The sequence below is a fragment of the Rhododendron vialii genome, chromosome 3a (genome assembly GCF_030253575.1).
Source record: "Rhododendron vialii isolate Sample 1 chromosome 3a, ASM3025357v1".
Classification (NCBI taxonomy): domain Eukaryota; kingdom Viridiplantae; phylum Streptophyta; class Magnoliopsida; order Ericales; family Ericaceae; genus Rhododendron; species Rhododendron vialii.
The window spans coordinates 7,276,437-7,419,183 of NC_080559.1; the positions used below are offsets into that span (position 1 = coordinate 7,276,437).

The 142,747-nt window shown below is 38.1% G+C and overlaps 9 protein-coding genes and 1 long non-coding RNA gene across 25 annotated transcripts in view; 5 read left to right on the top strand and 5 right to left on the bottom strand.

Annotated features, from left to right (window-relative positions):
* The first annotated feature begins 1,444 nt into the window (after positions 1-1,444).
* Positions 1,445-35,125, top strand: LOC131318532 (D-lactate dehydrogenase [cytochrome], mitochondrial-like). 8 transcript variants are annotated; one of them, XR_009197715.1, is made up of 20 exons: positions 1,445-1,741; positions 3,048-3,150; positions 3,418-3,518; positions 7,005-7,053; positions 7,488-7,580; positions 9,785-9,899; positions 10,288-10,348; positions 21,899-21,935; positions 22,008-22,069; positions 23,153-23,249; positions 24,400-24,474; positions 25,729-25,837; positions 26,487-26,596; positions 26,960-27,022; positions 27,915-27,994; positions 28,094-28,224; positions 29,152-29,195; positions 29,958-30,138; positions 30,225-30,278; positions 30,339-30,506. XR_009197715.1 is itself a non-coding variant. In XM_058348372.1 (18 exons), exons 1-18 carry the CDS (start codon positions 1,503-1,505, stop codon positions 30,075-30,077), a joined length of 1,689 nt encoding a protein of 562 aa, XP_058204355.1. In that variant the 5' UTR covers positions 1,445-1,502; the 3' UTR covers positions 30,078-30,506. The 8 variants fall into 8 exon arrangements, 1 of the variants encoding a protein (XP_058204355.1); XR_009197718.1 differs by having other exon boundaries at positions 30,239-30,278; XR_009197716.1 differs by lacking the exons at positions 30,225-30,278; positions 30,339-30,506 and adding an exon at positions 35,023-35,125.
* Positions 32,106-52,685, top strand: LOC131318531 (D-lactate dehydrogenase [cytochrome], mitochondrial). The gene is made up of 18 exons (XM_058348371.1): positions 32,106-32,514; positions 35,023-35,125; positions 35,397-35,497; positions 37,497-37,545; positions 37,842-37,934; positions 38,599-38,713; positions 39,140-39,200; positions 40,367-40,403; positions 40,475-40,536; positions 45,567-45,663; positions 46,926-47,000; positions 48,016-48,124; positions 48,835-48,944; positions 49,296-49,358; positions 50,115-50,194; positions 50,363-50,493; positions 51,413-51,456; positions 52,224-52,685. The coding sequence occupies exons 1-18, from the start codon at positions 32,252-32,254 to the stop codon at positions 52,341-52,343; spliced, it is 1,713 nt and encodes a 570-aa protein (XP_058204354.1). The 5' UTR covers positions 32,106-32,251; the 3' UTR covers positions 52,344-52,685.
* LOC131318535 (uncharacterized) lies at positions 52,350-53,023 on the bottom strand. The gene is made up of 2 exons (XR_009197721.1): positions 52,926-53,023; positions 52,350-52,681 (listed from the first exon to the last, which is right to left on the bottom strand). It is a non-coding gene; the product is annotated as an uncharacterized LOC131318535 (long non-coding RNA).
* Positions 53,024-55,290: 2,267 nt separating this feature from the next.
* Positions 55,291-64,074, top strand: LOC131318534 (probable carboxylesterase 15). The gene is made up of 2 exons (XM_058348375.1): positions 55,291-56,088; positions 63,537-64,074. The coding sequence occupies exons 1-2, from the start codon at positions 55,397-55,399 to the stop codon at positions 63,841-63,843; spliced, it is 999 nt and encodes a 332-aa protein (XP_058204358.1). The 5' UTR covers positions 55,291-55,396; the 3' UTR covers positions 63,844-64,074.
* A 1,177-nt stretch (positions 64,075-65,251) lies between these two features.
* On the bottom strand, positions 65,252-72,803 carry LOC131318530 (uncharacterized). Of its 4 annotated transcripts, none has more exons than XM_058348369.1 (11): positions 72,529-72,803; positions 71,336-71,436; positions 70,835-71,009; positions 70,526-70,744; positions 70,355-70,448; positions 69,665-70,182; positions 69,362-69,476; positions 68,856-68,911; positions 67,397-67,503; positions 67,199-67,286; positions 65,252-65,827 (listed from the first exon to the last, which is right to left on the bottom strand). In XM_058348369.1, exons 1-11 carry the CDS (start codon positions 72,658-72,660, stop codon positions 65,657-65,659), a joined length of 1,776 nt encoding a protein of 591 aa, XP_058204352.1. In that variant the 5' UTR covers positions 72,661-72,803; the 3' UTR covers positions 65,252-65,656. The 4 variants fall into 4 exon arrangements, 3 of the variants coding, with proteins under 3 accessions (XP_058204352.1, XP_058204351.1, XP_058204353.1); XM_058348368.1 differs by having other exon boundaries at positions 69,665-70,194; positions 72,529-72,785; XM_058348370.1 differs by having other exon boundaries at positions 65,252-65,840; positions 69,665-70,194; positions 72,529-72,768.
* Positions 72,804-77,648: 4,845 nt separating this feature from the next.
* Positions 77,649-82,321, bottom strand: LOC131318533 (myosin-binding protein 7). Its single transcript, XM_058348374.1, has 4 exons — positions 81,973-82,321; positions 80,202-81,833; positions 78,819-78,865; positions 77,649-78,157 (listed from the first exon to the last, which is right to left on the bottom strand). Exons 2-4 carry the CDS (start codon positions 81,597-81,599, stop codon positions 78,055-78,057), a joined length of 1,548 nt encoding a protein of 515 aa, XP_058204357.1. The 5' UTR covers positions 81,600-81,833; positions 81,973-82,321; the 3' UTR covers positions 77,649-78,054.
* A 3,160-nt stretch (positions 82,322-85,481) lies between these two features.
* On the bottom strand, positions 85,482-96,799 carry LOC131318529 (uncharacterized). Of its 2 annotated transcripts, none has more exons than XM_058348365.1 (15): positions 96,582-96,799; positions 94,760-94,918; positions 93,588-93,661; positions 93,398-93,512; positions 93,165-93,256; positions 92,929-93,079; positions 92,649-92,842; positions 90,887-91,080; positions 90,703-90,801; positions 89,399-89,520; positions 87,771-87,872; positions 87,246-87,355; positions 86,997-87,084; positions 86,018-86,214; positions 85,482-85,824 (listed from the first exon to the last, which is right to left on the bottom strand). In XM_058348365.1, the coding sequence occupies exons 2-15, from the start codon at positions 94,868-94,870 to the stop codon at positions 85,608-85,610; spliced, it is 1,866 nt and encodes a 621-aa protein (XP_058204348.1). In that variant the 5' UTR covers positions 94,871-94,918; positions 96,582-96,799; the 3' UTR covers positions 85,482-85,607. The 2 variants fall into 2 exon arrangements, with proteins under 2 accessions (XP_058204348.1, XP_058204349.1); XM_058348366.1 differs by lacking the exon at positions 96,582-96,799 and adding an exon at positions 96,345-96,476.
* A 13,381-nt stretch (positions 96,800-110,180) lies between these two features.
* LOC131318536 (ABC transporter G family member 22-like) lies at positions 110,181-120,065 on the top strand. Of its 4 annotated transcripts, XM_058348377.1 has the most exons (11): positions 110,181-110,308; positions 110,953-111,366; positions 114,954-115,024; positions 116,009-116,244; positions 116,336-116,491; positions 116,609-116,792; positions 117,800-118,108; positions 118,248-118,535; positions 118,654-118,938; positions 119,111-119,218; positions 119,493-120,065. In XM_058348377.1, exons 2-11 carry the CDS (start codon positions 110,967-110,969, stop codon positions 119,700-119,702), a joined length of 2,247 nt encoding a protein of 748 aa, XP_058204360.1. In that variant the 5' UTR covers positions 110,181-110,308; positions 110,953-110,966; the 3' UTR covers positions 119,703-120,065. The 4 variants fall into 4 exon arrangements, with proteins under 4 accessions (XP_058204360.1, XP_058204359.1, XP_058204361.1 ...); XM_058348376.1 differs by lacking the exon at positions 110,181-110,308 and having other exon boundaries at positions 110,670-111,366; XM_058348378.1 differs by lacking the exons at positions 110,181-110,308; positions 110,953-111,366; positions 114,954-115,024 and adding an exon at positions 115,230-115,304.
* A 6,184-nt stretch (positions 120,066-126,249) lies between these two features.
* Positions 126,250-133,606, bottom strand: LOC131318537 (prolycopene isomerase, chloroplastic). Of its 2 annotated transcripts, none has more exons than XM_058348380.1 (13): positions 133,074-133,606; positions 132,188-132,394; positions 131,994-132,093; positions 130,167-130,249; positions 129,995-130,051; positions 129,766-129,918; positions 129,596-129,674; positions 129,156-129,304; positions 128,918-129,052; positions 128,691-128,804; positions 127,813-127,923; positions 127,288-127,396; positions 126,250-126,701 (listed from the first exon to the last, which is right to left on the bottom strand). In XM_058348380.1, the coding sequence occupies exons 1-13, from the start codon at positions 133,491-133,493 to the stop codon at positions 126,628-126,630; spliced, it is 1,791 nt and encodes a 596-aa protein (XP_058204363.1). In that variant the 5' UTR covers positions 133,494-133,606; the 3' UTR covers positions 126,250-126,627. The 2 variants fall into 2 exon arrangements, with proteins under 2 accessions (XP_058204363.1, XP_058204364.1); XM_058348381.1 differs by having other exon boundaries at positions 133,070-133,126.
* Positions 133,607-141,379: 7,773 nt separating this feature from the next.
* LOC131321082 (uncharacterized) overlaps positions 141,380-142,747 on the top strand; it is a 1,723-nt gene continuing 355 nt past the window's right edge. Inside the window, exons 1-3 of the mRNA XM_058352097.1 lie at positions 141,380-141,522; positions 141,881-142,018; positions 142,160-142,747. The exon at positions 142,160-142,747 is cut by the window's right edge and continues 355 nt beyond it. Of these exons, the coding sequence (XP_058208080.1) occupies positions 141,380-141,522; positions 141,881-142,018; positions 142,160-142,747 (869 nt within the window). The remainder of the gene's footprint in view (positions 141,523-141,880; positions 142,019-142,159) is intronic.

A 142,747-nucleotide genomic window follows, 5' to 3' on the forward strand; every position in this document is an offset into this window, starting at 1 on the left:
ACTATTGGATTATACGAACTTTAGTGCAGTATGCGATATGATAATAAAAAATTAGGTAGCTTCAAGGGTTTTTCTAGTTAAGAGAAAATAGAAGTAAAAAAAAAAAAATGGACACTCAAACATTGGTATATTATGTACCGGGAGAGAGATTACAGTACGAAAGTGCGAGAGGCAATTCTAGTTAAATTATTGTTTTCTATTTTCCTCACAGTAAGGAGAGGCAATTTTTAGTTTGGAACCTAATGAAAAGAAAGGAAAGGAAAATAAAATAAAATGGAAGAAAAATGAGAGGAAAAATTTTCTATTCACAAAACTTAAAACTGTTACTCCATCGGTCTCAAAATATTTGTCTGGTCCGTAAAACGAGAACTAAAAAATAATACATTTCTTTCAATAAAAAATTTAAACTTTTTTCATAAATTACAAGAACTCATCGATATCTAATGAATTGTTGAAAAAATTTTGAATTTTTCTTGCAAAAATTGTATTATTTTTACGTTCTTGTTTTGCAGACCGAACAAACATTATGGGACGAATGGAGTATTTTCTTCTCTCTGTCTCTTTCAACCAAACAATAGAAGAGAAATTTTTTTAGTTTTCCTTTCCTTTCCTTAGGTTTCAAACATAGCCTTACAAATTTTCCTATTATCTCATATGTTCCAAACAAAACCTTAAAATGAGATGGGAAAATGTACAGTATTGTGCTTAATTTCTTTTTTTCTTTTCTATTTTTCTTTCACTTTCTTTTCAAACCAACCAAGAAGAGGTAATTTTTGAATACCGAGTATTTTTTTTTTCTTTTCCACATGTTCCAAACAAGCCTTAAAAGGCTTGTAGTGACGTAAACATGATGGTAAACATAAAAACATAGCGGAGAAAATTTCTTTTATATCTCTTCGATTTTGTCTAAAAATTCATTTTGGTCTTTCACCTTTCAATTTCGGCATAAAACTACTTCGACTTTCCAATAGGAATATATATATATATATATATATATATATATATATATATACACGAAAAATAAGGTGTTTTGATCAAACACCTTATATACATCGGATGCCGTTAATTTCCATAATGGCCCCTTCGTTTTTTTTTAATAGAATTTTTGGACGGTTTGGATCTGTTGTTCGGTGGTCGGAGACGGCCCAGCGCCGCCGTCGGTCCCTATAGCAGGACTCAAAGAAAACGAATTCCTTCTAAAGAATGACATTGAAAAAAGTTGAAAAATCAAAAAATTTTTATACTGAAATTAAAAAGCGAAGGACCAAAATAAATTTTTGTTAAAAAACGAAGGGATATAAACGAAAATTTTCCAATGGGATGATAAAGAAAGAGGTAAACATAACGGTAATATTTGGGAGTGATTTTTCCATTCTGTTCTATGAAAGTGACATTAACATTAAGGAGGAGGAGAAGTGAGTGACAAAATCAATACCTACTTCCTCCTCAAAGTAGGACTGAAATTACTTCTCTCTCTCTCTCCTCGGTCCTCAAAGCTCGGCATGGCGTTTTCGTCCTGGTTCTCCCGTTTACGTTTTTCCTCAAAACCCTTTTACGGCAACCTACGCCATTCACTTCTCAACAGAAACACGACACAAACTTCACAAACTAGAGAAACACCCATCTTTTCATGGGGATCCTCTTTGCTGCTTCCATTAGCCCTAGCAGTCTCCGCTGGATCACTTTCCCACCACACCCACACCAACCCTTCACTCTGCGACGCCTCCGATGTCGATCCTCGGTAGTTGATTCTCCTACGTTGGTCTTATCTATTCTGGTTTTTAATGGATTGGCTTCATAGTTTGAATTATCTGTCTTTCTTTATGCTTATCTTGTTTTTTTTTTTTAATCTTTTGAGATTCTGTTACGTTTGGAACTTTTAGTTGCTGTTTCGATATATTTCAAAGGGGAGGACTTGACATTGTTATTCGACGAGAACAAGTTAAATCCAGATTTGATAGTTCACATTGACGTTTCGATATTGAGTTTGAGAGCCCCATCGTGGTGGATTGGCAAATTAGGAGAGCACGTAAAAGATCATCTTTTATCCCAATTTTAGGTTGTTTTAACTTTTAAGTAATAATGCGTACTGCTCGTGTATATAATGGTTTGGCAACTTAGAGCATCTCCACTCCTTACTCAATTTTTTACCCAAAGTTGAGTAAAAATTTGGGTAAAAACTTGATTTGGTAAGAAGCAATTCAATGGGCAAATGCAAATCTAGGCATAAATTTGAGTAAATGTTTCATTAATGGCATAGTTGTAAATTTGAGGGGGAGAAAATAGCCTTCAAAATTTGAGTAAGGATTTGGTTCAAACCAAATTTGGGGAGAAACTCAAATTTGTATGAGTTTGAGTAAGGAGTGGAGTGGTGTTTTGGGTGATTTTTACTCAAATTTGAGTAAGGAGTGGAGATGCTTAGAAGAAAAGAAAACTAGAAAAGTGAAAAGAACCTAATACCCATTAAACACCCTGATTAAATCCTCAATTCTTTCCCACTGGATGATAAATCATAACCATACCAAACATAGCCTTAAGTTCCAATCAATTGGAGTCGGTTGCATGAATCCATTTTGCCATTGAGCTCGGTTTAGGGCATTGTGTTTTGTGATATATTCGAAAAAATCTAGATCCTTGCAAACTACCACCTCTTTTGTCAATATTGGTCTACCTCTCCCCTTAGTGGTGTTAACCTCTACCTTAACCATATCACTCCTCCTAACTACCCATCAGTCCATCTAAGATAAAGATGTCCAAATCGCTGTAATCTATTTTGTATTATCTTATCTTATCTTATGTCGGTGCTACCGCCACCCTTCCATGAATGTTATCGTTTCTATTTCTATCTCATGAAGTCTTACCACACATCCATTAGTTGAGCATAAAGTTTCTCCATTTGAAATACACATCTATTCAAACAGGGCCTTAGGGTTTTCTTTGAAATAAAAATCATGGTGTCAACTTCCAAATACTTCATTATTTCGTTGTGGAACTGGTTATTGGATAAGTGGAAGAGAATATACTGATTGGGTTTTTTTTTTTGCCAGGGGTTTGAGCTTCGGGGGCAAAGGAAGCAAAGATTACTTGGTGAAGGGTTCTCACAAGGATATCCCACAAGAGCTTGTTAATGAGTTGAAGGCTATTTGCCAAGTATCGTATCAATTACCTTTTCGTTATAAGTCTGAAATAAGTCATGAGAATGTTTTCGTTGTCTTTCTCATGCTATTGCCATATGTTCTTGAAATATGTTCAATTTCATATTGTTTAATATTTATTGTTAACAAAAATTTAATTTTCTTTGTTATTAAGTTTGAAATGTAAAGTTGAAACATGTACTTGAGCAGTTGCTTATTCTTCTGTAGGGAATGGATGGTATCATTATCCAGGATATTAAGACTTACATGTAAAATTATGCAGGATGATATGACTATGGATTTCGATGGGAGGTACTTTCATGGAAAACCACCGAACAGCTTCCATAAAGCAGTGAATATCCCTGACGTAGTAGTTTTTCCAAGGTAAGACTGGATTTTATCCTTGGAAACTATTGCATTATTGCCTTTGCAATTTGGCATTTATCTTTTTTCTTTTTCTTTTGTGGAGGTAGTTTTTTATTTTTATCAACCTATTACTCTCTTCAGTTACATCAAGCAAGTATTAAAGAGAAATTTGTGGTTTCTGTTAGGAACTAGAGTCCTCCTTTTGTTGTTTTGTGAATCTCTTGGACAAGCACTTGTCACATTTTACAAGTCCATTTATGTGTTTTGTTTTCAACCCCTTCATGGACTTACTTTTCAAGCAAGCATAACGGCTCCAGAAATGATCCAGATCAGCCACAGGGAGCTTTAGACCATAGTTGGGTGAGCATCCGCCCGAGTGGACTTCAGCCACAGGGAGCTTTAGACCATAGTTGGGTGAGCATCCGCCCGAGTGGACTTCAGAGGATTGGTGGATATCGGAGTCCTAAGCACGGATGTTGTGAAGTCCACTCAAGCTAACTTGAGCCTGCTCAAATGGAACCCATCGTACCCGCACAAGTGAATTGCAATGCACTTCTTTGGAGGCCTTCAAGAAGAGCACCTATTTAAAGGCGCCATCTTCAGTTTTCCAACCCACTCTGCATTTTTTAGGTGCTTCTCAGTGCGAAACAATTACATGCTCATGTGGAGAGAGGCTAGAGAGTGTTTTCTTAATTCCTTGAAGAACAAGAGAGAATATGGCGATCATTGGTCATGAATTGAAGATCCTTGAGACTGGTTTCAGTTTTCAACATCTATGGCTTGGTCCTTTGGTGGATTTGATGGTGTGGCATTCAAACATGGGTTTTGGGCTATGTGGATTCGTCGGTGGTATATATGATTCTCTTCTAAAGGATTGATTTTTATGGTGCTTGAATTTCTGGAAGAGGTCCTGTGTCTTTTCACCTGTTGAAGTTTTTTCACATACTAAAGGGCCCGCGTCTCTCTCTTAGTTGTGGTGTTGATTAGGATTTAGCTTGCTTTCAACTGGGATGGATCAAGTGAAATATAGTTGGATTTTACTTCTTCTAGCTTTGATTAGTTACTAGCAGTTCTTTGATCCTTGATTCCCTGGGCCATTGTAACTTGGAATCTGCTCTCATTAGATGCCTTAGATTTGCTTTAGGTATTTGATTTGTAAGGAGAGGGTTGGTTCTCTGGTGGCAGACTCTTGGAGAGGTAAACCCGAGGTGAGAGCTTTCAGAGGGTATTGAGCAGTGATGGCTGTTGGCGGTGGTTTCGGAAACTCTTCTTGGGTCGTCACCGTACGTCTTCCTCCTCTACCTAGTGACCTGCAAAACAAATCGTGAGGCTGTGGCCAACCAAACGACCCTCCGACGCTCAAGTTAGTGAGTGGAGAAGGAAGGGGAAAGTATTGTAGCTAGGAACAACGTACCTTGCTTTTGGGTTATCCCTTGGTCTTTATAGGCAATGCGTACTTGCCCCCCAAGTAAATCGTGCACGGCATGCACCTGTGACGTCATGCGTGCCTGCTTCGGTTAGTGACGTCACAAATGACATCGTCGGAAGCAACCATGTGCTACATATGCCTAGAAGGTCCAAGAACCTTCTAGAAGCCTTTTGGTACATTCCAGAACCTTCCAGAAGCGACTGCGGGATTTAACTCCATGGGTCTGGCTTACGGCTGGCCCATAACCGTTCACCCATGTTCGGCACCAAGGGTGCGGGTCATGGTTCCCTGGATTGGGTCCAAACGGAACGTGTGGGCATTGGGCTCGGCCCAATACGTTCATTTAACTATTCGGATTCAGCCCATAAGGGCATTCGGGTAAGGCCCACTACAATGGCCTTTGACATTTCTCTTGGATAGCTTTCCAGTTTGCCCTAGTTTTTGTCCGAGCAATGGTCGTAGCGCGTGTTTTCAATTGTAAGTTCCTCTTTATTTATGTATTTCAAGGAATTTTGGTCCAGAGCTCTATAGAAAGAGTAGTGGGGATTTCCATGTGCGTGTTGTTTTGGTGGCCCAAGATGAGGGGGCCTCTCCTTGTGGGGAGACGATACAAAATAACATTAGGGTTATGTCCTTCTACAATTGGATCCTAGAGCCAAAAGTTAATTCGTGCCAAATGACACTGATTATTGCCTATAGGCCAGGTGTTGATTGCTATATCTTGGTGGGATCAGCTTTCCGTAGCTGGACTTTTGGGTTACTTATGCAACACAGTTCTTGAAGGACATGAATGGTTCATTGCTAGACACTCTTCAAGCAGGTCACTGCCGAATAGTATTCCTACTACAGAAGACTGTTGACATTGGGTGTGCTGATACGGTCCGAAGATCAGAATGTTCTGAACGTTCTAACACTTGTATTTTTGTGTTCTTGAGTTAGAAATAGTATAGGAAAATGTGGGATTGGATCGATTGATTGGTTTCCATTTTGATGATCCTTTTAGGGTGTAGATCTTTTATTTGGATTAGGATATGATTGAATGTACCCTTTCTTATCTTCCATCTTGATAGTACCATAGATACAATGTACTAGCCTATGCAAAGTAAAGTTGAAGTTACAAATGTATTAATATCAATACTGAGAGTTTCTTCATTCCTCGAAGACTCAAGGAAACCCTTATCAATGTTTGGGCAGAAACACATAAAGACGTATGTTTCCTTCCCCTTCTCATTCTGCATTGGGGAGCACTTTGCGATTATTGTATGTTTTGTTCAGGAGGACTAATTTTATATTGTATCCAGTTAAGGTTGGATTCTTGTTTTTTGTGCTCCTTTGTGGTTTACCGTTTAGGTTTTCCTCGTAATCTATATATCATCCTAGAGGCATCTGATTGCCATCTTTTCCCATGGACACAACACAATTCGCTGGTGAACTACATTTCGTGTTTTTTCTATTGATGTTTCCATGTAGTATTTCTCCGTCAACTGCACTTGACTGTTATGATGTACATTGTACCAGAGCTAATGGTTTAGTCTTGCAGTGTTGGAGTTGAGAATAAAAGTATTGGATTTTGCGATGGTGGTGAAAAGATAGTTTGTTCGTATTGTGGCAAAGAAATTATCAAAAAGATTGTGGTTTTCGAGGTTTCTAAAAATGTTGTTTTATGAAAAGTTTTCAAGATTGTGGAAAGATGATACTCTTTTTCAATTCAAGTGGTGATTTCACATTTGCTGGAGAGGATGATTTAATGGATTTTTTGGAACTTGACCCTATTATGGCTTGAGATTTTCTGTTTGTGATGCACTTTCCTAGTTTTGTTAAAGTACTGATTCATAAGCTTTAACTTTCGATTCTTGTGATTTTCCTACAAATCAACTAACTTAGACTAATATGTGTTGTTCTTGGTGATAATTTGCGTATGGTCAAAAATTGAAGAGACATAAGACAAAGCTGTCTATTATGAGAGATTGTTCTTTTGAGTTCTTACCTTTATTTTTGTTGTTGTCAATGCTGTAGTATATCGAGCAGTATAAGTTCTAGCTTTCTCTACCTTAAGTGGTAGTTTGTTCATGCAGGTCTGAAGACGAAGTGTCCAAGATAGTCAAATGTTGTAACAAGTATAAGGTCCGAGCTCCTCTATTCTGTCCTATGGTTTTGTATCTTTTTCAGTCAATGTGTTTTTCCATTTGGATTGGATAACTCCTCTTTTGGACATTGAGTTTTGGGCTCTGGGTTGTCTCTGTGTTTCCATCCATCGGGTCTGATATATTACCAATGGAATAAGTAGATAACCAAAACTCCCAATCTTATTTATTATTGACTTGTTTTAGAAGTCAGTCAGTGACTCAGTAAGAATGGATTGACCACTGCTGGTTCAAGGACTGCTAGTTCAAGGGAAACTAGACTTAAATGAATAGCCATCGCTGTTAAGAACAATCGAGATTCTTTTTGCCAGCTTAAGCAAGTTCTAGTATGGCTTATTTGTTTGGAGTTTCTCTTTGTTTTTATAATCTCTCTCTCTCTGTCTCTCTTTGTGTCTGGTTTAATTTGATGATCAGGTCCCTATTGTACCATATGGTGGAGCTACATCACTTGAGGGTCATACTTTATCACCTCAAGGAGGCGTTTGCATTGACATGACTTTGATGAAAGTATGAGCATTTTTCAAGCATTTCTAAAGACCCTTCATTAATAATGTGCCTTTTTTATATTAACCGTCAACTTTGATGTCTTGGTGCTTTCTTCTGTAGTTGGATATCAATGTAAGGATTTCATGTGTTTGGTGTCATAACTGGGGGTACTTTGGATCCCTTTCGTTTTGGGATTTTGGATTTGGATTTGTAGGTAATGAGTGTAGAGATAAATAGAGTAATGATTGGAAATAGGGGTAATGATTGGAGAGAGATAAAGAGAAAAATGAGATTAATAATTGAAGAGAAATAGAATGATTAGAATCCAAAATCCAAAACCCCAAAATGAACGGGGTCTTGAATACTTGTCTTAGGTCTAGCTTGGTCATGTTTTAGTATGACCTTTGAGACCCAATTGTACATTCTGGCTTAACTACTAGGGCTTACGCCTAATTCACTCTCTCTCCCCCTCTCTCCCTAACTTTGGGTTGGTGCAGTTGCCTAGAATATTTAATTATCAGGACACTATTCTTTTCTCCATGCTGTTTCTTATTTTTGTGTGCAAGACTTTGAAGTTATGTTTCCTTCTGGGAAATTGCGTTTTTGTGGAAAGAGGGGCATTTAATTACATAGACATGGTTGAAGTTTTGGAATTATAAAGTCATGGTAAGAGGTGAAGTAATTGCAAAGACACGGAATCCCTAACATACGAAAACCAATATACCCTTCAAAGGGAAATGATGTTGTCCCACTTTATTTCCCCAAAATCCAATCCAAGAAAAAATGGCATTAAGGTGGAAGTCACTCATTAAAGGGAGATAGTAGATTTGAGTCCAATTAAGTGCAAGTAGTTGGTGAAAAAGAGCTTCTTAATTAGACAAGGGGAGCTAGTGCAATTCAGTTACGGAGCCAGCCGTTAGCTCTCAGATTCAGAAAAGGTATTAAGGTGCAAGTCGCTCATTAAAAGGAATTTAGGCCCCATTCTCAAATTTTTGGTCTGGTATTTTTTTTTCTTGTGTTTTTTACGTTCGTAATCTTTTGTTTAGCCTTTTCTTCTAATTTTTGGTAGTAATCATTCGTCTCGACGAAAGGAATTAGAAAAACATAAAAATGTGAACCGATGTCGAAAAAAGTTTATATAAGACAGCACTAAAGATAAAAAATACCAGTTGTTTGGTTTTTTTCGTCTTTAGTGAATTTTTTTTTCCTGACTTTTGGTTAGAATTTTTTACTTTCAGACTCTTCTCTTCGAGAAGAATGATTAATGCAAAAAAAATTTAACGTGAATCCAACAAAAATTCAAAAAAAGCGAACAAAAATATGGAAAAAAAGTACCAAAAATTTAGGGAGACAAGACGAATTAGTGCAGTTCATTTTGTTTAAAATAGCGTGATCAATTCATCAATTCTTGGTCCTTGCAATTTAGGGACGAAAAGTTTAGTTAATAAATTAAGCCCTTGTCAATATCTGATTAATCTAAATTTTTACAAAGACTCTTAAAAAATTGTTTTAACCTAAGTGAACTGCTTGGATCATTTATGCGGGACCCCGAGATGGGTCTCACACACTATCTTACACTATTTACGATTTGTTTGTGAGTAAAGGTATGTTAGATAGTATACTTAGTAGGTTGATTTATTAGTGGTTAATTAATGTTAATTTTGCCACCCTTGCATTGAAATCCTGGTTCCACCACTACAAGTCATTGGCTTCCAAAGGCATAAAAGGGTGACACAATCCAATGCTGAGCATGCAGGAATTGCATTGGGGAGCAAGTCACTCATTATAGGGAGTTCCTAAGTTTGACAAGAGGAGCTAGAGCATTACACTCCTGTTACCAGTTAGTTACAGTTGTCACACTAGGTAAAATTGTATAACCAAATTACCATTTCATTTTTGCAATTATTTCACCTCTTGCCATGACAGGAGTGATTCTCAACCTTCATGCCATGTCTATGTAATTAAATGTCCCACTTTCTACTGAAACGTAATCTCCCCTTTCCTTTTGATATCCATGAACAGACTTAATGTGTTTCAATGACTTGGAGAACTATGTGAGTCAGCCAAGTAGGATGGTAGCATAGCCAGTTGTGGAATTGTATGATCATAAATGTCTAAGCTTCATTGAGTGGATCAGTATTGTCAACAAAGTATTATTGCCGTTGGCTTTGCATTACTTGCTTTTATCCTTCCTTACTTTTGTTGCATTTGTATTGAGATTGTAGGGAGTGAAATCATTACATGTTGAGGATATGGATGTGGTTGTTGAGGCTGGGATTGGGTGGATTGAGCTCAATGAGTACCTGGAGCCTTATGGTCTATTTTTCCCTCTTGATCCTGGTTAGTTTTTAATATTTTTTCTGTTTAAAGGTTTTTGTGCTCATGGTTGATATATAATCCCACAACAGGATGTGGAACATGAAAGCAATAGGATTATCCGAACTTATATGTTATTTCATAGAGACCATAAAGTTAGACCGCTTCAAGACTTAGATATCTTTGGTGTAAAGAAACATAAACCAAGAAAAGAAAGATATTTGAAAATGTGCTTTGCATCTAGTAGAAGTAGGAAAAATAAATCCTTTTGTTGAGAAGTCTTGCTGCTTGCACAAGCTTGTTATTTGTAATTTTGGACATTTGAAGTTGGTTTTGGTACGCTCAATGCACCAACTGCTTCTTTTTGTCAAATTATTTTTTCAATGATAGAAGATATAAATCTGGCTTGCAGGGCCAGGAGCAACCATTGGGGGTATGTGTGCTACACGTTGTTCTGGTTCTTTAGCTGTGAGGTTGGTGATCTATTTTGTGACTCACTATTAAAGGTCTTTTCTGGTACATTTTCATTCACATCATTGGCAGTGATTATGCTGCCCAAAGAACAAAAAGATTGTTTCTTTAGCAGTTTACCACGCAATATGTTTTTGTTTATTTATCAAGAACTTTTACAAACCTATCATTTGTGTCCTCTTTATACAAATTTGTTATGGAACTCATCATAGCATTGTTTACATGGCTTCCCAACAGAAACACAAAGGCAAAACATGTGGAAACAAACAAACATAGAGATTGACTTCACTTTATTAAAAAAACTAATGCTTTAGGTGTTGTCTCATTGGTAAGGCAACAAAAAGAAAAAGCGAATATCTTAGACCAGATGACCTTTTCATCAGTCCAATTTTTTCTGTCCTCTCGGCTGTTGTAGCCACCGATATCCCACTCTTATCCTCCCTCATTCCACCTCTTCATTTCTCCTCTCCTTTTCCAATCTCATCTCCCTTTGCCTCTCTCTTCCTCCTTCCTCATCACCCTCATCTTAGTGCCACCCACCTTGCTGGCTCGCAATCGACTGTCAGAAGCTCAGCAGCTGGAGCAATTCTGTTGGAGCTTCAGTTCTAACGTCTGTTTTCTATTATAATTACCCTTGCAAATATTTGTATTAGATGTGTTTTGCGCTGTTTGTTCATATGTTCTATGTAGTTTTATGAAATATGTTGACACAAAATTTTTAGGAGGTCAAATTGTATGTAGAAATGGACCCATACTTTGAAGTCTGCACACAAGCTAAAGTTTTTGTTTCTTGGGATAACTTAGATATGTGTACTTTTAATTTTTGACAGCAGCCAAAAACATGACTTCATTTTGACTTCTAATGATTTGGGGAATGTGCAAATGTAAAAAAAATGGTTGAGGGAGGGTGTTGTGTTATGTCTAACTTTAGGGGCTTATTGTATCTTCCACATTACATGTGGGGGGGGGGGGGGGGGGGGGGGTGTGGGTGGTTCAGTGTAAGTTTTCAATTTAGTTATTTATTTATTTTTTATTTATGACTAGGTGTCCAGCCCAATGGATCGACTGATTCGGGGTGCTAATCCCACTGTACACTAGCGGGGGCCCTATTTAAGCCAAGGCAAAGCCCCATGTGGACTGGCCCGACACATGAACTAAAAACATGAGAGTGGGGAGTGGACCGGAACCCCTGGTTGCCATGTGACTACCACGGCGCCAACCACTGGGGATTATCTACCCAATTTAGTTAGCTAGAGTTGACTTTAGAGTATATTATTTGCAGTAATATATTATGCTTATGGCCTGGACATTTTGTGGCCACATGAGCCTAGAATGGAGGATTGCCGTATAAGCCTAATCAAGTTTTAAACTGGGGTTGTATAGGGGTGACAAATTTGCAGCAGAAACCATGGAAATTTTTCTTCATCTAGATTTACTCTTGTTCCATATTTTATTCCTTCTTTGTTCTCATATTTTTGTCGGTCGACATTGGTTATCTGTAGATGGTTGTAATGGATGCTTCTGTGAATATATATTCTGTATCTAGAATATATATTCTGTATCTTCTTGTAATATGCTATTTTAGGACATGTATCGTAATCAAATCATAGCATAATCATAGGGTAATCATATCGTAATCATATCATAGCGTAATCATAGGGTAATCATATCGTAATCATAGGGTAATCATATCGTAATCAAATCTTGTAATCTTCCTTTCTTAGGCATAGCTTTACTCTATTTAAAGATGTACTCACCTCACTGTAATTCATTCAGAAATAATATCAGTATTTTCCGTCTCTGTTTCTCTGTTTTCTATCATGGTATCAAAGCCGATTCCGAAACCCTAACCTGTTTTCCAATCAGTCTTCTATCCTCAAATCTCTTTCCCTCTGTCAGCTACTATCGTTCCCTATCTCTCTGTTTTTCAGCAACTCAAATCACAAGAAATACCCACAGCAGCCGACACCCATCCCTCCCCAACCGCCGGTGACCTACCCACACTCCGACAACCTCCAGCAGCACTTGCAGGCACTGCAGTAGCTCCGGCAACCTCTATTACAACTCCGACGAACCAGTCTAAGGCAGATTGGTACTCTGGTATTCTGTTTTCTTTTTTGACTGCGTTTCTCTGTTAGCATCATGTCTAGCGATAAAAATCAGGCTATTAGTGTTCGTTTGACCGGTAACAACTACTCCTATTGGGCTCATGTGATGAAAAATTTTGTTGTTGGTAAAGAAATGTGGGGATATGTAGACGGTTCTACGCTACCTCCTTCTGATCCAAAAGACCCAGGGTATGCCAATGCCTTAGGAAAATGGAACACAGGGAATGCACAGATTTTGACTTGGTTTCACAACTCCGTAGAACCAAGTATTGGCATGAATTTTTCGAAATATAACACAGCAAAGAAAGTTTGGGATTATCTACAAGCTCTGTATCTTGAATCAAATTTTGCTAAATGATATGAGCTTGAAATGTCCATCCGAAACACCACCCAAAACAATAAATCGATTCAAGAATTTTATAACGAAATGACTACTTATTGGGATCAGTTAGCTCTCATGGAACCTTCAGATTTGCAGCTACTTGATAGTTATGTCAGATTTCGTGAGGAACTACGACTTGTTCAGTTTCTCATGGCCCTTCGGCCTCAGTTTGAGCCTCTTCGTGGGGCTATCTTGCATCGGTCTCCATTGCCCTCAGTAGATGGTGCTGTTCATGAGCTTATCGCTGAGGAAACACGGTTCAAAGTGGCTAATCTTGCACCTCCCTCACAGTCTGTCTTTGCTGCTCCATTTGCTCCATCTGGCCAATATCCGACACATCACTCGCCCACTCCAGCATCTCATCCTGTCCAATTTGCGGCCAAGCCAAGGCCTCAAATTCCTGAAGATGAGTGTAACTATTGCCATCAGAAGGGTCATTGGAAGCATCAATGCCCTAACCGTCCCAAGCCAAAGGGACGAAATGTTACTCAGTCAACTGGTCCTCATGCCCCGCATCAGTCTCGGGCACCACAACAGCATTCTCGCCCTCCTGCAGCCTTGGCAGCACCGGCCTCCAGTAGTGCACTTCCAGAGTTTGATTATGAGCAATTTCAACAGTTTCAGGCTTACATGGAAGCCATTCGAGGGGGTTCCCCCCAAGCTTCTGCCATGACTACCACTCACTCAGGTTTGCGTGGTTCTCCCACCTCAGGTATCCAACCCACCACTTGGATCTTTGATTCTGGCTCTTCTCATCATATGACTCCTGATATGTCTCTTCTTAGTAATTGTGTGCCACCTGCTTTTCCTATTAGTATTGCCACAGCCAATGGTTCTCCCATGCATGTTGCTTCTATTGGCTCCATTCTATCTTCTACTGCACCTTCACTATCTATTCCTAATGTCTTTTATGTTCCTCAGTTGTCTTTGAGCCTACTTTCAATCAGCCAATTATCCGACTCTGGTTTTGATGTTGTTTTCTCTTCCTCTGGTTGTGTTGTGCAGGATCGGGATTCCAAGAAGGAGATTGGGGCAGGCCGTAGAGTTGGTGATCTCTATCTTTTGGAGCACTTGCATCTCCCAATAAAACCTTTTTCCACTGCTGCGTCATCTTTTTGTTTAGATCATAAGTCATCTCCATTTTATCTTTGGCATTCTAGATTAGGACATCTGTCTAGTGAACGTTTAAAACTTTTAGTTAAGTCAGGTCATTTGGGTCATATTTCAGTCAGTAATATTTCAGAATGCAGTGGTTGTAAGTTTGCAAAAATGTCAGCTTTACCTTTTAATAAAAGTACCTCTATTTCTACTTCGCCTTTTCAGCTTGTTCACACTGATTTATGGGGCCCTTCTCCGGTTGCTACTAAAGGTGGTTTTGTCTATTATGTCTCTTTTGTGGATGATTTTAGTCGGTATACTTGGGTTTACTTAATGACACACAAATCTGAGTTCTTTACGATTTATAAGAATTTCCATGCCATGGTTCAAAATCAGTTTTCTACATCGGTTAAAATTCTTCGGTCTGACTTGGGTGGGGAATATTCACTTTCAGAGTTTCATAAATTCCTAGATTCGCTTGGGACTATCCACCAATCGTCTTGCACTGACACTCCTGCCCAAAATGGTAGAGCTGAAAGAAAACATCGTCACCTTCTTAATACTGCTCGGTCTCTACTCCTATCTTCCTCCGTCCCGTCCTGTTACTGGGGAGAAGCTGTTCTCACTGCAGCCTATCTCCTGAATCGGATGCCCACCCCTCTTCTTTCTGGTAGCTCTCCTTATGAGCGGTTTTATGGTCAGGTTCCTAATTACTCTCTTCTTCGAGTGTTTGGTTCTGTTGGGGATTCGAACGTCCAAACCCACAAGCAAACGCACACAATCGAAGAACAAATCAAGAACAGAAAACAATATAAAGTAAGAAAAGAACAAGACACAGAGATTACGTGGTTCCGACTTAAGCTGATTGCTTAATCGTACGTCCACGGGGTGCTGGGGTGTTTCACTATGATGAAAATATGTCAGAGTTACAAAAAAGAGGCAGCCCTAGCTTTGCTTTTATATGTGCAAACAAGCTAATACTAGAAAACCCTAAAAAACGCTAAAACCTGCGTTGGGCGGGACCCAAAACCTTCCGGGTCATTTTTACTGCGACTCTAAAATTGTCTTCACATCTCAACAATCTCCCACTTGAAGACATGATTAGACATCCAGCCAATCATCAACTATCATTAACACCACCAGCACCCAGCCTCCCACTCAAGCTTGGAGACCCACAGAAGCTGAACAAGACTTCAGCTTCTCCACAGTAACCACCTTCGTAAACATGTCTGCCGGATTATCCCTTGTGTGAATCTTCTCCAAAGTGAACTGCCCATCCTCCAATAAAGAGCGAATAAAGTGATACTTTATGTCAATATGCTTGGTCCTCGAATGAAAAGCTGCGTTCTTTGCCAGATGTATTGCACTCTGACTATCGCTAAACAATTTGCAATTGTCCTGTTCCTTACCCAACTCTTTCATGAAGCTCCTTAGCCATACCATCTCCTTGCATGCCTCCGTGGCTGCAACATACTCCGCCTCTGTTGTGGAAATAGTCACTATTTTCTGTAGCCGCGAGACCCAATCAACTGCTGCACTCCCCAGTGTAAAAACATACCCAGTAGTGCTCTTCCTGCTGTCAATGTCCCCTGCTAAATCCGAATCCACATATCCTTGCAAACAAATATCAGAACCTCCAAAACACAAAGCCAAATCAGAAGTACCTCTCAGATACCGCAAAATCCACTTGACTGCCTCCCAATGCTCCTTGCCTGGATTTGCCATAAACCTGCTGACAACTCCCACTGCTTGAGCAATGTCTGGCCTTGTGCTAACCATAGCATACATCAAGCTGCCTACCGCCGAGGCATATGGAACTTTGGCCATGTAGTTCTTTTCTTCATCAGTTACTGCCCCTTTTTCCCTTGAAAGCTTGAAGTGACTTGCCAACGGTGTGCTAACGGGCTTAGCACCTTCCATGTTGAACCTTTTGAGCACCTTTTCAACATATTCCTCCTGTGACAACTTCAACTTTCGGTTCACCCTGTCCCTACTGATTCGCATCCCAAGGATTTTCTTTGCAGAACCCAAATCCTTCATTGCAAACTCCCTGGACAGCTGTGCCTTGAGATTAGCAATCTCATCCATGCTTGAACCTGCAACAAGCATATCATCTACATACAACAAAAGTATGAGATACGATTTACCAAGCTTCTTAAAATAACAACAGTGATCCCCATGACATCTACTGAACCCCGTATTTGTCATAAAGGTATCAAACCTTTTATACCACTGCCTAGGCGCCTGCTTCAACCCATACAGACTCCTTCGAAGCTTACATACCTGATCCTCTTTCCCATTGACAACAAAACCCTCTGGCTGATGCATATAAATATCCTCCTCCAAATCCCCATGAAGGAAAGCAGTTTTAACATCTAACTGCTCTAAGTGCAAATTCTCAACAGCCACAATATTAAGGACACATCTGATAGTACAAATCTTTACCACAGGAGAAAAGATTTCGGTGTAGTCAATACCTGGTTTCTGCTCAAAACCCTTTACTACCAACCTCGCCTTGTACCGTTTGCTCCCATCAGATTCTTCCTTAAGCCTGTATACCCATTTGTTGTGCAAAGTTCTCTTCCCCTTGGGCAACTGAACCAAGTCCCAAGTCTGGTTTGATGAGAGAGAATCCATCTCATCATCCATTGCTCGCTCCCACTCTCCCCTGGTCTCCACCTGCAATGCTTCCTTAAAACATTCTGGTTCACCACTATCAGTTAACAACAAATAGTGTAAAGCAGGAGAATAACGCATTGGTGGTTTAACGGTACGTGTAGACCTCCTGAGTGGAGGAGTCTGTGGATCTGTCTGTGGAGTAGGTTGTATATTAATATCCTGAGACTGTAAGACATTACTGTCAGGGATCCCCTCAAACTCTACAAAGTCTGAATTTTCTTTAGCCTCATCGGGTTGATTCTGTCTATTTCTATACAAAACAGACTCATTAAATACCACATCCATACTCCTGCGTGTTTTCCGATTTTCAAAATCATATAGCCTATACCCATAGCTATCAGTACCATAGCCTATGAACACGCACTTTCGAGACTTAGCATCAAGTTTACCCCTATCACTCGATTCAATATGCATATAGGCCATGCAACCAAATACTCGTAAATGAGATAAATTTACCTCTTTACCTGACCAAGTCTCCTCCGGCAATCCATTGTTCAAAGGAACTGAAGGTCCCCTGTTGATCAAATACGCCGCTGTATTTACTGCGTCAGCCCAGAATTGCTTAGGTAACCCAGCATGTAACCTCATGCTCCTTGCGCGCTCTAGGATCGTCCTATTCATGCGCTCAGCAACTCCATTCTGCCTTGGCTTCTTTGGGATCGTTTTCAACCTTCGAATCCCATTTGCAGCACAGTAAGCCTCAAACTCACCATCACAATACTCGCCGCCATTATCAGATTTCAGACACTTCAATTTCTTTCCTGTTTCATTCTCAACTAATGCTTTCCAATTCTTGAAAACACCAAACACATCAGATTTATGCTTGAGAAAATAAACCCATAATTTTCTAGTAGCATCATCAATGAAAGTAACAAAATAACATGAGCCACCAAGAGAAGATACCTGAGATGGTCCCCACACGTCTGTATGAACCAACTCCAACTTCTCTAATTTTAGAGTTTTTGCCACCTTTGTAAAGCTAACTTTCCTCTGTTTCCCGAAGATGCAATCCTCACAGAAGTCCAAGTCCAGCGACTTACAACCCGGCAATTTCCCTTTTGACAACATTACTTTCATCCCCTTTTCGCTCATGTGACCCAGCCTACGATGCCACGTAGTACAATTAACCACTGATGCTGCCACTGCGATGCTACAGTAAGTACCCGAAGATACATATAAGGTTCCTTCCTTTTTACCGCGAGCCACAACCAGTGCCCCTTTGCTCATCTTCCAAGCGTCTGATGTAAACGATGTGACCACTCCACCCTCTGACAACTGACCCACCGAAATAAGATTCCTTGTTAGACTAGGCACATGTCTAACATCCTTCAATTTCAGTACTGTCCCGTCTGTCTGAGTCATATACACATCCCCTTTCCCAATTATGTTGCAAGATTCATCATCACCCAGATAAACTTTTCCAAAGTTTCCCTGCACATAATTCTGTAGCACATCCATGCGTGAAGTAGCATGGAATGAGGCTCCCGAGTCTACAATCCAAGACTCATCGCGAGAATCCAGCGAACAAATCAAGGCTTCATTATCCGATTCCTCAGAAACATTTACAGTGTTCTTACCCCCCTGATTATTCCCGTTCTGCTGCTTTTTCGGTGGTGCCTTACAGTCTCGCTTCCAATGCCCCAACTGACCACAGTTCCAACAACCTTCAGGTTTCACTTCTCTAGTACGAGATTTACTCCTGCCCCTGTTCTTGGAACTCCCTCTTCCCTTGCCCTTGTTGCCTCCCCTATTTGCAGACCTGCCTCTGTCCTCTATACTAAGTGCTGAACCCGAAGCAACATCCTCACCTGATGCTCTCCTCCTAGCCTCTTCTCCTAATATCAATCCAATAACATCCTCCAATTTAATTGTTGCAGACCCGGAGGAATTACTCACTGCCACGACAAGTCCATTCCAACTTTCTGGCAAACTCGATAGTAGAACAAGAGCTCTAATCTCATCATCAAAATTAATACCCACGGATTCTAACTGATTCGTGACCGTATTAAATTCATTCAGATGTTCAGCAACAATAGAGTTTTCAGGCATCTTTAGGTTAAACAATTTTTTCATAAGATATACCTTGTTCACCGCAGAAGGTTTCTCGTACATCTTTTCTAGGGCTTTGAACAAATCTGCTGTAGTCTTTTCTTTGGCAATATTCGACGCAACCGACGGCGCGAGGCTCAATCGCACAGTCCCCAAAGCTTTGCGATCCAAAATATCCCAATCTGCTTGCTTTATGCTTTCTGGTTTTGTGCCACTGATCGGATGATATAGATCCTTCTGATACAAAATATCCTCCATCTGCATCTTCCAGAAAGCATAGTTTGTACCATTGAACTTCTCGATCTTGTATTTTTCTTCAGCCATTGTGTAAACCCTTGACCTCCTAACCCGGAGCTCTGATACCAGTTGTTGGGGATTCGAACGTCCAAACCCACAAGCAAACGCACACAATCGAAGAACAAATCAAGAACAGAAAACAATATAAAGTAAGAAAAGAACAAGACACAGAGATTACGTGGTTCCGACTTAAGCTGATTGCTTAATCGTACGTCCACGGGGTGCTGGGGTGTTTCACTATGATGAAAATATGTCAGAGTTACAAAAAAGAGGCAGCCCTAGCTTTGCTTTTATATGTGCAAACAAGCTAATACTAGAAAACCCTAAAAAACGCTAAAACCTGCGTTGGGCGGGACCCAAAACCTTCCGGGTCATTTTTACTGCGACTCTAAAATTGTCTTCACATCTCAACAGGTTCTACCTGTTTTGTTCTCCTCCCCAAGAAAGACCGCACTAAGCTCAGCACCCGCTGTGTCTTAGGTGTGTTTTTAGGGTATGGCATTAATCAAAAAGGGTATCGGTGTTATGATCCTGTGACCAAAAAGCTTTATGTTTCAAGGCACGTTGTCTTCTTAGAGCGTCTTCCCTATTTTACTCTTCCACCTCGCACTGCTCCAGTAGCCAAAGAAGACTTGATCCATATTGACCCATTTCCTATGGATCTGGATGTGCCTCCCGAAGAGTACACCTCCACTCTTCAGGTATCTGATATTTCTACAGCCCCCTCAGCATCACCTCGTCGTGCTCCGATCACCCAGGTCTACTCCCGTCGTCCAACTTCTACAGCTGCTCCCCAATCTGCCTCTGCGGATCCTGATCCGCCTGCCCGCCGGTATCCCGTCCGCGACAATCGTCAACCACCGGTAAAATATGGCTTTACTAATACTTGTTTCTCATCCTCTTATCAATCATTCCTTTCCCGCATTCACACTTATTTTGAGCCTAGGTCCTATAAAGAAGCTTGCAATGATCCCAATTGGATGGATGCCATGCAAGCTGAACTTACTGCTCTTGCTCACAATCAAACTTGGGAGTTGGTTTCACTTCCGGATGGTAAGAATCTAATCGGTTGCAAATGGGTCTACAAGGTTAAGACTCATTCTGATGGTTCTTTAGAACGGTATAAAGCCCGCTTAGTTGCTAAAGGGTTTTCTCAGGAGTATGGGATTGATTATGAGGAAACTTTTGCCCCCGTTGCCAAAATGACCACTGTTCGCACCTTGATCTCAGTGGCCGCAGTGCACCAGTGGCCTCTTTCTCAGTTGGATGTAAAGAATGCTTTTCTCAATGGCAATCTCTCTGAAGAGGTTTATATGCGGCCTCCTCCTGGCTTCGCTCATCCTTCCGGTATGGTTTGTCGCTTGCGTCGTGCTCTCTATGGCTTGAAACAGTCCCCTCGCGCTTGGTATTCACGCTTCCAGGATGTTGTTCTTCAGATTGGCTTCACGCCCAGCATGCATGACTCTGCTCTATTTCTCCGTCGCACCTCTCATGGCCTGGTACTTCTCTTACTTTATGTTGATGACATGATCATCACTGGTTCTGATTCTACTGCTATTGCTGAAGTCAAAAGTCATCTCTTCCGTGAGTTCGAAATGAAAGACTTGGGCCCGCTACGTTATTTTCTTGGTATTGAAGTTGCTTCCTCTCCTCAGGGGTATCTTTTGGGACAGTCCAAGTATGTTACTGATATTCTTCACCGTGCTCGTCTCACGGATACGAAGACTGTTGATACTCCCCTTGAACTCCATGCCAAGTTCTCTGCCTCTGATGGTGTCCCCCTTGAGGATCCTACGGAATATCGCGAATTGGTGGGCTGCTTAGTTTATCTTACTGTTACTCGGCCCGATATTTCTTATGCAGTTCACATTGTTAGTCAGTTTGTCTCTGCCCCCCGGACTACACATTGGGCTGCCCTCTTACGTATTCTCCGTTATCTTCGTGGTACCCTTCATCAGTGCCTTCTGATTTCTTCTACATCAAGCTTAACCCTCCATGCTTATGCTGATGCTGACTGGGCAGGTGATGTCAATGACCGCAAATCTACCTCTGGCCTCTGTGTTTTTCTAGGCGATTCTCTTATCTCTTGGAAAAGCAAAAAGCAATCTGTTGTTGCTCGCTCCACCGCGGAAGCTGAATATCGTGCCATGGCCCATGCTACCTCTGAAATCGTCTGGCTTCGCTGGCTTATTTCCGATATGGGGGTCTCTGTTACTACTCCTACGCCTCTTTACTGCGACAATAAGAGTGCTATTCAGCTTGCCCACAACTCGGTCTTCCATGAGCGCACGAAGCACATTGAGATTGATTGTCATTTCATACGTCAGCATCTTCAGTCTGGCACCATTGCTTTACCCTTCGTCTCCTCCACATTGCAGCTGGCTGATTTCTTCACGAAGACCCATACCACTGCTCGTTTCTGCTTTCTCCTTGACAAACTCTCGATGCTCTCTGCCCTCGCACCTTGAGTTTGAGGGGGGGTGTGAATATATATTCTGTATCTTCTTGTAATATGCTATTTTAGGACATGTATCGTAATCAAATCATAGCATAATCATAGGGTAATCATATCGTAATCATATCATAGCGTAATCATAGGGTAATCATATCGTAATCATAGGGTAATCATATCGTAATCAAATCTTGTAATCTTCCTTTCTTAGGCATAGCTTTACTCTATTTAAAGATGTACTCACCTCACTGTAATTCATTCAGAAATAATATCAGTATTTTCCGTCTCTGTTTCTCTGTTTTCTATCAGCTTCCTCTTAACTTTCCTTCTTTTCAATTTCTCATTTTGTGTTGGGGATAATATTATAGATAGGACGATTGTTTGATTGTGCTCCATCTGTTTGTTTAGTAGCCATTTCTATATCTCAAAGCGAATGATTTACTTTCTATTTTAAATTTCGATAAATGACTTCATTTTTAGCATGTAGGTATGGAACTATGCGAGAGAATGTTATCAACCTCAAGGTGTGTTATTTCCTCCTTTTATGTCAAAGAAGATGTTTTGCGTTGCATTTTACATTTTTACTTGGTTTGCAGGCAGTTCTAGCCAACGGGGATATTGTCAAGACAGGATCTCGTGCTCGAAAAAGTGCTGCAGGGTGTGTTTTGTGATTTTGTACCTTTTTATTTTTGTAGGGAGGTTCTTCTCATCCACATTAAATACAAAAGCATTGCCAAATCGAATATCAATCATGCAGTGGCAGAGTCAGGAATATAACATGTGTGTGTGTTTTGCGTGTCTGTGGGGCGACCTATTTATCTCAAACCTAGGATTATAAGCGCACTTTTGTGAATTGAACAGAAATCCACAAGGGTTCAACAATAATTTGCCGGGGCTGTGAATTTGGTGATTGAACACAAATTCACAAGGATATATACCAACAATTATAGGTGTGAATTTGAGCATTGAACAACCAACAATTACAAGGGTGTAACCAACAACTACAAAGGTGTAAATTTATTAGTTGAACACAAATTCTTAGTGTTGTAACAGAACATTACAGGGGCGTAAATTTATAATTATGTACAAACCCAAAAGGATGTAACAGCAAAATAACCAACAACTAAAGGGGAGTGAATTATGCAAAAATTCACGGGGACATGACAACAAATTCACAGTGGCTCAAAGAAGTATTTTGTTATTTATAATTTCATATTCAATATGGATCTTAAAGGACAGATCTTGTCAAGTAGATTCTGAAAATATAAAGTTCTGTCTTTTCTCAATAAAGAGATCTAGGGTTGAGCATCTCTCCAACAAGAATGATTTGTAACACATACACCGTCACACCCAAGGATTGGTTTCGCCATTTCGCGTGAAACATCGGATAAAAGATGTAGGTGATCGTCTTATTCACTATGGAAAACAGACATGTACCCTGAAAATAACATTTTTAAGTTTATAACACAAAAAGACAAAACAAAACAAAGAACACCAGATTGGGAGAATATAATTCACATAACAAAGAAGAAATCACCTAGTTATGAAGAAAGGGGCAAAATAGTAAAAACACAATGAAAAGGACCTCACAAGGACAACATCTTCTTACGCGTGACCTAGTCGGAACAAGTTCCAAAAAGATAGCAGGCAAGGATTTCCATTTAATGTTTGCTTCTTGTTGCATATGACTATTTTTCTTCAGCTAGACTACCCCATTGACATTTCCAATTACACATGTTAGGTACGATCTAACGCGCCTGATGATTGGAAGTGAAGGAACATTAGGTGTGATAACAGAAGTTACTTTACGCCTTCAGAAAATTCCTCAGTATTCTGTGGTACTTTGATTTGTTTTTTTTCCTGTTTTAATGTTGATTCTCATACGATGTCTGATGCATTTGTCTAAAAAATAAGGATTTCTTTTGGGTGGACTTTGTACGTAATATCTACTTCTTGGTGCATATATTGTCTTGAAATGAAAGCCAAACTTAGGCTTTTGTTGAGGTCACTCACATACGGACTGCTGTCTTCAAACTTTCCTCACATGTTTGATACTAAAACAAGCTGAAAACTATGGAATACCATGAATTTTGAGACAGGCCATCTATAGGTACCGACCAAACCATACCGATTTGCTACTGACCATGTGTGGGCCCCATTTTGGGGTCCCGCACAAACGATCCAAACTGTTCATTATTTTTTAAATAATTTTTCGAATTCATCTATAAAATTTCAAATTGATCAGATAAATGCAAGTTCTTAAGTTTATCGGATCAAGCTGAAATTTTACAGTTGAACTCAAAAAATTATTGAGAAAATAATAGATGGTTTGGATCGTTTGTGCGGGACCCCAAAATGGGCCCACACATGATTGGTACCAAATCGGTATGGTTTTGGTCGGTCCCCTTAGCATTAATGATTTTCAAAAGGAGTCTTGAGGTTTCCGTTTGCCTTTTCATTGGCGGTATACTATTTACTTCTCTGTTTCTCTGTGGAATAGAGAGAGAGAGGTATACTATTAACTTCTCTGTTTCTCTGGAATATATATATATATATATATAGAGAGAGAGAGAGAGAGAGAGAGAGAGAGAGAGAGAGAGAGGTTGATGTATTGTTTTGTATATTTACAAGTATAATGTGTTTATCATATTACAATTTTAACCCAAAATTTTTTAAGTAACACATTTACCCCCAACGATTCCAAATTTCTTTTACATATATAACCCTGCCATGTTGTCGCTCGCATGTCCCCCATGTCTCATCCGTGTCCCCTCTGTGTCTTGCCTTAGATAATCAATTTAATTTATTTAATGGACATACCACGTGACTTGTCCCATATGGCATGTCCCCAGTATGTTCCGTGGCGTGTCCGACACGGGTACAGAGACCTCCTAGGAGTGTTGGTGATTTATGGCCCATCAGTCTCAAAGGTCTCACCTTGGAGTGTGATTGATTGTAGAATCTTTCGTGACTAATTCTATGTTACAGGTAGCAATGTGTAATTTCCCAACAATTAAGGATGCAGCAAATGTTGCTATGGTAACTATGTTGTCTGGTATACAGGTAAGAGTTCTGTTGCCAAATATATGGCCGTTGTGTCCTTGCATGTTCAACACTTTTTTTTTTGGTGGTTAAATTTTGGTACCTAGTCTAACACAACTTGGAAATACATTGGAAATAAGTAAAGCTGCACCATCGTTGATCCTACTTACAACTTTTTGGTGTTCATACTTTTAGTTTGTTTGGATGTCTCCATCCTCTTTTTGAGTTGATGAATCCTTAATATAAGGGAAGTAGTTCAATAACTGTAGTTTGTGGCTGGGGGTTAAACCCATTTAGTATTTTGATGTATCTTACATTCAGATTGCTGCAATCACGGGATATTTTTCCGTATATCTTGCCGTCATGAGATTGCTGCAGGATTGATATTCAGTTCCTTATATTTTGCAGTCATGTCTTATGAGATTGCTGCAGTATTGGAATTCCTTTCCTTATATCTTGCACATTGGTTGAATTTACCATATTTATGCATTCTTTGTAGCTGCATACATAAATACTCCTTGAGAGAAGAATATACACAGAATTTCTCTTGCAGGTCATTAAATATGATTGATGTGAAAATCCGAGGAAGTAAAGAAAAAAGAGTGGAGTGATTTCTCTTACAAAGTGACAAGGAAAAGATTTGTGGATATCGGGTTCATAGAAACAATGTTAAAATGAACTGATTAAGGTCTTGTACTGGTTCTTATTTTCTTTTCAAAGTTGGCCGAACTTCGGGGCTGAAGAAGCTGCTTCTTGCATTTCAAAGGACCAGTGAACAACACCTGAAAAGGTTTAAAGGAGTGCTTTTTCTCCTTTAAAGTCCTACTTACTGAGTTAAAGTGCTTATATAATTGAACGGTCCACTAGTGGAACAGAAGTGCTTGTATACGTGAGCAGGAGTCTACTTATAATGGCCTTTGTTGCAGAGCTTGTATTACAGAGAGCGGGAGAGGCAATAATGTTTTTAGGATAATATAATAGTCTTGAGGGTTAAGTGCTTTTAAAATTGTATTCGAAATGTATGTAGTGAGTTAAATTTGTAGGATAACGTGCTTATATGTTGAGATATCAGAACAAACATTGCTCACATTGGGCGACCCTAGTATTAATGGAAATTTTGTACTTATTTGTTTTTATTTATGATCAACAAGAGAGAAACTTGTGTTAGAGAGATGAAGGTGCTCCAAAAGCATCAAGGCTGAATTTCAATAAGATAATGTAAAAGATCACTTGTTGCTCCTACCATTGACGTACTTTTGTTCCTTTTCTTATTAGGTGTCAAGGGTGGAGCTACTGGATGAGGTTCAAGTGAAAGCTATCAATATTGCTAACGGGAAAAACTTGCCTGAAGTCCCAACTTTAATGTTTGAGTTTGGAGGCACAGGTCAAACACGATCTACTTGAGTACCTATTAGAAAAAAAGAAAGAAACATGATCTATTTAAAGTGTGACATTTATTTATGCTTCAATTGATAATGAAACCAGGTTTAGCTGATTATCACACTGCACTTATTATTTCTTTTATAATATCCGACTCTCAGAGAATGAAACCTTGATGTCTTCATTTTCTTTACTGTCACTTTGTGACTAGTTTCAAATAGACAACTGTAGTGCCTACTCAGGGTTGATGTGCCACATACTGATTTAGCAGATGGTTCTTTACTTGATGGATTCAACTTACTGTGTGAGAGTTTCAACAAATAAAAGGAAAAGGAAAAAGGATGAGGAAAAAGAAAAAAGAAAAGCTTATTTGATGAGGGGACTGTGTAAATTGTAGTACGACTCCTTGAATTAAATCAGACTAAGATGCACATAATGGTAGTGTTTGTAAATTTCAATAATATGCACATAAGCAAAATCAGTTTACTCAATGGAAGTCTTCTAATCATTCCACTAATCATTCCATCGGTAGCCAATGCATTATTACCCCCAGCCTGCATCCGCCATTGCATATTCTTGGAATTTGCTATTTCTTTTCTGAGTTATTACAAATTAAAAGCTAGCTTTTGAGACCATATTTGTTATTTAACCAGAAGCATATTCACGTGAGCAAACGCTGATTGTTCAGAAGATTGCAGCTGAGCACAATGGTTCGGATTTCATTTTTGCAGAAGATCCAGAAGCTAAAAAGGAACTCTGGAGGGTAATTTTGCCTCTAGTTTCTGTATTTGTAGTGTATGTGATGGGGTAGCTGCTTATCAGTTTTCTTATATGATGATTCCTACAGTTTTTCCATCCATGGGTTCAAACTTTTAATTCTCCAAAACCAAAAAAAGTTTTGTCATATAGTGTGAACTTCAACCAGATCTCAAAAAAGATTTCATTTTCAGTCTATTTATTCTTGGAAATTTATAGTTGGCTCTTCAATTTCATATTTCTAAGTGATACGTGTGGGTGCAGAGGTCCTTGGTGATCTTTTTGGTGAGGTCAATTATTAGACATGAGAGTTGCATCATAATCTTCTGTTTCTATATTTCCTAAGCTACTATTGGTTGCTTTCATGTAGATAAGAAAGGAGGCACTTTGGGCTTGCTTTGCAATGGAGCCTAGTTTTGAAGCAATGATATCGGTCAGTTAAAATTAGCTGTCCTTTACGAAGGTTTACATGGATTTGACCCTTTGATAACTACTTGAATAATTTTCTCACACTTCTAGGATGATTTGGTTTCATTGTTACTTGAGATCTTCAGATGAAATGTGAAATACTAACCAACCTAGCCATTTGGAGCCCCGCGTCATTCCTTATGTGCCCTTGTTTCCTTTCATCAATTGCTCTTATAGTGTGAATGTACAGAGTTCCAATGGGGCAATTTTTAATATGTTGGTCAATTGTTCAAGTTGTCCAATGGGCAGGATGCTAAAAGTTTTTTCCACACTGATTTCTTAATTGTTCATCACTAGGTTGTCCTTACGACCTCCAATGCACCATATATGTGTTTTCATCTTGTCAGTATTACATTACATGGACTCTTTCGGATTTTGGATGTGTGAGCATATCTAGGGGTCAGAGGACCGTGGCGCCTCTGTCCTCCTAGAGCTTTTTAAAACACTGCACTCAAGAGTTCTTTCCTTTCCCTTGTTAATATTTTATTTACAGGTAGGAGCTGGGGACTATTACTTCTTCTAGAACAATATTTGGGTTTTATATAGTTTTAGTAGGCATGTGGGTATCGAGGGTTCCTTTACTATTGTCTTTTAGTTTTTCTTTTTTTGTATGCTCTTGCCATTCCCTTAATGGCCATCAATTTGAATGCAATTTTGTTTCTGTATATTAATGCACTCAATCTCACTGAAATCTCTTTTATTAAAATTAATCCCGTCAATTTGAGTGGAAATTTATTGATGAATATTATTATTAGAAGTTGTCTTTCTACCCTTAAACAGATGTGAGTGGTAATTACCTCTTCTAGTAACTGTTTTACCCCTTTTTGTAGATAAGGAACTTTCTCCACTTCTTGCAGGATGTATGTGTCCCCCTATCGCATCTTGCAGAATTGATATCAAGATCCAAAAAGGAGCTTGACGCATCACCTTTAGTGTGGTATGTTTCACAGCATATTTGAGGACATCCTTTTTTTGTTGTATATGCTAATTTGATATGCTTAGGCATTTCTTTTCTGGTTCTTATTGTTTACAACAGCACAGTTGTTGCTCATGCTGGTGATGGAAACTTCCACACAGTGATTTTGTTTGATCCAAGCCAGGTGGAACACCGACGGGAAGCTGAGAGATTAAACCATTTCATGGTGCATACTGCTTTGTCAATGGAAGGTACCCAATCTACGTGTTGTGTAATTAGGTTATGTGGTTTTGCCTTGTGAACAGTTATTATGGTAAATTATCGTACGAATTCTTTTCTTTTGGATGTTCTTAGATTTCAGAGAAATCCCAGAGGTGAAAATTTGATATGCACAAGAAAGCAATCAAGCTTCTGTTACGTAAATCTGGAAATTTATAAGAGGAACTATATTTTGCTTTAAATTGAAACAATAAGCCAATGGCAGTGTGCCAATCGCTGACCAAGACATGGCCGATTTGTCATTCTAAGCCCATATCGTATTACTCAGAGTAAAAATCCAAGAAAAGGATGCTCCAATTCAGATCTAATGTGGTAATCTTGTACTAGTAATTTGAGTTGGATTTTGAAGGTTTTTGACCTAATGGAAACAGTTACCTGTGGACTAATTAATCTTGACAGATTAATTTAAGATCAGCATCATCACCCTTACCTTTGTAACAGTTTGCATAGACTGTAAATTGTCCAAGCCGATTGCTGTAAAGTCTGAGAGGTTCATAACCTGGCTAGAGCTGCCCTTAAGGGTAGCTAATTGTGTTTGCTGTTGTATTTATCGTTATATATCTAATAATGATTATCCTCTCTCAAGAAATATAGAAGATGTCATATCTTTTTATTGAACAATTGAACTCTTTGGTATTGCAAATGAATCGAGCTATCTTGCAAGGCGATTATGAAAATCTGTATTGCAGCAAATCCTATTATCCTGCAATGTTTGCTTATATTGTCACTCTTTTTAGCATATCGTATCCTGGGCTTCCTTAGTCAACCAGATCCAGCGATACTACCAGTGGTTTGATTTTAGTATCTGCCGCAATTCAATAAAAAAAATTCCGAAATATGCTTGTGGCTAGTAAGAGCACTAACATAGTTTTGGTTTCGGTGCTTTTATGACCGAACAGGAACCTGCACAGGAGAACATGGTGTTGGTACAGGGAAAATGAAGGTACGACAAGCTTGATTGTTGGGGCCTGTTTGGTTGATCAGATTAGATACAAATTTTGATTAGACATCCATTAGACTGCATTTCTCACGCTTGAATACTTCAATTGGTTAGGGATACGTTTGACATGGGATAGATTGACAGTATCTGGTGAAATGTATCCTACATTGATTAGGTTATTTTTTCTTAGATTGAAATTTTTTCATGCCCTCTTTATGTCTGAACTCACTCACTTAAGATAAAAATCCTATATAGCCACCTGTTATGGTTTGAAACGTATTACGAATAAAGCAATTGTTTTAAGGTAACTTGAAAAGACAATAATAAAATATATTAGTTGAAAGTGATGAGTGAAGAAGAGCAATTGCGCTCTTTAAACCTCTCTCAATGCATTTCTTTTCCTATTGTACTGTTTTCATCTATGATCTTCATGATTAATTGAAATCTTCTTCGCCGTTCAAAAAAAAAAAAGAAAAAAAAGGATGAGTGAAATTCACTACATTTTCCTCATGTTTTCACCATTACAAGTTATAACTAATATGCACCCCCAACTAATGTAGATTATTGGATCCGTTAGTACATGTTGGATTACCCACCATATAGTGTTTTAAACACTCTCATCAATCGTTTAATCAATCAAACGGGGCCATAGAGTAGACATCGACTTCAATTATGAATATTGGTTTAACACCTTTTCAAAGCACCTTCAAAACTAGGTTTAACCGATGAGCTTGGTTGTACTTGCTATTGTTTGAAATATGGCAGTACCTCGAGAAAGAGTTCGGAACAGAGGCTCTCAGGACAATGAAGAGTATAAAAGCAGCTTTGGATCCCAACGGCATTATGAATCCAGGAAAGCTCATACCTCCTCATGTTTGTTTTTGATCTCTGTCTGCTGTGGATCCCAACGGCGTTATGAATCCAGGAAAAGCTCGTACCTCCTCATGTTAGTTTTTGATCTCTCTCTCTCTCTCTCTCTCTCACACACACACACACACACACACACAAAAAAGCTCTTGTATTCACTGTCAGTTTCAAGTTGGCAGACCAGTTTATTGCGTTATGGGAGCGAAAAACCAGCCTCCAGTCGATACGAACATCAAGTGTGAGAAAGAACATAGCTTGAACTTGTCTTGATTAATCTCTGTATTTATTTAATAAACCTATGACGAAGTTGTTCTGCATTACCAATTCAATGACGGTGAGACGGCCAAGGTTATTTCGTGCAATTGAATACAGTTAATGTAATCAAATACTCGTATGTTCTTTTATCCTGGTAATCCAAAACAATGTCATACACCTGCAGTTGATTGATGCCTGGGCTTATTATGTCTTCTTATTCCCGCGGTTATATCAGTGTAGTAAAGTTCTTCTTTGTGTTAAATTTCCATGTTGTACCTACCTTCCCGCATCTAATGTTCCACGCAATTTGCCAATTTGATATCCGTCTCAATCTTGATCAGAGTCGCTCTCGGTAAGGAAAAAAAGAAGAAAAATGTCGATCTAAGTTATAACTGGCGTGGGCGTATGGCTTTTTTGTGCTTGTGTTCCCTTTCTTTTGATCTTAAGATTGTTGTGTGTGAAGGATACTAAACACTCGTTCATTTGAATGGTGGAATGTGTTATGTGCTTTGTCAAGTTGGGCTCTAGTCCTCTGTACCGAATTTTTGAGGTTAATGTCCCCGTGCATTTTTAATCACTCGGCTGTGTTTTAAGATTCCCGTATCTCAAAATCCAGCACGACGGCTAAAATTGCACGGGATCCCCTGTATACCAAAACACCGGTGCAGAAGACGCGGCTGAGTTGGTGCTATTTTTTATAGCAGTAGAGCAAACTGGAAGAGGAACGTTATATATGAACCTCTGGCAGAGGAATTTTAAAGAGGATAAGATGGAGTTTGCGCAGTACAGTATAATTTTCCCTTTTTCAGGCATGTTTCGAAAATCGGAAAAGAGATTATACTGATAAAAGAACTTTATTTTCTTGAATTAAATAGAAAAATCATTTACTCTTTTAAAAAGACATTTTTCTCCAAGTCCTGCTACCGGTACAGATTTTTGTGCACAGATTGTGCACAGATTTCGTTGTGGGGCCCACCACGGGTTCCACACAAATCATCCAAGCCGTTCATTAAATGTAAAACATTTTTTCAAGGGTTTCCGTAAAAAATAAGCTCAATTCAATACCTATAGGTGCTTCATCCAACCATCTAACTTTTCATTCAGATTTTCGGATAATGAAAAGTTATAATATTGGATCGAGCATCTATAGGTATCGGATTGAGATTATTTTTTGCGGGGACCCTTGAAAAAATATTTTACATTTAATGAACGGCTCGGATGATTTGTGTGGGATCCGTGATGGGCCCCACAACAAAATCTGTGCACAATTTGTGCACAAATTGTATGTGTGTGTAGCATTTCTGTTTTTCTCCACATACCCGTAAAAAGTTCTGTCCCACAAAATCCATTCAAGGAGGCTTGGCCCAACGATGTCTCGGTGCACTGGGCAGTACACTACATTCAACCACTAGACCATTCATTACATTTTTTGTAGGGTTCATCTTGGATCTCAAAAAAATACAAAAAAATGTTCATAAATTTTAAAATAATATATTATGAGGTCCTGTAAAAAATCAGCTCCAACAAATATCGGTAAGTATTATTTCTTGATTCATACGGGCGAAACTGTGCAGGTGAGCAGTTTCGCTCTTACAAATCAAGAAATAATACTTGTCGATATCCTTGTTGATATCTTTTGGAGTTAATTTTTTATAAAACCCCATAAAATATTATTTTAAAATTTATGAATATTTTTTTGTTTTGTTTGGGAACCCGGGGTGAGTCCAATAAAAAATGTAATGAATGATGTATTGGATGAAGGGCTAGCATATCTCTCGTGGAAAAGGGGTCAGAAATTTACTACTGGTAATAGTTTACTTTAGGAGCGGATCAAAAAAAAAAAAAATAGTTTACTTTAGGAGATCAAACTGAAATTGAACACACTCTCTCTCTCCCCGCTCACTGCGACTGTTCAGACTCCTCTTCAAAGCTCGGCGATGGCGTTTTCGTCCTGGTTCTCCCGTTTACGTTCTTCCTCAAAACCCTTTTACGGCAACCTACGCCATTCACTTCTCAACAGGAACAGTTCACCAAGTCCTCAAATTAGAGAGGCCCTGATTTCAGACAAGAAACGAAAACCCATATTTTCGTGGGCATCCTCTTTGCTGCTTCCACTAGCTCTAGCAGTTTCCGCTGGATCACTCTCCCTCCACACCCACACCAACCCTTCTCTCTGCGACGCCTCCCATGTCGATCCTCGGTATTCAATTCACCTACTTATTTTTAATTTTTTTGATAACTTGGTGTCCGGCGAGCTTAAGCGCACCCCGACTAATTCTGAGAGTCCGGGACCAATCCCACCAATCACATGTGGGGTCCCAATTAAGCGCACCTCGACTAATCCCGAACCAATCCCACCGCCCACATGTGGGGTCCCAATTAAGCGCACCTCGACTAATCCCGGGACCAATTCCGGGGTCCCAATTAAGCGCACCTCGATTAATCCCGGGACCAATCCCACTGCCCACAGGCGGGGTCCCAATTAATTGGCAGAATCAGTCCTGCGGGGGTCCCAATTAATTGGCAGGATCAGTCCTGCCGCCGCGGGTCCCAATGGCCCAAAAAGGAGTTGAATGCGTTACTTCGCCTACTTTGTTTTTGTTTTTTTTATAACTCTGTGACCGGCCCGTACCTTGACTAATTGGGGGACTTATCCCACCGTCCACTTGCGGGGTCACAATTAAGCTCTGTATGGCTGGTCCCAAAGGAGTAACTTCGACTACTTTTGTCTTTCTATTCTGGTTTTTAATGAATTGGCTTCACAGTTTTCAGAGTCTTCTGACTTCGCCATCTTTCTTTTTGTATAATCTCTTTGTATTGTTTGATGAGATGCTGCTGCGTTTGAAACTTTTAGGCCTTGTTCTTCCTAAATCGTTGGTACGGTATTTAATTTGGTGTTATAAACTTTTAGTAATTTCTTGTTCTTTTTTTGTCAAAGTTTTTATCGGCAATCATTTATCGTTGAGAGAGGAAGTAGAAAAGTATTTTCAATTAACATTGAAAAAAGTTGAGACGATACTTGAGACAAAAAGATCTCTGTTTCGAAGATCCTTCATCTTTAGTGATTTTTTTTTTTTTGGTCGTAATTTTTTTTTTAAGACTCCCCTTGTCGAGACCGATAAGGAGTACTTTAAATTTGATGCGAATTTAACAAAAATCAGAAAGGATGAACAAAAATACCAAACCAATAATTTAGGAAGAACGGGGCCTTATCTCTGTTTCGAACTTTGGATAGATTTGAGTTGAGGGGGCTCGACACTTTAATTCAATGAGAAGAATTCAAATTCAAATCTTGATTTTATTGTTTACATTGGCATTTCGATGTTGAGTCTGAGAGCTCCATCATGGTGGATTTGAAATAACTATTCATAGGAGTGGTTTGAAATCATTTGTTGTGAATTGTAGGAATACAATGATTCCAAGGTGATACATTTCTTCTATATCTAGGAGCATCTCCAACAATTCCTAGGCATGTTGCCTAGGAAATGTCATTTTCTACTTTGGGTAGCCACCAAATAAATGCACTCCCCAGCAGCCTAGGCATTTAGGTATTCAATACAATCACATAAACTGCATATACACACAATATCCAAACATACATACTTCTGCTAGAGCTTTTCCGACATTGATTAATAATAACTTCAAAAATTAGTGTATGAGCTTGGGCGGCTTCTCCACTCATTGTCAATTGGTTTTGAGTTAGATGCTTTAATATGGTATCAAAGCTAGACTTTCAGAGGCTTTTGGACAAGACTCTTGATTGATTGTCACCTTGTGCACCTTGTTTTGTTGTTCGTTGTGATCCCCATGTTATGGATTATTTGTTTACGTCTCCACATGCGGGTCAGGGGTCCACGTTTGGGGAATGTTAAGAGTTTGTCCCACATTGACTAATAATAATCTCCAAAACTAGTGTATGAGTCTGGGCGGGCCTCTACACTCATTGCAAACCCATTTTGAGTTGGATGCTTTAACAATATCTATATCTCCAAAATGAACAGACCAAGATTTGTGATTAGGCTCCGATGGTTGGATCTTCATCGGCATCAATCTCGAGTTCCCTAGCGCCCCCTCCTCCGTCCACGCTGAGCAGCTCCTTGTCACCAACCTCGCTATTTCTGGCAAGCCCTACCCCCTTACCTTTGCCGCCCCATGCAGCCAATGCTGCCAGTTCCTCGAGGAACTCCTCCACGCCCCTGATCTTCATATCCTCATCACAGCCGAACAAGATGACGAAAACGACTAAAAACCCACTGATTTGAAACCCTTAATTTCACATCACGTCTAAACAAATTCGAGGCAAATCTGATGCGCAGGAGAGAGAAAGTGAGGGGAAGAGAGGGAGAAGGAATCTGTCGAGTGCTACAATAACTCACTTTAGGTCTGGTGAGTGACTGTAGCGACCCTTCAAAATGGCGAGTTTGCTGGGCCTGCAATTTGGTGGTTTGGGTTGCCATTTTTGCTAAAATTCATGTTTGCTTAGGCTGTTGAAGATGCTCTAATATATCTTTCACGCTAGTTTCACTAGCCACCTAAATTGAAAGTTGAACATAAATTTCTCCACTTGAAATTCACGTACATCCAAACAGAGCATGAGGTTTTCTTTGAAATAGAAGCGTTGTTTCAACTTCCATATACTTGATTATGTCCTTGTGGAATTGGTTAGTGGACAAGTGGAAGAGAATTTATTATTGAGTTTTGTTGCCAGGGGGTTGAGCTTCGGGGGCGAGGGAAGCGGAGAGTACTTGGTGAAGGGTTCTCACAAGAATATCCCACAAGAGCTTGTTAACGAGTTGAAGGCTATTTGCCAAGTATTCTATCAATTACCTTTTCATTATAAGTCTCAATTTGTGAAATAAGTTTTGAAAAGGTTTGAAGAATCTCTAATTTTGTTTTCAGTTCAATAACTGCCACCCCCCGTGCTCCTTCTTTAGTAGCAATGTTCACTACTGCCATTCTCTGTGTTATTAAGTTTGAAACGTAAAATTGAAACATGTGATACTTGAGCAGATGCATATAGTTCTGTTGGGAAATGGATAGGTATCATATGCAGGATATTAACTTATCAGCAAAGTTTTGCAGGATGATATGACAATGGATTTCGATGAGAGGCACTTTCATGGGAAACCACAGAACAGCTTCCATAAAGCGGTGAATATTCCTGACGTGGTAGTTTTTCCAAGGTAAGATTGGATTTTATCCTTGAAACTATAGCATAATTTCCTATGCAATTTGGCATTTAAATCTTTTTTTTCTTTTGTAGAGATAGTTTTATAGTTATCAACATATTACTCTCTTCTGCGGATCAAAAAAAAAAAAAAAACATATTACTCTCTTCGGTTACATCAAGCAGTTATTAAATAGATGTTTGTGGTTTGAATTAGGAATTACAGTCCTCCTTGTGTTGTTTTGTTAATCTATTTGATGATCAGTACTGATATTTACAAGTCCATTTATGTGTTTTGAGTTCAATCCCTTCATGGACTTACTTATCAAGCAAGCATAACGGCTTCAGAAGTGGTCCAGATAGCCACGGGGAGCTTTAGAGCAGAGTTGCGTGAGCATCCGCTCTAGTGGACCTTGGAGGATTGCTGGATATCGGATCCCTACGGTGAGAAACACAGATGCTGTAAAGTCCATTCAAGATAACTTGAGCCTGGTCAAATGGAATCTGTCAAACCTGCACAAACAGATGGCAATGAGCTTGTGCAGAGGCCTTCAAGAAGAGCACCTATTTAAAGGCGCCATCTTCAGTTTTCCAACCCAAGCTGCATTTTTTAGGTCCTCCTCATAGTGAAACAGTTAAATGCTTTTGTAGTTTTGTAGAGAGGCTAGAGAGTAGTTTCTTAATTTCTCAAAGATCAAGAGAGGATATGGCGATCATTGGTCACGAATTGCAGATCCTCGAGACTAGTTTCAATATTCATCTGTTTTTTATTGGCAAGTCACTATTCATCTATGGCAGTGTCCTTTGGTGGATTCGGTTCTTGGGGTAAGCATGGGTTTTGGGCTACGTGGATCGATGGTCTATATGAGTCTCTTCTAACCGCTTGATTTTTATAGTGCTTGAATTTCTGGTGCCTGCGTCTCCCTTAGTTGTGTGGTTGATCAGAATTTAGCTTGCTTGCAACTGGGATGGATCAATTGAAATGGGGTTTGATTATACTTGTTGTAGCTTTGACATTAGTTAATATCAGTTTTTTTAAGCTCGATTCTCTGAGGCCTTGTTGCTTGGAAGTTGGAATCAGCACTCATTAGAAGCCTTATTTGATTTGCAAGGAGAGGGTTGATTCTCTGAGATGGCAGACTCTTGGATGAGGTTGCCTCTCCTTGTGGGGAGATGATAAAGAAGCACATAGGGGTATGTTCCTCTACAATTGGATCCTAGGGGCGATAACTTAATAGGTTCCAAAGGAAACTGATGACCTTGAGGCTAGGTGTTGATGGCTATTTCTTGTAGCATTAGCTTCATGTAGCTGGACATGCGCGTTACTTATTCAACATGGTTCTAGAAGGACATGAATGGTTCATTGATAGATATCTGTGTCGCTCTTCAAGCAGGGCGCTGCCGAGTAATATTCTTACAGCGAAAGATTGGTTACATTTTGTGTGCTGACATGGTCAGAAGATCAGAACGTTCTGAACCGTCTAACAACTGTATTTTCTGTTCTTTAGTTGTAAACTTATAGTTAGTATATAGGAAAATAAGGGATCGATTGGTTTTCCTTGTTGATGAGTCTTGTAGTGTGTAGATTGAAGATTTAGATTAGGATCTGATTGAGTGTAGTCTTTCTTATCTTCGTCTTAATTGTACTATAGATACAATGTACTAGCTTATGCAAAGTAAAGTTGAAGTTATAAATAATTCAATACTGAGAGTTTCTTTCTTTACTCGAAGATTCAAGGAAACCCTTGTAAATATTCGGGCAGAACACATAAATACTTGTTTCCTCCCCCCTTCTCATTCTGCACTGGGGAGCACTTTGAGCTAGGAGTGAATTTTAGGTACATTATATTCTTGTATGTTTTGTTTTGTATTGTCCATTATGAGAGATCGTTGATCAAGTTCTTTTTGAGTCCTTGCTTTTCATTTTTCGTTGCCCACGCTGTAGTATATCGTGGAGTATAAGTTCTAGCTCTCTCTCTCCAAACGGCACCTTAAATGGTAGTTTGTACGTGCAGGTCTGAAGACCAAGTGTCCAAGATAGTCAAATGTTGTAATGAGTATAAGGTCTGAGCTCCTTGTCTTTTCTGTTCAATGGTTTTGTTTCTTTTTCAGTCAATGTGTTTTTCCGTTTGGATTGGATAACTCCTCTATTGTAACTATTTGTTTCCATCCATCTGTTCTGACATATTCACGATGAAATAAGTAGAGAACCAAAACTCTTGATCCTATTGAGTTGATTGTTTTACTTAAATGCTGACTTTTTTGCCAGCTTAAGCAAGTTCTGGCCTGGCTTATTTTATTGGGGAGTTTCTCTTTGTTTTAAAATCTCTTTTTTGTTACTGGTTTAATTTGATGATCAGGTTCCTATTGTACCATACGGTGGAGCTACATCAATTGAGGGTCATACTTTATCACCTCAAGGAGGCGTTTGCATTGACATGACTTTAATGAAAGTATGAGCATTTTTCAAGATGTAAATGATGTCCCTTTTATTTCAAGATCCTTCATTAATAACCTACTTTTGTTTTAATTGTCAAAGTTTATGTTTTTGTGTTTCCTTCTGCATTTGCATATCGTTGTAGGTTTTCATGTGTTTTGTGTCATAGAAGGGTATCTTGAATACTTGTTTTAGATCTACCTTGGTCATGTTTCAGTAGGCCCTTTGAGATCCAATTTGCACATTCTGGATTCTGGCTCAATTATGAGGGCTTGGTACTGGTTTGTGTTCGTGTGTTAAAGCTTGTGCAGGCCCACCTCTCTCTCTCTCTCTCTCTCTCTCTCTCTCTGTAACTTTGGGTTGGTGCAGCCTAGATATTTAGATTTTACGGACTATTCTTCTCTCCATGCTGTTCCTAATTTTTGTAAGCAAGACTTCGAAGTTATGTTTCTTTTTTGATATGCATGAACATACTTAATGTGTTTCATTGTACATTATTACCTGGAGAACAGTGTGAGACAGCCTAGTAGGAGGGTAGCATAGCCAGTGTGTGGAATTGTATGAGCAGATGTCTGAGCTTCATTGAGTGTACTTGTATTTTCAATGACCTATTGCCGTTGGCTCTGCATCACTTGCTTGTATCCTTCCTTACTTTTGTTGAACTGATATTGATATTGTAGAGAGTGAAATCGTTACATGTTGAGGATATGGATGTGGTTGTTGAGCCTGGGATTGGATGGATCGAGCTCAATGAATACCTAGAGCCTTATGGTCTATTTTTTCCTCTCGATCCTGGTCAGTTTTATGTCTTTTCTTTTTAAAGGTTCTATATATCATTGGATTGTGAAAATGCATCTCTAATATATTTTTGTGCTTATGGTTGAGATTTAATTCCACACTAGGATGTTGAACATGCAAGCCATAGGTTCTCAGAACTTGTAAGTAATTTTATAGTGATCAGAAAGTTAAGACCACATGAAAACTCGATATCATAGGTGTAAACAAACATCAAGCAAGAAAAGAAAGATAATTTTGAAACATGCTCTGCATCGAGTAGAAGTTGGTAAAATAAATCCTTTTGTTGAGAAGTCTTGTCGCTTGCAGGATCTTGTTATTTGTAATTTTGGTCATTTGAAGTTGGTTTTGGTACACTAAATGCACAACTGCTTCTTTTTGTCAAATTATTTTTATATTGATAGAAGATGTGAATCTGGCTTGCAGGGCCAGGAGCAACCATTGGGGGTATGTGTGCTACACGCTGTTCTGGTTCTTTGGCTGTGAGGTTGGTGCTATGTTTTGTGACTCACTATCAAAGGTCTTTTCTGGTCCATTACATTTCACATCATTGCCAGTGAATACGCTGCCAAAAGAACAAAAGAATTGATTCTTTAGCAGTTTACCACGCAATGCCTTTTTGTTTATTTATTAAGGACTTTCACAAACTTGCCATTCATATCCTCTTTATACAACTTTTTTGTGGAACTCATTCATGCATTGTTGATGGATGCCCAACAGAAACACAAAGGCGAAACGTATGGAAAGAAAACAGACATACCGTTTGGGATCATTTATTGGAAACTGACGATTTAGGTGGTCTTCATTGCTAAAGCAAGATAAAGAAAAAGCAAATCTCTTAGGCCAGAGGGACCTTTTCGTCAGTCCAACTTCTTATATCATCCCCGATCGTTGTGGCCACCTGTATCCCTCTCTTATCCTCCCTCTCTCCACCTCTTCCCTACTCCTCTCTTTTTCCCTATCATCTCCCTTGGCCTCTCTTTTCACTCTTCCTCAAGTGTAACTTACCCAAAAAAAAATTAATTTATGAAATACTAGGTGTCTGGCTGAGTGGATCGAGTGATTAAGGGGACCAATCCCACCGGCCGCTAGTCAGTCCTAATTAGCCTTACCCAATACATGAATTGATAGCTAGGGAGCCGGAGTCAAACCCCTGACCCTGGTTGCCAGGTGACTACCACGGCGCCAACCTCAGGGGATTATTTAACCAATTTAGTTAGCTGGAGTTTACTTTAGAGCACATTATTTTGGTGATTTATTTTGCTTATGGGCCGGACATTGTGTGGGCTACGTGTGCCTAGAATTGAGGATAACCAAATAAGCCTTGGCAAGGTTTAAACTTGGGTTGTCTAGGGGCGACAAATTTAGGGAAGATACGATGGTAAAAAATTCTTCCCTCTATGGATATCTTGTTCCGCCTTTTATTCCTTCTTTGTTTTCCTATTTTTGTGAGTCGACATTGGTTATCTGTAGACGGTTGTTATGGATTTTTCTTAACGTTCTTTCTTTTCAATTTCTTGTGTTGTGTTGAGGATATGCTATTGGTAGGATGATTGTTCTATTTGTCTTTTTAGTGCCATTTTTATATCTTTAAGTTTGAACGATTTATTTTCTTAGTGGATTTCAATAAATGATTTCATTTTTAGCATGTAGGTATGGAACTATGAGAGAGAATGTTATCAACCTCAAGGTGTGTTATTTCCTCTTCTTATGTCAAGGTAGATGTCTAGCATTGTATTTTACATTTTACTTTGCTCGCAGGCGGTACTAGCCAATGGGGATATTGTCAAGACTGGATCTCGTGCTCGAAAAAGTGCTGCAGGGTGTGTTCAGTGATTTTGAAACCTTTTTATACTTATAGGACGTATTTCTCATCCACATTAAATACAAAAGCATGGCCAACCAGAATCTCAATTAGGCAGTGGCAAAGTCAGAAATCTAAGATGGTTGGGGAACCCATTAATCCCAGTGGGGGAACCTATTAATCGCAACCTTATTATTATAAGCATACTTTTATGAGAGATTAGAGGAGTGGAAGGAGACTACAATTTCGAAGGAGGGAGATTGACTTTTGTTAAGTCTGTTGTTGCCAAGCTTTCCACTATTGCCTTTGTTTGGAATTCTGGTTTCTGTGGCTGCCCAAATTGAGAAAACAAGTGTGGACCTCTTGTAGGAAGTTGCCGGGAAAAACTCATTTAATTAGTTGGGACTTAATAGCTTCCATTAAAAGGGGGTCTTGGTTTGGGGAATGTTGTTGCCTGAGAAGCACATGTGCTGGTACATGTGTGGTTGGTAACTTGTATGATACGGGTACATCAATATGGCAAAACCAAAAATGTAGGTTACAGTACAGCTGGGGTAAGACTGTAACCATTGTATTTTTATAATTTGGAGAAATTCATTACAGTTAGGAAATAGCACTTTAAGGAAATAAGTAAATGACTTGCGTCATAAGGGATCCAGCATCAAGTACTAGTTTAAAGGCATCCTCCGGATAATTCAAATTGAAGCAATTAACATCTGACTTGGGCCATACATCACCGACTGAAAGCAATACTCCAACACCTGCCTTTGTCACATATTCCGTACATCACGTATCTAGTCCTGACTCCACTGTTTTTTTTTTCTTTCTGTTAATATGAAGTTTACAATACAAATCAGAGTTTGATGTTATTACACTAAAAGTCCTACAGACCAAAATCCTATTCTACAATCATGCTAAGCATTAGAAGGAAGTCTTGTCAACTTAGCTTCATCCTTGTGTCGGGAACATTTTTTTTTTATGTATTGTGGTACCTAGGTACAGAGAAAAGCAGGGACTAGCATTAAGGAACGGAGGGAGTACTAGTTGGTTATTGGAGGTGTCCCATAGAACATGATACTTTATGGCACGCCATAATCTATAGTAGATTTCAGCTCAATCTTTGGGACTCTCGTGAGGTTTATGGTGTAATTTGTGTTCTCCTTGGTAGTCCACTGCGTATGTTACTTATAGGAGAAGTTGTATTTGGTCAAGTTGTATAATTTGGTTTTATTTGTGGCCTCTTAAGACTGAGATGGGCTAAGTTTATGGTTCCACAAAAGGAAGTCCAAATCTAGTTGGATAAGGAGTTCTCTAAGTGTATATAAAGCTATTTAACTATGTCTATTGTACGTGAGGATACTTTTAGACTTTCTTTTTGGAGCTTTTGGTATTGTGGGATGCATATTCATAACCCTATTCATAGGTTTCTTAATTCTTTTTCTTCGTGAATGTATTACGCAACCTCACCTTTAACATCACCAAAACCAGATTTCTTCCATTCTTTCCTCCACTAACATCCTCAGAACACAAGCTTAGTAATCTCTTAGAGCAACCTTTAAAACGTCGGATGAGAAGGAAGTTAAACTGCACCTATGTTTCTGTTTTGGGTCCTGTTTGCCATGCTAGAACCTGCCTGGACAGCTTCAGAAACCCACTATTTTCTCCCTAAACTGAGGCCAAACAATTCCCTAAACAGCCCTACACATTTTTTCAACAGAACTTAAATTGATCGCTTGCCCTATGCCCTCTCCTTCTTGATCATTGTAGAAATGTTTACTAAATGAAGCCCTACCTGTGGCTTAGTGACAATAATATTCTGCTTTGACAAATAGATACTGCAAATCAAATAGGGAAAATTTCAAAAAAGCCCCTAAACTTTCAAGAACTTTACAAAAAACACCTGGACATTAACTAATGACAAAAAGACACCTAAACTTATCATTCCGTTAAAAAAAAAACCCTCGCCGTCCAATTCCGTCAATTTGTAACGGATGGAGCTGACGGAAGGCGTTAACCTTCCTTTTCTTTTTACTTCAAAAAAATTACTTTCAACTTTTTAATAATAAATGAATATACAATAAAATTCTTTTTTTCCTTACTATTTATCAAAAATTATTTTAACCCCATTTTTTACTATTTACAAAAATAACCCTTTTTTTTTTACTTTCAAATTTTACCTTTCCCCCCATCTCTCTCCCCGCTTCTCCCCCCCCGCCCCCCCTTTTTTTTTTTTTTTTCCAAAAATTCGACCCCATACCACCAATCAACCCCACAATTAGCCGCCAAAGACCTAGCCCCAATTCTAGAATTTTGAAATAACTTTTTTTGGGGAGATGATTTTCACCCTCCCCTTTTTGATAACCACTCTCTATTTTTCTTTTAGCAAAAAAAATTCATACACTTTCAATACTAAAAAAAAAAAGAGTGGCTATCAAAAAGGAGTGTGAAAATCACTCCCCTTTTTTTACTTTTAAAAATTACTTTTAACTCTTTCTTTTTTAGTAATGAATAAATATGCAATAAAAAAAATTTTCTTACTATTTTTTAAAAATTACTTTCACCACAATTTTTTAACTATTTACGAAATTGGGGCTAGGGCTTTGGTGGTTGGTTGTGGGGTTGATTGGTTGTGTGGGTTTGAATTTCTAAAAAGAAAAAAAAAAGAGGGAGAGAGAACTTTATTTTAGTAAAAAAAAACGGAGGGTTAAAGTTATTTTAGTAAATAATAAAAAATGAGGTTAAAGTAATTTTTGATAAAATAGTAAGAAAAAAAAAAGAACTTTATTGCCTTTATTTACTACTAAAAAAAAGATAGAGTAAAAAAAAAGGGAGGTTTATGCCTTTCATTAACTCCATCTGTTACAAATTGACGGAATTGGACGGTGGGGACTTTTTTGTAACGGAATGGTAAGTTCAAGTGTCTTTTTGTCTTAGTTAAAGTTAGGTGTTTTTTTGTTAAGTTTCTTAAAGTTTAGAGGATTTTTTGAAATTTTCCCAATCAAATAACCACCGCATCAAATTTTTTGATCTACTGGCATACATTGGTTATTTAATCTTGAGCTTTTGCTCATCTGGTTGAGCTGTGACCTTGTCATCTACTTTCATAGTTCTACATCAAGGTTTTGAATACCGTTCCGTACCAATTTGTATGTACCTTTTTCTTTCCCAAAACTGGTCTCTTAACCATTGTTGTCAAAAGCGCGCCTAGGCGCGCGCCTAGGCCCCAGGCGAGGCGAGGCGCACCCTAAGCGTCTTGCCTAGCCCCAGGCGAGGCGACTTGAACAAGGCGCAGGGTAGGCGCACGAAGCAAGAAAAAGCGACCAGGCGAGAGGCGAGAAAAAAGCGCGCTTCTTTTAACTTTGATTCACAACCGTTGGATCCAAGATTTAGGTTCAACATATACGTCAGTTGTTCGAAGGAGAAGTGAACTGATCGACTTCTCTGGGTCTCTCTCTTTATATCGAACAACAGCAGCAGGTGATCAATTTCTCTGGGTCTCTCACTTTCAATCGATCGATCAACAGAGGCACTCTCTCCATCGACTCTCTCTCCCTCTCTCTGAATCAACAGTTCTCTCCATCAACACTCTCTCTAGTCTCTCCAACGACACTCTCTCTCCTTCTCTCTCATGAATCAACAGCTCTCGCAGTCTCTCACCACTCTCTTCTCCCTTCTTTCTCTCTCTCTCTCTCTCCCCCTCCCCATATGTATATACTGTTACTCTCACATAACACAACACACTGAAAACAAGTTGATCTCGTTTGTTTAAATTGAACTTGTTTGTTTAATTATTTTCAGAAATAGGAGTAATTATTTTCATAAGTAATTAATCTGAATATATAGAAACAAGTTCGAATTTTCTGAAAATAATTTCTTTAATGTTTGTAGCTTTATATATAAAAAATATGTTCTTTAAATTCAAAGAGTGTATTATTACTTGAAATATTAGTGTGTGCTATTTTTCCTATTTTTTTCCGCATAGGTGCGCCTCGCTTCAAAAAGGCGCGCACCTCGCCTTGCGCTTCTCGCCTCAGGCCCAACAGGACTTTGCGCCTCGGTGCGCTTTTCGCCCGTGACAACTATGCTCTTAACCCTGTAGTTCCGTTTCGGTTTAAGTACCAGCCGGAACCGGTCATACTATAGTTTTTAATTTTTCAAGAGGTAATTCCATTGTAAATTATTTTTTACTAAAGATGGTAATCTTCTTTATCAGTTAATATACGATCTTCATAATCCTTGGTATTACTTGTTTTTAATCGATATCTTCCTGTTGATTGAATGTTTTTAAGCTTTTTAAGCATACAGAATTACATATAAACAAATTATTTATATATTATTCCTATAACGCTAAGTCCAAAAGAGTATGTGAAATTTTACTGGTGCCTGTACATACTGTACCAATAAGAAGAATGCTATCATTACCGGTACTATATTCAGAATTTTTGTGAACATAGTTTATTGAATCTTGAGCTTTGCTGTTCTGGTTGAGCTCTGCCCATGTCATATTCTTTTGTTGGCAAACCATCGAAGTCGAAGTACACAAAAGGTTTCAAAGGCTGTTTGATTTCAACCACATCCAATTTACATACGTCCAACCAACATTTAGTCTAATTCATATGTATTTGAAAAACTAATGACTATGTGATGGAGGAGGTAAGGAATAAAAATTAAATGTAGTTGATTTCATTGTTGAAAGCATGTGGCATTGGTATTTGGGTGTAGGATAAAAACGCATATAGTTGACTATTCATAGGTTCTGTTTTCCAGGCTGACATAGCAAACAGTGTTATGACCAAGTGAACTTTGCTGCAGCCCTTGCCCTCACATTGTTGTGCAGAATCATACACTCATTTCAGTAGATAAGTCATGATTGGTTCTCATGAGTAATTCAAGGCAATCCTGATGCATGAGCTTCCTGTCTTTCGACATTATTTACTAATTGAGTTTCTTTGGTCTTAATTGATTTGAATGAATATTTTCTTCTTGTAACTTATGACTATTTATCTTCAGCTAGACTACCCCATTAACATTTCAAATTTCACGTGTTAGGTACGATCTGACGCGCCTGATGATTGGAAGTGAAGGAACATTAGGTGTGATAACAGAAGTTACTTTACGCCTTCAGAAAATTCCTCAATATTCCGTGGTACTTTTATTTGTTTCTTTCTTCGTTTTCATGTTGATTCTCATACGATGTCTGATACATTTGCTTCCTTGTAATTGTTGTATCCATTTGTTCTTCCATTTTCTAAAAAATAAGGAAATGATGTACTCACTGTTAAGTTTCTAGTTTGGCTGGACTCTATACATAATTTCTACTTCTTGGTGCATGTATTGTCTTGAAAGCAAAACTTTTGCTTTAGTTGAGGTAATTCACTGCAGTCTTCAAGCTTTCCTTGCATGTTTGATACTAAAACAAGCTGAAAACTATGGAATGCCCTTAATTTTGGGAGGATTCCTCAGGTTTTCAGTTTGCTTTTTATTGGCGGTCCATCCATGGACATTATTTCAATTGTATGACATGCGTATTTGGCCATTTTTACTATATGTTGGGATACTCCATCCCAAATTGGCATCATTCTATGAATTAAACCCATTTGTGATTCTCTGTATGCTATTTACTTATCCTTTCTCTCTTCTTGTTGAATTAAAAACCCTTCTCTTATAAGCTAAGTCGTGCAGGCGCACACAAATATGTACACAGACACATGGTCTCTAAAAAAAGGGGAACATGGACACACCAGGGCATGGCAAATTTTTTATACATTATTTTCCATGATTACTAATGGTGAAGTGAATTTATGAGATGATTGTTGATACATATACAAATGTCATCCCCTTTGGCTATTTTTCCATACGTATATTCTGGACCTCTGGTGATCTATATGTAACTGTTCTGTATATACACACATACATACCTACAAGTACATATGCACATACATTATATGTGTGTGTGTGTGTGTGTGTATTGAGAGAGAGAGAGAGAGAGAGAGAGAGAGAGAGAGAGAGAGAGAGAGAGAGAGAGAGCATAATGGATCGACTATGGGCTCTGTCGATGTATGGTTTTGTACCTTTATATGTATGCATGTCTATACTACACCTTCAACCCAAAACTTTGGAGGTGGCACATATTTACCCCCAAAGATTCTAAAAAAGTTATATTAACCCTGCTGTGTTGTCCCTCGTCTGTCCCCCCATGTCTCAGCCATGTCCCACCTTCCAAAAACAACTAAATTTAATGGACTTGCGACGTGGCTTGTCCTGTTTGTATTTTGGAGTGTCCCCATTGTATCAGTCTTCCCGGCGACCTCCTCGGAGTGTTGGTGCTTTACAGCCTATCAGTCTCGAAATCTCACTTTAGAGTGTTATGTATTGTTGAATCATTTGTGACTTACCACTATGTTACAGGTAGCAATGTGTAATTTCCCAACAATTAAGGATGCAGCAGATGTTGCTATTGCAACAATGTTTTCTGGTATACAGGTAACAGTTCCGTTGCTAAATTTCTTTGCCATTGTGTCATTGCATGTTCAACTTCTTTTGTAATTGTTAAATTTTGGTATCTAGTGCAATTCAACTTGGAAATATAAAATAAGTAAAGCTCCACCATTCTTGTTCCTACGTACTGTATTTGGATGTGTACACTATCCTTTTTTCCGGTTGAAAAATTCTAGAAATTAAGGAAAATGGTTCAATAACTGTAGTTTGTGGCCTGGTCATATGATGTGATTCATGTGAAAATCCGAGGAAGTAAAGAAAAGAGAGTGGAGATATTTGTATTACACAATGACAAGGAAAAGATTTGTTAATATTGGGTTCATGGCAAAACTTTTTTCGGGAACTTACTATTTCAAGGGAAACAATTTTAAAATGAAGGTCTTGTATTGGTATTTCATTTTCTCTTCAAAGTTGGCCTAACTAGCAAGCTGAAGAAGCTGCTTCTCGCATTTCAAAGGACTGGTGAACATCACCTGAAAAGGTTTAAATGAGTGTTTTTTCTCCTTTAAAGTCCCCCCTGCTGAGTTAAAGTGCTGTATAACTAAACACTAGCTGTGTTGATGTGCTTATATACTTGAGCTGGAGTCTACTTAAAAAGGTCTTTTATGCCGAGCTTGTATTACAGAGAGTTATAGAGGCAATATTGATCTAGGGATACTGTTCACATTAGCGAGATTGTAATAGTCTTGAGGGATTTAAAAAGCTAATTTGATCAGTGGTTAAGTGCATTTAAAATTCGATTGGAATTGTTTGTGTGAGTTAAATTTGTAGGAATAACATGCTAAGATGTTGAGTTTTCGGAACAAACATTGCTCATATTAGGCTAGCTTACTGTAAATGGAACTTTTGTACTGTTTTTATTTATGATCAACGACAAAGAAACTTGTATTAGAGTGCATGAAGGTGCTCCAAAAGTGTCCAGGGTGAAATTCAGTGGGGTAATGTAAAGTTCAATAGTTGCGCCTACCATTCACGTATTTTCTGTTCCTATTCTGATTAGGTGTCACGGGTAGAGCTACTGGATGAGGTTCAAGTGAAAGCTATCAATATAGCTAACGGGAGAAACTTGCCTGAAGTCCCAACTCTAATGTTTGAATTTGTAGGCACAGGTGAATAATGATCTGTTTTTGCGGTGAACGTTTAGTTCTGCTTCAGTTGATAATCAAACCAGTTTTAGCCGATTATCAGTTATCACACTGCTTTATTGCTTCTTTCATAGTATCTCACTTCACAGAGAATGAAAGCTTTTTTTTTGGTGTGAAAGTGACAGAGAATGAAACCTTGCTGTCTTCATTTTCTTTGAGTAACTATTTTGTGACTTTTTTTTTTTTTTTTTTTAAGATTGATTTTGTGACCATTTTCAAATAGCACAATAGTGACGGCAGTTCCTAGCCAGGGTTGATGTGCCTCGTACTGATCTAGCATATGGTTCTTTACTCACTGGATTCAACTTACTGTGTGAGAGTTTCAACCAAAAAGAAAAAAGGAAAGGAAAAGGAAAATAAAATTAATTCGGTGAGGAAAAGGATAAGAAAAGCTTAATTGATTACAGGAACCCTGCAATCTGTATTGTGGCTCTTTCAGTGAAATAAGACTAAGATGAACATAATAGTGGTGTTTGTAAATTTGACTTGTATGAACGTAAGAAAATCAGTTTACTAAATGGAAGTCTTCATCAGTTTACTAAATGGAAGTCTTCAAATCATTCATTCTGTAGCCTCCAGGCATCCGCCATAGCAAAATTTTGGAATTTGCTATTTCTTTACTGACTTATTACTAACTGAAAGACAACTTAAAGCCATTTTTGTTGTTTAATCAGAAGCATATTCACGTGAGCAAACTCTAATTGTTCAGAAGATTGCAACTGAGCGCAACGGTTCGAATTTCATCTTTGCAGAAGATCCAGAAGCTAAAAAGGAACTCTGGCGGGTAATTGTGCCTCTAGTTGCTCTGTTGCTGTATTTGTAGTGTACGTGTTGGGGTAGCTGCTTTTCAGTTTTCTTTTTGAGGATTCCTACAGTTTTTCAATCCATGGTTCAGACTTTAAATTCTCAAAACCATAAAAAGTTGTCATATAGCATAAACTTCAACCAGATTTCGAATAATTTCAGTTGCATTCCATTTATTTTTGGAAATTCATGGTTGGCTGTGTATTTCCAAGTGATTTGTGTATAGGTCCTTGGTGATCTTTTTGGTGAGGTCGCTTATCAGACATGAGAGTGTCTTCGTAATCTTCTTTTCTACATTTGCTAACTTACTATGTTGGTTGCTTTCATGTAGATAAGAAAGGAGGCACTATGGGCTTGCTTTGCAATGGAGCCTAGTTCTGAAGCAATGATATCGGTCAGTCCTTTAGGAAGGTTTACATGTATTTGACCTTTTGATAACTGCTCGAATATTTCGTTTTTTTAAAATGATTTGGTTTCATTGTTACTTAAGCTTTTGAGATAAAATGTTCGACACTAACCAACCTAGTAATTTGGAGCCCCACTTATTGAATGTTTTGGCATCATGTCATTTCCTTGTATTCCCTTGCTTCCTTTCATCAATTAATTCTAGAGTGTGAATGTACAGAATTCCGATGGGGCAGGTTTTAAAATGTTGATCAATTGCTAATTTGTCCAGTCAGCAGGATCCTATAAGTTGAAATTTTTGCCAAACTGGTTTCTTAATTATTCATCACTAGCTTGTCCTTACCGCCACCAATTGCACCATGTGTGTTTTCACCTTTTTTTGGGTAAGTGATTATCGATTGAAAACAACCACCAAAAAGAAAGGCAAAGGGATACCTTGCCTTTACGGTAGAAAATTTCTAGACCAAAATTTCTATCGTATGCTTGTGGCATTCCCTTTATGCTGTCAATTTGAATGAAATTTTGTTCTGAATACTACTGCCGTCAATCTGAATGAAATTGTGTTCATGAAAATTAATCCCGTCAATTTAAATGAAAAGTATTGATGAATCTAAGCATATTAGGAGTTGTCTTTCTACCCTTTAAAGCAGATGAGAGTGGTAATTACCTCTTTTAGTAGCTGTTTCCCCTCTTATTTTAGATAAGGATTAAGGAACTTTCTCCACATTTTCTTCACATCTTGCAGGATGTATGTGTCCCCCTATCGCATCTTGCAGAATTGATAGCAAGATCCAAAAAGGAGCTTGACGCATCACCTTTAGTGTGGTATGTAGCTTTGAATGAACTGCATATTCAGACAAATCCTATTGTCAAGTACATGGTTTTTCTCTGTAAGCTTTGTTTCACAGCATATTTGAGGACATCCTTTTTTGTTCTATATGCTAATTTGATATGCTTAGGCATTTCTTTTCCGGTTCTTATTGTTTACAACAGCACAGTTGTTGCTCATGCTGGTGATGGAAACTTCCACACAATTATTTTATTTGATCCAAGCCAGGAGGAACACCGACGGGAAGCTGACAGATTAAACCATTTCATGGTGCATACTGCTTTGTCAATGGAAGGTACCCAATCTACGTTGTTGTGTAATTTGGTTATGTGGTTTTGCCTTGTGAACAGTTACTGAGGTTATTCTTTGTACGACTTCTTGTCTTTTGGATGTTCTTCATTAGCATCTTAGATTTTAGAAATGCCAGACGTGGAAATCAGATATTTATAAGGCAATTTGTAAGGGAAACTATATTTTCCTTGAAATTGAAACAACAAGACAATGGCAGTGTGTCAATCGCTAACCAAGAAGGGCGATGATATCTATATTACGTAACCTAAAAATCCAAAAAATGATGCTCCAATTCAAATCTAATGTTGTAATCTTGTAGTAATTTGAGTTCAATTATTAAGGTTTTTGACCTAATGGAAACAGTTACTTGTGGACTTAATTCATCTTGACGATTGATTTAAAACTGACGTAATCATCCTCATGGTCATCATCGTCCTTACCATTGTAATAGTTTCCATAGAATGCAAATTGTCAAAGCCGATTGCTGCAAAGTCTGAGGGGCTCGTAACCTGGCTAGAGCTGTTAGAGAGGGTAGCTTATTGTGTTTGCTGTTATATTGAGCTTTATATATCTAATGGTGATTATCCTCTGTCAAGAAGTATAGAAGATGTCATCACTTTTCAGAACTATTATGTGAACAATTAAATTCTTTGGTATGCAATTGAATCGTGCTCTAGCGAGGCAATTATGCAAATCTGTATTGCTGCAAATCCTGCAATGTTTGCTTATATTGCCACTCTTTTTAGCTTATCTTAACCAGTGCTTCCTTAATCAACCAAATCCAGCTATACAACCAGTGGTTTGATGCTAATATCTGCCGCAATCCAATAACAATTTTCCGAAACATGCTAGTCTATGAAGGTTGTGGCCTTATGTAAGAACACTGACATAGTTTTGGTTTATGTGCTTTTGTGATGGAACAGGAACCTGCACAGGAGAACATGGTGTTGGTACAGGGAAAATGAAGGTACGCCGCACTTGATTGTTAGGGCCTGTTTGATTGACCAGATTAGATACCAAATTTGATTGATTCACCGCATTTCTAGTGTTTGAATACTTCAATTAGTTGAGGGATGCGCTCGACAACTAATCGCACAAGACATAGGATAGATGACATCATCTGGCGAATGTATCCTAATTTTATTATGTTAGTTTTTCTTAGATTAACATTTTTCACACGCTCTTTATGTCCAAACTCAACTCATTTTGGTTTGTTATCCTTTAAAGTCACCTGTTATAATGATAAATGAATTATGAATGCAAGAATTTTTTCAAGTTAAATTGAAAGACATAATAAAATATTGACTGAAAGTGATGAGTTAAATTCTCTACATGTTCCTTATGAAATTTATTTTCACCATTACAGCTAATATGCGCCCCCAACTAATGTAAATTCCTGGGTCCGTCAGTAAATGTTGGTATTGGTAGTCCACAGTATTAGTTATGCGGGATTACCCACCGTAGAGGGTTTTAAACCCTCTCGTCAATAGTCTAATCAATCAAAGCGGGGCCATAGGGTTATGTTATGAACATTGGTGTAACGCCTTGTAATGCTTTTCAAAGCACTTTTTTTTTTTTTTGCCCTTTTTCTTCTTTTTTTTCTGTCAATCCTTTTCAAAGCACTTCAAAACAAGGTTTAACCGATGAGCTTGGTTGTACTTGAACTGAACTCTGCATTGTCTGGGGTTTGATAAGTGCAAATAATAATGAGTCCTGGAATGTTGTATATTGTAGTACCTTGAGAAGGAGCTCGGAATCGAGGCTCTGAGGACAATGAAGAGTATAAAAGCAGCTTTGGACCCCAACAACATTATGAATCCAGGAAAGCTCATACCTCCTCATGTTTGTTTTTGATCTATCTCTCTCTCTCTTAATCCCCTTTCCTCCTTCGTACTGATCGAATAAAAAGCTTTTGTATTCACTGTCACTTTCAAGTTGCTTGACCATTTGGCCAAGTATGGGGCGAAAACTTGTTTTCAGTCAATACGAGCATCAGTGTATGAGAAAGAACATAACTCGAACTTACAAAGATGTTCTTCCTGATGTTGAAGGGATTTGCATTATCAATTTAATCACGTTGAGACGGCCAAGGTTATTTCGTGCAATTAAGTACAGTTAATGTAAGAGAATACTACTATTGTGTTCTTTATCTGGGAAATCCAAAACAATGTCATACACCCGGCAATTATCAACTGAGGGGGTGTTCCAACTTCAAAAAAAGAAGGTTTTGGAAAAAGGAAGATAATTTTAAGCTCAAAAATCATATATTTATGCAAATAATTTTCCTATCAATATGGATCTTGTTTGATAGATTTCATTGAGATCTTTTATACGGTGCAAGAAAAATCAAAAAATAATTTTTCATTTTCATTATATTTGAGTTTGAAAATTGAAGAAAAAGAACTTTTTCAAAAAGAAGGCTAGTTGGAACACCACCTGAATATGATGAATTGAAGTTGTTCCTTATGTTTTGTTAGCATGGATGCTGTGCTTGTACTATTGCTTTATTTTATTGTTCTATTTTGTCATTCGGGTATGGGTATATTCAAGCGTAATCCATTCTCATCAAGAGACAAGTTTGGTGGCTTTGGGGAAGCGATGGTGAAGATTCCCCAGGTGGGGATCGAGAGTGGAATAGGGTCCGTGACTCATACTCTATCTGTTGCCATCCCTACTGTCGGTATGCTTTGCATGCATTTACGTACATACCAACCATGAGGTGGTTCGCTAATTACTCAGCGTTTCTGACCATGACAGGAAACGAAATTTGCGAACTACCAACGAAACTTCACTTTTTCAGGGTTATAAGGAGAGACTCACACAATATGTATTGCATTCATTCAGGTTCATCAAACAGCAATGAAAAACGTATTGCATTCATTCCAAGTTCATCAAACGGCGATGAAAAACATAAACTCCAGCTTCTATAAAAAGCTTAGCGGAACGGGGCCTAATAACCCTCTTAAATGATTAGCATAATCACCAAAGTAGAGAATATAAAGAGTAACATTGAAAATCACGTTTCAATATTTTCTCAATCACGAATGTTGGTCACCCCCTTAATCAACACTCGAGGTTTGTCAATTACTAATTTTTTTAGTGAATTACCTTGGTTCATTGATGATCGGAATTTTAATATTATTGGTCCTATATGTATTACGGATATTTAGATATCTACTTCAATATTGTGGGTCTCACATAATTCTGATGAGTTAAATGTATTAGATCCCAATCCCATTAGTAATAACTTCACATTCCACCCTATGGTTTTGTGGGTCCTACACTCATTAACGATATTAGTACCTTTTATGATCATTTTATGTCATGAGGTCGAGATTCAACTAACATTTAAATGCACATTATCTTATTTGAAGTCCATCAAAAGAATCGAAAACGTAACTCCAAGCCTTTATATATTTGAGTTAACATTAGTAAAGTACCCTCATCGTTCCATTTTGTTTGCTTACTATTGTATTTTGGGATGCCTCAAAATATGTTCTTTTGTTTATAAGTTCTATAGGTATGGTCAAAATAATATATTGTTGACTAAAAGAAAGACTTTGACCAATCACTCATAAAGTGACACATGGAGATGACAAAAGAACGGAATACACGTAGTCGATGCTATGATGAGAACCTCAGTGCCAGGTGGCGCGAAGTGGGGTCCGTGCGCAGACATAGCGCGCGGGGGGTGGACCTCAAGGAAACCAAATAAAAGATTTAAAAAGATTAAAAGAGCAAAAAGATAGTGAGAGCCATTGCATAGAGAGGAGCGGTCCGCGCAAGCTCCAGGAAGCCAAAGAGCGCGAGAGGGACCTAGATGCTTAAAGATCACTTAGATAATAGAACGCGCCCTGGTCAAAGGCAAACCCAATGGGTTTAGCAAAGATACGATCGTCGTAGGTCGCGACCTTGCTTCTAAGGGAATTGAGGGGAATCTAGTGGTTTGGTGGCTAAGGAAAGGGGGGTCCATCGCGGGGTAGCGCGCGTCACCTGTGTGCCATGTGCGCGTGATAACATCACCCTTGCGACCTCGGGAACAGAAGGGACATGTGTCGAGATTAGATTGGGCCGCCCTGGGAACCACCTTAGGCCTAGAGGCCTATAAATAAGGGTCCAACATTCTTTTATTAGACACACTAAGAGAGAGACAGGAACAGACTTTTCTAGAGAAATGACTAGAGGATATTGGACTAAGGAAGGAGAACATTCTTCTTGGGCTAATATCATATAATCCATCTGGACAAACCAGTATGCGACATGCTGCCTTTGTTATTTCTGTTCTCGTGCCCTTTTCTTTCACCCCACTAGACTATTCATATTTTCCCCATTCTTGTAACCACTAACCAATTATATCTCTCCAGCTCACGTAAAATCTACACGTCAATTATTACCTAGCGCAAAACACGAACCTACAAAGTCAAAGGAAAAAAAAACTGCAAAAAGTTTTATAAACTAATTCACACAAATGATTAAAATAATCACAGAAGTAGAGATAAAGGAGTAACACTGAAAATCTAATAAAAAATATCCATTGCAACAAGACACCCTTTAATTACATGTTGCAGTGTGATAGGTGCTTGCTTAAATCATCAACACTACTTGTACTAATACACCGTACCTATGTGCTTTTGTTTATGGGGCCATATCCCATCCAATTTGGTTCCAACCAGTTCGGTCCAATTTGGATTATTTGTGGATCATTTCTAAGCTTATAACAATAATAGAAATCATTTACTCCTATTTTTTAAAATTCGTTGAAAATATTGATCATGTCAATAACCACATTATCGGATATTGGAGGAAGAGAGACCATTCACTATTTATACACTTCATCAACTTCATGTCAACTCCTAATCACCACAACTAACCACAGAGAGAGAGAGAGAGAGAGAGAGAGAGAGAGAATGGGTTCCCTTCCACATCCACACATAGTAGAGGACTGCCAAGGCATCCTCCAACTCTACAGCGACGGCTCCATCACCCGCTCCGACATCAACCTACGCTCCTTGTTCAACAACAATCCCCCAAACGACGACGACGACGTCGCCGCCTCCTCCGTCCTATTCAAAGACTGTCTCTACCACAAACCCCACCACCTCCGCCTCCGCCTCTACAAACCCAAAAACCTGCCCTCCTCCCTCCCCGTCCTCCTCTTCCTCCACGGCGGCGGCTTCTGCGTCGGCTCCCGCACCTGGCCCAACTTCCACAACTGCTGCCTCCGCCTCTCCTCCGCCCTCCGGGCCGTCGTCGTCTCCCCCGACTACCGCCTCGCCCCTGAGCACCGCCTCCCGGCCGCCATCGACGACGCTCTCGCCGCCCTCGAGTGGGTCCGGGCGCAAGCCACGTCCGAGAATCCCGAACCGTGGCTGGGTGGCGGGGCGGTTGACTTTGGCAAGGTTTTCGTGTTGGGTGACTCCTCCGGGGGGAACATTGCCCACCACCTGGCGGTCCGGTTCGGTTCGGGTTTCGGTGATTTGGAACCGGTGAGGGTGAGGGGGTTCGTGCTGATGGCGCCGTTTTTCGGTGGGTGTGCCAAGACCAAATCCGAGGCTGAGGGGCCGCCTGAACCGCTGCTGAATTTGGAGATCCTTGACAGGTACGTATTCCACACAATCATAGATTTAAATATAGGCCGATACATAACTTATTGGCTGCTACATAATGGTTATTCAGCTCCCGACCCGTGATACGTCGTGTAGTAGTTTTTCGGCTACGTTTCAATATACTCAATATACCTGTGCTACGTAACACGATAAGTTTCGCTTTTACTTTGTTTGAAACATAGGCTCTGTTTGGAACTTATGGAAAATAAAGAAAAATTAAAAAAATTTCCATTCCATTATTTGGTTGGGAGAGAAAGAAAGAAGAAAATAAAAATTTTAAATTCAGTGAATAGTAATTTTTCCCTTCTATTTTCCTCTATTTTTCTTTTCCTTTGCTTTCTTTTCTTAGGCTCTGTTTAGAATTTAGGGAAAGTGAGAGAAAAGAAATGGAAGTTAAAAATTTTTCCCGCAATTGTTCGGATTGAAGAGAAAGAGGAGAGAAAATAAAGAATTCTAGTTTTGTAAATAGTAAAATTCTCCTCCCATTTTGCATCACTTTCTCTCAATTCCAAACAAAGCCTTAGGAAAAGTAAGAGAAAAGAAAGGAAAATTAAGAATTTTACCTCAAATTGTTTGGATTGGAGAAAAAAATAAGAGAAAATAAAGAATTCAAGTTTTGAGAATAGTGAAATTTTCTTTTCATTTTCCTCTAATTTTCTTTCCCCCATTTTTCATTAGTTCCAACCAAAGCCTTTTATCCAATTTTTTGCCCGCTATGACCGCTTCATACAAAGCACCAAAAATAATTTCAAAAAATTCAAGATCTCCGGTCGACTCTCAATTCCCTTTAATCACAACAATTAAAGGGAAATAAAGGCAACGAAGTGAACGTGCATTCCAACGAGGTTGCGACCACGATATTCGACAGTCATATGCCACCGCATTTATATTTTCAATCCAATTCCGCCGTGAATAAGCTCCGCGCAATCTCGGCCGTTTTGGACGGCCGAGATCGAGCGCCGTAAAACTTATTCACTACTCCTCCGTGTCAGGGGTGAGTATGGTCCGGATTGATTAGGTTTTATAATAAACCAATAACCAAATCAATACTTACGGATTGTGAATTTAAAAAACCAAATCAATTCATAGAATGTATTGAACCAAACCAATCCAAACCATTAAAAAAAGGGTTCGATTTAAGTTTTGAACGACGGTTCGCATGAAACTGAGATATCTATCTTCATAAATTATTTAAATTAGTATTGAGAGACATATTAAATCAATCATTATTAATATAAAAACTGATTCTTTTCCTAGGTAAGGAATATAGTAAAGATCACATCAAAAAGAATATAGTAAAGAAAGAAAAAACTAATTAAGAGAAAAAATAGTGTCTAACAAAGAGTGCATATTATTGACCGGGAAAGAAAGATATTGATGCAATTTATCAAAAAGAATATAGTAAAGAAAGAAAAAACTAATTAAGAGAAAAAATAGTGTCTAACAAAGAGTGCATATTATTGACCGGGAAAGAAAGATATTGATGCAATTTGCCAATTTTATGTTTATTATGTTAGGTTTAGATAAAACAGGAATATAGTTTCAACATGCAAATTTTATCTCTAAATCGTGTATATATCAATATATATACATGATTCACAGATACATATATACGGTTCGGAACCCGAACGCTAACATAAATCCATAGACCAAACCATTGAACACGGTTTATAATTTTTGAAATCGGAGCCAAACCACACTTCTAAAAAATCAAACCAAATTATACGGTTTGGATTGATTTGGAGACCGGATTCGCGGATCGACAGTTTTTTTCACACCTACTCCGTGCATAAATTTTTCTCTTGTTACAATAACCATTGAGTTTTTAGTGCAGGCATCTATTTGCATGTAAACCACTTTACAATAAAAAACAACAAAACCTAGATGAGCATATGTAAGTACTAGGATTTAGTAGCCGAAGGTGGCGCTTTCAAAGATAAAACTGTCATCTTCTTTGGCGTGACTCTAAAAGATCAACTTGCACCATTGTTGGAATTCACAAATAGTTCTCCTTATGCAACAACGATTTTTGGAAGAGAAAATCTTTTTAACAGCGGAACAGTGAATAAATTTGGTTACGGAGCCAATCGCGGTCGTCCAAAAGTGTTTTAAAAGATTCGAATGTTCATAAAGCTTTTTCAGGGAAGAGTTCGTCAAAATCCGAATTTAGACGCTCGCGATTGGTTGCTGCTGTAAAAAACTTGTTCACGGCTGAGCCGTCAACAAGTTTCTCTCTTTTTGGAAGCCACAAATAATGATTCTAAAAGATCGAGAAAAATCTTATCTTTCCATAAAATTGACAGTCCACGGGTAAGCTAAATATATAAATTACGATAACAATAAACAAACGTAGTACACTACTTATAACTTTTCAACATGTTTTTATACACTTTTTACAACTTTTAATACGTTTTCCAAAACCTTAATAATATTGTATTGGGCTGTTTTTAGTATTATCCTCAAGAGTCTTTTTGTGGGTCCACCATTTGCACACGGCGTTATGTGAGATCCATCTTTGGGTTCCACACAAATGATCAGAGCCACTCAATTCGTTTAGAATAATTTTCTCAATAGATTCCTGTAAATAATCAGCTCAGTTAGAATTGGCAAGAACTTGATTGATTCTGTGCTCAATTTCCTGTCAAAAAATTGAGAAAAGAACCCATCAAACCTTTATCGATATTTGACTCCGAGTTGATTTTTAAAAAAAAACCCTTAAAAATATGTTTCAAATAAATTGAGCGATTCCAATTATCTATATGAAACCTATTTAGGCCCCGTTTCAGAAACCTTCTTAAAAAATAAGCAGCTTATTTCATATTTTCAAACTCAAAAATAAAGTAAATGAAAAATAATTTTTCAAATTTTTTTGCATCGTATAAAAAATCTCATCAAGATCTTCCAAATAAGATCCATATTGCATATTTTTAGATTTCAATAAAATCATAATTTTTGAGCTTGAAATTGTCTCTTAAAAAATAAGAACTTATTTTGATTTTCAGAACGGAGCCTTAAGGGTTCCACACAACGCGGTGTGCGTTTAGTATACGCATGGTTTTATTGTTTCCTTAAAATGTCAAGGGTGGATGCTGTCTTGAAAGTTGAACCCATCCTTTGTAAAAAGTGAAGATTGTGACAGGAGGATATTCCTTAGCATTTACATCAGCGTCACAGAAAGAGGAAAATTTGAAAGAGTCAAAATCGTTAAAGGGAGCGAAAAAGCTGGAAGGACCAACGAGAATCATACCGATGGGGTACCGAGTGCCTATACGTATTAAAGAGTAGCACTATTGATATCCACGGGGTCACTGTCGAAATCATAGAGACGACTTCGTCGGGTCGTCTCCGGTCATTGAATCATAGAGACGACTTCGTCGGGTCGTCTCCGGTCATTGAACATATATATATATATATATATATATATACACATACAAAAGGGTGCTCGGATTAAACACTCTACACACCTTAAATGCCGTTGATTTTCGCGTGAGGCACCCTCGTTTTTTTTTTTATTAGAATTTTTGAACGGCTCAGGTCAGCCGTCTGATGGCCGAATACAGCCCGGTGCGGCCGTCTCTACGATTTCGTTACCGACTCCGTCGGTACTAATATCATTTCGCATATTAAATTGGGTTAATATTTGCAAACTTAAATTATTCGGTTATTTTAAAAATTATTGAACGATTCAAATAATTTATGAGAAATCCAATGTAGGCCCCACGTACATGTCGGTATGATTCTCATATGTCCCTATATATAGACGGGTTCTTCAAGGAATCATGTTTAGGAATCCATCCTATCAATTCAGATATTTTAAAAATTAGTACTAATTGCGATTAGATCTTGAATACGTGGAATGATAATATCCTATTTTTTCCCATCTTTCCCCTCCACATAAATTCTCCACTAGATATCCGAAAGGTAGCTTTGCCTTTGAATTGAAATTTGAAAATGAAATGGGAAAACTGAAAAGTTACATGACGTAATAATTATCTTTGTAATTGTTGAATACTAGTATTTTTTTTTCGCTATTATAGTTGTTTGTCAATACATATCCCTATAAAAGTAAAATGTTCAACCGTAAACTAGTCTGGGAATCAGAGTTATAAAAACAATAAAATATCCAACCACAACCTGTAAAGATTGGGGCATTATCAAGGCAAATTTAATTGGTTTTAATTGGACTTCTCCGCAAGTGAGCGATAGAATTGATGCCCAACATTAGTCAAGGTGCATGTAAATTAATTCGGACACCTGAGATATGAGGGGCGGTGGGAAGTTCTTATGTTAGGATACTGATGTGGGAAAATTAAGAATTACGTAATAAAGAGTAGGGACAAAAATTGTCCTGGTTGGTTAGCTTAATTAGGACAATTTGCTGAGTACAAAAAATAATAACATTTTTTGTGGCAAATGGAGTGGAGTGCAGTTGGTGTCTCCCTTGTATTCCAATTCCCGTAAGTACCCATCCTGGTCCTTCCCCAAGTTCCCTATGATAGAGTAGATTAGGATTTACGAAAAAAAAAAAAAAAACTTTTTTGTGGTTGTGGAAGGATGGAGGATTCCTCTCTAGGTGAATCATCCTAGTGTTGAAATCCTTCAATTAGCTTTTCATTCTTGTCCATAGAGTCTCCTCATATCATATCGGTGCTTAGGTGCGCGCATGCATGGGGAGCCCTCCTGGCATTCTTCTGTCCACTTAGTGGGAAAAGACTACAACACACATCTTTTATTTGGATGTGTATCATATATACCCCCTAAAATGTTATGAATTATAGAGAAAATGTTACAAATCGTATTGCTAAAAAGTTACGAATCGTATAAAGGTTACGAGATACACCAAAATGTTATGAATCATATTGAAAATGTTAAAAATAGTACTGCTGAAAAGTTATGAATTCTAGGACAAAAGTTACGAAACATGCTAAAATATTATGAATAAACCATAAAATAAGTGCATATGGTACATCTTTTTAAGGGGTGTGTATTGTAGATTTTTCCCACTTAATGGGATCGTTCTTCTTTAACAACTTAAAGATGGGCTCGTTTCCCGGATGTCTGAAAGGACATTCGAGAACATATATTAGTTTTTTCCCCCCTCTAAATTAAGATCTTCTAAACCAGAACTTATTACAACAATCTAGGCATGAGCGTATCGAAATGATTCAACCGGAGGAATTATTCTAAACAATCTCTCTTCCCTTTTCAATAAGTATTTTTCAAAAAATTCCTCTTAGATTCTCCGTACTTTCAATATTTCTCTCTCTATCTCTTTCTACTTATTACCCCTATTATTTTTTAAAAAACTTTTCAAATACCAAACCAAACACAGCATAAAAAAATATGTCATCATACTTTCGATCGAACGAATTAATTGTTCTTGTTTTAGAGATATATATATATATATATACATCCGCAAAATCTCAAAATGTCCAGAAATGTTCTATACCGAACAAATTGATCGATTGGATCGGTTCTTGATATGCGACCGAATGACTAATACATAAGCGTACAAAAAGTTACTCCATCCTACATGCATTATCATGACTTGTCGCTTAGACTTCAGAAAATATATGCAGCCACCTTTAAAATGCAACTCCAGACACAACAATGTCCGAAACCGCTCGATGAACCCGTGAGCATCGATCAAAACGGTTCCGAGCACAATTGTATGTTGACGTTGCGTGCGTAGCATTACTCCTTTGACCTAGTCTTCGTCCCATCTCATATCAGCAAAATGGCCAATCTACAAATCCATTCTGTCTTTATATGCAAGTCACATAAGGCAAGTCATTTTCGTTACTTCTAGTAGAAAAATGAAATAGCATAATCTTCAATTCCACGTTTGAAAGATTTGGTAGGCCGAAGCAGGGGCAGCTGCACCTATGTTTGAGGGGATTCAAGCGAACCCCCTAGACTCGAAAAATACACTATAATTTTATAATTTTTTTTGACATATAATTTAATTTTTCTTTCATACTTTTTCATATTGTCGGTATTGAATTGTTCATGAGTAGTCAAAGTAAAAAAGAAAAATCACTTAAATCTGTGAGTATGTAGTTAATATAATTCAACAAAATAAAATAAATTAAGCACAATCCAAATTAATCATAATAAAGATTTTCATTTTATGAAGAGTTTTGTATACAAAAAATTTCTTTATGTTTTTGTCACCGCTGAACTAAAACCCTAGAGCGCTCCGTCCAAAAATCATCTCCACCAGTACAACCTAAGATATATATATGAGCATTCATTTCTTCGCTATCGTACGTATTTTTCACGTAGTACGTACCCACTAAAAGTTAGTGCTAATCCCATTATATTGAGGTCATGTCCTTATCTTATCCCTCAAATCTAACAAAATATTCAATGTTTGTATGGTGGCGCGACGTTCTACGTTTTTCTCTTTTTGGTAGTTGTGACAGGTGATTTGTTCTATTTTGTTTTTGTGTTGTAACAGTTGAACATTAATGTAGCATCTCCATTAAGGTAACGACCCGGTTTCTCTACAGTTAACCGAAGAGAATGGCTTATGTCGTTCGATCATCTCGATCAATAATGATTCAGATTTGCGAAAGTATCCTACAAGATAGTTTTCGCAAATTTGGACCATTAAAAACACTTCGGCCGGCCGGGATCTTGCAAACGGCATTCGGCAGTCCAGTTTTGGACCGCAGACAAGTCATTTCTTTTTTCATAACTCTAGGTGGTCATTTCCATAGGTAAAGGGGTACGGGTTTGAACTCTCCATACCTAAAAGAATTTGACGTCACTTTGTGGTGGAATCCATACAATTTCAATTAATAGGAAGGAGGGTAATGTAAACTCAACTCCAATAATTAGTATTTGGGCTAGTCAAAGTTGAAGGTAACAAGATATGTTGATAAGGTTCAAGGACTTATTGTTTGAACATCCATGAGTGAATGGAAAATGTCCAAGTACATGAACTTTGAAAATACTAGTACTAACCATTTTCATCATCTTCGCCTATACGGATCTAGCTTTTTTAGATTCAAAAATACTTTCTTTTTCTTTTTTTTTTTGGGAAAATGGGTTTGTTTTCCAAAAATCCTTGTGAAACGTTTTATGAAAGCAGTTTGTGTAATAAATTATCTATGTTTGCTGACAATAAACACGCAAAACGGAAAAAATAAGTGTCGTACTCTCTCTCATGCCTAAACGACGAACATGAATTTCCAGAAAACTGTTATTGGGTTGTCCGATAATTATCGAAGATATGTGGGACGAGGATTACATGGACTCAGTCGTTAGCGGGATGATGCCTACTCTGATTAGTAGAAAGACACAAAATATCAAATTTTCGCATCTCGCAAGTAATAATTGAAATAGCATGTGCTTTCATTTCATGCGATTTTGCGCTAGCTGTTAGGACCACGCGACTTCTTGTGATGTGTACTAATCAATAACTCTCAAAAAAAAGGTTTTGGAGGCTGTCAATACCAGTTGGAGAAACAGCAGACCATCCATTCGCGAACCCGTTCGGACCACGTAGCCCTAATCTTGAACCAGTGATGCTTGACCCAATTTTGGCTATCGTCGGAGGCAGGGAAGTGTTGAAAGACAGGGTGGAGGATTATGCAAGGAGGCTAAAAGAGATGGGGAAGAAAATCGAGTACGTTGAGTTTGAGGGACAACACCACGGTTTCTTCATCAACGAACCCTATTCGGACACGGCGAATAGGGTTTTGCAACTTCTCACAAGTTTCATGGATATGAACTCCAATTAGGGTTTTTAAGTTATGTTGAATATGTATTACTAGCATTTTGTTATAGTTTGTATTTTTTCCTTTTAATTTCATTGTAGTCAATTTAGTGTGCTTTGTGGACTTCCATTAGTTTGAAGACTAAAATGGAAGAACATGTGTATAAAAGAGTCAAGTACTTGCCAATAAAAGAAATGTATGAGTCAAATAATGAATGATGAAGGAGATGCACAAGTGCTTAATTATTCATTGCTCTATCCTCTCAATCAGGGTTGAACTTATTAGTAGTTTCTTTGGAGAACCCCTATGGGCAGGGGATTTTTGGTAGTACCTTTAAGGCAAGAAGATCGGGCGATCGATGTTTTTTTGATGGCTTGTAGAATTTTTGATTTGTTGGGTCACATATATGGATACTTATACATGCACACGCGTGACGAGTGTGACGTGACATAAGATGTCCGTTTCTTTGGAGAACCCCTATGGACAGGGGATTCTTGGTAGAACCTTAAGGTTCTTTGTTAGATCTTTGTGGTTATTTCGTTGCCCTTCTTTGGCCGGCTTGGTATGCCTCATGTCTGGGAAAGATTTTTGTTTTGGTGTGGCCTCTGGTCACTCCGAATTCCGAAACTTTTTCTTCGGTGATCTCATTTTTTTTTTAGACCAGAAGATCAACTCATTTATATTAAAATGAAAAGATTACAACTACAATACAAAGAAAATACAATAAAACAAAACAAAAAACAAAGAAAAGCGGCAACAAATCAGCACCAAGTTGAACCCATCAGACACACTCGTGAAAGAGGGTGAACTAGATCTGCACCTAGCTGAAGCTAGTTTCCACCACAGGCTGAAGAATTCACTACCAAATCCACTACAGACACCGCCATCGTTGCCGTCGGAGAGCTCAAAAATCCATCATCAAGGCGATCAGATCCAAGAGCCAAAACCCAAAGCTGGATTTTGCAAGACTTGACGAGAGAGACTTTTGGCTAAGAAATTCCAATTGAATCCGTCTCTTGTTCATTTGTTTTTTATTTATTTATCATTTGTTTTTTATTTATTTATCATTATCTCTTGTTTGTTTGCCCATGGAGTAAGTTTATACTCTAGTAAGTCGAAGCACATACATATTAGCCTCTCTTCCTGTGTTTTTTTCTTTTTTTTGTGATTTGATTTCTCCGTTTGCATATGTTTGGTTTGTATATTCTCCTCCACTACTATCATGATCATTATGACTAACTTGACCTACCAAAAATGAAATGAAAAAACGAAGCACTGGTAACAAGGTCCAGGTTTCTCTTTAATTTCTTATTTTTCTCTTGGTCCTGAATGCCATGGCTTATGCAGCCCCTGCATGTCCAAACAAACCACCAAATCAACTGTACTAAAAACCGGCATTGACGATAGTTGAATCACGAGTCAGTTTCCCCCATACCAAAAATGTTTCTTTGATTGCCATAAAATCTCAGTATGAGGTTTTCTGAGACTATTCAATCAAAAAACGTGCATCAATTTACAGCTGTACTGGAGAACTTGGTCTAAATTTTGACGCCTCGTGACCCAAAAAGTTACGTTCAATTTCGAGGAATGAAATGATGCTATGAAAGAACTCCCATCTACTTACTGGTATCAGTTAAGCCAGATCCTTCACTAATTACTAACATTCAAAAGAGAGATTTTGGCAAGTCACCAGATTGATTGCTCCACAGTTGCACGAAAGATTAGTCAGCTGCAGGTGTCTCTGAAGAAGCAGCAGATTTTGTAGTCCCTATTGATCCAAGTGAACTTGAAAGCTGCTGCTCGGAAGCAGCAGGGCTGACTCCTTCCTCGTGATTGATTAAGTTGATGGTTCGGATGGAGCAGAAAGAGGTTCACGGCACCACTGTAGATGAGAGCTGGGATAAAAGGGTCTTATAGTTTTCATCTGAGAAGATTGTGCTTGCGAGGGCTTCCCAGCACGCTGAGGTGGTGTGTTGCCCACAGCAGCCTCATCCACCTTCCTTATAACCTGGACAAAAACTCTACTTTCAACGTTATTAAAGTGAATGACAAAAACGATTAAGTTGATTCCAAAATTAGGCCACATTATACACTCTTAAGTCGAAAAACACATCCTTGGAGTTGTATAACTGGTAACTGGCAAGAGAGAGGTGCTGATAATAATAAAAAAAAAACTGGCAAGAGAGAGGCTTTGAGAGTTGAGAACATAGAATATGTCAATTCATGATACTAGCCAAACGCAGTGGACAGAGAAAATTTGTCCTTAAAATTTTTCACACACAAGGATAACTGAGAACTTAAGGTAACAAGGAGCACATTCGTTCTGACCAGTTGCAGAACATTTTCAGAAGCATCTCGAGTTTCAATTCTAAACTAGAGCTTGTTTTTCGAATTATGAAAGTACAAAACAGCTAGATAAGAAAAAATTGAGAACCCAATACCAATTTCAGACTGCTCAACAACTATCTTATCAGAAATATCACCAAAATTTATAAGCAATAAAAAAACCCTAAAACTATAAGTACGATAGTACTACTAATTAATGAAAACTGCTCAAAAAGATCTATGTATTAGTATTACCTTCTGAATGGGCATTTCAAGGGAAAACGGCCACACTAGCTTATGTCTCAGAAGAGAGGCGAAATGGATAGAATGTTACTCAAGACCTACTCTGGCAAGAAAGAAGATTCAAACTGTTTCATTTTCTACCAAATTGTCTTCAAGAAAATTCGAATTAGTACTTGGATCAAAATTGGCTGCCGATCCTGACGGAAGGGCTCTTTCTTGTTGTCGGTCCCCCTGAAGAACCCTATTACCACACCAGACAAGTTCTGATATAATTATTTGTTGGATAAGCAACTTCCATCCAAAATCGAACACATTCTCTGACTCCAGGAAATCTTTTCTGAAATAGTTTCCATTTATCAGAAATGTTGTCAAATTTGAAGCTTATTGTTATAGCTTATAAGGTTGCACTGAGGAAAAGCAGAACAGGTAATCTGTGGACAGAAGATAGTGTTGTCATCTTCTCAGCACAATATGGAACTTTGCTTATAAATGGTGGACATGTTCCATTGATTTTTAGAGTTATATAAAGTATAAACTAAAGGAGACCTGGAGGGACTGAGGCGGGGGAACAAACCTGATTTTACTTTGCTTAAAGAGTACAAACTCTCCACAACTCAATTTTCAACATGCTAAGACTCTGACCTGATAAAAAAAAAAGACTGTGTCCCGAGGTCCTCACTGCAGTTCATATTTTTTCTTCTCATAATTATTATTCATTACACATGTAGTCAAAGTTTTTACCATCTATCCATCAAATGCCACAATACCACATCAATGATCTAACTTTCGTTTCAAGGTATGTAATGCATACCTTAACTATCCTTGAAAAGAATGAGGTCCCACTCAATGAGACTGCTTTATCAACAGACTCCTTGTTCGCAAAAGTAATGTAAGCAGACCTTGAAAACAAACAGTAGATTACATTAGCAAACGGGTGCTTGATCAACAACATACGCCTAACTATACAATTTGATGGCGCTAGGAAAATAGCTATTAATACGACACTAACCCTTTTGGTTGGCCATTTAATATGTCGGTCAAAATCACAACACTGAGAACTACTCCACACTTGGCAAAATGCAATGACAGAGCTTCCTTAGTCGCAGCAAAATGTACCTGATATATTCAGAAATCAAAGGCATCATTCTGAAGCATCTGCAAGTACAAACTTAAGCTAGCACTGCAGAGCATGATTTATGGAAGAGCTGTGCTATGTGCACAGCATGCTGTGCACGTAGCTTTTCTGTTTATGGAACCCTAGCTGAGAAGTGATTGTAGATATATATCATCTTATTATAGCAAGACAATCAAAAGACCCCTCGGACTCTAGGAATTACTATGTACAATAACAAGTATAGTAATTTGTATGTCGATATATAATGGGCACTTTTGGTGTATAGTGATAGGGTCATAACGCATGAGAATCTTGAATATGAAAGTACCCACTTTGTGTATTTATTTCAAGGTTAGGCATCCAGCTTACCCCTCCCAGTCCCTCCATTATCGGGAACCACAGCTTACCCCTCCCAGTCCCTCCATTATCGGGAACCAGTCACCTAGTTAGTAGTATGCCGGGTAAGGTATGTATCCGGGCTAGCGCCTACCCGTCCGAAAATACCATCTATTGCCAGGATCTATCCCCAGGAAATGGCCACGTTTTGTCTTCCATTCAATTCTTACACTACATAATGGTGTAAGACAAGGATTGCACCTCTAGCTTGGCTTCTCAGCCTTTGTAGTGGAACTTCATACAATCATATCATAACTGGTCCTCGTGATTCTTATCTTGAATGTAACAAACCAGCAGTATAGAACACTAAATTTAGAAACTTCTTGAAATTATTGTAATTTGTCATCATGAAAGAAAAATACAATAGCAACCATGCACTCACATTTCATGTGCCACAACACTAAATTAGTTTAAAGGAAGCCTCATGGATTTATATATACAGGATAGGGCTGAGCAAGTCTAATCCGTTCAATTCCACCCTTCAAACACTCTAATGGACGAATTTGAGAAAACATTCTATTCGCTGTACTAGTTGATTTACAAAAAAATTTGAAATTTTGGCTGGCAGCAGGTTTGTAAATGCTGCACCCACTCAATCCGAACCCAACAGATTATCTAATCATGTGGAGCACATAAGCAAAGATTAACTCACAATTCCCGGATATTCATAGTCGGCTTGTAGTTTCTCCATTTGCTCAAGCTTGAAGATATATTATTTCGAAAAAGGCCTACACTGAGCTTGAACTATACTCACCACAGAACCTGCAACCAACTAAATAACCACCACTCGCATAGATAGACTAGCTACCCAAACCTATGAAACAATCTTTTGCATCGTGCCAATACAATTTAAATTGGAAACAAGAACAAATACATGACAAACAAGAGTCAAAAAAGCAAAAAGTACCAATAATAAAGCCGATTAAAAGGACACCAAGTAAGTGTTTCATGAGGTTACATTAGTCACAAATACAGTTCTTGACTTCACGTCCTCCTCTGAATGCTTGATTACACCTGCAAACACACAACATAAACATATTTCCTGCTCAAGGATGAGCCTTGATATACATGATACCACACAAAGATCAGCAGCATCTACTATTTATGTTACTCATATCAGTCAAAGGCAAAGCAATTTTCATGCAGGCAAAACCCAAACCAGGCCTGCTATAAGAATGACAACTTAAGAGAACAGTCTGTATCTCTCACTCGTGAAGAACGAGAAATGATGACATGCTCCATTCAATTATAGAGCAAGTTGACAATAAATTTCTCAGGTCCTATGTTTGGAACGAGAATACACACAACCAAATGCTAAAAAGCATCACTTGTGCAGGGTTTTCCCTTCATGAGCAAGGGAGCCAGTGGGATTGAAGGTATCTTTATATTTGATAAATGGATGAGATAGGCGACCATTTGACTGAAATTTCAAAAATTTGTTTGAAGCAATGGAATCTGTCTTACCAGGATTCGATGATACATGGGGTTGTCCATCTTTTTTCATCTCCAACTGCTTGGTTCGAATCGTAAACATCTCCCTTTCGATTTTGCGCAATCTCTCTTTCATGTCTTGTGCTTGCTGCATGGGATACAGCTAAGACACGTTAACATAAAGGTCAATACACTGAATGAAAAAGGCAGCATTTTTTCCTTTTGCTAGGGGTAGGGGGTTATCGTCAATTTTCTCATAGCCCATGGATGTTTAAATTTCCTACCAAGCTATATTTATGTATCAGAATAAAGTTTAGCAGCAAATAGGAAACGTACTGAAACCAGTGCCGGAGCAGCAGCCTCTGACTTTGAGTTAGATCTTTTAGAATCCTTTGAAGTTTCATTATAGTGCTGAATTTTCCTTCTACCCAACAAAGAAACTGAGCAGGAGCTGGGAGAACTAATCCCTCCAAAATGTCTCTTTTGCCCTATGTTATCTACTGCATGACTTTCACCCATCATACTTGCACCCACATCCAGTTTCATATGTTCCCCGGTGTTGTTACCACTACAGCTCTTATCAAGGTCATGCCCTTGATTTGTCATACTTCCACAGAAAACACTATTGGGAACAGGGACCACTAGTGTATTTAGGTCGGACACTTCTTTCTCTGTCTCTAAAACAGCAACAGCAAGTGGATCAACAGATTTGTTATCATTTATGACGACAGTTTCTTCACATGGCTTCCCCAATCTGTCCCATACACTACCTCGTGGCTTTTTACTTCTGCGTGATAATTCCTCAACTGCTCTTGGAGGACTTCTTGCAGAAATATTGCCAGCATACATTTTCCCTGTAGAAGGCTCTGCATTTGATAAGAGTAAAAACAGAAGAGAAAAAATCTTGGTTCATTTGGTTCCAATTTGATGTACACGTAAAATTCATCGCATTTATTTCGTGAGCCTAATAGAACAGCGCTTAAACATCCAAGAGCCACATTTTGGTAGCCTTAACATGCACAATACCTATAGTAGAAGGTTCTGAATTTCTGGAAATTATTTCTCTTCTAGGAAAATCCACAAGCTGACTAGGCAACTCACTGCCTCTATAATTGGCAATCTGCTTGACAATGAGAAATTATTTCAGATAGAGAACATATATGGGGAAAACATAAGATAAAGTACTAGTTTGCCTACCTTCGATCTATCTATACATTCAGAACTTTGCTCAGTTACAGTTGGAATCAGAGTCGAGCATCCTATTCTAGAAAGCTTATGTGACAAGGAACCATCATGAAAATTCTCCGTTGCATCAACTTCACCAGGATTTCGGCTTCTCTGTTTCTCTGAGTGAACCGTGTTTGTCTTTACCTCATTCACGGGGGAAACAGGGCCTCTAGGTATCAGGTTTTTTATCTGCAAAGGGCAAGTACTCTACTTATGTCAGTTCCATGAGGGAAAAGAATGATTATGTATGGGAGGAAAATTCAAAGATACGAATAGTACCAATGAGCTATCAGAATTTCCATTGCCATGATTTTGAACATCCTTTGACCTGGTCCTTCTCAAATCCCTGTCTGCACAACTGCTATGGGGACAGGTAACAGTGATGTCTTTCAGATCTATCAAACCAATAGCAGAATCCGATTGATGGGCACACTTTAACAGGTGATCCCACAACCTACACACAGAGTGTGAAAACTGAGAAATCTTCAATTCAACCCCTAAAACAAAATCAGCCGCATAAACTTCTATTGTTTTTTCTTTTTCAATGAAAAGGCATCAAGGGGATGCCACCCATGTACAAAAGACACACATATCTAAATTGTATGGTTTCTCCACCAATGCCCTTTTCCAAAAACTTAAATAGCTACAGATAGACAACAAATTTTACCAATGACAGGATAACCTGACAAGATTACAGTTGAGTACTTGAGTTCTCCTTCTCAGTATTGATATTATAATAAAGGAATAAATAAATAATCTGAAAGGCGATAGTAGCAGTACCAGGACACAAATTCACCACTTTTGTCCCCGAGAAAGGCCTCTAGATCATCTCTTGCCTGTATCTGATGTTTTCCGTTACGTACGAGCACTATGATATATTCCTACAAGAGGAAAAACATGTCAGGCCATTAGTTGACAATTGCATAACCTCTTAAAGAGGATGCAAGTAGTTCATTTATGCAGCAATAAAAGCTCGGAATCAAGAACAACCGCCAATATCAGCATACATCGAGAGAGAGAGAGAGAGAGAGAGAGAGAGAGAGAGAGAGAGAGAGAGAGAGAGAGAGAGAGAGAGAGAGAGAGAGAATCCATGGACCAGCAATGTTGCATTTGGCTAGCTTGCAGCAGAATTTTTTAAGCATGCATTAAACCTTAACCGTTTTTTTTCTTTGATTTCCAAGAAGAATCTAACCAAAACTCAAATCAGAAATTACTATCAGACATCATTTGGCTGAACCAAAACAACTCCTTCAAACATCTTTTCCTTATTATTTCTTTCATCCACAGTCTTTTCAGGAACCTAACAAAACCCTAGTTGTACAACATCCGTCAACAGCTGAAATAACATCAGGTGAAACTATGGCTGCAAACGAGCCGAGCTGAGCTTTTAACTGTTCGAGCTAGGTGTTCAAAACTAGCCTAGCCGAGCTTCTAAGTGTTCAAGCTCCTCGAGCTCGGCTCATTTGCTCTCAAGGTGCTTGAGCTCGGCTCGTTTTGTATTCGAGGTTGTTCAAGCTCAGTCCGTGTACTAAACAATTCTCCATAACCATAAACGAGCCGAGTTACAAGTAACTCAAGCTCGTGTAATTATTCAGTGCCCTGGGGCACCATGTGGAGGTGCCCCAAACTCTTCCCTACACACATTAGTGGGGGCTCCACACACTTTGTGGTGGAGACCACACATTTGTACAGTGGACAGTGAATAATTTTCCCTCAAGCTTGGCTTCTTCACTAAACGAGCTAAAAACTCGAGCTCGAACTCCGCTCATTCACAATGAGCTGAGCCTCAAACTGCTCGCCAAATTGTTTGCAGCCCTAGGTGAAAAGATATCTAAAATCGCAGCGCGCTCACACACAAACACACACACACACACACACCACATACATATACATATATATATATATATATATATATATATATAGAGAGAGAGAGAGAGAGAGAGAGAGAGAGAGAGAGAGAGAGAGAAAGTTACAGCGAGAACGTCGTCGGTGCAGTCGCCGAGGAAGTGGACGAGCTTGTCGGAGATGGAGGATTTGAGCATTGAAGCGAGGGGAGATTTCATGTTCATCTTGAAGGACATAGGGCTCTCCGAGAAAATATCCATTTCAACAATCCCAATTGCAGAGAGAGAGAGAGAGGGGGAAGTGACGATGGTTGGCTTCTCACTTCACTATCTGTACTTTCTTTCCTTCCGCCCTACGGAAAATTACACAAATATTCCAATCCCCATTCATATTGCACTTTTGGATCCTGGGTTCTACTCCCTAGTACTCGAACAAGTAATCGATAGCATAACCAAAATAAAAATAGGGAAAAAAACTCTAATAGTCCTTGTAGTTAAGTGTTCGTGTCAATTTGGTCCTTGTAGTTTTAATTGGCTCAATTTACACTCTGTACTTTCTATTTTGTTTCAATTCAGTCTAATTACTAACTTCTGTTAGTCCGCCGTTAGTCCTTTAAATACCAAAATCATATGGCCCCTTTTTTGGGGTTAAAATAGACCCGTTCGACTAAATAAGCCAACTTTCTTATTTTTTTCGTATTTATTAGTTTTTCGTCAAATTTTTTTTTTTTGGTGGATATTGCATCGTCATGACGAGAAGAATTTAAAAATAAAAAATTATTATCGAAATTCAATTTTTTTAAATAAAGACGAAAAAATTGGCTTAGGTTTATTTTTCAACATTCCTAGTCAGGAATCAGTGCATGGGCTAAGTGTAGGAAAATGAATGGAATGACAGGGCACTATTTTTTGTAACCACTTGGGCTGTTAAGTTAAGTTTATTGTAACCTAGTTGAATGGTTTGTTATGTCTATATATTAGGTTATGACATGGTAAATTTGAAATTGAGTTTATATAATATTCTGACTTTTGGACATAGTTATTTATCATGTTGACTTTTGGATCTATATCATGTTGTGATTTTTGGACATGGTTCTATATGCATTTTTAGTACTATGCAGAAAAATAAGGCATCTCAGTATTTGTCCACAAGTTGAACATGTAGACAATATCAGCGGTTATGATGCCTCATGGCTGATCATGAAAATGCTGAATTCGACGGCAACTTTTTGTAGAAAATTATAACCAAATTTTTTTCCAAGTGCCTCCTTATCAATGGAGAATGGAAGAATGAGTTGTGTTTTAGTTCAGAGGTATATTAGGGCAAGAGGGGAATGAGTAACCCTATTCAGCTAAATAAGCCAACTGGCTTATTTTTTTTGTCCTTATTCAATTTTTTTTCGTATTTGTTAGTTTTTCGTCATTTTTTTGAGAATTATTGCATCGTCATAACAAGAGGAATCTAAAAAGTAAAAAATTACGATCGAAACCTAATTTTTTTTTAATAAAGAAAAAAATAAGCCAATAAGCCAATTTTTTCGTCTTTATTCAAAACAAATTGGATCTCGATCATAATTTTTTACTTTTTAGATTCCTCTCGTCATAACGATACAATAATCCCAAAAAAATTGACAAAAAACTAACAAATACGAAAAAAATTTGAATAAGGATAAAAAAATAAGCCAGTTGGCTTATTTAGCCGAACGAGTCTATTTTAACCCCAAAAAAGGGGGGCCATATGATTTTGTTGTTTAAAGGACTAACGGCAGACTAACGGAAGATAGTAATTGGACCAAATTGGAACAAAATGAAAAGTACAGAGTGTAAATCGAGCCAATTACAACTATAGGGACCAAATTGACACAAATACTTAACTACAGGGACTATTTCAGTTTTTCCCCCATAAAAATATAAGGAATGTGGCCTTGTTCGTTTAATTTTTTTTTTATATTTTTTTTCAATCATTATCTTATATAATTCTTTAATAATTATCCTATTTTTTTAATTATTAATTTCATTTCTCTCTCCACTCATTACCTATCTCTCCAATCATTACCCTATTTTTCTCTCTACCCACTACCAAAACTAAAATATCTAAAGTTAGCAAACGAACAAAGCGTTTTCTTTGATAGCAGCGGATAATTTTATTTTGACTAATATTCATAATTATTAAGTACGAATATTGGTCAAAATAATGCATTCTTTTTCTTTTTTTTTTAGGAATATTAGGCAAATAAAACGAATTTCATCTTTGTTGGACATTGCGAGAAATGAGGGAAAAGAAAAAGAAAATGTGAGAAAATGAGAATTTTATTAACCTGATTGGCAATGCCTATAATAAATTAGAAAAGAGAGATACTCAGCTAGCCGTGAGGGCAAATTAGCGGTCCGCATGGTTCCCATGCCGAGAGAGAGGGCTCTTTGTGCACAATCATGCACAGGAGCCTCATTACAAGTTATACTTATGGCTGGCTCTGGGTTCAGACCCATGACGCGCAAGCCATAAGCTCCTTAAAATGTCCAAAAACTAGAGCCTCCGTTTGTTTTTAATATAGGGCTCATTTTTTAACCCATGAATATGTTTTACATAAAACTCACTGGCCCAGTAAAAATGGAACCGAGGAAAAAACAAAAAACGAGAATAAAGTTGGATCACGAGACCTCGGTATAGCTGATCTCTGAAAAAACTATTTAGTGTGGTGAGTGCATTATTAACATGGATGCATCTTTTTCCCTTAAACGATAATTCACGTAGCAACAGGGCCGGCCCAATGGGGAGGCCCAAGAGGCCGCTGCCTTGGGCCTCCACATTTTGGGCCAAAAATGGGGCACCTCATTCCTAGATAAGTATATATATTTTGTGTGTGTAATTATAATACAAATTCCTTTGATGGTTCAATGGTAAAGTGTTTGCTTTTTTACATAAGTTGCCTAGGTTCAAATCCTGGTAAGGTATTTTTTTGTAGTGTCTTTTTGCCAAAAAATTTTTCCTCCTATCACACAAATTGGGGTTGCTGTGATTCAAACTTGAGTCTACTGAATATTATTGCAACCGTACAAGCCATTAAGGCCAAAATATTTACCATGTTAAATAGTATGAATGAAAATTATATATAGAAAAGTATTTTTGTTTATTATTTTTAAATTAGAAAATTTATGTAGGGCACTATTCCATCACTTGGCCTAGGGCATCCAAATACATTGGGCCGGCCCTGCGTAGCGAACAAACCCAACGAAGTGACTAAGAATGAATTACACGTTAAATGACAGAATATTAAGGACCTCATTTTTAAAGATTGTTTTATGTCTCCAAAATTTCAGAATCGGCTCTGTTTCTACTCACATAAACAACCCTCACACAACGGGAAAAAACAATTTATCAAAACAATTGCAATTATGAAATAAGAACTTCTGACATTCGTGGGGGAGATTCAACATAGACGACATGTTGAACTATAGGTCGAGCATCCAATCCTATCATAATCACCATCGGTCTTGCTATCGTCAGCCCACTGGAATGACGATAAACACACTAGAAGACGAGAAAAACACGTATTTCTGTGTGCTTTTATACCATTTAATATACATTCACACACTCACTATTGTCAGCCTATTGGACTGATTTTAGAATTTTCCAATTATGATATCCACCTTTAACGCCATTGCCAACTCCAAACCTTTCTCGGATAGGATAGTCATTGCTTCAGGAACTCTGGGTGAAGTGACTGATACCATATGTTTCCTTAAATAGTAATTGACTAGATTTTCAATATTGTCCATTATTTTCCACTTTTGAAGCTAACCATTTATGACGGGTCAGTCAAAATTTGATTGAACTTAACTTTTTTATTTTCTTCGACTTTTACAAAAATACGACCGTTTTGAAACATTTCAAGATGGAATCGTAAGCAAACAAAATGGGTCTAAGGGAGTATAAGACTTGGGGTTTAAATCCATTTCCCCCCCCCCCCCCCCTTTGGAAAGCAATTCAGGTCAAATCCTCTTTGTGGTTGCTCTATGCTGTCCATTTTTATCTGCTATATGTTCTTTCGGTATCAGACGTATTAGTGTAGCTAAAACTACAAATTCATTTTGCATTTGGTCAGATGATTCTGAAAGTGTGATCAACAGCCGGTGACGGTTTTAAAAATTTATATGGTGTTCAAAAATACCTTTCTATTAATCAACATTATATGCACAATCTGGTATATTAGTATAATAGTGCGATCAATGTTAAACTACTACTAATATCCTTTTGAAAAATACTTTGGCGAATAGGTTAGGCGGACCTTCTTTGAAAATGTGTTCTTATTTTGTCCCCACCATTAGCATGATGTGACAGATACCATGGTCTTGGATCCAAAGAAAGATTGTTCAAGTCACCGGAGTTTGCAAAGTAGTAATTGAATTTCTTAAGGTTATCCATAATTCTTTAAGATAAATAAACAATTGATCTAAATTAGTTAATGCTTTGAATACAAAAATTACTACACTCGCTGTGGACAGAAGGGACGGCACGAAACCTATGTCAATAGATCTTTATTTTTTCTCTTTTTTCAAAATTCTTTGATTACGAATGGATCTTGTTTGGGCTAATGTATTAGGCATTAAACTATGAGTTACGAAGATTGATGGGTGTTCATAGTGTATTGGGTGTTTATTATCATCACTCATTGATTAAAAGAATCACCAGTAGATACTACATTTTTCATAGCTCGCAAGGGTAAAAATTTCTTCCAAAAATCAATACATATTCCTTTTCCAAAAAAGAATCAAAGAAGAAGAAACATTTTCCATTTTTGTGTTTTCTTTTTCTTCAGATAGCATTTAGTCCAATATTTTCATGGCTATGTGACCACCTGAACGTCAACCTAGTGAAACCACCTTGAGTTCAACCATCACTTCACTAAGACCCCGTTCCAGAACACCTTCTTAAAAAATAAGTACTTATTTCACATTTTCAAACTTAAAAATAACATAAATGAAAAATAATTTTCCAATTTTTTTTGCATCGTATTAAAAATCTCAATGAGATCTATCAAACAAGATCCATAGTGATAGGAAAATTATTTACGTAAACACATGATTTTTGAACTTGAAATTGACTTCTTAAAAAATAAGTACTACTTATTTATCGTTACGGAACGGGGCCTAAGTCCAACACAAAGTTCATCACCCCGACACATTTTAAGTTGAGAAAAACAGCAAAGCGACGCCGATGATTCCCTTCAAAAAAAAAAAAAAAACAATGATCAAACCTCTCTCCAGCAATATCATTTTCAGATGACAAGTTTCACGTGATACAGTACGAAAAGTATAGGCACACGGCATATTTGACCGAGAGTCGAACACAAATCAGTGCTATACACGGAGGAACTGTCAAACCTGACACACGCCTCAAAGCTAAATTCCAAACCATACGAGCATGCAAATATGCAAGCTTAAACCCATGTAGTGATCAACCAACAAATGTAGAATCACTTCCGACAAAAAGAATCGACAGAATACTGCACAAAAACAACCAAAACACCTAATTTTGCCGCAACAAGGAATCAACAGCAAAGAATGCAATGAAATCGGATGCCTGAAAATCCACTCGGTATTCACACGGCACAGGCTTCATCATACGAGGATACAGAAGGTCAAGACCCGGGTTCATACTTGTGTACTTGAAAGACATCTCCATTGCCCCACGCGAGGACCCTTGTCTAAAAGCATTAGCAACCCCATATTGTTGGCTGACATCCCAAACATGTACCTGCCAGATATACCAGACATTACATAGAACATCCAACATCAACCAAGTGCCTAAATTTATTTCACATACGTAGAACGGAGATCAAACAATCAAACACCTAAGCTGGTAAAGAAAACGTAACCCTCAATTAACTAAAGCACGGTTGACCTTATTTTTCTAAACTACAGGAGTTGAATAGATAATCAAAGTAAAAGCATAGGGTTATGGTTCTAGTCAGTCTCTAATCCCCGAAATACCCTGAACAATTTCCCACAGGAAGTGCTTTTCCTGATGTGTTTTCCCCTCTATTAAGTGAAAATTTTCATTTTCCAATTTCATGGATTAGTATGAGCTTTCTTCCAGCTTCTTGTCATTATAGTAGACAGCTTAATTTATCCTAGCTTCCAAATTACTCCAGATAATAAATTAACTCAGGCAGCCTCAAGGTATGACCAGTTGCAGCAAAATTGAAAAATTCTGATCCATCTGAGGTAGAATTTCATAACTTTTATATAAAGAAAAAGCTTACTACTAGAAATTAAAGTGGGGTAGTTCTGGGATACAGCTTTTCAAAGTTAAGTTAACCACGAGTTCATGACAAAAAAGTAATAGCATAAGGGACATAGGATGGTCAATTTAAATAACACAATTGGAAGGGAACTTCTGACAATGGTTTACTTACTTGGTTTGGCAGGCTTTTGTTCTCCAGAAAACAAAGGATGCAACCCACTGATCAAAACAAGAAAGACATGAGAGAGTAAGTACCAATACAACTAAATAAGAAGCAGAAAACCAGCAAACAAACGCTATAAATAAATTAAAGAGGCACTCCGCGGTTTAGTTTGTAACAGAAGTTCATAACACTGTAATAAAGGAGTTCAGTAATACATTGGTTTCACCAACAAAGTCCAACAAGTTCCACCCAATAAAATGCATCAACTTAATCTACATCCTTGTAAAGCAAGTTAATATGCCCTTAACTTCGCAGGTGGTTTTTATAGTTGAAGTTCATTATTGGCATTATCTTCCACTCATAAAGCTTTGGGACTCCCTAATGTCAAATCCTGGCCCCACCTTGAACACTCAAAGTCAAGAAATAAAACTAGTGCATTGCAAACTATCATCAATGGGCTAACAAAAAACCATTATAGAATTTAGAACAATATACTTGCACTGCATCTACGTGGATATGCAAACCAAACCCACTCTATCATGGTGATTTGCTTCCCTGGTAAGCTTGAATGTCTGTGAAGAAGTTGGTATAAAGACGCTGACATGGAGAATCATCTACTAGGACTGATTTCAATTATTGCATCCACAGTGTCTGAGTGCATGAGATAAAACTGTCTTGGTGTAATGAGGCCTCAAAACTATACTGGCATAGTGTATTAAAATGTTTATACTCCTTAATATGAACAACTCATCTTAGAACCACATGCCATCAATACCTGTAGTTTATGTTTTTAAGAAACAATTTGGGAATAGCAGATTTCCACTCGAGAAATTCTCTGAAATCGATCCTAATTACCACATAAAGAACACGCATGAAAACATACAATAGTCATGAAAACTTACAACTTATTGTGTTAAGTAAAGAGGATAAATGGGTGTAACTAGGAGAGAAGAAAGGTCAAGGTAACAATGAGACTTCATTATGTATTTAGTTGTCCTCATCTCAAAGTCTACAAATTCAACCTTGCATGTCCTGTGTGTATTTCTCATTATTACACATGCTTTAATATATTCTATCTACCACAAATTCGATACATGCACTGAATGAGAAAAGAAATGAGAAATCATTTATCTTGCATCGTCCAAGTAATAGATCTCTGCCACTATACTCGAGCATTTACTAAATACTACATATCTTACAAGACTACATCATAGTTTACCTGTATACACAAATACTAACTAAAGAACAGGAAATAAGTCGAGCAAAGATGATGTTAAAATACAGAGTGTAATACTATCATGGAAGGCGGCCTTCTAAATAGGGAAAAGCCGGAGAAAGATATATAACAGAAAATTCCATGAGCTGGGTAAGGTCACATAAACACCATATTACCTTGAACACTGACATGAAGTTAAAGCTCCCAATAATAGATGGTTTCTTCACAGGCATTCTTCTTGCCGGTGACATGTCTTTACACAAATGTTGAGCTATCTCCTTCAACAAAACAAGTTGAGCTTTATCAGTCCGCATGGAAATGATCGCCTGCCTCATTGATTCTCTATCTGCCTCAAGGGCCTGAAGCCGCATGAACATCTTCTTGATCTCAGGATCATCCACATTTTCCCGGTTCAGCGACTCCCTAGGAGTGGTTAAATAATCTTCACACACTCCAATATAAGGCTTGGTATCCAAGACACCATTATATGGCATTCCTTGATGCACAGAATCAATGGTATATACTCTGTCACTCATATCATCCCCCACTTCCGATGCATTATCCACCTTTCTCAAATTTGAATAGTCCTCTGTCTGAGAATATTCTCTCTTATGGAAACTGCTACCAAACCTTGGTGAATCAGAGGTAAAATCAGGACCGACTTCTTTACCCATACCATAAAACGATTTCGGACTATCAGTAGACATTTTCCTAATATTTCTAGGCTGCCTAGGAGATTGACCAACTATCACCTTTTCAAATGCATTCTCTGCGCCATTAATGTCCCCATCCAATGGGATTTGTCTAGGACTTTTCTCCAATTGATTGATCCGGAATTCCAAATCCTTCAAATGATCCCTAGAACGTGGTGTCTCCCCAAATACATATTTCTCAACATCACCCACATCGTTGTCGATCTCCGAATGAACTTCATTCAAATTGCACTTGAGAGGAGGATAATCATAGGTGGTTAGTTCTTGGGCATCAAGAAATCCAAGTGCACTATTATTACGTGAAATCCCACCTCTCTCACCATCTGCTTCGGACTCTGTAAGCCCATAACTCATCATCCTATGTCTGTAAGCCTGAACCTCACAATACAATGACTGAATGGCCTCCTCTCTCTTATACAACAAATCCTCCATAGCTGAGAGCTCCTGCTGGTCATGTGCCATTTTCTCTTCCGCGAACCGCTTGAACTGTCGTGCTTCCATCTGAATCTCAGCCTTTTCCCTCTGCAACCTCAGAATCATCGACATGGCCTCATTCGCAGCCGACGAGGAGGCGTTCCTCTCCTCGTCCAATTCAACAGAGAGATCCTGTATGGTTTGCTGTTGGCTACTAACCATGTCGCGCAACGCGTCCCTCTCATTCTCAATCTCGACTCGCGCAACCTGTGGTAAATTCAAACCCGGGATGAAAAATCTATTCCTCTCTTCGCACTCGTCGAATTTCCTCTTGACGGATCGAAGCCAAGTCCCGGAATAGGACCGGTTCATTGTCCCACAACCGCACCCGCAATCGCAACATTTGGCCAAACTTGTCGAAGGCGACTCGATAAATTCTGAATCCATAATAAAGCCTTACGCATTCAAACCCCCCACCCCGAATCGAAAATCAATGTTATTGTAACAAGAATCAAATTGCTATATACGGTACAGATCAGGAATTCCTCCACAATTGCTACGTACGGGCTCCCAAATATTCTCTCTCGTGTGAATTTATTCCTTTAAAGATGTTATTCCCCTCTCTCAAAACCCTACCATTCCATCAATCGTCTCAATTAACAAATCAAACCACGCACAGATCTAAACAAGACCAAGAAAATCACAACAGATAGAAAAAATAATAATTAAAGCAATTATTATTATATATATATGTGGAGAGAGAGAGAGAGAGAGAGAGAGAGAGAGAGAGAGAGAGAGAGAGAGAGATTAAATGAGTTACCTGGAACGAGCTGGGAGGCTCGAAATGGAAAATGGAAGCTCGACGCTGGGGGTGAAACTTTTCCCGGGAAAATATTTTGAGGGAAAGAGAGAAAATTTCAACAAGTCGAGCGAAAGAAATGAGGAATTAGGTCAAGAGGAGGGGGGAAAGTGGGGAGCGAGTGAAAAGAGAGGGAACGAAGGGAGAGAGAAATTTTGAAACCCTAGATTTTGTATTTGTTGTTCTGTTGCATCGTGCTTCGTGTAATCTTGGTTTTTTAGAGAGAGAGAGAGAGAGAGAGAGAGCGGGAGAGAGAGTGTTCCGAAAATGCTGTTTTTAGTTGCCGATACCGATAAGAAAAAAAGGAAAAGAAAATGCTGTTTAGTTGATGGAACGGAAGAAAAATTACCCAGTGCCCCAAGGCGCACTGGCCCAGCCTTTTTTCATCACATGGCCTTGTTTGTTTGGGGTCTCGAAATCCTTCGGCACGGTCTTCAAAAAAATTTCTCCATTTATCTTTGTTCACTTTTTTTTTTTTTGATCCGCATCTTTGTTCACTTTTTTTTCTCAGAAATCTCCCTCAAAATCCCCCTAACGAACAAGGCATTCTACTGGAATGTGTGGTGGAGGAAATGCTTGGGTAAGGGTGCAAACAAGTGAGTCGAGTTTTGCATTGTTCAGGCTCAGCTCGTTTACTACTAAATGAGCTTAAAACTCGAATTCAGGCTCGGCTCGTTGGTAAAATAGCCGAACCTGATTCATTTACCAAAACAGCCTCTGTAAAGTAGTTGAGCATGTACAAAAGAGCCGAGCGAAGCTTTTATTTACTTAACGAGCCTTTATAAAGGAGCTGAGTCTATACAAACAAGACAAAACTTTTTCCAGCTATACAAACAAGACAAAACTTTTTCCAGCCAACCCAATTTACTACACCAGACTAATTAAAACTCGAGCTCAAACTCAAATCAATAACTAAACGAACTGAGCCAAGTTGAGTCTTGAACGAGCTGGCTACCGAGATATATATATTATTTTAGAATGTTGTTAAATGGAGTATCTATCTATCTATCTATATTGTAAATCGGATCGAGTATTAGTTAAATATGAAACGTGCAGATCTCATTGATTGTGACATTGATCTTGCAGACTGGCGCCTTCTAAAATAAAGGTGAGTGCTTTGTAATGAACACCAAAAAAAAAACAATTTAAGGTGGCATTGTCCACCCTCGAGCTGCTTGCAAAGCAACTGTGTTCGTTTGCCGTTCTAGGCCTGGGGCACATGCTACACCAAGGATATTGAATAATTTTTAAACAAACGGAGGCTACAACGAATTAAACCGCGGGATAATTGTTAAACGATGACTCATCGAGTCATCAGTCGCCTGATCCGTTCAAACAAAAAAAAGAGAAAAAGGAATCAGTCGCCAGCCACCCCTCCTGTAGAGTGTAGACTGATTCTGCGGGTGGACCCCCCCTAAACATATCTCAGGGACCCAGCAAGGTGTTGTCTAAGGGACTTTCTCCTGATCCACTCGATGATCAGACACTTTTTAGAACTCGCCGTGTTCAGAGATGCTTAAAATTATGTTCATCAAATGTTGGTTGGAATGTTTCTAAATTAAATTTATATGTCGTGTAAAAGAAATTCCAATGCAGTGTTAAGTTTAAATGTGTTTCAATCTATCGATTCGACAAAGATAGTTTCTTGTGGGATTGATGATCTCGACGAATTTTGAAAAGTAAACTGATCATTGAAGTGTTTGCAAAAGATCATGCATTAGCATGAATTTTTTTCCTAAAAATTTTAACACCAATTTCAAGATCTCAAGAAGAAAAAACAAGGGTACGTACATTTTCTTTTAAGATAAGAAATATCATAAATACGATATTTCTAGTGTGTAAATACATACTTTTCTAAAATAAAAAGCAATTTGAGACGAAGGAAGTGTCAGCTTTCTCATAGCCACAGGGGTTAGGCCAAGAGGCCTTTATTAGCTTCCTGTCATAATTATGGCATAAAGCAACCTTGTAAAGTTATGGCCATCACTTTAAAGCATGCCATTATTTAAGGGATTAGTAAAAGTGCTTTTGAGGCACCAGTCCTTATCATTAGGTGGGCGGTATAATTGGACTATGATTGGTCTCCTAACTTATTATTATTATTATTATTATTTTGTTTTTGTTTATTTTTTGAAAGGGCCAAGACTCGAGAGTCAAGAGACTCAATACAGTAGATATTTATTTATTCTTTAAATATCCCTAGCCTTTGAATTTCATGAAAAAGGTAACAACCACCTATCCTTCCATGCTCGGATCAAAAAAAAAACCCTATCCTTCCATGCAGAATGTGACTCCGCAAAAAGATTCCAAATAATAATCCAATATTTTATCATTTTGGAGGAAGAGGACTCCGAACCTTCTTTCTCCCGGCGTTAGAGGTCCGACTCATCAGCACGAGACAAATTTCCCCGGGATGTTCGATTTTGGTCCTTAATTAGGATTAGACGGGATAGTCTGACCATACTTTAATAAAATCAATAGTTTTGATTTGCTTAAAGACTCAGCAAATCCAAACTCTTGATTACAGCAACGGACGATCTAAATTTGGATTATCCCGTTAAATCCAAAACTTTCCCAAACTTGAACTAGAGAGAATCCAAACCATAAGAAATACTCACTCCGTCTTTTTTTTAGAGTCCAGTATTCCATTTTAAGCTATCCCTTAATAAGTGTCCATTTTGTAAAGTTAGTGGATAAAAATTGGTGTATTGTCTATTTTGTCCCTAAAAGTAAATTCCATTTTGAAAAAATTAGTGAGTAAAAATGTAATAATGATAGGTAAGTAGGAAAAGTGAAAGAAAAAGTTGATGTAAAAAGTATAATGATGATGTCTTTTTAATAAATTGGAGTTACAAAACAGAACATTTAAAAAGGAACGGAGGAAGTACGAGTTTTTGTGCAGCTCTCCGGTCATTTTCGCGCTCAACATTTTCCTAAAACCACTTTCATTTTTCCGTCATCTACTCTCATCTGCACCCTTCCCCCTTGGAGCATCTAATAGTCTGTTTTGTAGCCTAATATTAAATTAAGGGCACGCCGAAAATTTAGTTAACTTTTGGACGATTCATGTGTTTTGGAGCTCCAACGGGGCAAGCAAATGAGAAGAGATCCATCCATTCATCAGACAATTAGGAATAACTTCCTATACCGTAAGTAAAACCAATACATAATTTGTACGTAATACCAAATATGTATGAAAGTAATTCGTAATATTTATGTGCGCAACCAGGTACCTGAAACAAAGATGTAGCATCACGAGGGCTATTTCCTCAGCCCTTGTTTTTTCGATTTTTGTTCTTTTCATAAGAATAAGAATTTACTTACCACAAGAAACCATAGAAAGCAACTTAAACATTTCTATGGTTCTTTCTCCAAAACAAAAAAACCGCAAATAGAAACATTTAGTTCAACGGGATTCCAATAGCAGGGTTTTAAGTAAACAAAAATATGAACAATTCAACAGGATTCCATGAGGCCAAAATAAGAAAGTTTAGGATTAAAATATCAATGAAAAAAAAAGGAGGCAAAAGCAGCACCACCGCGTTGTGGTGAAAAGTTTCAATGTTGCTTTTCCAGCAAAGACAATTTTAACAGTGTCAAACTGATGAGACGGTAGCTGTATAAGAACCATTATTGTACTTCAAGCCTTTCAGGAAGGCCGAACACAATTTAGGAGAAATAATTGCGTTAGAAATACCGAAGACACTGCTACTTTCTTCCAACCCTGCAGATCCAGTGGGTTGATGATTTGATTTCTCACAAATTGTTTCAAGACCAACATTCAATCCAGTTGAGGTGGATTCTGTGACAAAACTGCATTTTACCCGAATTCAATGCATCAGCCGCGAACTAAATACAAAATAATACTCACAATACAACCACAGTTCAATAAAAGTATTAAAACACTTCTCAATGGCGACTGAGACGATTAGGCAGAAATCTATCTAAATTAAAGGGTTTACCCGATATTAGGATACACTCCCAAACCTCATTGAAATTTTCATACCTTGCCTCAAAATTCATTCCCTCAGAGCCCATGGCTTCACATAAACTGCATATTATCCATGGAGGAAGATACGCGTCTTTGATTTCGATGCTATAGCAGAAACCAGCAGATGAACCCTGACAAGTTTCATCTTTGCTGGTGAATTCCTTTTGAGGGAAAGGAAAATTATCAGCCTTCCTCACCTCCTTGCATCTAACCTGCAAAAGAAGGCAAACACATATTTTATTGGCAGATTATATACTTGAGAACTATAGCAGGAGAATACACTAAGTCTAAATTCAAGGAATCAAGCTAAAGGACAAAGAACAAACTAGTCGATACTCTATATCAAAGGCAGTCTTTCCTGTTTAAATAGAGGTATAGTGACACACAAACAAGTTCAGGAGAAAGAGACTAGGAAATGTAATACATGATGTTTTCATACTTTTCCAAGTACATGTATTGAAGAGAAACATCTAACTTCAATATGTATACATAACCTGACCCCTGATACCAAGTTAAGTCACCATTTGTTCGTACAGCTTATATCTTTACGAATGAAGCCAAGAGGTTATATCCGAGATATTGCCACCTGACCCTCAGAGATGAACAAGTGGACACACAAGGCAGTTACTCTTCAGGTCCAAGTAAAACAAATGGGACCCTTCAGAGAAGAGAGGGCAGTTACTCTTCTGCTCCTCAAACTGACAGGTAATAGAGTTCCACATTGGCAATTGAAGAAATGGTAGTTTTCCCAAGTCATTGGTTCCAAGGAAGCTAATATTCCTAATGATGAAAGCTTCGGTTGGATGGTACATCACTACAAACAGTTAAATCAGCAGTTAACCAACTATGAATTTCCCAAATGATTATGGACTACATAAACATAATATGAGTGATACTGCAGGAATAATGACACTCCAGTTGAGACTTGAGAGAATAAAAGGAGAAAAAACTCAAAAGAGCTCTTTTATCAGCAGGACATGGTTAGCGGAAGTACCTCTGGAGAAGAAAGAGCAGCATTTTGAAAAGGCACTGGTGAATATAGTACGGGAACATCAGCACTGGTCAAAGATGTTAAGAAAAATCTGGAAAATGGCAGCCAGAAAAGAGGAATCACAATCCAGCAACAAGCTAAATTCTCTAACATGATTAAACAAATTGTAAATCAGAAAGAGTGCTCTACCTTCAAGGTCAAAGGATGAAGAGAGATGTTATAAGACATGATCAAATGATCTATTACACCAACCTGTAATTCAGGAGGAAATCGAACAACCCATGCACATTCTGGTTTCCACTGAATGCAAGCAAAGATTGTGGGCTATTATCCACATCAGACATGGAACGATGGCGCCGAATCTGCATCAAATCGAAGGCAGGAATCAGTAGCAATGCACAAGAAATGACTTCAAGCTGGTAGAATTCTCATGTCTCTGAAAAGCAACGCATGCAGAAGTTTTCTCAGTGCTCGCAACATCTCCAATTAAGATAGAGTCTCATCAAACATTGAAACACAGAAATATGCGAAAGGAGCAACAAAAACACTTTAGACTGCTCCTAAAATTGTAACTGATGAAACTTTCTTGTGACTAATAATTGAATACATGGACAAATAAAGACCAGTACAAGAACAGTTGGAGCATGAGCCCCTTCAGTGGAGATATATTTAAGAGACTGGTTGGATGACCTACAGAGGAGTCTCATTTTCTACCTAAGGCCTTAGATTTACATTCTATGAGATGAAGTGGACTAAGAATATGAGCATAGATTGTACCTGGCCTAGATTATGTTTTTCAATCTCAGACAGCTCAACCAGGTCTTCTGTAGTATGTTGCTCAACTTTTGAATGGCAAAGAGGCATTGAGAATTGAATATCCTAAATCATACTTTGAGCCATCAGAAAACAAAAACATAACATAAAACAATCATAGGTTAAAAGTTAAAACCCATCGGGCAAAGTGTACAAGTTAAAACGGCAAAAAGAAATATTTTCCAAACCCTGATATCCGATTGGTAAATAAAAGAACTCCAGAGTCAGTTATCTAGAATGTAAGTGCACTTCAGGCATTAAATTTCCGGAAACTGAAGTTCATCGTGTCCAGGAAATAATTAACACTAAAGGCAGAAAGCAGCTAATTCCGTGAGTATATAACCTTCTTCAACAGTAGCAAGTTATGGAAGTCAACTGTACATTTCAGTACAATCCAAGCAACTCCACTGTTTGATTGTAACGCCATCTCAGTATGTCTAACTTACTAGCATTGAAATGTGGGTATAAAAGCTTTTCCCATTCACCGGGTTATACACCCTGGTAAGAATATTTTCAATTCTCTCGAGGAAGCTTTTAGTTCCCTCAAACCTAGGTAAAGCAGCTAAACTTAAGTCACCAGCATTCCACACGCCATTTAAAAAATAATAATAATAATGGGTTATGCATTTTGGTTCGTCATCTTTTATCCCGAGATCAGAAAAATTGGTCACACAAACCTACTGTATACTTCCATTTATAAACAAAAGACATTCGTCCTCTGTTGGAAAATATCAATTCAATGCGTCATACCAGCAACCCGTGGAAACCCTTTTAAAAAGCATTCTAAGCTGATCCCGATTATGAGCCATCAAGATTATTGCATATATAGTGGAAAATCTTTCAAATCAAGTATTTAGGTTTGCACCTCTAACAACGCCATTAATCAGTATGAAGTTATGAACATCCATGACGTTAAGTCAAAAGTGCTAGGAATCCCAGAACTGCACTCATCAGTGTCTGCCAAAATTTCAAATTATAAGTTTTATATCCTTCAATTACTTGGCATGTCAGTGATGTCACTGCCAGAGCCTCACTTATGCATCCGATACATGTCAGACACCCACCTGAAATGCATCCAACTTTCTAAGCAGAGTATTTTTAGTCGAACACACTGTGGACACCTTAAGAGGTCAGAAAGTAATTTTAAAAAGTTTGAGTAGGGCCAAAACTGTAATTTATGCTTAACTTTTAAATACTTATTTAGCGACTATGTTTATTTTTCCCTAAATTCATAGAATAATACTCGGCGTTTTACATGAATTTATCTAGATACCTACAATATATATGTTCTTAATCAGATATCCCCAAAGTGACCATGCCCTAGTCTCTGGATAAATAATGTGTAAGTGTTCGTATCGCGTCATACCCATGCCCGTATCCTCTAACTGCCAGCAACCATCACAACTAACATGCGCTGAAAGGCTCTGTAAGATCCAGTTGATTTAAGGAAATAGATAAGTCAATTTCCACAACAAATATACGCAAAACGAGGTTCAGCCAAAATATGAAGCTACTCCTGTGCATGCTACCGTAGAATAATCAGAACAAATCCAAGTGCAAGCACAAAGGAAAGCTACGAGATTCCATCTTACATGTTCTTTTAATAATGACCTCAAACTTCTTGTGGACTGCGATATATATGCGTTACATGAACGCTTGCTTTCCTTAGAATCACCACGACCAATGAACATCACTACAAACTGCGCTGTGCACACTGTATACGTTTCAAAAAAAGAACAGATCAGTGAAAACTATCTTATTTGAACAAGCAAGCAGATAAAGGCATAGTATTACACTAAGGAGAGATTAAGTATTACAAGAATGTGCAAATGGAAACATCAGTCATTTATTATCATTGGAAGTTTGAAGGGAACAGAATTATGGGGGCAGCTGGCACCACCCTAATAATCGATCAAAAGACATACTCCACAAACTCACCGCAATGACCTTTCCCCAATAAAGGGGAAATGCAGATCCAGAGTCAACTAGAAGTACTTTCACAGAAATCAGAGATCAACAGTTAAACCTAGACAAATCCTAATTCAGCCTTCTAAAAAATTGCACAACTCTCCCATCCTTCCATTGTTCTACACACCTGCGCCTAGAGAATTTTGTTAACCACAAATGGGTAACTTTTTGAATTTCCACAGGTAATGCAACCACAACTATCCAATCTTCTCAAGGTTGTTAAAGCATCCAGCTCAAAGCCAATTGCTAATAAATGGAGAGGCTACCTGGGCTCTTGAACTAGTTTGGAGGCATTTTATAACCAATGCAGGACAATAACAAAATTCTATTTTCTAGGGACTCAATTATCAGATTTCACCCGATTAGCCTAGTTTTGTTTACAAAACACAAGCACAGATAGAAAGAATGATTGATACGTGTAAAACTACAAAAGTAATTAGAAAGACATAACTATGGGCTGTGCCCCCCTTTTGTGCCACTTTGGGCGGTGCTTGAATCATTAAAACAATCTGCCTACAATTGTATCATTTTCATGCTTAAATACTTTCAAGCTTGATTTGTTGGCATGCTTGGCTGCTAATGCGCAATCTATAAGCTTTTCACTATGTCCACAGGAGGTAAGGCTGTGCCGATATTGAAGAGCCGTATCAATCAGTTGGCATGCCCTTTTTCTGCATACATGGCTCTGCCAATTCTTGATATTCTCCTCAAATTTAGCTAAGCAGTTCAAAATTAAAGGACAATGATATCTTTAACTTCGCAACACAAAGTATTAACTAGTGAGGTTATCAAATTTGGGAAGGAATTTTCTTAATTTCAAATGTGGCTACAAAGATGTAATTTGTGAATCTCTTTACCCACGGCTCTTGGCCAAAATTCCGGCTAGATTAAACAATCAACATTGTGAATGCATTAAGAAGTTAATTACCATAAAAAATGTCACAAGCACCCTTCCGAAGCATGTAATAAAGACTCCGAAATGCATCCTCCCATGCTGATTGCCTTCTGCTCAAGAAATCCATTTGGACTAAACAAAGAAGATAACTTCAGAGTTAAAAAGGATAAGATACAAAAAAACAAAATAGCGCATACGGTTATGATTTTGGCCAAACCTTGTTCCGTCGAAGATATGGTCAATGCTGCTACAAGAGAAGGTGGTAAAGAAGACTGTGGGTACACCCATGAATGTAAAACTTGTAGGTTATCAACTACTTGGTTTGTGGAAGTGAAGCCTGACGAGCAACTCATTTTTTGGCAAAATTGGGCCACACCACTACAGGAACCACGCGTGATTAACCTATGAAACCTAAATAATCACGGAATATACGAGATCAGGTAATGGTTCCTCAAACTAATTACATTAATTAACACAAAACCAAGTAAACAACATGCGATCTAATTAAACTCTAAAACAGACATTAACCAAAGCCTGGTTTGGCTTAAGTAAGCCACTTGGATTATTGGTTCGGCTCGACGAGGAATCAGAAAAGAAAAAATTCAAGATCCAAACTCAAAATTTTGGAACAAAGACAAAAATAAGCCAAAAAGGAATTGAGACCAAAAAAAAAAAAAAAAAACCAAACCAGGCCTAAATAAACATTGAATTCAATAAAGAAGCGAACGCAGTCAAAAGCTTTATGTGAGCACATGGTTATCCTCAACTTTCCAAATAAGAAAGTGGGAGACGAATCTTGGAACCCAATGGTGAATATAGCAGCCGAGAAGATTATCGAAACTATTTCACAGTTTAAATGCTTCCTTTTATATGAGAATAAACTTGAAAAGTTTATAAACAAGGTAGAAGCTACACAAGTATCTCTCTACTTTAAAGTAGTAAATATATAATTGCATCCCACTCTCATCAATTGAACTTGGTCCGCAAGAAGAATAAACAAAGAAATCTGATGTAAAAATTCCCCTTTACGCCAACTTGATCCGAATAGTTATTTAAAAAATGGTAAAATAGAGAATTAACTAAGATAACATAAAACAAGGGAGGGAGTTTGTTCAAATAAACACCTAGAAAATAAAGAGGAATCTCAATTCAAATTTGGCTAAAGGGATTGTATTGATTTTGATCGTGTATCAATATCTCTGAAAGTTTGGACAGCACCTCCCAAGGTAATAAGGTATGGATCAGAATTAAGGGGGCTGATTGCAGTAAATACTTCCCGATGATAAAGTAAAGAAGCACTAGCAGTGCAACTAATGTTTTAAGAGTTACTCTCCTTGAATACTCATATGCTCTCAAGTCGATTGCCTTAGTTGACGCTGAATTTAGCATAAGACTGGATAGAAGAAAACAATCTTTAATCGACTACACCAACCACCCTCAACACGTGAACATTGTGCAAGCAATGAAGACCTAAGTCTCCACATTCACAAGTTCTAACTTGAATAATGAACTTTGCTGGCAGTCAAGCATTCGTTATGTGCTTATAATTATAAAAAAAATCTTGCCACTATATAAAATGTCAGGGAAAAAAAACACAGAACGTGGAAGAGAAGTGAACACCATCACAAAGAAAATCTTGAGAGAAAGAGAGAATGCAGGAATAATATTCAGCTAATCATGGAAATGTGCATAGAATGTCAATGAATGCAGGAATTCCTTGGTTCACCCTATCATCCCCTCAATGATCAATCCTGCTCCCTGAAAGTGCATCCTACATGGCCAAATCCTTCTTAAATCCAAAGTGCTAGGTGAAACTTTCAAGGTAAGATTTTAAGGTAAACACATTGCATGCATCAATCATTTCTAGCATAAGCAGTCAGATTAAACAGAGAATACTAGAATAGACATCAATTTGACCCTAGTATCTAAGCAGGCAGAACTAACGTACTTGAATAAAAACAAAGATTGAGTAACCTCACCAATTTACAGAGGAAGAGGATACAACCCGCATGGTTGTTTTCAATGTAAAATCCAGAGGAGTCATCCGCCCAAGAATATCGAATTCACTGCATAAATTTCCCATTGTGAAATCACCTATTCTTTCGGAAGAATCAGGAGCTACACTGGACAACAAAGAAGGTTCATGAGCAACCAATCCTTTCAGAGCTCTATCCTGTCAGGAAAAGAAAAGATGTCAGTTTATTTTCATACACAAAGTATTATATATAGAATTTGAGTGCTGCCACCAAAAACAAGTACCAAATCAATAATATCCAGGCCAGTTGTCTTCTCGCCACCAGATGATAGATCTGTAACACTGCGGAACGTACTTTCTCTACATTTCTCGTTTGTTTTAGAAGCTTGTGCCTCACCATCTCTTGTAACTCCACTAGAAGCAAAATCCTCAGGACTGACAGGAGACAAAGCAAGAAAATCAAAACAGAAGAAGATAGTCCATTGATTACCTAAAGGGACATTAGTCTGCAAAGGACTACCATGAAACCTGAGGTTGGCTTTTGGCAGCCGAAACTGACGAAACAGAGCAACTCTTCAAGGTGCCAGTATGCTCCACGGGACTTTCTTCCGGCTGGTGAGAAAACACAATATGGTAACCATCAAATGACAGCATTTACAAGTCACAGCATGAGAATACTTAGGTATGATGAAAATTTCGACATATCATATTTGCGGATCGGCATAAATATTATCCATTACTAAAAGTACTGACCTTTGCACTTTCTTTTCCAGAAAGCATCCTAAGCCTAATGCTGCTTTTTTTTATGGGGTATACTTCGTCCAAACGGGTGTTGATGTATCTTGGATACTTTGATCCAGTAGTGCTCCTAAGGTAAATCAGGAAACTGGTTATAAAATACATTTCACAAATAACCAACCGATACGATAGGAGAAAAACCTACTTCAGAGAACTAAGCTCGGGAGCTGGGGATTCATCAACAAGCTCCACAACATGCTTGCGCTTCAACTGTTCCCCCTGTCACTCAAACACAATGCCTCTCAGCTAGAACTTGAGCATGCGAAAAGATTTGCACAAACTAACTAAATACAAATGCATAACAATAATTACTTAATCCCTCCGTCCCATAAAGTTTGGCACTTTCACTATTCCAGCCCTATGAGAAAATTAACTATATCTTTTAATCCGTAATGTTTATTATAAGCAATATGGATCTTGTTTGATAGATTTTAATTTGTTCTATTAAATAAAGTTCAAAAAATCGCCTAAAACATTATGGATTAAAGGATATATGCAATTTAAAAATGGCACACATGCCTGAAAATGCCAAACTTTATGGGACGGAGGGAGTAATATACTTAGTAAAAAGAGATTCAAATAGTGAGCTAATACCACAGCTACAATATCAAAATTTTGGTAAAAGCAGATGTGATACTGGAGTAAAGTCTTCTAAATCATTAAGAATTTCAATCCATTGGTGAAGTTATGCAAATATATCAACACAAAGGCAATTCAGACCATTTATGGGCAGATAGCACGCAGCCAATAAGAAGGTTAACTATGAAGTTTCTCCAACTCTCTCATTTACTAATCAACAAATCAGTTAACTTACAGAACATCACATAATCCCTTTAGTGCCGTATACAAATGCCAATCGACTTTTGTGAGGACAATAATCACTTCACAAGGCTTCAACAAAGGGGAACACCAAATAGGCATCTTAATTGTAAATTGTAATAAACATATATAGTACCTTTTGAAACAACAGATGATACCAACAAAAGATTCAAAACCAGTCACGCTCTCCAAACCAGGGTGGAGTACAAAAAACCTATATCGGATCCCTAATCAATCTAGCATAGTTCTAATCCTTAATTAGAAGCTGAAACGCATGTTAACTATCCAGTACCAACGTAACTCCCTTATTCCAAATTGTACAGGTATACCAAGTTCCTTTTTTTTGTACACAGGTATACCTAGTTCAAGATAGATTAAATTGCAGGTTGACTATCCAAACAGATAAGAAGCCAATCATATAAAGAGAGTCAAGAGACTGCTGAAATCCCAGGTGAACATACAAAGGAAATGAATGAAAATCAAGATTCAACAACTTACTCTCAATTCTGAAGGTGTCTTCCTTTTAAGTCCAGTGCCAACCTTTAAAGGCCCAGCAACAAATTGAACAGCATTGGAAGATACAAGGCCTTGGGTAGATACTTTCGCCATGCTACGTTAGACCTAAAATCAACAAATGTATAATCCAAGCAACTCTCTCTGCACGCATTCAGTCATCGAACAACAGTCAAATCAGCATCCATAAAAAGGAAATAATCTTAAGCCTATATTTGCTCGACTTTCTTGTTAGAGAAGGGAAAGAAGAAAAGAAAAGGAAAAAGATAACAATCAGTGTTTTAAAAGGCCTGAGGTGCATCGAGGCACCAAGCACCAAGGGCCCCTGTGGCCTAAGCAATGAAGCACGAAGCGAGGTGCACGCCTAAGTGAAGTGCAGCACACATTGGGGGAAAAAAGTAGAATGTGCCTTATCAAGTGACCAAATGACCCAATATCATCAAACTTGACATCTATTTTTGAAATCAACATCTACAGTAAGCCAAGTACCATACTTTGGAGTCCTAAAAGTCAGAACAACAATAATCATACATGACATTCAAACATACTATGCAACCATCAAAAACTACTCTTTGAAATTTTGAATGTTTAAAACAATGAATAACTGACAGAAGGAATTGAATAGCTATTCACTTATTCCCTAAAAGATCTAAACTTTATCTTCTATTACATGTACATAATTGAAATAGCCAAGTTAATTGATGTTCCTTTCCTCGATAAATCCAAATTCCATACAAAGATGTTAAAGAACGAAGTTAGATATACATCTGTACACACGCGTGCATTTATATTACAATATGCACATATGTATACTTGTGTGTGTGTGTGTTGACACACGGACTAATACACAGAATCATACTTCTTATTTGAGTAGTTGTCATCAGTGTTCTAAATGGCGGTCGCCAAGGCCGCCTAGGAGCTTGGAGGTGCCCTGCCGCCACGCCAATACCCCTTGGCGTTTGATTTGGCGCCCAGGGAGGTTTGGCTGTGTTTGGTGGCCACCTAGGCGGCCTTGGCAGTCTTGGTGGCCATGGCGGTCTCGGCGATTTGGCGCCCAGGGAGGTTTGGCGGCCGCCTAGGCGGTCTTGGCGGTGTCATCGACGTCTTTGGAGGCCTTTGGCGGCCTAAAATGTATAGTATTAAACTAATGGAGATCAAGTTTTGGAAGGGTATGGAGGAGAAGAGTTAAAGGAAGGAGATGAACTTTTAACTTGGCAATAGAGATCTCCGATCTCGTTTATTTCTACTTATTGTCTTATTCAACTTATTTGCTAGTTGCTACTACTTAATTTCATTTGGCTTTGTACATTAAATTTTGCATTATGGTTATGTAGAACTTTGAACTTGCATTATGGATACATAGAATATAGTTTGATTGGATAATAGTTTGTTTAAAAAAAAAAAAACGCCGAATTGCTTGGCAGCCGCCTAAGCGGCTTGGCGCTTGGAGGTGAGTCTCCGCCCTACTAGGGCCAAGTGCCATTTAGAACATTGGTTGTCATTATAAAGAAGAAGATCTGAGGATCAAGTTACAGAGATACAGGACACTAAAAACACAGGGGGCAAGCACCTGAAACAGACACTGATAACTCCATAAGCAACCCCGGGAAAACAACTAAAGCATACTCAACACAACGACAGATGCGACTGTCTACTCAGCATACTTTTACATTAGGCATAGAGGTACGTAAGTGGAAGTGCAATCTGAGTATGTAAACAAACAAAAAGTATAGAAACAACATGAGATGGAAAATTCAGATTTGCGAAAACAAACAAGGCACAACAATCTCCGAACATCAATGCGTACCTATGATGTCGAAAATCGCTGTAGAACTGGGTGCCCTAGTTATCTGATTCGGACTTGTGCCGGAGAGTGTGTGTCGATTTGCCCTAACCGAGATGCTTAGGGCAAATCTGAGAGAGAGAGAGAGAGAGAGAGAGAGAGAGAGAGAGAGAGCGGTCGTAGAGGTTGGGTTTTGGCTTCGTTTCAAATCTGAGTAATTCCCTCCGTTTTGGTGCTTGGGCCTTTTATCAAAAGTTGAACTACTCTCTATATTCTGATCAAAAAAAAAACTACTCTCTATATTTTTTCGCGAAAAATGCACCGATGGGTTTACGGACCCCGTGGAGCACGTATACGGCGGTATACGTAGAGGTAGGCATCCTATCATGTCCTGTGTTCGTGTGTGTCATTTCATTTTAGTATATTTTTGCTTCATGTCAAAATTTATGTTAACTAGACAGATTATACATATTTGAAACTAACTCGACTTAAAATCATGTCTTGACCGGGTTAAAATTGTTTAGAACCTTACTGGTGGATTTGGCTTAATAACTTGTCTGAATTACTCTCTTTTTTTTGTTTTTATTCAAATTTTTTCACATTTATTAGTTTTGCATCGATTTTTTTATGCATAATTAGTTCATCTGGACAAGAGTCATTTAAACGTAAAAAAGTTAAGATAAATTATGGGCTAGTTCAGGTAATTGGCCCATATTCTCAAGAACTTCAACCCAATTTAAAAATGCACCATCAAAGAGAGACCCATGCTTTCTTACATAAACTTACAAGTAAATAAAAATGGGTCATACTCTTTAATTAAAGAGCAGTTTTTTGGACTAGCCCATAATTTATCAAAAAAATTATGTTTAGACCTAAGAAGTTTTGAATAAAAAACAAAAATAATTCAAAACAGAAAACAGATTTTCGAATTATCTTTGTCTTCTTTAACATGTCATGTAAAAGTTCATTTTATTATACATATATAAGTATTTCATCAATTCATCCAGTTTATCCTCATTACATAAGTACTGTTACTGTTATGTTATGTCAGAAAGTTTATTAACCTTCAAATTCTTCGACCCTCTCAATTTTAAAAATAAATAAATAAGGGTAATAAATCTTCGGCCCTAACCTTGATTAGAATTCCTTCCTACCCTCATGGAGTGTCAGGCCCTGTTTGCTGTCTCTTGGACCATGGGACAGGATTAGCAACGCTTTGGGCCCAGTAATCCAATAGTATTTGGTTGCACAAAATGCGGTGGTCGTAGACTTTTTGTATTTCATACTCCTATCATCTGGGATCAGGTATTTACAATCTTGTCTGATGGTGTATAATGCGAATTAAATCGGTGCCCAAGATATTTTCAATAAATGCCGAATATACCCTTCCTCATAAATGCTCACTTATGCTGAGGAAACCAGAACCCAACATTATTATTTTTTTATTTTATTTTCTACGAAAGTTTCTATGCGGACTTATTAAGGGGACATAATAATTACAGTTTGATAACTAAAACTTTCCACAGATGCCCTTCAATTCAAATGGGACTTATCACTTCAATTCAAGAAAGAATCATAAAATAGTGTATTTTTCTTTTTTGGTCATATTTTAAAATGGACAAATGATTTTGGACAATAAGAAGTCAAAAAATGGGTGAATAAAATGAGGCGGGGAGTATAACATAAATTGCACTACATATTAGCAAACTAAAATACCAGTACTAAGATAATAGGAATAATGATGTTTTATGATAATAGGAATAATTTTGTATCATCTCTTGTTCGAGCCGTATCTTTGGGTTAACGAATCGAAACGAAAAGTTAAATACTCCTTCCATTCCAAATTGTTGGCTCTATTTACTATTTAGAACCTCTCAAAAAATTGTCTTTTTTATGATTTTAAAAACTTTATTTAATAAAATTAATTGAGATCAACCAAACAAGTTTCGTATTTGATATAAAAATATCATAGATTGTGACAGTATTAGATAATTGTTTGAGTGGCACAAAAAGTAAAACATGACCAATAATTTGGGACGGATGGAGTGGTTTTTTGTATTCTTGCTGAAAACGTTTTTACGGAAAAAAAAAAAAAAAGCGGACTGTTAAAATCAATCAACCTTGGGCTGATGGAAAACAAAAAGTCTAGAACCACGAACAAACACTCACAACACATGTGGGCCTTACACACATTTGTTTGTGGTTCTATCAAAAGGAATCGGATCCTCTCTGGTCCAAATTTTAACTGAAGTCCAAATATGGTAGAAAATTAATGATTTGAATATTCTTGGAAACTCTTAGCGAGAGGAAATCTGATCTTTCCAGCGGAGAGTCCCTGAGCAGATCCAAATGGTTCATATTGCGACATCCGCTCCCCTCGCCAAATTGAATGGGAGGGATTGAGAGTGCATGGTTTCCTTCCACGTGGGGGGGGACAAGTGGGGTAACATCAAGCTTTTGAGACGTGGAGACGGTACACGTGGTTACTAACGGCAAAGGGTGGTTTTTAAGTGGTACAGCTGAAATGATTGGGACTCACACAGTCAGGGCAAGACTGTTCGCCGCTGTCCCCATAACGGAGCTGTCACCGTCACGTGGCTCTCCCCACTCCCCTTACCAGGCCGGCACCGCCCCAGGATTAAAAGCCAAACTTTTGTTCCGTACCGGAAATTTGGAAAATACACTCCTCCTATTTTAGGGGTGTTTTTGGTTATCCTATTTTTAGGATTTTTGCATTTTAGTTATTGATTTTTTAATTTTTTGAATTATGGTCAGAATGTGTTATGAATATGGTAGAATATTAGGGATATATGTGCAGAATATAGTATTTTGTAACATGAAAATATGTACAGAACACATTTTGTAGGTTTTTTTGTTAATCAAAATGAAAAAGTAAATAATGAGAAGTAAAAAAAGAGAGAATGAAAACGTGAAAAAGGAGGTCACCGAACACCCCTTACTGTTTTTCTTTTGATCACCGGATATTCAGGTCGGTTTGTGCGCATTCCGACAAATTTTAGAATTCTGAAGTTAATGATCAGACGAACTCTTCAGTAAGCCTCCAATGAGTAAGAACATGCGACCTTATGGACATCAACAAAACACTTATTTAGTATTTTTTGATGTCTACTCGATCGAACCCTTTATTTGGATTTACTGTTTGGCCTCCAATATTTACTGTTACAGGATTAGGATACTGCTTAATTCGTCTCTAAAAAAAATACGTAATGAGTAGATTTTTCTCTCCTAGTGTATGAGTCTTAGATATTACTCAGTACTCCAACAACGGGATAATTTTAAAATATAATATGTGAAGATAATTTTTCGCAACCACCTATAATTTCTCAAAAACAGGATACTAATATTAGGATTATTTTCTTGAAGCTTGGAATTTCGATGCATCGATACAGAGTTTTCTTATGAAAATTATTCGTTATAAAAAAGAAAAGAAAAGAGAGTAGTCCTTTGGATCTTATGTACACATCATTTCAGAAACACTTTCCAAACAAACCACATTTTTTACGAGGGATCTCGCAATCTATTTTAACAAGTTGAGCTGTTCATTTTTGTAGCTCTAAGGCCATCCACAGTGGCATAATCAAAAATGGATAACCAAAAGTTGACACATCAGCTTTTGATTATCCATTTAAGAGATTGCTAAGCTTAACAATGTTGAAGTCCACAATGGTTACTTCTAATCCATAACTAAAATAAGGGATACACTACAATTACACACTCTCTCCCCTTGTGTTTTCCATCATTGATCACTTCCCTCCATTGCACTTTTTTTTTTGGCAAAAATATATCGATTTCTCCTTTAATTTTGGGGAAAAAATTGGTACTTCCTTCCCTAATATTATGAATTTGGAAAAAAAATCATGTACTAAAAAAAAAAACAAAAACAGATGTGTTCTTGAATTTGTAAAAAAAATATAAGGTTCTTTATGTACTCAACTACAGGGAGAGAAACGAAAAAAGAATAAAATAAAAACGAAAAAAAAAAGTAAAATACCTTAATGCGGCGACAAATGTTTTCCACCATTGATCACTTTCCTCCATTACGGTTTTTTTTTGGCAAAAATATATTGATTTTCTCTCATAATTTTGGAGAAAAAATTGGTGACTTCCTTCCCTCATATTATGAATTTGAAAAAAAAAATCATGTACTCAAAAAAAAAAAAAAACAAATGTGTTCTTGAATTTGTAAAAGAATGCAAGGTTCTTCATATACTCGACCACAAGGAGAGGAACGAAAAAAACCGGAAAAAAAAGTGAAATACCTTAATCCGGTGACAATGAGTTGAATTGTAAATGATTGAAATATATGAGCTTTACTTTTGGAGGGAAAGAAAAAGAAAGAGTTTGTGGCTGAAGAAAATGAGATATAGAGCAGGCGAAGAAAATACCATTTGAAACACGCGTGATAAATTTTAGAACCAGTTAACTTATGTGGTGTGATATCCACAAATTTTGATTATTGAAAAAGGTTGCTAGTTTTGGTTATCCAAAGCCCAAAGTTTGATTATTTCTAAGAATGTTGTTAAGTTTGATTATACCATTGTGAGCCATCTTTTATCCCAATATTGTTAACTTTAAAAATAATTTGCTTTTGATTATGCCACTGTGGATGGCCTAAACGTGTTAATTTGGCATGCAAATTAACAAATCTAATTATTATTTAGATATCAGTAAGCACTTGATTTTTAATAAATTGATTAAGTGGAAGAATTTTAACAATCCATTTTTCTCAAGAAAATGTAAAATTTTGAGGTAGCTTCCAATGTCCAATCAACCTAAATCTTTGCATGGATAACGTTCATGTAGAGATCTACAAAATGATCGGCTTCGGTTGCCATAATATATTGTTGATCTCATTCTATAGGTATCGTGATTGAGAGGTGTGTAAGTAGAATTTTCCATAATTCTTATGGTATGCACACTCTTATTAGATTTGGAGGAATTTGTGGCCCCATATTTTTATGGGCAAATTTTCATAGTCGTCTCTTTAGTTTTACGGTTGTCTCAAATTCGTCCATCTAGTTTCAATTGTCTCAATTTCGTCCCTGTAGTTTGTTTTACGTTTCAAATTGGTAAAATCGTCAACACCGTCAATGAAACTAATGGAAAAAACATGATTAAAAAATTAAGTGCTCCAATTTTCAATCCGGTTGAACCGGTGCGAAGATCTTATTTTTCTGATCATTTTATCTTAAACTAGTGCTTACCCGTGCCTACGGCACTACCCACCCTGATTGGAATTGATTTATACTCTGCCGCTAGATTCGAACCATGAGCAAAAGCTAGTGAGGGGCAAGGGGGTCTTAATTGTGGAGAACTTGAAAAGCGGGTCAGTGTCGTCGTGAGTGGTGGAGGACGATGAAGGAGAAAATGGCGCATGAGAATAAGAGAGATGGTCTGGGTGAGGTAGTGTTTGTGTGGGATCAAAGAGAGAGAAGGAGAACTCTTCTGAAGTAGGGTTTCAAATTTGAAAGTATGTGTAATTTTGATCGGTGGCAATTATGTAATTAAACGAAAGAGGCTGGACAATTTAATAGAAGGGAAATTTCACCTCAACCATTGGATCAATTCAATCTCAACTATTGCAACAACTTGTCCCTACACCATTGTGTTTTATAATAGAGATGGTCATAATGGATTTTTGGCTCTAAGGCCTTTTAATGAGCATCCTAAGAGAGCCTTAAAACTAAATAAGGAGTCTTCGGGTGCTCGTTTAAAGGCATTAGAGCCAAAAATTCATTATGACCATTTAGGATAAAATGGTCAAAAAAATAAGATCTTCGCACCGGTTTAACCGGATTGAAAATTGGAGAACTAAATTTTTTAATCATATTTTTTCCGTTAGTTTCATTAATGGTGTTAACGATTTTACCAATTTGAAATGTAAAGCAAACTACAGGGACAAAATTGAGACAATTGAAACTAGAGGGACGAAATCGAAACTACCGTAAAACTAGAGGGACGATTACAAAAATTTACTCTATTTTTATTCTTTGTACCTTCTGTGGGAGCAGACGATGACAAAATTATTTGATGGAATTTTTTTTCCACATAATAAATATGTTTATCGATTATTTGTGAAGGATTTAAACCCACACTCAAACACAATAATTAAATATTATAGTATAAAGGCAGAATGCAAAAGAAAAAAGATGTTTTTTCTTTTTTTGGTAAGCAATTGTTTTTGTTAATTTCATCAACTATATTAGTTGAACAGCTTTCACATTAATAATTGACAGACAAAAGTATGTAGATGTAGGCACGCATGCATAATGTCAACAATATGCGTCCAATTTTTGTTACGCTTAAATCTCAATTTATGTGTATTATTACTCTAATTATGATTTTTTAGATCTTAAAGTTGTGAAAACTTGTGGAATATATTAAACTACAAAGAGAAGATAAATTAAATTTGTGAAGCTACGGAGTAATTTTTTTTTCTTTTGTTTTTTCCTACACAAATTTCTTGTCTTTCATGAAGGATCTGGCTTTTTTTTTTCCTTCCAAAATGGTAGGAATTGTATTATAATCAGAAAACAACTGAATATATCAAAGTTGGATATCGTCCCAAGGGGAGTAAATAACCAAACAAGAGACCTAGCTACCAAGATCACTCACTAGAGCCTCGCAACCGGGCTTTGCTAGCTAATCGGCCATGACCAACATCCAAACCGAGAAAGCAACACAAATCCTCAACAACGACAAAGACAACCAAAACAACACCAGAAACTTCACACAAGGAAGGAAAAACTCCCATTAAAGGGAGAGAACCAAACCAACAAAACCCAAAACAAGCAAAACAAAAAAGAGACAGGAAAATAAAGAAAACCCGGCTGAGGATGTTGTCGCCAGAATCCGCTGCACCAGATCCGTCGGCTTATTTGCCGGATGAGCAAAGCCAAACCATCTCATCTTCAAATCTTCACCAGATCGGCCCCAGCAAGACTGGACAAGCGGACAAAGGAAGGCGGAGGCGGTAGGGGGGAAGATGGAGGTGGAGGGTGGTGGGGGAGGGGAGGCACAGGGGGAGCACGATGAGGCTAGAAGTTACAAAGGAAGGATCTCGTGTTCAATACGATGTTTTTCGTATTCGTTTTTTTTTTTCCAAAAATTGATAGGTGTTTCTATGTTTTGAAATTCCACAAACGCTAATATTTTCCACGTATGGAAACAAAATGATGCTAATAAAGACTAGAAGAGTTACATCACGATATTGGACGAATTTGGAAAGATGACTTGAATGACATCTATGGCTGGTGGCTATTGTGGACTCTGAATCATTCACAAGGACAAGAAGACCTTAACAAGCAGTCAGGAACCACACAAAAATGGCCTTTAAGGACGACGGCTTTTTGCCAAAGACCCATTGCTACACTACACATGCTCAGTGGCGAAGCTATTGCGGACCGAAGAGGGTCCGGACCTAACCAACCTTTTTTTTTTCAAAGTATAGTTTGTATAATTTTGATAAATGTTTTTAAAAAAATTACGACAAGATTAATAATAAAAAGGTAAGAACAATCTGATTATTGTGAATGGTAGGTACTATGCGGTAATAATATTGCGTGTCATTAACTAAATGCTATCACAGGAACAATACTCAAGATGAATTCTTCAAATTATCGGAATCGTTTCATAAAAACTCAAACTCCGCCATTGCACCTGCTCTTAGAATAATGTCAAGCATCCCTCCAAATGTTACGTGATTGGTTAATATCTGGTTAAATTAATCTGTGTCTTTTGTTTTGGCGATTTATGTGATAGACACGATGAGATATGAAAGGTGTGATAGAGACGATGAGATATGAAAGGTGTGGTGCGTAATGCTTCAAGAGCACCAAGTAACATCTCCTAGTACAAGAATGGAACAATGATGACCATTCCACCTTATACCTTGTACTCGCCCTCAAATAATCAACGTTGGGGTCATGATTACGGTATGAAACTTTCGTTGCTAAAGGCACATTTTAGAAGTGCAAACGTTGCTTGTCCCACAAAATTTTGTCTCTAAAAGAGCAATTCGTCGGGGGCCTATCGGACGCCTCTATTTCATAACAATCAGAGGGATTTCTTATATTTTCATGCAAGTGTATCTACCTACCTATCTATCAATCAATTTATCTATCAATAAACTGTACAAATGTGTTTGAGCCCCACAAGCCTTCAAACTACCTTTTTAATTTCTTGGATTTTTCACTTTTTTTTTTGTTTATAAAGAGAGAGAAATGTGGGGAAGTGGGAGAGAGAGAGGGAAAACGTGGGAATCATTCTATGTCACTGGGCACCGTCACGTGATACTCCAAATTCATTTTTCATTACATGTCTTTCAGTGTATAGAATGAGACCAATACTAGTGTGCATCGAACACGAGACCGGATAAAATATAAAATTATCTTTTTTAGCAACTAGCGTTTTTGTCCGTTCGATACACGGAACTGAATATAAACCAATGAAATTTTAATTATCCCGAGCATCAACGGGCACAAACGCTATTTAAACCTATGAACACGTAATAGTCAATCTAATCTGCATAAAATCTCAATTTCGCCTTTTTGGAATGAAAAATGACAATTTTGCCCATGAATTTTGTAAATTCCAATCACGCCGTCAACTAGACGGATAATATTTAGATGAAATGTATATTATACATCATGAAAATTGATACAATTATGAGGCTCCGTTCCAGAAGTCTTCTTAAAAAATAAGCAGCTTATTTCACATTTTCAAACTCAAAAATAATATAAATAAAAAATAAATTTTCAATTTTTTTTGCATCGTATAAAAAAACAAGATCCATATTGCATATTTTTAGATTTCAATAAGTCCATAATTTTTGAGTTTGAAATTAACTTCTTAAAAAATAAAAGCTTTTTTTCGTTTCCGGAACGAAGTCTGAGTACTACTGGGATGACATCGAAATTTCATACAATTGCTAGGTGCACAGTTTAGTACTCCAGGGACGACATCGACCAAGGCTGTTGGTTTTAGTACTGGTGTGTCCCACTTAATTTAGCTCACTATTCATGTACTGGTGACAGTACTCTCGTACGTAAGATTTTTTAAAATTTGTTGGGTGCACGTCAATTGGGTTCTTTATAGCTAAATAAATGCCTAAATATTCTACTCACTCCGTCCCAAAAGGAATGACAATTTTTGAAATTCGTGTCATTTTTCACCGCTTATATCTTTCAATCTATAATATTTTTTATGAGTTTGAAAACTTTGTATAATATAATTATTCGAGAACTATCAAACAACATTCATATTACATATTTTTTGAAATCCATATTGAAAGATATAGTGAGTTGAAATTGGTACAGATATCAAAAATTGACATCCAATTTGGGACGGAGGGAGTATGTTTTTTTATCAAGAAACACAAACATATTATATATAGAAGAAAAACAGTATAAAGATGGACACTAACGGTCTAAACAACCAAAAAGAACAAAAAAACAAAAAAAGCCGTAAGGAACCAAAACGTCGGAGTTAGACCCATCGAATCACACTCGTGAGGGTGGATGGAGTGGCAAACGAAGAGGCCAGGTATAGGAAGAACAATACTCGAGATGACCCGCCGCACCAACTTGAGCATGTCCTGCCGCAGGCTGGAGGGCCGAAGCTGCTGACTGACGCCGTTACCGTCGCCGCTGAGTTGGTTCCAAGGACCCAGATTCGGATTTGGCTCCTGAGTCCAAAAATCACGATGAGAGGGAGATCGTTTTCAACCCCTCGTCCATGGAGGAAGAGACTGCGGGAGAGAGGGGAGAAAAGGGGAGAGAGATAAGCGGACAGGAGGTGGACGGAGGGAGCAAGATGAAGGAAGAGAAAGGGGAGATGGAGCGGAGGGGGTTAGAGCATCTGCAATGGGAATAATTAAAATCAATAACCAAAATGTGCCACGTCAGCATTTGATTATCTATTTAGTTCATAATCAAACTTAACAACCTTTACCTCCATATTGGTTATTTTTGCATCCCTATAAAAAAAACCTCAACTGTACGCAATGCACCTATGTCTAATTGCAAACGAGTTCCAATCACACACCTGATCACACCAAATTATTCGTCTTGATGAGACGATTCTAATGTGGGGTATTTTTTAGCTATTGAGTTTTGAGTTTGGTTATTGGTTATTGGTAAAAGTTGTTAAGTTTGGTTATAGAATGAGTGAAATTTGATTATTTGCTAAAAGACTTGTAACTTTACTTATTATAATGTAAGGTATTTTTTTAGCATTGTTATTAAATTTGCTTATCCATATCAATTCGATTATTACAATGGGGATGCTCTTTGGAGGGAAAGAAAGAAAGTGGGGCGGAGGGGTGAGGAGGGGATTCCACCATGGGCTGTCTTTCTCTCTCTAGAGAGCTCTCGCTCTCTTTCGAGTCTTCCAGAATTCAGCCCTAATATTCAATGTTGAACGACATTCATTTATTAAGTTTTGGATTGCGCATCAAATCTTTGTCATGGTAGTACTATCTGAGAAGGGAGTTTCATTCCTGCCTTTAAGTACTGCTCAGTACTTTTCACTGGGAACAAATTTTTTTTTTTTTTACCGTTCGTTATTTCTAATCTAAACTACGGAGTATCCACTGGGAACAATTAAAAAAAATGATGCACGATGCTAACAAAAAAATTTAAGTAAAATCCCAATTTTGGTAGGAGCATTTTCAGTGGCAAAACCAAATTTGTACCCAAATTTATCGTTTTTTAAGTACCCAATAGCATTCATGTAAATAAGAGAGAGGAGAGAATCCTTAAATCAGCAACTCCGGCAAAGCTCTGACGCATCTCTGGCAAAGCTTTGAACGTCTAGTTTTGAGATAGGGCCTAACATCTGGTGTTGAGTTGAGAGAGAGAGAGAGAAAGAGAGAGCTGTTGTTCTAGATGTTTTGAACAGAAAAGAGCTTCACCAAAGAAGAATAACCGTCGGAAAAGAGCCCTGAAATGATCCTCGTAGGAAAAGGGCTCCAGCGCAGAAGAGCTTCGCCTGAGAAGAATGGCGGTTGCTCTGTTTGCCTCAAAATAGCCATTGCAAAAATGGGCATGGACTTTGTTGTCCCTCATTTGGGGAAAACAAATGGGTAAAACCCAAAATGGATGTTTTTACCCAAATTTAGAATTTGAATTTAAAAATGGGCAAGAATTAGAGATGGTATGACAGAACCTAAAAAAGATACTACACGTGAAATGAGCCGCTAGAAAACCTCATATCAATTGGATTCGTGATAATATTGTGACTAATGGTTAAGTTTTCTCCGTCTATTAACTTCAACTGGAGGTTAGGTACAAACTAATTTATTTAGTAGTTGTCAGGAAGAAGCCTTAAACGCGGTCATCTTTCTTTCTTTTTTCTTGATAATAATCAGATTTTCGGATCAATTTGTATACACCTTTACTGATCCCGAATTCTAATATTAACAATCAGGCAAACAACTCAAGTAGCACCAACGTTGGAATGGTGATGTATTAAGATTAGGGTCGGTGCCTAGTTATCAAGGTAGTGGGTATAACATTAAAATAACTGTCGGTGTTGTGCGACTTGTCGAAAGATAAATTCAGTTTGAAAAGTGAAGCCTTTGTTTTCGATTTTAAAAAGGGTGCCTTTTGGCCACCACTCGAGCCTCCCATTTTTATTGGTTTATTAAACAATAGGATATATTTCCTTAATTTTAAGTTTGATCATCAAATTATTCTGGTTTAGCCTGTCAAATTAAGCCAACGGGATGGTGTTGTGCAGAGGGTGCACAACATTGTGCTGTGCACTATCCAAGCCATTCGTTAGACAATGTTACGGTCCAAATATATATTCAACTGTAGCATCCGGCTAGATGTGGTGATCGGTGTATATTGATAATTGATCAGAAACTCAAAAAGGAAGGTTTCTACGAGAACAAATAGTGAAACATAACGTAAGGGGTGTTTTGAAATATGAATTCTCAAGGAAGTTTTTCAAGATAAAGAAAGGGAATATCAGAACCGGAAGGTAGGAATGACAAAGGGTTGGTTGTGCCCTATTGGTGACTTACGTTCTAATCCTAAAACATTAGCCTTTTCACTTCATAGTTTCCTTTTTTCCCCATAACTTCCTCTACGGAATATTAATTTGGTACAACAATTATGATTACTTGCAAAACAAATTTATTAATCTTTGAAAAGGTAAGATAGATACTAATTTGCTCGTAACAAGCGAAAATGGGGGGAAAAAATTATGATTATGACGACGAGGGTGACGGGAATGTGACGATACACTAAAATTCAAATGAGTACTCTCTCAATCGCTCTGAACTGGATATGATACGATACAAGCGAAAGAGACCACGATACAACATACCAAAAAAAAACTCAAATCTAAAAGGTAAAGTCTGTGCACATGATTTTGGGCAAAATTCCAAACTTTAGCTTCCCTCTAAGAGAGGTCATCTGAGATTGCACCAAGGCCTCATATTCTGATATGCTGGTCCTCCTTTTGTGATGGCTTCCCTATACTCATCCAGCCTTTTTGATAAGGCCTTTCTCCTGGCTTCCACCTACCTAATAACGTTAAGTTACATTAATGTTAAAAGTGTGAGGTAATTGACCTAAAAATCAACTGGGTTGACGAAAATGATCTCAAGCTAGCTAAGCTAGCTGTGTTATTAATTTTCTTTGAACTGGAGCTAGCTGTGTTTGGATTATAAAGATTTATGGAGGACTTTATTATTGAGGGAAAAGAAAGGATTACCAAATAGAAGTGAAGAAGTTTAATTCTTCTTCTTTGTTTCTCTATATATCGTGCATGCTTTTATTTTCTTTGGTCGGTGAAAGTGAACATTGTTGAGACAGTTAGATTAGCACCTTAGAAGAAGAGTTGAACTTCTGACTTTCTTTTTCCTAACACCTAAGTGCAGTACGTACTCTTGATGCTAGGCCGAAGGCTTCTTGGTGTCCTTGCTTTCCCTTAATACATCATCTCTGTCGGACTTCATTCTCCAAACACATGGCTGGTCCCGAGGTTTTGGGGGCCATTCGAATCCCCAAGACGGGCCCTCCACGTTTTTACCATGTGACAGGAAGAAACATGACCCCTACTACACCTGCTACGAGAGCGAGTCATTCCGTGCCGGTCGACTGACCGGGGGATGAGCTAGGAATGACACTTCACGACACTGGGCATTCCCTGGGCATCTAATTAACTAGTCAACTCACCTTGCCCTAGGGCCGGGTCTCTCCAAACATAGTCTTAGGGCATGTTTGGTTATCATTGCTAATCCGTTAATTTATGTAGTTTTTACTCTCTTTTTTTGTCTAATCCCAAAAATAATTGTGCCTAGTTTCAAATTCAAAACAAATTCTACTCCAATGACAACAAAAAACGGGCCCCCTCGTAGGGTTTCAAGGAAATTCCCCTAAACAAATGGGTACAAATGAATGTCCGAACACGTGTACGGTATGGATGTCGCGACTTATCAGTGGGACTAGGACCGATGAGATCTCCATGCTTGTGGTACGTTGTTATCACAATTATGGGATCATGGACCCAATTGTAATTCAACAAGAAGGCGAGGGGTGCTTCCGTTATCTTGCTTTTCCCCCCTCTTAATTGCTCCTTTATAAGAAGAGCACATGTGCACAGCACAAGTCATAGTTACCAGTTTCTGGGTTCTCCACTGCCCTCCCAACACAGATAACCTCTCACCAGTTTTTTCCTACTTCACCACTTCAATTCCTCTCCTTTTCCCAGAAAAAAAGGTATGGCCAATGTATAGCTAGTGCATCTCTCTCTCTCTCTCCCTCTCTCTTATTTAATTTGGTGAGATGTTAGTAGAGTTAAATTACTACATAGGCCAACATGTCTCCACTCACGACCGCTACGGCGCTCAGGCTCCGTTTCTACTTCAAGAACCCTTGTTTTGGTGGGAAACTTGCCACATCTCCCGAACAAGCATATCTTTGTATTTGAGGACAAAAGCAAGTGATCGTCAAATAGTTTGCACGTGAACTTATTTTCCAATTTTTTTTTTTCATAATTTTTTCCCCCCCCCCCCCATTTCTTCATATATGGAAAGAACCAGAAAGATCTACCTATTGCAATGTCAAAGGCTCACATGTTTTTATGCTTTCATTATATGTCATGTGCCATCTTTTCAACTGGTAAAGCATGGGAGAGTTCTCATGGTTTCAATGGACTCTACAAAGTACATCTTGAAAGAGGAAAAATAGTTTCTTCTCTCAACGATGCAATACAAAATTGAATTTTAACTAGACAACTTTTAGTCATGTTCAAAATCCTATGCCATTTGTCTTATTTCGTACCTCTTTTTATGACCGGGTGTCCGGACCAACCTGTCTGATTTCATGCTTGTGGCCTTGTGGGTGGTTTTGTGACTGCATAGAACGGAAGGAGAAAATGGAGAAATCAAACTCCACTTCATCAGGGATACTAAGGACCAAGTCAGACCAACTAGTGGAGACGGTAATGGCGGCGTTGAAGTCGCCGGCAGCATCAAGTGACGCGCCCGGAGGGGCCGAAACAACAGGCGGCGGCAGCGGAGTGCTATCGAGGAAGTCCAGCAAGAGACTGGCGACTGCGGCCTCGCCAGGGCGGAGCGGAGGCAGCACCAGCAAGAACACGCACATTAGGAAATCGAGGAGTGCCCAACTGAAGCTGGATGTCGACGAGGTTAGCAGCGGCGCGGCTCTAAGCCGGGCCTCTAGTGCCAGCTTGGGATTCTCTTTCTCCTTCACCGGCTTTGTGCCGCCGGATGAGGTCGCGGATATGATGCCGTTCAGTGACGATGACATGATTCGTAAGTATTCTACTGCAAACTCTTATTTTGTCGATTTGCACGTAAACCAACTCGGATGCCTGAATTATTAAAAAAAAAACAAAAAACTTTTGATTAGCTTAAGTGATATTTTTAAATAATAACACTATATCTTTGTCAGAAAACCCACATAAATTCAAATCATGAACACTTTGTACAATATTAGGTAGTTTAGTCAAAAACTAGATTCCGATGTGGTTTTCATATAAGATCAAACTCCACCCAATTAATTCAGGTTCGATTCTTGGAATCAGACCGTAAGAAAATAATTTTTTATAAATTTCTTACCCGGTGTGGAAATTAACCCGTACACTCTTGACCATGGAACCAAAGAAAAGCATAAAGGACATGGAATTGCATTTGGGAAATGGCAAAACGCTTGTTCAAGTGAGGTATTTGGTGCAATATTTTTTATTCTTTTAACACATTTAAAGGGTCAAACTGTACAATTGACATAATTTTTTAGAGTAAAAAGAAATCAACCCTATGGGTTCAATTTCCCCATTCGCCGTTCTTAATTATCTGAGTTTAAAGATTCTCATTTCTTGCCGGAAATGGAGAAGAATCGAGCCCTTATTTTCCAATAAATTTAACCTTCTGATTTTTCCAATAAAATCAAAAAAATCAGGTTTTCGGTCTTTTTCTTGGATATTTCACAAAATACTTGTGTAAAAGTCATAATTTTTTATCTTTTCGATTCCTCCTATCGAAACGGACCCATAATATATAAAAGTTTGGCATAAAAATAACATACGCGATTTTTTTTTAAAAAAAAAAACAAAATCGAAAAGTTGTTGACAACAATTTATTACTTGGTGGAAACGCACAATTTGATCTCTTTATTAATGGAGGGAAAATAATGTTTAATAAGTCTGTCTCATTTATTCCGACACTTAACTAGTACAGTATGAAGTAAACATTTCTAACCATTTTCACCCGATATTTTATTTATAGTTTTTTTTTTTAAATGTCCCATCCCTCGTATTCTGTTTGAACTCTTGGTTTTCTCTATTGTACACACAAGGACAATTACTAGAGCTGAAATGACTTAAATGCCCACCAATACATACTGTCTCCCCCAGCATGAAGGTGTTTTTTTGGTAATTTGCTACCGTTTGCTAAACTTTCGACCAAATCCTCCCAAGGTTGAATTTCTGTTAGAAGTGATTGGATTCCATAAATGGAGAAAAAGAAAAAAAAAAGTAAAAGAGATTTAACTCGACCTTTCTTTAACACCCGCATGAAAACATAGTAATTTCAATTGAATTATCGTCCCCTCCTCTACACAAGGATTACAAACGCGTGCAATGCTAAAATTTAACATTATTGATATTTGTGCTCTTTATCTTTTACCGGTATTTGGGCTTACCCCTGGGCACATTATTGATATTTGTGCTCCTTATCTCTTACCGATATTTGGGCTTACTCTCGGGCCGACCTGATAACGTCCAATGAGCTGTTTCCAACACTTTCTCTGCCTTTCCTTTTTTTTTTGATCCGCTTTCTCTGCCTTTCCTTGAAATATTGTTGAACAGAGCTTTCACACGACTCTTTATCATTATGATTACCTAATCTGAATCCTACTACTAATAGATGGTGGTCACAGTCTCATTCCTTTCAACTTCTGTCACACCACCCACATTGACTGTCACACAACCCCAGCCACTTGTCATCATATGTCTGAATCCAGTTGTTCAAATATGCATAGACAAAGGAGTACTTCAGATTGAGGTCCAAGACGTTGGTGGAAATGGCCCACTAAAACTTTGAAAGTCCCATATGGTTGGGATGAATGGGTCCCATATGGTTTTGAAATTTGATAAACAATACTCACAAGTCAATTTCTCAAAAAGCCCCAACTATGGCCTATGGGTTCACCAATTGGTGTACATCAATGTACTATTATTGCGTGACACCCATTTAGAGGTCTCGCACTAATGATTGGAACTGCTTAATTTGATTAAAATAGTATTATGTTTGGAGTTTTTTCAAAAAATCAACTCATTCGAATATCGGTAAGAGCTTAATTCATTTATTCACTTTTTGTTTTTGTAAGTTCATGGATGAAAATAAATCAAGCCTTTACCGATACTCAAATGAACTGATTTTGTACAAGGGTTCCAAAAGTAATATTTTAAACAAAGTAAATGATTCTAATCGTTAGTTTGAGACTCCAAAATGGGTCTCACGCAACGTGATGTACATTTGGTGTATCCATATTTTGATTTCTCAAGTTCTCTTTCACCCTCTTGACGATATTTTCTCTCTGGCCCACACACACTCCTTCAATTTCGGTAACATTTTAAACAAAGCAAATAATTCCGATCATTGATTTGAGACTTCAAAATGGACCTCACTCAACGTGGTGTATGTTTGGTGTATCCCTATTTTTGATTTCTCAAGTTTCTCTTTCACTCTCTTGACGACTTTTTCTCACTGGCCCCCCGCACTGAATTTCTGCATTGGTTTGTCCGACACCATTTTCCCTCTGTGGTCTTAATTAATTTTGTTTTCGTGCTTTTAGCTCGGTTGGATCTTTCTCAAAGTTAAAGATTGAGAAAGACATTTCAGGGCATGTGATGTGGTGACCACTCTAAAGAGTTACAATATGCCGTACTTATAGAGTCATAATTCCACCCAACGGAATTTTGCTCCGACTTTAATTAGGGCTCCCACTTATGTTTTTAGCTCGGTTGAATTAATTCTTCAAAATTAGTCTAGATGCGTGTAACCGTGTCAGTTGACCCAAACACTTTAGTTATCAAAATTAAAAAAAAAAATTGATTATGATCAAAATTACGACATAGTGTACGAAGGGTGATTTGATCCACTTGGATGGTAATGGAATGGAAAAACTAGGATAAAAGGAGAATATGGGTTGGGGTCGATACCCAATTATAAACAAAAGTGTTAGGATCTAGGATATTCGGTCCCTAAAAGTATTGGGAGAGAAAATGAATCACATTTGGACCACTTATTTTTTTTCCTGGACACTTTCAGGAGCCCAATGCCCTGGACTGTACCATGCCTGAAAACTATGGATAAAATAGTCCTTTCGTTTCGGACAAATATACTAACTTCTTTCAGAAAAGTAAGAAAGCCTACAAAAATTGTTCGTTAACATACCCCAACCAAGAAAAGAGAAAAGTAGTAAAGACCAACAAAACTAGAAGAGAAAACAAAGTTTTTATTTTTATTTTTATCGCACTTGATTGAGCACCATGTAATCCCATGCATTTCACAGGGTTCGGCAAAAAAAGAAAAGGACAGTTACAAAAGGGACCATAGAAAATGACCTAGCAGCATAATTTTTAAATAGGTGCTGCCACTTCCCAACTACAAATTACACCAGTGATTATTTTCGGTTCGAGATGAGATAACAAAGAAGCCTAAATTTCTACATGAAAATAACACGACAAGATACCATTCACATTTCATTAAACACTTTCGCCTCGATGTCAATTTCTTTCCTCTACGAAAGTCAGTATTGTTACCATTCATCGTAACATGGAGCAATAAGGCAAAAGTCTGCTCATTTTTTCATTCCTGTCAATATATGATTCCTACAGCTGAGGATCTTGAAGCTGGCACAAGAAAGATGAAGATTCAAGCAGAGCCTACCTTGCCAATCTATCTCAAGGTAAACCTAGAAATAGTTTCTTACTGTAATTATTTCCCAAGTTCAAAAAAAAAAAAAAAAAAACTAATAATAGTTTCTTCCCAAACAGGCATTACTTTCTCCTTTTCTTTTGGTAGGCATTATACGAGGCATATAAATCCAAGTGACAACTCCATATTTCACAAAGGGCATGGATTGATTTTTCATAATCTCTCTATTTGGGCAGGAAAGGATGGAGATTAATGTAGAGAGATCAACGCGCCCACCCCTCGATCCCCATTGAACATGGCTTTCATGTCAGGTTCAGTCTTGTACAGAGCCTTATTCGTAAATAACGTTTTTCGTACAAGACATAATTCCTTTTTCACAAACACAGGGATCGAAACATCGTAACATATGCGATATAACTCTTGCACCAAACAAAAATGCCATAACTCGCAAAATAAAAGAAAATGCGATGTTGGGATACTTACAAGGACATCCCTCCCCCGTCCGAGTTGTCAGTTGACTTGATGGTACCCGGTAGGTCACCGGAGGTGCAGATTTACTGTTCTATCCTTGCACTTCTAGCCATTCGTGTTGTCTTACGAGGTTAACAGTGGAGTAATTTTTGATAACTGAAAATGTTAATTGTGTTCTTTTTCCGTCAAGTCCATCGGTGACAACTTTGAAAGACGGCGGGAGGTCCATGCATCCTGTAATTTCAAGAGACCATAGGATAGATCCAAGTATTTGTGAGAAATAACAAGCGAAGCCCGTAATGTTATAATGCCTGTAGTTCATCTAGGAAACATTTAAAACGAAAACAAATTCGAGCACCTCTAGAGTCTATGGCTAACAATGAAACCTCCAATGTGGTTTCAAATCCATCTGTTTCCTGTTTTCCATGGTTGGAATTGGCTAACTGTGCTGTATATTTGGTCAAAAACTATACTATATTATACGCCTTCGTCTTCCAAGGTATTCGATGAATGCAGACTCATTGTCATGTTTCTGAATATGCAGTTCACAGAGGTGACATACAAGGTGATCCTCAAAGGAATGACATCAACAGTGGAGAAGGATATCTTGAATGGAATTTCCGGTTCAGTGAGTCCTGGAGAAGTTTTGGCATTGATGGGGCCCTCAGGAAGCGGAAAGACTACGCTTCTGAGCCTGCTTGGCGGCCGGTTGAGAGAGCCAACCCCTGGTGGTTTGGTTACTTACAACGACCAACCGTACTCCAAGTTCTTAAAAAGCAGGTAATAATCTAGACAAATGCGCTTTGTTTACGCGAGTTCGAAAAGATAAGGGACCATCACATTGTAGTGACACGGAACCCATGGCATGCAGGATAGGATTCGTGACTCAAGACGACGTTCTGTTTCCTCACCTTACAGTGAAAGAGACATTGAGATATGCAGCTCTGCTACGACTTCCAAAGACGCTGGCGAAAGAGGAAAAGGAGAAACGAGCCATAGATGTGATCTGCGAGCTGGGCTTGGAGAGGTAACTTCACGACTCTGCCTACGCGTAACACTGTGTTGCAAGTAAATCCATAGCACAAATTTATATTACCTGTTTCTACATGAGCTAATAGCTGAGAAATATAAACGTACGGCTCAGGTGCCAGGACACAATGATCGGCGGGTCCTTTGTTCGAGGAGTTTCGGGGGGAGAGAGGAAGCGAGTCTGCATTGGCAATGAGATCATAATCAACCCTTCCCTGTTGTTTCTTGATGAACCAACCTCCGGCTTGGATTCCACAACTGCGTTGAGGATTGTTGAAATCTTGCACGATATAGCGGAGGTAGATATATATATTTGCATTTCAAGTCTGTGGCTTCAAGTTCTTACTATTATTGAGAAATTTAATAGAATCGCGTAGTCTTGCGTACATGTAAGTAATCACGCTTTCAAAACTTTGCGGCCAAGAGTAATTCGTTGCGACCAAGAGTAATTCTTTGCGGCCAAGAGTAATGCTTTGCGGCCAAGAGTAATTCTTTGCGGTCACGAGTAATTCTTCGCGGCTAAGAGTAATTAGTGGCGGCCAACAGTAATTCTTTGCGGCTAAGTGTAATTCGTTACGGTCAAGAATAATTCTTCGCGGCCAAGAGTAATTCGTCGGGGTCAAGCGTAATTCTTTGCGGCCAAGAGTAATTCTTTGTGGTCAAGAGTAATTATTTGCGGCCACAGGTAATTATTTGCGGCCACAGGTAATTCTTTGCGGCCAAGAGTCATGTAAAACACAAGAGTATCGTGCATAGTAATCACGTTTTCAAAACTTTGCGGCCAAAAATAATTAGTTGCAGCCAAGAGTAATTATTTGTGGCCACAAGTAATTCTTTGCGGCCAAAAGACACGTAAAAGCAAGAGTATCGTGCATAGTAATCACAAACTTTGGCCGGATGTTTCATGATTAAAATGACAAGAACAAGAACATTTTTTTTAAAATCTATATCACGAAAAAGGAAATTAAACTACAAAAGGCACGTAGGTGGATAGAAGTCCACCCACGTTGGGTCGTCTCCACTGGACAAGGGTTTGCTACCACCCTGGAGGTGTGAGTTTGATTCTCATAGGGTAGGCCGACCAGTTAGGAAGTGAAAGTCCACGTGGGTTAGTCTCATGGGCGCGTCCAGTGGTCCTCCCTCCTAGCTATTTCTAACTGCTTAGTGTTGGTTCTCTGCGGCCAGCCCTAAGTGGATTAGTCTCACCCAGTTTCGGTGTGGGAATACCTCCTATGGCCCGCAAATAAAAGGAAAAAAATAAAGGAATTGCTTAACTCACTCTACTTGTTTCAATTTGTCATGTCAGGCTGGGAAAACAGTGATAACCACAATCCACCAGCCATCAAGCAGACTCTTCCACAAGTTTGATAAGCTGATCCTTCTGGGAAAAGGGAGCTTGCTTTACTTCGGAAAGGCGTCGGAAGCAATGGTTTATTTCTCATCTATAGGATGCTCCCCACTCATCGCGATGAACCCGGCGGAGTTCCTTCTGGACCTTGCAAACGGAAACATAAACGACGTCTCCATACCATCAGAGTTGGAGGACAAAGTGCAGATGGAGAACTCGGAAGCAGAGACGAGGAATGGAAAGCCCTCTCCTGCAGTTGTACATGAGGTAAAAGTTAATAGAATGACTCTCTCTCTCTCTCAAAGTTGAAATACATTTGTTCAGTACTAAAAGCAAGTATGGTAACTAAAGCAAAAAAGCACTGAAAGATGTATTATGACTTGGTTCTAATTTCTCTTGGAAACAGTATCTAGTGGAGGCTTACGAGACGCGAGTAGCGGACGATGAGAAAAAGAAACTGATGGTTCCTCTACCAATCGAAGAAGAACTGAAGTCGAAGATGCACACGTCAAAGAGAGAATGGGGAGCGAGCTGGTGGGAACAGTTCTCCATCTTGTTTCGGAGAGGGCTCAAAGAGCGGCGCCACGACTATTTTAGCTGGTTGAGGATTACGCAAGTTCTGACTACCGCGGTCATCTTAGGATTGCTATGGTGGCAGTCCGATAGCGATAGCCCCAAAGACTTGCGAGATCAGGTACGCGAAAAAATTTCCTCATCAAATGCACAAGTTGATAGATTGATGTGGAATCCTAATCTAGAGTGGTCATTTGAACTTTTGGTTACGTCTCAACCGTGACATTTCTCCACTGCAGGCAGGGCTTCTTTTCTTCATTTCAGTCTTCTGGGGTTTTTTCCCAGTCTTCACAGCAATCTTCACATTTCCTCAAGAAAGAGCCATGCTGAACAAGGAACGGGCAGCCGATATGTACAGAATAAGCGCATATTTTGTGGCCAGGACCTCAAGTGACATCCCACTTGACCTATTAATGCCGGTTCTTTTCCTTGTCATCGTTTACTTCATGGCTGGATTGAGAAAGAGTGCTGGCCCATTTTTCCTAACCATGCTCACGGTGTTCCTTTGCATCGTGGCAGCTCAGGTACGCCTCTTTATTCGCCTTCAAATATAGCTCAAAATCTTAGATTTATCCAATCCAGTTTCCACTCCTAGCAAAGTTTGTTATGTTGGAAACATACTTAGGATTTCATAAGAGTTAACAAATATCAACAAAGTACTTCATATAACAACTACAAGCTGGGGTGCAATGGCAGGGGCTTGGACTCGCTATCGGGGCTACACTCATGGACTTGAAGAGAGCAACAACTTTGGCCTCTGTAACTGTGATGACCTTCATGTTGGCCGGTGGTTACTTCGTAAAGGCAAGTGTGAAACTCTTTAAATTTCGTAGATAAACCACATAAAAAAAAAAAAAAAAAAGATAAAGGCGTATTAGTTCTTCAACTTGATAACAAGTTCTCCTCTACTCTAGAGTTAACAAACAGCGATCTGGAATCGGGCGAGTTAATTATATCATGAGTAGAATCAAGAACCATCTTATTACTGCCATCAATTTGGAAAATTTCTGATAGTTACTTAGTTGCATGTACTCAAAAGGGGCGTTGGATTTAATACAAAAGGCCTATTTATTTGCAGAACGTTCCGGTATTCATATCCTGGCTCCGCTATCTGTCTTTCAACTATCACACATACAAGCTTCTCCTGAAGGTGCAGTACGGGAACATCACGCCCGCAGTTGACGGGGTAAAAATAGACAGCTGCTTAACAGAAGTCTGTGCCCTCCTAGCTATGGTGGTTGGTTACCGGCTCCTGGCTTACCTATCTCTGCGAAGGAGGAAGCTCTAACCGGGATCTTAAAATAGTGCTCAATTTTGTCAGTGAGCACAAGGATGAACAATTACATTGTTATCTCTACCACTTGCAGAGCTTACCTTGAGAAGACTCGAGTTCGAGACTACGGAATACCACTGATCCAGAACTTGAGTTTTTTTGGCATCCCTTAGGAGTTAAGCCCCTCATTGTAGTTGGAAATACCATAAAGGAGAATAAGCTTGTATCACAGGCATGTGGGTGGATGTAGCTGCTTAAGTTTCCTTTTCAATAGTTTGCTCAAAATTCAATTTTCAAACTCCTTATGTTATACAGGTAGGGGTTCTTAACATTAGTGAGAGTACATTAATTATGTGCAGTTCAGCTTGGTTTTTGGTATTTCTTTTTGCAAGTAATTAGATTTTGAAAAGGCATCAAGGGATGCCACGGTGCCACCCATGTACAAAGGAGACCAAAACAGGCCAAACAAAAGCATACACCTCTCTAAACGCTGAAAATATCTAACTTATCAAGGATTTGATCAAGGGTTGGTTTACATTCCAAGTGGCAGAACCATCCTAGGTCCACCGGGGGCACGGGTCCGCACTGCAAATATTGTTTTTTTTTTTTTCCAGTTTTTTTTTCTTCAATTGGTAGTTTAAGTTTTACTTTAATCAAACAATATTGCTTTTATACAGTTGAGCCAACTAGCTAATACAATTACGTGCATATCAAATTTTTTTGTCAATAACCGAAAATAGGATGGACATTATCTATTTTATTTAGAATCCATACTAAATCCCACTTCAATAGTCAAAGCCATTTTTTAACATTTTAACCTTCTAATTGTTTATTAAAAATATACTATCTCAATTAGATATTCCTAAGTGCTTATAACTATCTAACTTTTTGTTGGATGACCATGTTATTCGATAAAATACTTATAAGAAATGAGAATGAACTATTGTACATTTTTCTTTTGGAATGTTCTACAAGATTGTAAAAAAACTCTATTATATTCTAGACTTGGAGAGTTTTGAAGGAGTATTTTAGATATGTGAAGAAGAAAATATATTTTTTAGGGGATTTTAAAAGAAGATTGTGGGCTGTTAGATGAAAATAATTGTAGCCGTTCATTAGAGGAAGTGGATGACCATAAAAAGAAAGAATGTGTGCATTTTTTTTCCACGGAGAATGTGTGCGTTTGTGAGTGTGCAATTGTATAAATATTGTTCTATTCGGCCACCTAATATTAATTGGGAGAATTTGCACCTATGATCTCTTATGTATACAAAATATAGATACTTATAATTCATCCATCCATCTATCTTTGTTGTCACCAGAATTTTTCTCTTATAATTCATCCATCCATCTATCTTTGTTGTCACCAGAATTTTTCTCTTGTCCTTCGCTCCCCATTTTCCCCTCCTCTGACCCCTTATAATTCATCCATCCATCTATCTTTGTTGTCACCAGAATTTTTCTCTTATAATTCATCCATCCATCTATCTTTGTTGTCACCAGAATTTTTCTCTTGTCCTTCGCTCCCCATTTTCCCCTCCTCTGACCCCTTATTCTTGTCTATCTGCTCAGCTTGTCAAAAATTTTCTTTGGGAGAATTTTGCATAAGTCCACTATAGCAGTTTCCAAACCCATCTAGTCCACTTCTAAGTTTCATAACCCACTAAGTCCACTAATAATTTTAATGACAAAAATACCCCACTTAAGAAACAAGGGACTTGTTTGACTAATAAGAAAATGTATTTTTTCCAATTTTTTTCGTTTTTGTTGCAATCAAGCCGCCGCCGCCGCCGCCGCCGCCGCCACTGTCACCGTGGCCGTTGCCGCTACCATCACGCCACATATAACGTTATATGTGTAACAAAAAACGTATTTTTCATTTTTCTCGATTTTTTTTATTGAACCCGCTACACTTAACATTTAATGTTATATATATGACAAACTTCTCTTTTTGTTTTTTCCTATTTTACTTGTATTGTTTTTGAACGTTATATGAGTGATAAAAATTTCCTAACATACAACATTGTATGTAGCAAAAATTTTCTAACATGCAACATTTCTTTTTGGTTTTTCTTGTTTTTAGTCTTTAACGCTATATGCTGGTCCATACAAAACATATAACATTATATGTGAGTTTTTGAATATCTAAATATCGCAAAAAAAAAAAAAAATAGAACATATAACATTATATTTGAGCTTCTGCAGCTCTGAATCTCATAAAAAAATAGAACAGAACATATAACATTATATGTGAGCTTCTGTAGTTCTAAATCTCACAAAGAACAAAACATATAACATTATATGTGAGCTTCTATAATTCTAAATCTCAAAAAAAATAGAATATATAACATTATATCTGAGTTTCTGTTGCTCTAAATCTCACAAAACATGACATAAAATTATATCTTCTCAAAACAACATCATATCTTTCCAACAATATTATATATCTCAAAAAGTAACATTATGTGTTCACATACCATGCCACCATTATCCTTATTTTCAGTTGCGCCTTAAATCCCAAGTTGAATGTTGATGAGGCCACAGGGAGTCGAGCTTCATTTTTTCATCGTTTCTTCATCAAAACCTTCATCGGATCCTTCAAAATTTTGATTTTCTGCCTCCGAATAGCATTCTCATAACCTTTATATCTACATATATACATATTCAAAACAACATAAACAACATTAATATATCTCAAAAATGAGATATAATATTATATGTCTAACCCTAGGAAAAACACATATTACACATGACAGAAGTTCACATATAATGTTATATACTCCGTTATCCATCACTTATTAAATTGGTCCGTGCAGCGGCCTATTCGACTTGCTTCTGATAATATATGGATATATCCATATGTGCTTTTGAGAGGTTACTGCGCGGACCTATTCAATAAGAGAACATAAAACGTTATTAGTTCCTTCTTTTTTTTTAGTTTTATAGGACAAAATCTCATATACAATGTTATATGTTCTCTATACAAACTAAAATATTTTTTTTATGTCAATACAAGCTCATAACCATATATATGTATATATGGTCACAAATATTCTCATATAACCATATATAATCATACATTGATATATCCATATGAGTGTTTGAGAGGCTGCTGCGCGGATCAATTCAATAAGAGAACATATAACATTATTAGTTCATTTGTTTTGGAGTTTTACAGGACAAAATTAGGTACCAAGTGCAAATTGTCACATATAACATATATGTCTTAGTAGAGAAGATTATCTATAACCAAACCACATCGCTAACCGAGCTTCAAATCACATATTTTCACGTATAAATCGGAGAGGCCGCTATGTGGACCAATTCAATAAGTGATCGACAACGGAACATATACCGTTATATATGATAGAAGCTTATATATAATGTTACACGGTACAAAAAGTCATATATAACATTATATGTTCTCTTTATTAAATAACATAGAATATTTCTAATCTAAAATGCTATACATAACAATATAACGTTATATATTATTATATCTCTCTCTAACTGGGAATGTTTTTAAAAAATGACATTAAATAACAACAAAAAACACAACATGTTCCAACCTTATATGTCTAACCCTAGAAAAAACACACATATAACCTTATATATTTATTCAAAAAACTCCAAATATATCAGAAGCTAGTCGGAGAGGCCGCTGTGCGGACCAAATCAATAAGTGATTGATGAAAAACACATATATAACCTTATATATTTATTCAAAAAAATTCAGATCTCTAACCCTGGAAAAACACACATATAACTTTATGTATTTATTCAAAAACTTTCAAATCTGATGATAACCAGACACGGGACAAACAAAAGACCAGATCAACTTTCTTATAATATTATATTTTTTGTTTTTACTATTTCAGATTTCTCTATAGTAAAACAAATAAAAGACCGGATCAACCTTTTTAATACGATAGACAAACCAACTTTAAAGTACGTTTATGAAAAAATAAAATAATATTATAATATAAAACCCGCATGCTGTTTTGAGTGTGTATAATTAAATTGATGATGCCCATATAATAATAATACAAAAAACGACAGGGAATAAGGAATGAATGAACCGTAGCCATAGCCATAAGTGGTTGTTTGCTTGTTTTTGTGCGCTGAAATATATAGGGTCACAACCAGCATACACATGCATGAAGTCTCAAAGAGATGATGAGTGGAAGAAGAATACCGTCCGTCATGTTTCCCGAGCGTCGACAGTTGGATGCCATGGATGCACACCACCGCAAAATTGAGGGCCATGTCGACGGCGTCCATCAAGGGCGAGGGCGGCGACAGCAGCCGCCTGTTGGTAAGCACCATCGTTATGGGCAGCACGGGCCTGATCCAGTTCGTGGTGAGTGAGGGAGAGCTCATCAGCTTGGAGAATTTGGAGGCGGACGGTTCACCAGGGGAGGGGAGGAGAGAGGGGGAGGGGGAGAGGAGAGGCTCAGATCTGTTTTAAGATCAAGGGTTTCTCTCTCTATATGTTATATAGGAGGGGTTTTTTGTCTTGAAAAATATCTCTTTTTAAGTAAATTGGAGTTATTGGGTTATATAACTTCATTAGTGGACTAGAGGGGTTATGAAATTTAGAAGTGGACTTAGTGAGTTACAAATATGCTACAGTGGACCTCCCACCAATTTTTTAATTTTGTTTTTCACTAAACTTAGAAAGATTGGAGGCTTCAGCAATTTGACTCCACGAATGGCTTCTTCCTAGGATTTCAAGGTGGATCCTTCTTCAACACTTGTAGAAAGATGCAGATTTCGAATCGATTGAAAGAGTTGTAAGGCTTATTTACGATGGCAAGTTGATTCCCGTTGATATGGTGGCCTTGCTCCTTGACCTACCCAAATGGAGGGACAATGACCTACACCTTTATGACCATCCTACCCTCTGGGTTTGGGGCAGGAGGCTAACATTTCTAAGAAATATTGTAGATTGGCGATCGTTCGTTCCTCCTCGCATGGTTGGAAGTTTCAAACGTGACTTCCAATCGGTTCAACTTACCAATCTGTGTTATATGACTGCTTTTTGTATTGGCTGTACGGTGAGAGCCTCGAGGATTGTGCTCGATGCATATGCAATGCCGTTATTCCATCCAGGGGCAAGCACTTTGACTAGAATGACATCGACGCGATCGTGTCTTGTTATTTTCCCTGCTTCCTTGTCCAGTTGCAAACGACATATTTCACATTATGAGGTTTCTAGTTTCTTTCACCTAGTTTTTGGGAGAGATTGATAGTGAACCAAAGTCCTTTTTTGTTAGTGCATGAGCATTGTTTGATGCTAGGTCTAAATGGGTTATGTTGGTTCAATTTGGATTTGGTTTGTTGACATTGTTATTCTCAATCTGTTCCTTATTCGGAGATATCGTGTGATACTTTTGATTGCAAAAAAAACTGATTCATTTCGTGACACCACCCCTTTTTTATAACACCGTTAGCAAATTGCACTGAAATATGACATGTGAGTGGAGAGAGAGAGTGAGATTTGGGGGTTTATCCAAAATTTGGTTTTGAGTCTAGAAAATGTATGGCCCGAAGATGGTCTTCCAATATTAGGGGTTGCTTCTTCCCAGTAACCCTGGGAGCTTCCTCACCTCATGCTTAAGCGTGTTTAAAATCACTGTGAGAGAGTTTGGAGGAATTAGTTCGAGATATGCGCAAGTTAGTTCGACACACATAGCGTTACCAGAAAAGGACCAATTTTCGGGGAGTAAAAAATACTCTTAGGTTGGCAATCAAATTTGATAAATTCACCTTGGTAATTAGAAGTTTCGGTCCTAGAGGGATAATTTCAACCAATTGACACCCATCTGAGCCATCCACTATGGTTATATTGTACCCCTTTTTCTTTCTATGTGATTTTGCTTACTATACTTCTTGTTGTAGCATTATATACGTAATTTTCCTCTTGTTCCCATCGGCATAAATATAACCTCTCCCCCCGTTTCCTCCTATGTATATATGCTTACCAATAATAATACCACCTATGTTCTATTTGTTAGGGTGTGGACGGGGAAGGGTTGGAAACAAACATAATCTTTGACAATATATACATAAAGTGATTGCTCTCAAAAAGTTTTACAGTGACCAATACCTCAAAAAATTGAGGAACTCAAAGGGATGTTATGCCGTGGAACTATGCCCCAAATCAAAGCCGGAAGGCATCAACGAGGGCAAACGTAGAGACCTAATTCGAATTTTTTTTTTTACACAAACTAAACAAGCCAAAAACTCAAGCTCGAACTCCGCTCGAGCTTTAATGAACTAAGCTTAGTCATTTACTAAACAAGCCTCTTTAATCGAGTCGAGCCTCCCTTAACGAGCCGAGCTTTTGTCGAACGAGCCGAGCTCCACTTGGCTCATTTAGTAAATGAGCCGAAAACTCGAGTTCGAGTTCGGCTTGTTTACTAAACGAGCCGAGCCAAGTTGAGCCTTAATGAGCTGAACCGAGCCAAGCTCATGCGCCGCTCAGTTTGTTTACAGCCATACTCAAAACCCCCCTTTAGTACCATTAGCAAGAACTTTGTTTCACTTACATCACAAGGAATTTAAACAAGTTAGTTACATGGCTTAGTTATTCCTTTAATGAACTTTGTACCACAATACAAGTTACTTCTGTATATGAACCATTTGCAGGAACTAATACCAGAAATAACACCATAAGGATTTTGTATAAATACAGCCGAAGTCTTTAAAATAGCTACTACGGAGCCGATAAAAAAAATAGCTACAACAGAGTATTGTAATTACCAAAATCACCTTTACAGCACACTTCAACGTGGAATTGACAGTCACCACACGAACTCAGGAGAAGTATATATCATGCATCTCCCTCCCTCAACTTACAGGAGAATGTTGCTATTCAGATGCAAGTCCTTTCAATGTGAAGATGTTGTGTATTCCATTCCAACAAGTGAAGATGCAGTTATGCCAACGTCCTTAACCAACCAAGTACTCTAAGAAGAGCAGCATCCAATACGGGGGAACTCTTCTCAATCCCTGCGAAAAAAGAATGAAAAACATAAGAACCCCCAGCCAAATGAAAAGCAGTATTCAAAGTTGAAACGAATAAGCATTGCGTTGATCCAACTTTTTACATTATCCACTATGTGAAAGCGTATGGAAACCATTGTCATCAGCTTAAAAGAAGTTGGAAATGTTCTGGTCTTACCAGTGCCATAACAATTTTTCCAAGAAGACAACTCCACCCAAACATGCAATTATGAGCAAAGCACCAGAATCATTAAAAATACAGTTGCACAATATCTATTATGCCTTGTTTGGATGGTATTTTGAAAAAAAAATCCCAACTCAAAAAACACTCATTACCTATACTTCCAATCATTACTCTCATTTCTCTCTCCACTCTCCAATCATTATTCTCATTTCTCTCTCTATCTCTCTCCATTCATTTCGCCTATCTCCAATTATCACCATAATTTCTCTCACCACTCATTACCCAAAAACCAAACTCAAAAATTTTCAAAAGACCATCCAAACAAGGCAAAGTCATGTAAGATCAAACTTCATTTTCACCTAATGACCAAGATTCCGCAACAAGATAGGATTCAGAAACCATGCTTACCGATGTCAGCAGCTACACGATGAGCACACATTACTCCGGAGAATGCTACTGCTATAACACCTTGTCCCGGAAAGCAACTATCTCCAACACAGTACAAACCATCAATAGCCTGCAAGTTCCATAGTACCATAATGAATCAACTATGCATGTTGATGCAGCTACAAGCATCTATTTATTAACCCATGCATTTGAATTTGCTATATTGGATGACTTGGTTACGAATTTCAGTAGCGGATATGTGTCTAAGTGTCAGATTCTTTGTATGGGGACACACCAAATTATTCATATTTCTCAACATGGTTCTTTTATTTCTTAGGATAGGATAATCAGTGTTTAGTAGTTCGTAGGGCATTTCATGCATGTAGGAGTTCCACGCATGGATCATGGTATATGTAAATGGAGTACAAAATATGATTGCTAGGTAACAACACATGTTGGACACAGATTCCATACCCATACCCTTATCCAAGTTTCTGACAAAGGTACTTAATTTACTTTGAAGAGCTAATTTTGCATTCAACTCACAGTCGTGTTAAATGGCATTCCCAATAAGCCTTTAAGATTCCCACGTGGCATAGGTCCATAGGTACCATTATCCCGAGCCAGGTATCTCCTGTGTGTCTTTGGTGTCCCAACCTGGCATGATTAACAATCGTCAAAAACTCATTAATCAATCAGAAAGCCTATGACAATTCCAGAAATTTAGGCATACTATCATGACAACTCTGAAATTCTGTACTCCAAGTTTTACCCATTCAAGAGTTCAAAGAGAACTTAGAGAAGAGGGGAATTTGAAGCAATTAGCGTATACAGAGACAAACATACTACACAAGTGTTGGCCCTCTGCAATGCACAGCTAGGTGGTTTATGTGAACACGAAGAGCACCAATGAAAAGCAAGCACCTAAGAAGGAGGTCCATGTAAAAGTCAAGAGACAATTTTTATTTGGTCGTCAAATGTGTGTGTGGGTTTGAAACGGGGGTGTGGGTGTGGGTGTGGGTGTGGGTGTGTGTAGAGCCTAAATTTACAAGTACCATAAAAATATCGTTCAACAAAAGAAAAGGCATGATCACAGAAACAACAAAAGAAAAGGCTGCAAATAACCAATCTTTTTAATAGCAAGAATCTTTTTCCCCACATCACAAGTAATTTTGGGAACTTCAATACTGCAAAAGGCTTTATGAACTCATCACCTGGTTTAAAAATTGATGAATCGCCAGGCTAACAAAAATAAACCAAAAGAGTTCACAGCTTTGAATTCCTTTTTTGTGTGTGTGTGTGTGTGTGTGTGTGTGGGTGTGGAAATTTCAGCAAAGCCCAACTTCCAAACACCAGTTCTATTGTGAAAAAAAAATGAGGTATAAAATAGTAGACGATTTCGATTATGACAGAATTACTTGTACCTCCTTGAAAACAATAGAAGATTTAAGCCCAGGAAACAGTTTCTTTTCCAATCTGCTAATGATTTCCTCAGCCACGAGCTCTTTCTTTGCCTCATAGTCCTCTTGAGACATGCCCTGGCAGGTTAAAAACCAGATTACTTGTGTAATGAACTACTCATTTTCCAACTAGATACTGAGCGAGGGATCTACAATAGAAAAACGGAATCAAAATCTAAAACTATGTTTACCTTCCAGTCTTCCATGGAAGCAGTTGTAAATATGTGAAGAATATGGCGCCCTTTTGGAGCCAATGATGAGTCAAGAATAGTTGGAATGCTCAAAAATATGCTCCCATATGGCTTCTCCAAACTTGTCCAGTTATCCTACATGATTAGGGAATACAGTAAAAAGCATAAATACATCATGGCAGCCATTCATCATTTTCTGTGGAATCATCTAACAAATGCGTTCTACGTAGAAAAGTACCTCAAGAACAAAATGATGGCAATCCGTATCTGGCGGCAAAATCTCAGCTTTAACCCCCATGTGAATGGAAAGAAAAGAGGGTGCCTTGACATACAGTTTTTGGAAATTTTGTTCTTCTTTAGGAAGATCTTCTCCTTTTAGAAGCTTGCCTGTAATAAAAAAAAATATCAATTCCATCGAGTCTCCACTAGAAGAACAAAAATGGCAAAATCAACAAAATCACCTCTCCCCGTGTATGTCTGTGCTATGTTCTTGGGGGTGTTTTGCAGTGACGATGGGATGCCGTAATGGGGAGTAGCTCCCTCCCTACATCACCCCCAAAACCTAACAACGATGGGATACAATATACTAACTATTTGGCACCTTGCTCACTCAAAGTTTTTTAAAGAGCCAGACGTCTATACTGGAAATAATGTTTGGGAAGTTATGGAAGAACTAACCAAACGTATCCCATCTAGTGGCATTTGATACAATGGTTTTGGCAAAGAACTCTCTTCCATCGGACAATCTCACTCCCACCTGTTGCGAAAAAATAACATGAGAAACAAATTATTCTTTCCACAGTGATCAATACAGTAAACAAATTTGGCGTCACTAAGAACAAACTCACAGCCTTTCCACCTTCCATTATAACGTTTGTCACATTAGCTTTGTAAAGTATTTCACTGCCCTGATCAACTAAACCTTTTGCTAAGGACTTGGCAATTCCACCAACCCCGCCAACAGGGTAATTGATTCCCCCAAAATGCCTGTCACAGAGAACCTACGGAAACATAATAAGAAAAAACAGAAATGGAACAAAGAGAGGGGGACAGAGATGCAAAAATAAGAGAGATTACCATGCTTGCATTTATCATTGGTGTCTGTACAGCATTAACTGTACTCACTATGAAACACTGCAAATGCCATGGACAAATTTCTTTGCGTGAGATCAACACGGGATAGTTTGGAACCCAAAAGCTTTTGAATAAGGAAAATCTTCAGTCTGGAAAAAGGATAATGTCAACCCACCTCAGCATCTATGAAGGACAACAACTCAGGATCCTTTATGAATTTCCGTGCTATGTCACCAGCATTTTGCGGCAAATAGTAGGCTTCAGAGGACAACAATGACCACTTTAAATTACTTATAAAAAATGTTTAAGGTAGTCATTAACACTATGTGACTTCATGGGAAAACCGAAGTACAGACAGCAACCTGAAAGCAGTTTGAACATCCTACGTAACTTTACACAAATATGCAGAAAAAGGTAGATCAAAGCCCAAATGATTGTACATCCAGGGTGTCAAACCCAGAAAGCAAAAGGAAATTCCAGTGGCTCATATCATGTATTTGTTCTACACTCACCAGATTTTACAAACCATTCAAAAGATTTGACATGTAAGAAGTGCAGTCAAGATGATTGTTTTTGGTTCACATAATCTTTAAATAAATACATGTAACTACACCACAAAATAATGTAACCAACTTTTTCCTCAGGGCATGTGGGAGTAGTGGAGATGGTTCATAAGACTTTTTCGTTTTTTCCAACAACAGCTTTTGCATATCCTGGAATATCTTGCAAACCTACAAATTCAGGTAATTTAACAGGTTCCTCACTCGTCCGAAATTTTCCTCCAACTATTTAAAACTAGTAGCACGGAGCAAGGTTGGGAGCGGAAGTGGGTGCGGGGGAGCGGAGACACCTAGAAGCCCCTAAGGTTGGGAGCGCCTAAGGAGCTTATATAGTTCATAACATATATAAAATATCTTTAAATACTTAACCATTGAAGAAAAAGTTATTCTTATTGAGAATATTCCCAGTCTTAAAGGTTACTTATTGGTAATTAGATATTTTCTCAATTTGCAAAACTTCTTGATATTGATATGATTTTCATATTCTTATTTCCACAATGACATAACTCCCTTAAAAGTAAGAGAATAATTGTCTTAACAGCCCGAGAAGCTCCCATCTTAGTTAGGAGCGAGCTCCCGTCTCATGGGGAGCGGGCTTCTGTCAAGCTCCTATCTTGGGAGTGCCGATTTGAGCTCCCGTCTCAATGGGGAGCGAGGTCCCATCAAGCTCCCATCTTGGGAGGGCCGATTTGAGCTCCCGTCTTTGGAGCACACCCATTTTAGAAGGATCCTGCCCCTAAGGTTTGAAAAACAATATACCCACAAACAAAAAAAGTGATTGGAAACATTGCCTCAAAGCTCCCAAGTGGGCTTAAATACCCAAATCAACCTAAGAAACATGAGAATGGCTACCACATGTAATGAGCACTGCACCTCAGAAAAACAACAAACATACAGATCCATACACAATTAATTTTCGTGTGCAAAGAATAATTGGGTGACACGGAAGTTTAATCATCCCCTGAGAGTTTTTGCATCCGTGGAGAAGTTGGATTGCTTTTATGATGAAACGTCTTGTATCTTACAGCACCAACTAGTCCCTAGGTACATGCAGTCCCCCATCGAACAGCTTTCGCAATTGCAGGAATAGATCCACTAAAGGAAAGTAGCTTGATTGATTTGAATCCCACGAGTGACAAGGGAGAGGGAAACGACAGTTTGTGCTCGACCGATAGAGTCGATTTGAGTGCTCGACCACAAGGGAGGGGGATGTCACTCTTTTCCTTTTCTTTTCGCTAAGCCCTCTTTATTGAAAGCGGAAAGTTGGACCATCCTAGATAGATATGGGGATTAGTCCTTGCCCCCTGGGGGATGACTCAATCTCAAGAGTCCTACTTTAGACCAAATAAAGTATGAGCTTTGTTTCCCATGCAAACATGCATTTTTCCAACTCTCAATGCAGAACAATCAAAATAATGGACAAACTAGTGTTAAATATTTACCAAGCGTCAAGCATTCAAGAGGCTTCTTGAAAAACTGTCCAAAAAGGTAGATTGGCTCCTCCAATGACTTCAATTCCAACGAGTTCAAGGCATTGAAGATCTACCAAATAAATAGATTCTTAATGTAAGTTTCACAACACAAGTTGACGTCAAACACCCAGAAGAAGGTACATGCATCTCCGCTAAAGACAGACCTTCCAACATTCACCGTAAAATTTCAGAATCCCTTGCTTCTCATGGGGAAATTTACTGATAAGTTCTGTGATGAATTCACTGTATTCTCTGTGAACTTGGACAGAAAGATTATGGGGTAGATGGAAATGAACAGTAGTTGGATCAGGTATCACTTGCATCTTACACCCAATTGCTGCCAATGCTTGGGTTATCAAATTTAAATTGCCCTGCCAAGATTTTAAAGAAACAAACATCTCAACAATGGCAGATCAACAGCAAACAAACTGCAATCTATGGGCCTCACTTAAATAAAGAAGAAATTAATAACATTCCACTGCGTAAACTCACTAAACTGCGACATTCTAAAATAAATATGCGTCGTACTATGAGTAGGCCTGATAACCGAACCAAATTGCTCGTGTTCGTTCGTTAAAAGCAGTTTGTTACATAAACAAACAAAGCTTGCTTGAACATCTTTTTAAGCTCGTTCCGAACATATTATTGCTCAGTTGGTTCAAAAATGTATAAAAAATTCGAGCTTTGAGATCAGTTCGTCGGTTCCTCCCATAAACAAGTCAAGCCCGAATATATTTTTAAAGCTCGTTTAGTTTTCATACCAATCTTGAACAATCAACTCCTCGGGTCGTTGCTAAAAAAATAAATATGCGATGTATGATGAGTAAGGCTAATAAAAGAACCAAATTGTTGGTGTTTGCTCGTTAAAAACAGTTTGTTCCATAAACAAACCAAGGTTCAACATCTTTTTTACACTCGCTAAGCTCTCGAACGTATTATTGCTCGGCTCGTTCAAAAATGTATAAACAAAATTCAAGCTTTGAGATCGGCTCACCGGTTCATCTCATAAACAAGTCATAAACGAGTCAAGAATATAGTAGTAGTGCTGACCTTTTCACTGAAACCAAACATGACAGATGACCCAACATCAAATGTATACCCATCTCTCTGGTAAAATCCAGAACTCCCACCAGGAATGACATACTTCTCCAGGACCAAAACCCTAGCTCCTTTTACAGCCAGCTGCGTCGCCGCAACCAACCCACCAATCCCAGACCCAATAACAATTACATCGTATCTATAGTTGTTGCTATTCCTATCCGCTTTAATAGCACTTTTCAATACTTTATCATCAACACTCAACACAGATTGCGGCCTCACAGTGGAATTACACCGTCTTCTCCTTTGACTCCACCTGTTAAACCCTAGTTTCGAAAGACTCTGGGTTTGGTTCGTGAGTCTGAGAGTGCCCAATTTTGCGGTTTTGTGTTGGTGATTGAAGAGCTGGGGATTTGGGTGAGAGACCAACATGTGGGTTTTTGAGGTGGGTGTGTTGGTGGTTTTGTAATTGGAAGTGGAGGAGAGTGGCTGAGCATAATTCTGGTTGATGATTTACAGGAGAAGATGAGACAACAGACAAGGAGAGTTTCATATATTTTCTGCCTTAGCTGTTAAAAATTTTCAACACGTCCCCTAATGCAAAATGACCTACTTACCCTTATACCTATATATGAAATGACCTATATGTCCTTGTGAACAAAACCCCTAAATTATTTTTTTCCCCCTTCCCCCTGAATCATTATTCACGTTTTTTTTTTAAAAAAAAAAAAAACACACGCCAGGCCTCCCCTGTTCTTCATCTTCTCTTCTCCTCCCCTGTTCTTCTTCATCATTCTCCAGTTCTTTGTTGTGGCGTCTGAGTTTACAAAATCCAATTTTTCGATGTGACTGGTCCAAATAGAATAAAATAAGTAATTTCGGTAGCTAATCACTGTAAAATATTACCATACTAGACAGTTAGTTACCGAAATTGAGATACATTTTCAGCATCCAATTACCGAAATATATGTTTCTTGTTTTTGTTGTATGCATTTTCGACATGTAGTTACCGAAATATAATCTTGTTTTTAACAACTATTTACTGAAATGTATGTATGATTTTCGTATATAGTAGTTCGGCAGTTGTTTACCGAAGGCTGAACATTTTTTCGACATGTAATTACCGAATATAATCTTGTTTTCAACAGTTATTTACCAAAATTTTATGTATGATTTTCGTATATATAGTTCGACAGTTGGTAACCGAATTTTGTACATATTTTCGACTTGTTGTTACCGAAAGTGATCTAATTGCTGTTATTGTATATATACATACATATACTGAGAGAGAGAGAGAGAGAGAGAGAGAGAGAGAGAGAGAGAGAGAGAGAGAGAGAGAGAGAGAGAGAGTGAGTGAGTGAGTGAGAGTGACGAACAGAAAGAGAGAGAACGACACCTTGAAGAGAGGTGGCGGTGGTGGCTATGGAAGTGGAGGTGGTGGCTACGGGTACGGTGTGAGTTAAAGTGTATTTTTTGAGAGGGGAATGATATAATGGGAAGACCAGGTACATTTAATAGATATATGGAGAATTTATTTATTTTTAAATATTGAAAATGGGCTATGTGAAGTAATGGGCTAAAGGAGAAAATACGAGGCTGTGAATAGTCGCTCCCAAATTCTAAAATCAGCCTAATAGACTGACAATAGTAAGTGTGTGAATGTGAATTAAAGGGTATATAAAGTACACAGAAATACGTGTTTTCCTTGTCTTCTAGTGTGTTTATCGTTAGTCCAGTGTGAATAACTTATTTACGGCTCCTCCGTGAATAAGTATCTCTTTCACGAATTTTCTAAGCAATTTATTCTAATCACATAGGTTAATCAAAATACCATGGTGATTATTTTGAAGACAAAAATTAGTGAAAGCTCAACCTTATGTTCAGAGAGCTCAACCTTATGTTCAAAAGATAAGCATCTCCAACCCAACATTCTATTTCTTTCATTGAATATGGAGAATTTTGCTTGCGAGAAGAAGTGGCACATTGGTGGTGAAAAATGAAATGAAGGTAGTATGCAACGATTCTTGTGCAGTTATTGTACAAATTGAGATTATTATTTTTTTGAACAACATGGTTAGACTAGAGGAATAGCAAGTCAGCTAATACGGATCGTACGAGTGGTATCAAAGCCAATACAAAGCGAAAGTGTGTGGCGAGTTCCGCAAAAAGGCACGAAGGACCCATATTTTATGTTTGTGGAGATATCTATGGAATTTAAGGGACGTTGTGGGATAATAGAGAGAAAATGCGAGGAAGCTCAGAAAACGACATGGTTTTGAAATACATCGCATGTTGAAGTTGCGAGGTTTCTTGAAATTAAAACACTCCTTGCTTCTGCTTCTACGGCCCCTTTCCAGAAATCCAAATAAGTATTTATAAAGGCAATTTCAAGTTCCAAATTATGTGTTTACGCAAATAATTTTTCTATCAATATGGATCTTGTTTGATAGATCATTGAAATCTTTTAAATAGTACAAAAAAAATTGACAAATTATTTTTCATTTACATTATTTTTGAGTTTGAAAATATGAAATAAGATGCTTAGAAGGTTTATGGAACGAGGCCTACATCCCACCAAAAGCAGAAAAGAAGCTAGAGAAATTTTTCTTCAGTGCCGGGTGAGTATATCCATGTAGAGAAAGAAATCGATCCCATATGCTTCCTTTCTCTCCCCCCAACAGGTTTGCCCCCCCCCCCCCCCCCCCCCCCCCCCCACTCTCTCTAAAGATGTTCTTTGTTCTTTGACTAGTTTCCTTTTGAGATGTTGGTTATATGCTTGTTTGAAAACCCATCTATTGACTAGTTTTCTTTTGTGTGTTTGTGCACGTAAGCTCGTTCGAACATCGGAATTATAAAGAAAGAAGAAGTGATTTTGTGCTTTTTAGGTTTTTTCCCGTGATTTCTGCAAACTCTTTCCATTGCTTGTTTCATTTTGCTATTGCTCTTGGATTCAACGAGCCTTTTGCATTATTGTTCCGTTTTGCTAAAAAAAAATTAATTAGCCCGATGTATTAGTCTCTTACTCGTTGGAGTAAGGTTATTCATTGGTTGTTGGTTTACAACTGTTTTTTTGGAATAAGTACATCATGTGATCCAGGTACGGCTCTAAGATTACTGTTGAGCGGCGACAAAAACGTAAAGAGAAATTTTTTATACAAAGCTATATATAAACATACATATATTTATATTGGTTACAAATTGGCCATAATTTATTTGTGTTGATGAGCTATATCACCTACTTACTCACCAATTTAGGTGAATTTTTATTTATTTTGACCCTGTAAGAGTAATTCAGTGCCAATAATATTAAAGAAAAATCAAATTATTTGTCAAAAATTACAAATTTCTAGTGCATTATTGAACCTAGGGGATTCGCTCGTTTTAAGGCGGAGCTGCCCCTGATGTGATCTAGAATTGCAAAAAGCATTGTCACAATGACTAGAACTAAAAATCGAAAGACTATTTTCACCTAATTTCAGCATTGGGTAACCAACCTTATGTTAAAGTTTCTTTCTACTTAGAGATGGAGAACAGGACTCTGCAGTATAGTGGATACTGGATAGGATAAAAGCCACCATTCTTCGTTGTTGTTTTTTATTTTGGAATTTACAGATGTGGTGATGGAATTATGTGAAGAGATGCCGACTATCCCGGCCACGCGCCGCTTGCATGTTTTAGGGTGGTGAAAACTACTGATCCTTCCAATTGAAGACCATACTGCATGGAGTTGTTGAACACGAGTGCATGAACTACAAACGGGTATGATATCGAGACTCGGGGGTGTCTCAATGCTTCTTTCTTCACTTAAGGGGCATATGTTCTCATTTTTTGAATTGTTAAGATGATTTGATGTTTAATCAGAAAGAGTACTAGAATTGGCAAGAATGATGAATTTATTATAGAATCCTTGGCTAACCGTGTGTTTTGCAAATTTTCCGGGCGTTTTTCCTGGTGTTTGTATTGTAGGAAAAACCAAGAAGAAATGAAACTATAACTTATCCAAGAAGGTCTCTTTATTTTAGGGGCATATGCCATGAACCTGGCAATGCAGCTCACAAATGTGGTTGCCTTGGCGAGGTCCTCAGTGGAAATGAACTCATTGGTGGTCAAATTGACATAAAAATGCAAAGTATGCGTCTCTCCTACTATATTGTGTTTGACTGATAGTAGTGGTACACTTTCGTTTTGTTCGGTAGAAAATGAGGACAAGAACACCATTTGTGAAATATAACTTGGCGAACCGAAGGTGAAACAATCTAGGGATTCTGTTGACATTAGTAATTGGTTTGAATTCTTCATGGGTACGATCACCATAATATCTTTTGTTACTAATTGATGATGGCTGAATGGTTGGGCATCGGAATTTCAAAGTCGCAAAACGTATTGGGTGCAAGAGTAATGCTGCGGAATTTGGATTAGTGTTTGAAAACAGCAATTGGAACCATATTTGTTTTTGCGACATTCTAAACAATGACTAGCCTCGCGCGATCATTGCTGAGAAGTTGTAGATGGTTGCACCTCATAGGTTCCATTCTTTGTAATTAAGCATTGAGGAACTTTGCTATTATGGTAGAAAATTGCGGTCATCGTTGTATCTTTAGTTTTGAAGGGGGTTTCAATGAATGGTGATCGTACACCTTAGGGTAACGACCACGATCAATCACTCTCTCTTTCATTACGTAGCAAAAGCTGGTACGTTAATTTTATCATGTAGCTTCAATGGCTTTCGAAGGAGCAGGCAATTTTCCAACGACGAGTGTGCAAAGAACACATTGATTGCTACTACTCTGGGGCTGTTTTTACATTACCAAAGACTTTTGAAGATCAAACTCTTTCCTGATGAAACTGGGATCTAGAATCTTGTTCTGTTTTCCCACAAGTGCATAAAACCATTTTTGTTGCACCCCTGTGGCTGTGCCATATTGTGACCATTTTCGCCGAGGAAGAGTCGATGGGCTCATGGGAGCTTCCCGTCTGAGGAATACACCAAGGCATTGGATCAATGGAAAGGGGAGCCATACTACATAGCTCTCTTGGCATGTGTTAGGGTAAGGAGTCCTATTATTATTATTATTATTATTTTTGAGTCTTTTTTTTCCGAATCAATTGGGTAACAAAAAGTAATCAGGCCTAGTACAGTCCAGGAAAGAGAAAACAGAAAACCCAATCAATGGTCCAAACTTGTTCCTTGGAAGATTCTTTAAATCTGGACCGTTGATTGAGTTTCCTGGACTAAGTGTCCAGATCCGTATCATTTTTGAAAAGTAATAGTACTAGTTAATGACTGTTTTCCCTTCCTTTTTTTTTACTTCAGTTTTACCATTTGAGTCTATAGCTGATAATTAAGTGATTTGATGAAGGTTCATCAGTACTCAGTAGCCATTTATGCTATGGAGTTTGATCTTTACCTACTGTTCAGAGGTTGCATCTGTTTATGGCTAGTTGGAGTGTAATAATCATTCTTGTATAGTACTGTTTACAATGTGATTGCTGGTCCATCCATGTGCATTATAATCATTTTCAACTGCACTTAATAGCTTTTGAATAGTGTTAAATTAGGTAGTTGGGATGTTAATGATTATTATTATTATTTTTTATCCGGTTGGGATGTTAATGATACATTGACTGATTTTGTGAGGACTCTTTTTAGGTTCACATTACCCCGAACTCTTTGGGCTCGCTTGATTGCTAGACTAGGAATGTGAGATTAGGATTAAAGGAACACAATGATACATGTTTCCTATCGATAAAAAAGGATACACGCTTCCTATTATTCCCTATCCCGTGTTTGGTACGTCCGGGATTAACCATTGGACTGGACAAGGTGAGATTATTTGTCCATTTATTACCTCATGTGGGGTATTAACTAACACCAGTGGGAGCGGTGGTGTGTGTTAGTCCATGTTCTACGGATTCTCTCCCTCCTCAGTAATCCTCATTGTAAACTTTTTTTTTTGGGTAAGGTAGAATTTTATATCTTTATCCACTCTAATCAAACGTAGTGCACGTGGACCCCATTTGTTCTCTCTATACCCATCGGTAAGTAATTCTATCTTTTCTAATCCTCCCTAAAAATAGTCTGACAATTAAACGTGCCCTATGAGACCGTTTTCCTGTCTGTTTTGGGGGTTCTCTAGATTGGCAAGGGGAGTGAGGAAAAGTAAAGGAATTTTGTACATTTGCGTATTCCTTAAACGTATCCATGTTCTTCGAGCTAACGTTGTTGATATGTTTCTGAAATGCTCTCTCTCTCTCTCTCTCTCTCTCTCTCTCTCTCTCTCTCTAGCTAACAGAAATACTGTAACATATGGTAGCCGAAATTCACTTGTTGGCGTGCAACAGGGTACTTGCATATCTTTTTGCCCAAGGGTATGAGCGTTAAAATCTCATTTTGTCACTCAAGAATTTGGATCGAACACCTTGACACGGCACCGTATGCGTCTACTTGAGAAACAGATTCTCCCATTCCCAACCCGCTCGCCTCTACCTCATGATTGAAGTCAGATAGTCTCGTAGTCACGGGTGGATTCAACCCAAGAGGACCATGTGACCCCCCCCCCCCCTATTTTTTTGATTTTTACGCTAATACCTGAAATTTTTATTATGTCACACGTAAAGCATATATAGTTGTGAAACGGCTCATTATTTCCCCTCGCTTCTCCACCAAATTTTCTGCTTTCATATCTCATCTCTCGATGCCTCGGAGGCGGCCATAACAAGAAGGAAAATCTTTACTTACGGAGGTTCCGTACATAAAGTTTATGGAGGCCAATCTCGGCCCGGCCGTCCAAAAGTCGTTTTGAAAGATCCAAATTAAAGACAAACTATAAACGATAAGAAATATTTATTACTGATCAAAGATTAAAAACATATCTCTCCTCGAGTACAAAAAAAACTCGCAGGGAGTACAAAAAAGCTCGTAGGGAAACTCCTCAGAAGATGCTGGAAATCGGTCTAATCAACTTTTCCACCAGTTTGGTGGGGAAGAAGAGTCATGCGACTCATGGTCTGCTACAAAAAAAGAAAGTAACCAGTCACTATAGTTGCTTTAATTACACCCACACAGAAAGTTATTTCAATCATGAAAAAGGATACAGACGGAAAAAAGTTGCTTTCGCAACCTTATGGTTGCATTATAGCAATTGGCACTCCTTGTCTCCCTCGGGCACAGCTTTGATCCAGCGGAACAAGGACGAACGGGTGGATGAGTCTGGGCAACCGTCTTCTTTCAAGTTTTAAATTTTTTTCAGATTATAATTATAGTAGTTTTTTTTTGTTAAAACGTTAAAATCGTATAAGTTCGCTCGTCCAACCATCCTCATCGACGTTATGAGCCAATCAGATCATGCCATGTCAACGCACGAAATGAATTGCCACTTTCATGGGTATGTAGTATTTTTTTAGTTTTAGTCCTTTTGCTTACTTGGGGTCGAGACCTCTTTAGATTATCAAAGTAATGCTTGGGCGTGGAGGGCCCTTCTTCATCTAGTACCCAAGTGGTGGTGTGGCGATGATTTGCTCTCACGGGCAGTAGCTATGGCTCGAACCGGATATTTCATAGTGGGTCGGGAACCCTTGTGGTCATGTCCAGGAAGAGTTGCTATGCTGATCGCCCATTTCCACCCTATTTGGTGATCGAAAATAAAATAAAATAATGCTTAGGCATGTGCAGTCTACACCAGACTTTAAATCCTCTTGTCATTAATTTATTTAAGTCTCACTCGCTTTTTTAATGTCTTTTTTTAGCTGTTGCGTCACCATAAATCAAGGCTCGTCATATATCTATGATTTGATTAAGTCATTTAAGATATACTACTCCATTAGCTGGCAGGCTCAACCATACTCATATAATCTTTCAAAATACACTGTGCTTGCGTTTTCAATTGTCAAACTGCGCTAGCGCTGTTCGATGTTCGCTCTCGCGGATTTGAGTTGTTTATGACGTACTTCAAAGACATTTTCATGCTCGCGCTCCCTCACACAAATTATGTGAATTGGGGCTCAACATTCCACCACCCCTCTCCTAATCCTAGACTATGATATATTAAGAATTCCCTGTTCTTCAAAAAAGAATAAATGTTTTGGAGCCTTCTGGCTTCTACTCCGGTTCTATATTTTTCAAGTGAAACGCTAGAATTACCTTCTTATACGAGCCTTTCATTTTATTTTTTTGTAATGCAGGGCCAAAGTGTCTCGGGTTAACTTGAGCGTACTTCAGACTAATTTCTACAACCACTCTCACAGCCGTTTCCCTCGCTTACACATTGGGATTCTCTTCACTGTGATCAAGATACACACAGGGAAAGAGTCAAAGACATATGGGACAGACAAAGGATTCAAAGGCATCCCACCACGAGCAAAATCTTAATGGTTACTCCAGCCACCCATGTAAAAGTAAATTCAACGCTGGTGGAAATCAATCACCGTACTACCCGTTTTCTGTGTTTTTTGATAACTTGAGGTGCCTGGGCCAGTTTACGTGCACAACTCGACTAATCTTGAGAGTCCAATTCCGAAGTCCACTACACCCGCTTTTTTGTTAGTTTTATGTAGGTGCATGTATGGTACCACGTCACATTTGTTAGAGAGTATTGTTCCATCACATCACATTACCATTTGTAGGGATCCCACCACATCTAGGTCGGGACAGAAGCTAAGGTCCCACTAAGTCTAGATAGTGTTAGCCTCGATAAAAAAAACTATGAGAACTCAAACTTGAGCCTTGTCTAACCAGATCTAGAGTTTCCACAACTTAATCAATCCCCACTGGTGCTTTCTGTTAGTTTTATCATTTATGACTCTGGCTGGATTTTCGGCAGTGGAAAAAAGGTGCCATCCCACAGCCTAACCATCCATCCATCCAGCAATAATTACTCAAAAACTTCTAAAAGCAAGAAGCAGAAAGCCACTTTCCTGTTTCCACTTTCCACTTTCGAGCAAGTTGGAATGAGAAAAGAGTGTGACAAATCTCCATCAATCTTGCCTCCTCTGCCTGCTCTTCTTTCTTAGAAGCACTGCCCAATCTCAGCCATAACTCCTGTCTCCTTTTCTTCTTTCCTCATACTGGCCTGATATCACCCCATGTATTGATCCTGCAGAAAGAACTCAAATATGAAAGGCGTGACGGGACGATTCCTAAGGAAACTAAAATCCATTTCCTCAATCACTTCTCTCAGACAAGGAGTAGTTTTCCATGCTGAAAAAGGGTCAGCAGAGGAGAATTGCTACAACCCGAAAGAGCCTTTTCCCGGAAGAATCAGCCTATCCGAACGGTTGAAGAATGAAGGCCAAGATGAGGAAACTGATGCTCCTTTCTATGACTGTTGGAAAGAGATTATTTCCAAGGAGAATGCAGAGATTCCAATTCTAATTCCATCGCCTGCAGATGATTGTGAAGCGGATCGTCTACAGGTAGGAAGCGAACGAGTCATTCAGAAGGCTGAGGAGAGCGAAGAGTTTCCGACATTGTCGGATTGGAAAGAGAATTTTCCACCAGGAGGAAATGAACGAGTCACTCAAAAAGCCGACGAGGAGGGTGAAGAATTTCCGACACTGTTGGATTTCGAGGAGAATTGTCCACCAGAGGGAAATGAACGAGTCATTTTGTACACGACAAGCCTGAAGGGGATTAGAAAAACGTTCGAGGATTGCAATAGCGTCAAGTTCTTATTGGAAAGCTTTAAAGT

Bases quoted from the DNA above. Each gene is read 5' to 3' on its own strand.
- LOC131318533 (XM_058348374.1), bottom strand. From the start codon at position 81,599: ATGGATTCAGAATTTATCGAGTCGCCTTCGACAAGTTTGGCCAAATGT. The intron at 78,866-80,201 runs GTAATATGGTGT...TGTTTTGATCAG, and splicing joins ACTTCATGTCAGTGTTCAAG to TGGGTTGCATCCTTTGTTTT. The intron at 78,158-78,818 runs GTAAGTAAACCA...TATATCTGGCAG, and splicing joins ACAAAAGCCTGCCAAACCAA to GTACATGTTTGGGATGTCAG.
- LOC131318529 (XM_058348365.1), bottom strand. From the start codon at position 94,870: ATGGCGAAAGTATCTACCCAAGGCCTTGTATCTTCCAATGCTGTTCAA. The intron at 93,080-93,164 runs GTAGTCCTTTGC...GTCTCCTGTCAG, and splicing joins AGCCAACCTCAGGTTTCATG to TCCTGAGGATTTTGCTTCTA. The intron at 89,521-90,702 runs GTAATTAACTTC...AAACGTATACAG, and splicing joins TGCTTGTGACATTTTTTATG to TGTGCACAGCGCAGTTTGTA.
- LOC131318537 (XM_058348380.1), bottom strand. From the start codon at position 133,493: ATGTTGGTCTCTCACCCAAATCCCCAGCTCTTCAATCACCAACACAAA. The intron at 129,675-129,765 runs GTGAGTTTGTTC...TTTTCGCAACAG, and splicing joins TAATGGAAGGTGGAAAGGCT to GTGGGAGTGAGATTGTCCGA. The intron at 129,305-129,595 runs GTTAGTTCTTCC...TTTTTATTACAG, and splicing joins CACTAGATGGGATACGTTTG to GCAAGCTTCTAAAAGGAGAA.
- LOC131318534 (XM_058348375.1), top strand. From the start codon at position 55,397: ATGGGTTCCCTTCCACATCCACACATAGTAGAGGACTGCCAAGGCATC. The intron at 56,089-63,536 runs GTACGTATTCCA...CTCAAAAAAAAG, and splicing joins AATTTGGAGATCCTTGACAG to GTTTTGGAGGCTGTCAATAC.
- LOC131318530 (XM_058348368.1), bottom strand. From the start codon at position 72,660: ATGGATATTTTCTCGGAGAGCCCTATGTCCTTCAAGATGAACATGAAA. The intron at 70,745-70,834 runs GTACTATTCGTA...TGCCCTTTGCAG, and splicing joins GAAATTCTGATAGCTCATTG to ATAAAAAACCTGATACCTAG. The intron at 69,477-69,664 runs GTACGTTTCCTA...TATCCCATGCAG, and splicing joins CTGCTCCGGCACTGGTTTCA to CAAGCACAAGACATGAAAGA.
- LOC131318536 (XM_058348376.1), top strand. From the start codon at position 110,850: ATGCCATTTGTCTTATTTCGTACCTCTTTTTATGACCGGGTGTCCGGA. The intron at 116,793-117,799 runs GTAGATATATAT...TTGTCATGTCAG, and splicing joins TCTTGCACGATATAGCGGAG to GCTGGGAAAACAGTGATAAC. The intron at 118,536-118,653 runs GTACGCGAAAAA...TCTCCACTGCAG, and splicing joins CCAAAGACTTGCGAGATCAG to GCAGGGCTTCTTTTCTTCAT.
- LOC131318531 (XM_058348371.1), top strand. From the start codon at position 32,252: ATGGCGTTTTCGTCCTGGTTCTCCCGTTTACGTTCTTCCTCAAAACCC. The intron at 48,125-48,834 runs GTGAATAATGAT...TTGTTTAATCAG, and splicing joins GTTTGAATTTGTAGGCACAG to AAGCATATTCACGTGAGCAA. The intron at 50,195-50,362 runs GTATGTAGCTTT...TGTTTACAACAG, and splicing joins GACGCATCACCTTTAGTGTG to CACAGTTGTTGCTCATGCTG.
- LOC131318532 (XM_058348372.1), top strand. From the start codon at position 1,503: ATGGCGTTTTCGTCCTGGTTCTCCCGTTTACGTTTTTCCTCAAAACCC. The intron at 3,151-3,417 runs GTATCGTATCAA...AAAATTATGCAG, and splicing joins AGTTGAAGGCTATTTGCCAA to GATGATATGACTATGGATTT. The intron at 9,900-10,287 runs GTTAGTTTTTAA...TCTGGCTTGCAG, and splicing joins ATTTTTCCCTCTTGATCCTG to GGCCAGGAGCAACCATTGGG.